The sequence below is a fragment of the Wyeomyia smithii genome, chromosome 1 (genome assembly GCF_029784165.1).
Source record: "Wyeomyia smithii strain HCP4-BCI-WySm-NY-G18 chromosome 1, ASM2978416v1, whole genome shotgun sequence".
Taxonomy (NCBI): Eukaryota; Metazoa; Arthropoda; class Insecta; order Diptera; family Culicidae; genus Wyeomyia; species Wyeomyia smithii.
The window spans coordinates 149,660,933-149,805,111 of record NC_073694.1 but is presented as its reverse complement, the minus strand read 5'-3'; the positions used below and the strand labels follow the sequence as shown (position 1 = coordinate 149,805,111).

Here is a 144,179-nt window from a genome sequence, read left to right as displayed (position 1 = left end):
AGTTTTTCTATACAACCAACGGTTTCTGGGCTACAATGCTTCGAACCTATGCCAGAAGGCATACGCCCTTTTAGAATGTAACTCATGGGTTTAAAAATCTCTCCACCTGTGAAAAATGCTCAGTTTGCTAAGCCAAATACGTGTGCAAAGTTTCATTCAAATCAAAAATGGTCGATTAAATTTTCGCGTATTTCCAGGCGATTTGAAATGATTTTGGTCATATGCAAAATTTCTTGTGAAGAAAAAACATGTTATCCTTCAGAGCGATTTCTAAGTTACCTGTTATAAGTCTGCCTCAAAGAAAAACCTTTCGATAATCCTCAATAGTCTCCTTCAGTGCTTAGGTAGAGTCCAATTGAAAATCGAAATACCTATTTGCTCACAGATGTGTGAAATAAAAAGTGATAGAATTAAAAAGTGAAGCAGAATTTGAAGAGGATTAATATGGAACACCTTTCTTATTGAACCCCATATTCGATTGATCTTAATGGCAAGAAAAAGTTTTGAATAAGCCTTACCAATTTTGGGTGGGATCAAGAATGCATAGAATTGAAAAAAATATCTACAACATTCAAAGCTTTTGAAGAACAGACTAAATTGCAGAAAATAGAAGTACTATGAAGGAACCAGAATTTTCAATGCTGAAGTTTTTACTTTACTTTGGAGTCTTGCGATACCAAGACATCGGTAAGATCAGATTTAATTTGTGGAACATTTTCGGAACAATATAATTTTGATATCTTTGTTGGAGACATGATAAGATTATCATAATAAAAAAACGGGGAAAACCTGTTGCACTCATACAGGTTGATAACAATGCTATTATGCATACCCAAACTACTAGGAGAAATCATCCTGCGTAGAATTGGCGGCTGAACAGAAACAATAAAATAATCATTCGCTCAATAGTCGCATCATCTCAAGTAGTCGAACGTCTCGCCAACAGTTTAGTTACTCGCAGGCGTTCTGGAGAGCAAGACGTTTTCTCTCCTCGTTCATTACCGCCATTCTCGATCGTACAATTTTCGTGTGATCATTCTCTACCGATTATCGCGAACCGTTTCACTATCTACAACTAAACGGTTCGAGTTTAGTCATTGTTTGCCGCGACGCCATTCACGCGAAGTAGACTTAATGCAAACCGTAACTAATCTGTGATATTACGTGCTAATCTAAGCGCCAGATTGTAGCCAGTTTATCGAATACATCAAAAAACAAATACCTAGAAAAGCTATGCTAACGGTGTATGGTCAAGTTTGCATATATGGGCTGTTTCTTATATTGCAGCTGCATGGAAGTGATGCGGCTCTGAAAGGTGATGCTCGATACCAAAGTGCAAAGATGGTTTCTACGAAGGAGTAATACATTGTTGTTGGATCAAAACATATATTTTATTGTTGGCTGTAAAGAAGTAATTAATTTAAAATTTAGTGCTGCTAATCGCTAATCTGCTAACCGGAAAACATAACTTCGCTAATCGATAAATACTATACGCTAAACGTGGTTGGCATATTATACGCTAACCGCTAACTTCGAAATTACTTTTCCCATGTACATGTAATCTCTCTGTACTGAGAATTGCTTAAAAAAATGCTCGATAATCCCCATTTCCAGCGGCGCTGGTAGTTTCATTTAATAAATTCAAGGGGAATTCAAAAACTGTCGTTGATTGGTAAATATTGGAAACTATCATTCTAGAAAAAATGTAGAAGTGTATATGATCGTTTTAAATATGTAAACATATTTCCAGTTTTCGATTTAACTAACGACTAATTCATTTTCGCACAGAGTATGATGCTTGCAAACATAACGGAAAGCCAGGAATATGTCGTGGATATTCGCACTGCAGAAATGAGCTAGTTAACCAGCGGATCACCATCTGCAGCTACAACTCCCAGGAAGCGGTCGTGTGCTGCCCAGGAGATGGCGGCATCCGAGTTGACGATACTGAAGATAACAGTGAACAGCGAATAATGTCCACCCCGAATGCCCGTAAAGCGGTTCAAAGTGAGCTGCTATTTCCAAATCACCAGATAATGTAACAAATGCTTGCCTCTTTTAGAATGCAACGAATACCGGAAGTTATCCTTTAATCGGGTAGCCATTAGTACATTGACTCTAACACCGACGGTGGTGAGCTTCGAAGTGCCAAAGTGTGACAACATAGTCAAGTTGATCGTCGGAGGAAATGTTACGAAACCAGGCGAGTTTCCGCACATGGCAGCCATCGGTTGGCGCCGTGGTAACACCAATTCGTTCGATTGCGGAGGATCGCTGATCAGTGATCGCTACGTACTAACTGCTGCCCATTGCTACATAGAGCTGGACGGCCAATTACCTTCCTTTGTGCGACTCGGTGATCAAAACTTAGTTCGTCAAGATGATGGAGCTCAGCCAAAGGATGTGGATATAGAATCATTCATACGGCATCCCAACTTCAAACGTATGCAAGGTTTATACAATGATATCGCGCTAGTTAAGCTGGTAGATTCCGTGAAATTCACAAACTTCATCCGTCCGGCATGCCTCTACGATCGAGAACAAGTGGTTGCCGAACAGGCGATCGCTACTGGTTTTGGTCTCACAGAAGATCGTAAGTAGTTTTTATATTAGATATTTAACCTATTCAATGGACCGTCACTCTTTAACAGATGGTGACAAATCGGATGAGCTGCTGAAGGTATCACTGAATGTATACGACAACCAGGTATGCAGTCAAGGATATCAGAATAGTCGACAATTGAAGAAAGGTGTCATGCAGAGTCAGATGTGCGTTGGTAATGTAAAAGGCGGTAAGGATACTTGTCAGGGCGACTCCGGAGGGCCATTGCAGATCACTAAGCAGGAAAATCATTGCGTTTTCTACATCATTGGCATAACCTCGTTCGGACAGACATGCGGGTCGACTGTGCCCGCCATATATACCAGGGTGGCTTCCTTTTTGGACTGGATTGAACCCATCGTTTGGGGTTAAACATTTATTGTAGTACTAGAACGATTCATACAAGCGATTGGAATGTTGAAATAAATCAACATCTCACAACTACAGAGCTTTCCAGCCTACCTAATTTCCCCAGTTACCAACCTTTTCTTTCTCATTTACCTACCCTCAATGCAAAATGCTTCAATGAACTTATATAATTTTGTGTTTCTTCAACTTCGTACCCTAATGTAGTTGATTGTCTCTAATGAGGAGCGTAGTAGAGATGGTCGGATACGGGTATTTTTACCCGAAACCCGTACCAGACAGGTTCGGATCAGGTTTCGGGTAACGCCATTAAAGATTTCACGGGTTCGGGTCGGGTACGGGTAATTTAAAACCCAAGGCTTCGGGTTCGGGTCGGGTATGGGTAACTCGATTTTCGTGCATTATGAGAATTTAATTATTAACTTTTCAAGCCTAGGTGTTTTAGCATAGTCTTGGTCTGGGAGGGAGAAACGGATACGGAGCTATGGGAGTGTCAAAATGAACCAGAATAAGCTGTCAATTTAAACCCGGAGAAAAAATCATCTTTTAATAGCAGGTAGTGTAATAACTTGAAAGTATCGCCTTACTTGAAAAAATATTCAACGCAAGCATTTTTTGTATTCACCCAAGTAACAATTTATGTTTTATAATATTCTTGGAGACTCTTACAAAACTTATTTTCTACTTGTAATCCGCTTTAAAATCTGAAATGTTACTTGGGCAGTGTTATGTCACAAAAGATTTTGGTTTATCTTTACGTAAAATAATAAATTGCTTAAACTTTCAGTAATAATCCTGTCAGCGTACTTCGATTATTAATCTTGCGTTTTCTGGATTTACGGTCCAAGCTAGCTTTATTTTGAAATTTGAGGACAATTTTGTAGTTGCACCGGTAACGTCATCAGTGATTTTTGTGGAAGAATGATTCAATTTTTCTTGACCGAGGAACGTGGAAAAATACTCATTGTGATTAAGTCCATACACTGAAATTGTAAAATTATTGCTACTGCTTCTAATCCCGAAAAATCTACCTTTTTCAGAAAGTCTGCTCAAATATATATAAACTTAAAAAGATCTAAAGAAACTGACTCGAAAAATTTGTGTTTTACAAACAAATTTGTTCATTCAGCTTTCATTCAACATTCAGTTAGTTACACGCTATCAAAAAAACGACGTATGTGCGTTAGGGTGGGACAAAAAAAAATAGTAGGAGGGTGGTAACCAAGACACGACCGCATAGTTGACGTAGGACTACAATAATTTTATAATTTTATTTTGAAGCTATGTTTGATTTGAGCTCGTTTTACTTTTGTAGTTTGCTTGATTTATTTTAACCAATTTAAGCTCAACATCTTCCAAAAGGAAGGTGTTTTGGTTCTGGTGGTAATATCAAGTATCTAGGTCGTCAGCCCAAATTCATCAAGCGACACCTCAAACGACTTGGAACTAAAACTAGTTCATTGGTGGCCATTTCTACTGTTAAGGTCGTCTTTGACCATTTAAAAAGTCAAAAAAGTCATGAAAAAACCGTTCATTATTGGCATGGTTCGATTTTGGCAACAGAAAAAATTCTGAGGTGTTGCCAAAATCGAACGGGGTCTGTATTTTGATTATTTCTTTGCAGCACTCTATCTTAGAAGAAAAAATATTCTCTTTAACATTCACAATGGTCTAGAAACCAAATTTAGGTGAAAATTTGGGTCTAGAGCTCTATAGCAATGTTTTAGAAAAAAACTTTATTTTACAAAGTTACTTAAAATTATTGGAGCTATAAAATTGTAAAACAAGGTTTTCGATCTACAAAAATAAAAAAGTTAGATACTTGATTTTCCTAAATTTAGTTTTTGGACCATTGATGAATACCTTTCATTCTAATACAGCGAATTTTCTTTAATGCGCGAAAAGGCAACCTTCTATAAAATATTTAATTGAGTACGATTTAGTAGATATTAAACTTCCTTCTATATCTATTTGTCTTGTTGAAGTTGGCTCACTCACCGATCACAAAGCGGCAAAGATGTCACATAAATTTTTTTCCTGTAATTACAAGCTCGTGGAAAAAATATCGATAACGAATTACAGTTTTAGTAGAAAATGTATATTCACAGAAAATTTGAAATTGACATAGAATTTTATGAACATGTTAACATTCAATTCAGGTCAATTTAAACATTTTATCAGTATACAGAATCAATCAGAAAAAAATTTGATCAGTTCCAAGATACCAAAGAACAACGAAGATACCATATTTGAAAGTTATATGTCCGTTATCTTCGAAAATAAACTGGGCTAGAGTGATGCACAACATTAGCCTCAGCAATTAATGTTTGCATAGCGTTGTTCAATTACAAGTAAGGTTATGGAAAGTAATATTTTCTTGCAAATGCTAATTAAAAAAAATTTCAATTGAAAAATACAAACACTAACGTCGGAACTCTAATATCAAGATAAAATGAATTTGATTTTTCTCTAAACCGCCACCGCGTTATGCAACTAGTATTGTCATATTGGACTAAATTCATTTAGCTAGTAAAATATAATCATCAGTACAGCTCGTTCAACTACCTATTCAAAGATCTTTACGGAGCATTTTGGTTTTCTATTGTCTTTAAAATACCTTATATTTAGTTATTTAAATAAATCTAAAAAAAGGCAGAGTGTAGAGTTCAAAAATAAACAACGCATTTTGTTGTCCCCGGCGGCGCAGCCTATTTTGCGACATCCGAAAAATCATATTGAATTCTGATTATTGCTGCTATACGAAACAAGAAGAAAAAGAAGACAATTCAAACGGCAATTCGATTGTGTTCCACGCCCCACTGTGCGTCAACAGTGGCAATGTGGTTTTCACTTGGCTTGACTGCACAAAAATGAATATCAAGTTTTCCTGCACTAGTAGACGACGAGTAACCAGCGCTCTGTTCATACATTACTTGGTGCAGTACTGTTGCCTGTGCCATCATATTCTCCTTCAAGACATCAGTTTTATTAACATTAACATATTTGTTAACAGCAGAACGTAAAACTGTCTGGTAGTGGAGGTGGTTACGAACTTTCCGAAAAAGCTTTACCTTCAAGACATCAATTTAGTCTAGGCTGATGGAAGCTAACATTAGTTGACCTATTGGGACGGGGAGATTCTGTCAAATTTTTTTTTGCCACTGCTATACAGGATATCACTGCAGGCAGTTGGTGTCTATTCATGAAGTCTGTGCTAGGCGTGCTCGCATATGATTGGTACATTGTTAATGAAAACTCGACCTTGAAACTTTTATTCAATTATCACTGTTGAAGTGATAATGAAAATTGAAGAATCACAAAATTGTCCATCATTTTATCAATCCAACGACATATCGATTATTGTGGTCCATCATGTGGTTACATCAGTATAACCGTTTGAAATCTTTCATTCCGTCGTTACATCTTGGTTTTAGTTTTCGCGGAATGTATCTCGGTATAGTGCGGTTAGACGTAGTCCTACGTCAATAAATGTTAGCTCCCATGCACTTTTCGTGTTCCTTATGGGTCCCATAACACTGTGGAACTTTTCAGATCGATCGGTGAAACGCCCGATTTGCACCAGATTTTTAAAGTTTCCATACGATTTTATATGGGAAAATTCACTTTTTCAAAACTTATTCTTTAGAAATTCTCAGTTGAGTCTTAAAAATATTTCGATACATGATATTTGTAGGAAATTTTCCTGGAAAAAACTCTTCTGAAGACCGTAAGGCGCTACGATGCTTGTAGAAACAGCTATTCACCTCAAACTGATTGAATGTCTGACGGACGGCTCACAATTGAAATTTTCCAGCAACACTGCTACAGCATGCTGCTATTGCAGATTTGCTTAAGTATGAGAAATAATTTCGCGTGGAATTATTTTCAAAGTGTGATTTTTGCTTATAGTATCTTCGAGGAAGCCTCCAAGATAAATTTAAGCGATATCATTTCTCATCACATTGTTGAATTTGCAACAGCAGCATGCTGCAGCAGTATTGCTAGTAAAATTCAATTGTGAGCCGTCCGAAAGACATTCAATCAGTTTGGGGAGAATAGCTGTTTCTACAAGCATCGTAGCGCTTTGCGGTCTTCAGAAGAGTTTTTCCCAGGAAAATTTCCTACAAATATTATGTATTGATATATTTTTAGGACCCAACTGAGAATTTATAGAGAATAAGTTTTGAAAAAGTGAATTTTCCCATATGAAATCGTATGGAAACTTTAAAAATCGGGCGCAAATCGGACGTTTCACTGATCGATCTGAAAAGTTACACAGTTGTTATAGGATCCATAAGGAACACGAAAAATGCATGGGAGCGAAAAAATAACATCATCGCTTTTTTCCCATATAACCGTGTCCCAGTCTAATGTGCGTGCCATCTGCTTCGATCAATTTTAAGTGTAGTATTTGTTGCTCCCTCCTAGGTCTTTGCATTGTGACCAAGGATGCCGCATGTACAGAAATATCTGTGTTACACCGAATTTTAGATTTCAGGCTGCTGCAATGTGTACATAAAATTCGTCGTTTATTTTAAACTCTACCAAACATGCACTTTTCACCATTCTGCGTGTTGTTCTAGTAGGGTAAATTAACATATGGTGGTCCCCTTCCCTATAGTGGATCACCCACCAGTTTAATTCATTTTATGTGCAAACTCGAATGATTTTCAAAAAATTTCTATCTGGAAACATCTTGTCCGGCCAGTCTGCATCACAAACATAGGTTAATAAAATAAATTGGTCACTATAGAGAAATTTACCCTATTCGTCTTGTTGTTTTGATCTGGTTCACTATAAAGTTCTTATGAATCTTTAAAAAAAATCTATTGAATTTTTAATAATCTCTCGACTAATAATTTTCAGCAATTTATATGAATCAAACGTATGCATACAAAATAAATAATTGAAATCCCAGATTAATTTTAGACGAGCGTACGTTCTCAGTGACAGGTGCTACACTGGATTCTAGGATATATATATATATATATATATATATATATATATATATATATATATATATATATATATATATATATATATATATATATATATATATATATATATATATATATATATATATATATATATATATATATATATATATATATATATATATATATATATATATATATATATATATATATATATATATATATATATATATATATATATATATATATATATATATATATATATATATATATATATATATATATATATATATATATATATATATATAAGTTAATTATTTGGAACTCTTCGGGGGATTTTTAAAAAAGCTAAAACTGAACTTCACTTCAACACGGTTCACACTGGAATGATTTTATTGTCGTTAAATTAATTACAGAGAGCTAACGAAAATAACCTAAATCCCTGACTTAGCACATAACGTGCACCTAGCGTTTGGACACTTGCTTGTGGCTTCGCCGTTCGACGTTGGAGTTATTTCCTGTTGTCTGCTGACGCCGCGGATTCCTGGGCCTGTGTCGGTTAAACTTTGAGATTTGGTTTCGTCGTTAACTGCTCCTTGCGCAAGTATTGCTCGTCCCGAGCAATTACCTGTTTTCGCGAACTGCTGGTATTTGATGATTCCAAAAATTGTAACTGCCAATATAAAAACTGTTAAAGTGCTTATTGATACAAATCCGATTATGTTTTTAATGTCGATTGTCTCTAGATGCTTTCGATTTTCTATGTGTATGGCATGTAGTTCCGAAAGGTTAATGTGTCTATGAATTTGCATAGGTTTTATTTTCGTCGGTTCCAGTGGTGTGATTATGGGTTGATAAAATTGGAATTCGAGATTTTCATAGAGCTCGTTGTTTATGTAAATTGAACAATTATGGAATGTTATCAAATGGATGCCTCTCAGAGCTTTGTTATTGATACCACAGGTGCTATTGATATTTACGTCTTGGTGAACGGTTAGTATCAGCAGCGTACCTGGGGCTATTTCTCTTACTTCTGTGGTTGGAGGTTTTTCCACGAGATTACAATGTCCAAAACGTCCTCGCAATAATGCGGCTTCACACGGGTTTTCGATTACCTGTCTCCTTTCGCATAAAGTAACTTTGCGGTTTTGTTGGCATTTTGAAACAATCGCTAAGATTTGATTTGAGTTCATTAAGACTTCATTATGCATCAGTTTGGCTGTATGGTTCAGTATTGGCAAAGGTTCGATGCTCACTTTCCGGTATGTGATTGGAAGAAGTCGTGGTATGTTAACGCTGATGATGAGGGTTGATTCGCTATATAGGGTGCTGGTGGTGAGATAGTTGGTGTCGTCGAGGCTGTGAATTTCTAAACCTTGGCTTGAAATCTCCTGTGCTATTAGATCAATTTCTTTTGGTGTAAGAATTAGTTTACTTATAATGTTTAGTTTAGTAAGCAAGATAGCGTATTCGATTGATTTTAGAGTTTCTATAAATGTGTTTAGTTGAAAGACAATTTGAATTTTCTGAATTTCATTGTACTGCCTAACATATTAATTGCTCTTTTGTTTCTGTTTGGTTTAACTTGTAGCATATTAAAAAGGAATCTGATTTCATTCAATTTCATTTTTATAATGTCCGAAAAGTCACTAGGTGAATTCTGTAACTGACCAATCATGTTTTCGATAAATAACACAGATGCTTCTAGTTTCACAAAATCAATCACATGCAGCAACCTGTCGTAACCGTCTATTATCCTCCCTTCTCCCTCTTGCAGTATCAACGCTCCTGCGTTGTTGGTAATATCATTAATCTGTAGGACTTGGTTTTGGGATGGGGTGTTCATTGATAGGATGAGCAGGAGTGTAAGCATGGGTAGTTGCATTTTTTCCGTTTGCCAGGGTTTGACGAGAATTCTGTGGAAAGAAAAGTGTGAGTGTGAGTGTCTCATATTCTTTTAAGATTATTTTTGTGTAGCTTTCGACCCGAGTCGTCAATGAAGGTTCTAGTATGATCCTCGACGACTTGAACCGGAAGGTACTTTGGATTGGTCTTATTCCGTATTCCCTGGACTTTCTGGAAAACCTCTTCGTTCGGCTGCAAAATCGGTTGGACCTCGCGATGATTGTTATGTTGTTCAATTGTTTTATGTTGCGTTTTTTGTAATTGTAAGACAACTTCATCGTACATTTTGTTCCGACTTTCGATCATTTGATCCACGTCGAGATGTCTGTCGTCACCATCTCTGATGGCAAAGAAGATTTCCCGTGGTTTCAATTTTGTAGCTGAATGAATGGTTTCATTATACAGGGTGCAAGCAATACGAAATACTTCCTTGTTAGATAACTGTTCGTATTTTGATCTGATACACCTAAAAATCTCAGCGAGTGTAGAATGGAATCTTTCGACAGTGCCATTCGTTTCGCTGCAATTTGTAGGTGTAAAATATATTTGAACATTTAAATCGTTGAGAAGTCCCCTGACTTCAATTGACCTCATGGCTGGTTCGTTGTCGCTCACGATGAGTTGAGGTTTTCCGTGTGTGCTGAAGTATTTCAACAGAGCCTTCCGAACGTCCTGTATCTGCCTTGATTTAATTGGAATGATTGCGCCAAACTTAGAAAATTTATCTACAATTGATAAAAACATATCAGGTAACGAAATGAAAATGTCTATGTGAATAATTTCTAGTGGTTTTTTCGGAATAGGAGTTTCGCCAAATTTAATTTTATATGGGTGACGTTCGTATTTTGCTTTGTTGCACACTTCGCATAATTTGATAAATCTTCGGATTTTGAATTTCATTCTGGGAAAGTAATAGGTTCTAGAAATTTTTTCTTTGTTTTCCCATATACCTCGATGTGCTGAATCGTGCACATTCTGAATTAGGTCATTCTGTTTCTCATCCGTTTGAACGTCTTGTAGCATGGTTTGCGTTATTTTAACTTTGAAGGTTTTGCATCGGTTAAAATAATTTTTGTAGACAACTTGTATGGTGGGGATTAATCTCTCGGGGCAGAAAATACAGTTGACTCTTTTGTGATCCATATATTCTTTAAAGATATTTAACATTGCGGGTACTCCGAAACATATTTTTGTTATGGTTCTCCTGAAAACACGTGGAAACACTTCCTCGAACTCATTGCTATCTTGTTCGCCAATTTTTAGCACTAGCTGATTCGAAAACACGTTTAAAGGGCGGAGAGTCATCTGAACAAACTCAGAATCGTCTGTATCCGCTGAGTGAACAGTGGCAGCGTCCGTGTCGCTGTCACTTTCTTCATGTAGGTTTATTTCGTGTGGAAATCGTGATAATGCGTCGGCGACAGTATTTTGCTTTCCAGGTCTGTATCGAATTTCATAATCATATTCTTCGAGTGATAGCCTCCATCTCACGAGCTTACTGTTAGGGTGATTCAAATTCAGCCCGTATGTGAGCGGTTTGTGATCGGTATACAACACAAACTTTCGACCGAAAAGGTAGGGTCTGAAATACTTGCAGGCCCATACGATAGCCAGCAACTCTTTCTCTATAGTCGAGTATTTTTCTTCAGTTTGGGAAAGAGTACGAGATGCGTATGCTATCGGTTTATCTTTGCCTACTGGACCTTGCGACAGAACCGCGCCAATAGCATGGTTTGATGCATCGGTCGTGAGGATTAAAGTTTTGTCAAAATCAGGATACTGTAGAATAGTACTGCTTGTTAGAATTGTTTTTGCATTTTTCAAATGCATTAATAAATTCTCTCGAATAGTCTAATGTCTCTCCTTTTCGTAAGCTGTTAGTAAGCGGTTTCGCTTCGAGCAAAATCGCGAATAAATTTCCGGTAGTAACCTAAAACTCCAAGAAAGCCTCTTAGTTCTTTCTCGTTTTTTGGTAAAGGCCAATTTTTAATAATTTCAATTTTGTCTGGGTTCGGCTTGACTCCTTCTGAGGTGACTAAGTGACCCAAAAATGCGACTTCTTTGTGAAGAAACTCGCTTTTGTCTAATTGTACTTTCATATTGAATCTTTTAAGGCAATTAAAAATTTTTGCTAAGTTTTCCAAGTGTTCCTGAAGGCTTGTCGAAAACACAATAATATCGTCCATGTAGACCAGACATATTTTACCTATGTGTTCTCTTAAAATGTTGTCCATCACACGTTGAAATGTTGATGGCGCATTGCGAAGGCCGAATGGCATTCTTAAAAATTCATAATGACCGTGTTCTACGCTGAAGGCGGTTTTCGAAACGTCATCGTTGTGAACTTCGATTTGATGAAACCCACTTGCAAGATCTAATGTAGAGAAATATGTGCATCTACCCAGTTTATCAAGAATGTCATTTATGTTGGGTATTGGATACTTATCCTCAATTGTCTTGTCGTTTAACTTCCTATAGTCAATTACGATTCTCCATTTTTTTTGACCGGAAGCATCCATTTTTTTAGGTACGACCCAGACTGGTGAGGACCAAGGACTATTCGAATGCTGGATACCTTGCTCTAGCATTTTTGAAATTTGCTTCTGTACCTCTTCTTTATGACAGAAGGGGTACCGATATGATTTAGAATGCACAGGAATGTCGTCTTTCGTTGTTATTTTATGTTTTATTGCGTTGGTGAAGGTGAGCTTTTGTTCCTCTTAGTGGAATATTTCCTCGTATTTTCGAATCAAATCAATTAATTTTTGTCGCTCTTCTTCATTAAGGTGAGCGAGTCGTAGTTGTTTGAAAAGATCTTGTTTATTTTTACATTTCGGGATCATGTCAGGAAAACATGTCTCAAAATTCTGTATCTCAACTTGAAAAGTTTCATCAATTTTGACTTTAATGGGTTTGCTGCTAATGTTGGTAATGGCAACGTACGCTTGTCCTTGCTTAGAGCTGTATAACCCTGAATGCACTATTAATGATTCGGAAATTTCTATGTCATTTTCAATTAAAAAATCACCTTCATTGTTGTTTGTAGGGATACTGATGAATTTTGATTCGTTTGAATTTAAACTAATGTTTGTTGTGTCGGGGTATTTTCTAAACATTGGTATCGTGGTTGATGGTAACTGTAACTCGTTAGAATGCGTGAGGATGTTGGCTTTCAAGTGTTGAAGTGACTCGTAATCTATGAGTCCATCAAAGTATGAATGAAAGTCAAAAATGTAGAAAGTTGATTTGGGAGAGTTTTTGATGTGAGGAAATGGATTGAATTCTGTAAATTGATTAATTTAGTGCGATCCGTTAATATTTCTGACAGTAGCAGGTTTCATGAATCTGCATTTTTCTATGTTAACCAAACGTGGGCTAATATAATTCTTGTTAGCACCTGTGTCAATCAGAAATTTTAAGGATCCTCTCGTCGTTTCTATTTTTATGTACGGTATGAAATTGGCTACGTTGTTGTTTGTGAGCTTGCGGTTATCTGAAAATTTAGGTCATCTGGTTTATCATCATCTTCCTGTTTTTCACTATGAACCTCGTTAGCAGTTTCGGGCAAAATTTGCGTTTCATTCTCGGTTGTCTCGTTGGACTGATAATAATTTTCAAAGTCTGGATAGTAAGATAATGGTTGATAATAATTTTCTGTATAATCTTCATATGGGTAGAAGTTATTATAGCACTGTTCGGTATTTGTTAGTTCTTCAAAATGGAATTTAGGAGGGTTATATGGTCGAGCAAAGTTTTGTTGTGCGAAATTCTGGGGGCCAAAGTTCGTTGGTGGGCGACAATTCTGTGGAAATCGCGGTGCAAAATTGTTTTGCATTTGAGGAGGGGGTATGTTCCGAGGACGGTTCATGTAATTTACTCTAACGGATGGATCTACATCCATTCTTTCAGGTTTTGGTTGAGGTTTCCGCGGGAGGAAAGGCCTAAACATGTGTGGTGGCGGTTGTTGCGGATGTCTATAAGAATTATTCACTGGAAACATTGGTCTTGGTTGAAACTTAAATGGTACTGGTTTATATAATGGCACCTGTTGAGGTGCTCTGCTAGGAATTGGTGGCGGATGATGTGTAGTTTTTGGTTGTATGTAATTGCTTTCATCTAAACAAAGTCTCAGCGCATCTTTTAAGCTTTTCGGGGTTTGGGCTCGAATTGTGGGTCCCAGCGGATGGTGTAACCCAGCAAGAAACACTTTGAGCCCCATTTGTTGATAAAACTGGTTTTTTGCTGATTTGACTTCCGGATTTTCTTCCGTTATGTTGAGTAAATTTACAAGCAAGGAGATAACGTGGGAAACTTTTGAATAAAATTCTTCAATTGTTCCCGTTTGTTTGATACCGACTAGATCCTTTGCGAGCGACACTTCATCTCTGCGGTCGCTGTAATGAGTTATCAGGTTGTTTTTCATTTCTTCCCAGTCTAACCCGGTGCCGTATAATTCTAAAACGTTATCGGCGTCGTTTATAATTTTAGACCTAATGGCCTGGATCCAAATAATATGGATCGGAGTTCCCCTGGCCGAATCAATAAGTGGTATTAAATTGTCTATTGATCTAATAAATGAATGTAATTTAACGGGATCGCCGCTAAAGCACGGCAGGTCTCTGATAATTTGTGGCGTCTGAAGCGCCTTCAGAATGGTTTCTGTCTCCCTTAATGGGTTTTCTGGTTGTCTTACGGCTGCTGCTCTAGCAACGCGAGCGGCTTCAGCAGCGCCTTGTGCTTCAATTCTTAGTTGGTGAATTAACTCATCTCTTTCGTTGATTTCATGTCTTAATAATTCTACCTCTTGTTGCAAATGCTCCATGTTTATAAAAATAATTTCACTTAAACTTGTTTCACTTTCACAAAAAATTAATCACTTCTTATCTACCTTACCTTAATGATTCCAGTCGACCGTACGGTAATCCTCCGTTTAGTTTCCGTGGGTCGATTTTAATTCCGATATCCTCTCGAAATTACTATCACTGTTTTTATTTTCTTATTTTCACTAATCCGTTCCGACTGCGCCAGTTAATTATTTGGAACTCTTCGGGGGATTTTTAAAAAAGCTAAAACTGAACTTCACTGCAACACGGTTCACACTGGAATGATTTTATTGTCGTTAAATTAATTACAGAGAGCTAACGAATAACCTAAATCCCTGACTTAGCACATAACGTGCACCTAGCGTTTGGACACTTGCTTGTGGCTTCGCCGTTCGACGTTGGAGTTATTTCCTGTTGTCTGCTGACGCCGCGGATTCCTGGGCCTGTGTCGGTTAAACTTTGAGATTTGGTTTCGTCGTTAACTTATATATGAATATATATATATATATATATATATATATATATATATATATATATATATATATATATATATATATATATATATATATATATATATATATATATATATATATATATATATATATATTAGGGTGGGGAAGCGTTATATGGAAAAACCGAAACTTGATAGCAGAAAGCCAGAACCAAGTTTTTTTTGTTCTATTCGGGGCCCCAAACAATTCTAAATTTATCGGAAGTCGATTGGTTTTGTCTTCGCTTGACGCATTTCATTTCAAATTTATATGGAGATTTCTATGGAAAAACAAACTTTTTGGCATTTTCCATTCTAAAGAGCTCAAAATGGCCCAAACCATAGGTTTAATGACTTTAGATGGTAGGTTTTTTGATGCCTAACAACTTGGCCGAAGACACTAAAGAGCTAGGGTGTCCCAATAAAATACTAGAGCTGTTGATTATGTCAAAATTTATGTTGCAAATCATGTTTTCTGTCAACACTGCCAGTGTACCGGCGTCAGTCAGATTTCCATCTGAAGTAACCTCTGAAACACGTTGTAGACTCTACCTACGCCTAGAATATTGGCCAAAATTTGTTTGCTTGATCCAGTTGAGTGTATAAACTCGTTACGACAGGTTACTTATGATGGGAATCCTACTGACGCCGGTACATTGGTAATGTTGGCAGAAAACAAGATTTTCTGCATTTAAATCGACATACTCAACTTTGAGCAGCTATAGCTCTTTTTAGGGACATCCTAGCTCTTCAGTGTCTTCTGCAAAGTTGTTCGGCATCTTAAATACAATATTTTAACATAATGTAGTGCATTATTAGAGCATCATTGAGCTTTCTAGAAAGGTAAATGCAAAAAACTGGGTTTTCCCATATAAATTTTCATACGAATTTGAAATGCAATGCGCCAAGCGGAGACAAATCTAATCGACTCGAAACGAAAAAAATCCAGGACGGGTCGGGTACCGGCAATTTCGGCATTTTTTTCCTTCGGGTTTGGGTCGGGTACGGGTATTTTAGACAAACCAGACTTCGGATTCGGGTCGGGTACTGGTTTGAAAATTCTCGATGAGTCGGGTACGGGTCCGATACGGGTAACAAATTTCCCATACCCGACCATCTCTACTGCGTAGCCGTGAGGTTATGGAGTGCACATTGACAAGGGTACGGTCATGGGTTCGAATCTTAGCAGAATCAGGAATAATCGATGTCAAAGGACTTAAGCATGGGTTTATTCATAAGCTTCCACTTACCCTTCCTTCACATTGACAAACCCTTGACAATATTACGAAAGATCAAAACAATGATACAGTAGTCCCAATCTTACAAAAAAAAATCTTGACATGATAAGTCAAGAATTATTCATATCATTGATCTTGTAATAATATTTCTCAACATAAATAGAACGAAGAGAGTCTTGGCCTTGTCGTCAGTTGATTTTGACGTTAAGTATACATCAAACAATGATTAATTGTTTGTATGCCTCAACTGATAAACTGTTTTAAATAATAATTTCCCCATGCGTCCCGTTTTCGAACCAATTTGTCTCGTTTTTGAACCAATTTGTTCCGTTTTTCCCTTGAAAAAATCTGGTCAGCCTATTGAGATGCGACGGTTGTTTAACATTTACGAACGAAAGCCTACTGTGACGCACGCTAAGAAAGCGAGATAAAATGAAAATGGTGGCCGTTCACAAGCCTAATCTGAACTTCATAGAAATTTTAAATTCTGTTATCATACATTTGAATGTTTCAGAAAGATACTTTTCGACAATGGTTTTTTTTGTTGTAAAAGCCGAAATTCCTTACGAATGTTGAATTTAAATCTGTTTATACAGTAAAGATTAGAGTTGGGACGATATCGATAAAGCCGATAAGATCGATTTCATCGTACAAATCTCATCAATACGATATTCGATATGTACTATAGATACTCAGAGAGAGAGAGAGAGAGAGAGAGAAGAGAGAGAGAGAGAGAGAGAGAGAGAGAGAGAGAGAGAGAGAGAGAGAGATGATTGATCATTATTTCGTTGACCGTATAAAAGTTTTATGAACCACCAGTTAAAAATCACTGTGATAAAGCCATTTTGGAGCATTCTCAATTCTTTATTTTGCAATAGAACATCAAAAGCGAATAAACCCTTCATAGGGCCTGATTGCAATACCTTTCAATGTGTTACCTTTCTTGTTCGTTTGGCTCGGATTTTGACACGTTCGTTTGTCTCACAACATTTTCTTCGTTGGCATTTACAAGCACATTTTGGCGGTACTGAGCTTAATTTGGGATCATTTTCTTTTTTGGCTTTTTATAGCCTTTAGAAGCACTTTTCGGCGATTCTGAGCTCAATTTGGAATCATTCGATATTTTAACATTTTCTGGCCTTTAGAATGTAAATTCTCAGATAGAACGGTACTTTAAATCTGGATTTACTTGATATAAACACGTACAGTAGGGTGGGACAAAAAATAAATGTTAGCTCCCATGCACTTTTCGTGTTCCTTTTGGGTCCCATAACAACTGTGTAACTTTTCAGATCGATCGGTGAAACGCCCGATTTGCGCCCGATTTTTAAAGTTTCCATACGATTTTATATGGGAAAATTCACTTTTTCATAACTTATTCTCTATAAATTCCCAATTGGGTCCTAAAAATATATCAATACATGATATTTATAGGAAATTTTCCTGGGAAAAACTCTTCTGAAGACCGTTAGGCGCTACGAAGCTTGTAGAAATAGCTATTCACCCCAAACTGATTGGATGTCCGACGGACGGCTCACAATTGAAATTTTCCAGCAACACTGCTACAGCATGCTGCTATTGCAGACTTGCTTAAGTATGGGAAATGATTTCACGTGGAATTAATTTTCAAAGTGTGATTTTTGCTCATAGCATCTTCGGGGAAGCCTCCAAGATAAATTTAAGCGATATCATTTCTCATCACATGGTTGAATTTGCAACAGCAGCATGCTGCAGCTGTATTGCTAGTAAATTTCAATGGTGAGCCGTCCGTCAGACATTCAATCAGTTTGGGGTAAATAGCTGTTTCTACAAGCATCATAGCGCTTTCCGGTCTTCAGAAGAGTTTTTCCCAGGAAAATTTCCTACAAATATCATGTATCGATATATTGTTAGGACCCAACTGGGAATTTATAGAGAATAAGTTTTGAAAAAGTGAATTTTCCCATATAAAATCGTATGGAAACTTTAAAAATCGGGCGCAAATCGGGCGTTTCACCGATCGATCTGAAAAGTTACACAGTTGTTATAGGATCCATAAGGAACACGAAAAGTGCATGGGAGCGAAAAAATAACACCATCGCTTTTTTCCCATATAACCGTGTCCCAGTCTAACGTACAGTCTTAACTGGTTACCTTGTGTGTTCGTGTTATTTTTACAATCTTTTGATAACAGGGTCCGCTGGTGAGTTACGCATATTAAATTCCAACAGGGCCAGAAAAAACTGTTCGATTGTGGTACAAAAACAGCGCGTTGGATTGGAATCATGCTCTTAGTGATAAAATTTAACATTGTAATGTGTAGCTAGAAAAAATAAAAACACTTAAAAAAGTTCAAAGTGGAAATGTCAAAATACTCAAACCCTCTTAACTTTTTTGTTTTTCATTTTACAAACACCAAATTTTGACAGATAGTAGTACATATTGTCATCTCCAATGTGTAAAAAATAAAAAAGGTACTTTTTGAGATATTTAATATTTTGTGACAATTTGGAAAATTTGGCACTGAAAATAAATTTTTTCACAGTATTTTTTCTAGAATCACGTTTTTATTACCTACAACTTTGCCGAAGACACCATTTCAATCAAACAAGGCGTTTTTCTAATACAGTGGAATTTCGATTTTATCACGGTCAGAAAAACACTTTCCGGTGAATCTAGCGAAACTTTGGATTCGAGAAAATAATAGTTTAGTACATATTTTTTATTGCATAGCAGTGAAATCTAACGAAAAAAATACTAAAATTTATCATTTCATCAAGTACACAGCTTCGTTGGATTCACGGCAGGATGTTTTTTTTTTGACCGTGATAAAATCAAGTTTCCACTGTATTGAAATTTTTATCCATCAGTCACCATTTTGGATAGGCCCTTTTGAGACAGCAGTCCACATGAAGAATTGATATCACAAATTATTCGATTTTCGAAGTGGCATGGAATGACTCCGCTGTAAATGAATTCTTGCAGCGGCCACTTTCCGTGTCGCTGCAACACAATATTGTGCATGCAGAGAAATATCGGAAGCGACGAGTCGCTCGTATGACAAGGATTTTCCAGCGAATTTCGCAGTATTTGAATATAATGTAGTCTTTGATTCAACATGAAACGTCCCGAAATATGCGACTGTAATATTTTCCAATAGTTTTGATTCTTTTCTAGTCGCAAAACTATGTTAATTTAATCAAAGAACATTAAAACTGCATTGTACTGTGCGAGAAATAATCATACAAAATGACATCGCTAGAAATCTTCGCGTCGCTGGACTCACCAGCGAATTGCAGAGTAGTGCTGCAGCGACAATAAGTGATTCCGGATTCTAACTGGACTGAACTTTAGTGTCTATGGGGATTACATGTGATGTTATTTTTTCGCGAAGCGTGGAAATATTTGCAAAAAGTACCTGGCATCCCTGGTTAGATGAGCCAAAGGGTAAATAACAATGACAGCTCCTTTCGAGCTCGAAGCAAAACTGGCAGTGTGTAACGTATTCGAAAATAGCAGAAATCGTACAAATAGAGCTGCACAATGACACTCCAGATAAACCACCCATTGTTTCTGAAATAGCTGAAAATTTTTACGACTTATACCAAGTGATGATCCTTAAAAAAATAAGCAAGCTCAATATGGCTTAATAAGCCTGATCTCGAGTGCAGTAAAATTTTTTGAACTAAACCTGTTACACGAGGTTTCGCTTCTGCTCATTTCCTCGCATCCTCGGAAAAAGACGGAATGCCAGCTTGAAGGAAAACAAAAACAAATCACCTTTTCTTTGCAATGCTACGTTTTGATCAGCTGGACAAATAGTCGGCGTGCGACCCGACCGAACCAAGCGCCATTTTCTTTAACTGATAATCTATGTTCCATTAAAGAATGAAATCATTTAAACAGTTCATAGGCGTGTTATAATAAAAAAATCTCTGTAGCACTTTGTGAAAAGAACGAAATTGCGTTCGACCAGAGTGAACCGTAAACACAGACATGGCATCTAAAGAAAGTGATGGTTTGTGAGTTAAAAGCAAACTTTGCAATTTATTTTAACCAGTAACTGATTTCTCCGCTTCGGACAGCTCGTTAATACGACTGTCATCAGAATGAGATAAATAAAAAGCCAGGTGGTTTTCGTAGAGCCAAAGTTCGTTTCGATGGGCCATCACTTTTTTTTCAAGATCTTGTTGAGCCAGACCGAACCAAGTGCATTTTATTTTCATTTGATATTTTTCAAATAAAATTAAATTTTTTTGTAACAAACGTCAGGACTGGGTTGATATACGGTAAATCAATAAAATTAGACAATATCCGCTGTTGTAAATACGTTTGACCAGACCGAACTGAAAACCATTTTTTAAAATTTTTGTTCGACCAGAGTGAACTGAGTGCATAGGTGTCAAAAATAAAATATTTTAAAAATTTATCAATTATTGCTATTTTTCGTGTATTTATGATAACAGGACATTTATTAAGCCCTGTTCATTACGTGTTAGCATTGAATTAATGATAAGCTCAAACACGATTAATTTATGGGTGGTCAAACTTCAAATGCCAATTACTCAATACAATGTGTTTGGCGCTTGGCTCGGTCTGGTCGCACGCCGACCAAATATCCAGTTGAACACTTATTGAGTGTTTTACATTCGGGCAAATTAGGGTAGTTTGGGGTAATTTGGACCCCTGGGGTGAAATGGACAGGTGCTTTATCTTGGAAAGTATTACATTTTTGGGTTCCATGTACTACTTCAACCTTTTCTTGAACTACTAAACCCTAACTAATATAAAAATTTCATGGTTTGCTGTGACAGGTGCACCGCAGTGCCAATGTGAACAAAGGAAACATCAATAGTTGATTTTGCTGTAAGATTTACGCTTGTGTATTTAAGGTTTTTTGAGATTTTCTTCGTTGTTTTCAGTCCAATGAGCTTTGCAGCCGTGTTTGTCTAGTAAAAGAGTACATTTAAATGAAAGATTGCGATAAGTTTGACCGAAAATAGTGGAAGGAATTGAGTTTTTAGAAAGGCGTCCTGTTTGGGGTAAAATGGACAGTTTTTTTGGGGTGTTATGGTCAGGCGAGTTTGAAGTAAATTCTTTTGTCGGACTGATGCCGCGGGCATATAAAAACGAACGGATAGACGGCGGTGTACAAACTATGAACTGTAAAAAGTGTTGCAGGCAATCTGGGATGATTTATCTCTACAAAAAGTGTTTTCAATGCCCCGCAGAGTGGCGGGTTTCTGAACAAAAGTTGGAAAAACCTAATTTTTTTTTCTAAAATTCTTGAAAATGACGTATAATGCCAATTTTTGGGTGCTGAACTCATTTCTGATGTCCGAAAATGTTGTTCCCCTAAACTGCCGTTAAACCTTTCTTATTATCAGATTTATTTTTTTGTTCAGATCATGTTCAGCATTGGTATACTTGTTCTTTATCGAAAAACTTTATACCCGTATTTTTTTGTTTGGTCCTTAGTTTGATCCATTTTGGATTAAAGTTGCCAAAAATCGGCAATCATTTTTCAAAAAATTGTAACTTTCGAGCCGTTTGACCGATTAAAAGATTTAATGGAAAATTTAAGGAATTTGATAGGCCTTTCAAGGAAAAATAAGTTATATATTTTTCCGTTTCGCGAATTCGGGATTAACGGATTTGGAACGACGATATGCAAACCGGGACCCAAAAATTTGAAAAATACGGTTAATTTCATATAGGCTGTTGATTATCCGATCATTCCGAACTGTTTCACGAGACTGTACGGTACACAAGAGTTCTGGAAAATAACATAAATTTCCCCTCAAAACGAAACTCGTTGATCCAAAATCAGATCAAAATTGAGGGAATTAGGTAATCGAAGTTAAGCTCAAAATTGTGATTTTCGAACATAAAAATCATTGAAATTTCCTGACACAGCAACATTCAAAGTGCTGCCAAAAATTGGTGTATCATCCGATTCTCATGAAACTTACATCACACATACACACACATAGACAGACACTCACAATAGCACACACACACATACACACGCACACACACACTCACACTCACACACACACGCGCGCGCACGCACGCACACACACACACGCGCGCGCACGCACGCACACACACACATGCACACACACACACAAACGCGCGTGTGCGACACACGATCGCATACTCAGTTTCTAGTATGAATAATTGGAGAAGGGAAATTTTTTCGGCCTACTGTGGAACCACTGTGCAATGCCTAAGAATTGCAGTTATCATTTCGTATGCCTGATACCACCTTCTACTGTGTATTAAGCAACTATTGATACTATAAAACTCACATTTTTACCCTGTCCACATCACCCCAAACACTGTCTATATTACCCCAATAGCTGTCCATTTTCACCCCAAACGATTTTTTTATGTCCGAAAATCATAATTTTTTGTTTCGTTATTTTTTTTTTGTTCTTTTGACCTTAATATCAAGATTTTTTCGTGCAGAAGCATAGAAAACAGATCAATATTACTATAGTACATTACGTTTATGGGATAGAAAAAACAGGTTACGAAATAACAGGAGTTTTCCTTAGGGGGTCCAAATTATCCCAAACTACCCTATACTCTTATCGCTTTAAAGTATGAAAGGAAGAGGGTGCAACCAAACACTGCCGCAGCGGGTGCAAAAGCTCCACTCTCTACATCTGCGGCATCTAAAATACCTGAAACAGCTCCTCCGCAGTTAACCCCCCTTCGTCGGTGATTCTGCAGATTGGTCAAAGGTTTTCGGTGCCATCGTTAATTCAAACACCGCGCAAGGAAAACCTTGCAAGATTGTAAAGTTGTTTGAAGGGCACAATATATGAAGCCGTTCGAAGCCGTCTTCTTTTACCCGAATCAATGCCACAGGTGATAAACATGCTGCGGTTACTCCATGGGCTGCCGGTCAGTGGGCTCATCGTACAAATTCTTACCTGTTGACGGAACTGGTGGTCAAACTGGCAACTCATGTGATAATCAATTGGGCGAATTAGCGTTAAGCGTTTTTCTGGCGATATTGTCCGGCGAAAACTTCGCAAGACATGTAGCATCCTTCGGTTCTACATGTTCGCCTGCGTCAGCACAATACGTTAAAAACCGGAATGCAAATGAATTCGTTGAAAGACACCAAATAGCATTGAAGTTATTGTGTAGAATACGTTCGTTGGTTCGTTATCTTGCCAGTTACGAGTCGAAAATAAAAGTCTTAAAGACAGCAGGCGAAGATGCGAGAAATTCTAAATGGAGGTGGGTTTCAGCTGCGAAATAGCAATTTATTAGCGCAGATGGAACCCAGGGGGCTTATCAGTCTTTGATTCAACAATCTTTGCTCTGATTTCTGATAAATACTAAAGCTTCCTAGACGTTTTTCGATTTAGCTCTTTTTCGTCACCAAGATTTTCCCAAAGTTGCCAACACTTAAAGTGTGAGCTCCCAGTTTTCCAGACATAATTAAATTTTGAGCCACCCTAATAATTAGGCTCTTATGGATATGCAAATTACTTAAGATATGATCCTGCATCGATCGAAAAAAAAATCATTCGTTCTATAGTCGCATCAACTCCAGTAGTCGATAGTCTCGCAGATAGTTTAGTTACTCGCAGCCCTTCTAAAGAAAAAGACTTTTTTCTATTCTCGTTCTGTGCCGCCATTGCACGATCGTACAATTTCCGTGTGATCAGCCTCTACTGATTAGGATTATAGTGAACCGTTTCATTATCTTCAACTAGACAGTTCGAGCTCAGTCATTGTTTGTCGCTACGTCATTTACGCAAAGTAGAATTGATTCGAATCGTAACTAATCTGTGATATTACGTGCTAATCAAAGCGGTAGGCTGTAGCCAGTTTATCGGATACGTCAAAAATCGAATACCTAGAAAAGCAATGCTAATAGTGTATGGTCAAATTTGGATCCTTGGACTGCTTCTTATGTTGCAGCTTAATGGAAGCGATGCGGATCGAAACGGTGATGCTCGAAGCTAAATTTCAAAAAAGGGATTCTGTTGTTGGATCGGAATATATATATATTTTTTCTACTGAAAATAAGTAGGTAAAGTTTTTTTTCTCCAGTAAACTGCTAATGGAAAATTCAGCATGTGGAAACTTAGAAGTTCAAGCATCGCTAAACGGGATTGGCGTAATATTCACCAAACTACATTTGAAAGCTTGTGTAAATTGTTTTAGGGTATTGTCGACAGTTTCCACTATATACAGGCTAGAATATTTTATGCCTGTTTCTAATGAGATGAAGGTGCTTATTACGGGAGTCACTTCACGGTGAAATATATTTCACTCTCACGCTCACTTCACTTTTTTAGACCTATTCCCGATTCCACCTCAAGTGAGGTGATAAAAATCACCTCCGTGGAGTGAGATTGACAGTGAAGTGAAATTGAGAATAGGACAAGTGAAATGAGATTGTTTCCCAGCTCAAAAATGTCTTAAGTCCCAGAAAGTCGTTTTTCCCGTTTTTTTAGATAACACCAGATCTTGACGTGTTCTGCATTTCTAAGACATTCGGCATCAAAAAAAATGTTTTTTTCGGTATCGAAAATTTCCTGAACTAGTTTGCATTTTTTTCATCGGGCAAAAAAAAATGAAAAATTGACCGCTTTAAGGCACGGATCAAACTCTGATTCGCTTCGTTACTGAAGAATAAATCCAATATTTACCATTAGATCACAAATCAATCAACTTTAAGACTTATGGCAGCTTCGTGGAATCATTTCACCGTTCGAAATGGTCGTGAAATAATTCCACGCGAAACGTCGCTTTTTCCGTTCTCACTTCACTGATATGACACTCATAATAACCCAGATTCCACTGTAGATGTCACTTCGCGACGTTTTTCTCACTTACGTGAGTCGCGTAATAGGATTTTGTTCACTTCACTCAGATTTCACCGTGAAGTGACTCCCGTAATAAGCACCGAAGTAAAGGAAGTGAATCGATTGCATTTTTGGGACAGCGTCAATAATCCAGTAATCGGTAACTGTTCATTGGATACTATTTCAAAAATGGTCCCAGACGAAGCGAGTTCAAGCGACCATGCAGGAACTCAAAATACCAAAGAAATCTTCGATTGGACGACACTGAGGTGCATTCGTTTGCGTTGCGTATTTATCATTTCATCAAGTCCACAGCTTCGTTGGATTCACGGGAGGATGTTTTTTTTGACCGTGATAAAATCGAAATTCCACTGTATCATGTATTATAACACAGTGCAACAAAAATTTACTTTTTCTTCCGCCATGGCTTCTATATATGTTTTTCCATGCATTTTGACGCAGAAACAAATTCTCCCGACTTTGAACACCTTTCATCTTAAGAAGCAACAGTAGCGCCATTTTGAATGTTTGAGAAATCGGAAATTTTTTCTGTATTTCCGACGCCATTTTTTTTTAATCCAAATATCAAAATTTTAAGAGTTATTCCACATATTAGCATTTTCTTACCCATTTTTTAAAAAAACAGATCTTAAATCGAACAAAAACTGAGCTCAAAATGGTGATTCTACGAAAACGGTTTTGGCATGGTTAATATATAAATAATATCGAGTATCCATGAGCATCAATGGTAATGCGGTAATATTTAAAAATGGTAGTCAAATTGCGTCTTATATGTAGTAAAAAAGTCTCAGAAATCGATTTGTAGGTGTCTGATCCACGTAAAATGTCAGCAGCAAATCAATTTTGCCTCAATTCCCCTACAATACTGAAATAGGTTTATCTCGACGTTATATTACCTTATTTGAAATCTGTTTAATGTAATATCAAGTGTGTAAGCGATACTCAAAAATACAATAACAATTTGTCTTTTCATGATCCTCCCACTTCTGTGCATTTTTGGCCAGGACCGGTTAAAACAAAAATCTCGCTTCGGGTATGAGCCAGAATTATTGCGTCTTCGATAAAGGTAAATGCGACCCCCTCCCCGCAAAAAGGGGAGGACCATGCGAAGACAAATTGTTATTGTATCTTTAAGTATCTCTTAAACTCTTGATATTACATTAAACAGATTTCAAATAAGATATTCTAACGTCGAGATAAACTCATTTTAGTAAAAAAGCAAAGCAAAGCAAAGCCCTGGTGCTACATTCCGTATCGGAATTGTACCTTCTGTTTTACTATATACAGACTTTGCAGCCGACTGTTAAGTGTACAGGACAATTGCGGGACTAGCGCTACGATCCTACTGACACTAACAGCCGGACTCGAACATATGACGACTGGCTTGTTAGGCCAGCATCGTACCTCGAGACCAGTTGGGAGATAAACCTATTTTAGTACAATACTAACCAATTTTGGAATTGTAGGGTAATTGGAGCAAAATTGACGTGTTGTTGACATTTTACGTGGATCAGACACCTACCAATCGATTTCTGAGACTTTTCCACTAAATATAAGACATAATTTGACTACCACTTTTAAATATCAGCGCATTACCATTAACGCTTATACATACACTAAAGTGAAACGCTAGAACATGTGCCACGTAAAACCCGCGTAAATTCCGGAATCCGCGTAAAAAAACCGCGTAAATGCCGGAATCCGCGTAAAAAAACCGCGTAAATTCCGGAATCCGCGTATAAAAAGCCGCGTAAAAAGCGACCTTAGTGTACTCGATATTATTTCGCTTTGTGAAATATACTAAAACCATACCAAAACCGTTTTCGTAGAATCACCGTTTTGAGCTCAGTTTTTGTCCGATTCAAGATCTGTTTTTTTTAAGATGGTTAATAAAATGCTAATATGTGGACAAACTCTTAGAATTTTGATATTTGACTTTAAAACAAAATGGCGTAGACAAAACATCGAAAATTTCCGTATTCTCAAAAATTTAAAATGGCGTCAGAGGAAAAAAGAAATTTTGGTTGCACTGTGTTATCATTGAGGTTTGCAGGAAACCATACACAATAGAAACCGGAAAAAATTTGCTTTCAAAAAGGTTTTCCGTGATTTTTTTGTCAAAATTGTTGTGCGGTTCATAGCGAACTGTACAATGCACTTGTGGAGTACTCCTTGTTTGAAAGCCATTTAGAATTGTTTCGCTCCGATCAAAATCGCTATATTTGTTCTTTACCGAATAATTTTAGACCCGTATGCTTTTGTTTGACTCGAAGCGTGACACTTTCTGGAACAGGGCGTCCTAAAAAACCGGCTTTTTTCACATTTGTTCGTGATATAATTGCTATTACTGATGGAAACACTAAGCATTTCAGTAACATTTTTTCTAAATTTCAGATACTCCCATCAGCATTTAGGTTAGGTACCTCAAATTATAAACTACTCAGCTCTTTAGCTAAGTTATATTCAACAATTGAATTTATAATCTTTTCAAACACTTAATCCTTTTTCCAGTTTATAGCTTAACTGACGACTAATTCTTTTCGCACATTTATTCAATTCATTCTCGCAGAATATGATGCTTGCAAGCACAACGAAAAGCCAGGGATATGTCGTGGCATTTCGCACTGCCGAAATCAGCTAGTAAATCAGCGCATAACTATCTGCGGCTACAACTCCCAAGAAGCGATCGTGTGCTGACCAGGAGTTGACGATACTAACGATCATAGTGAACGGCGTATAATGTCCGCCCCAAATGCCCGTAAAGCGGTTCAAAGTGAGTCACTGATTTCCATTCATCAAATAATATTACGAATGCTTTCCCTTTTTTAGAATGCAACGAATACCGGAGATTATCCTTCAATCGGATAGCCATTAGTACATTGTCTCTAACACCGACGGTGGTAACGTTGGATGTGCCTAAATGTGAAAATATAATCAAGTTGATCGTCGGAGGCAATGTTACGAAACCAGGCGAGTTTCCGCACATGGCGGCCATCGGTTGGCGCTATGGTAACACCAGTGTGTTCGATTGTGGAGGATCACCGATCAGTGATCGCTACGTATTAACGGCTACTCATTGCTACATTAATAAAGGCGGCCAATTCCCTTCCTTTGTGCGTCTTGGTGACCAAAACTTAGTTCGTCAAGATGGCGGAGCTCATCGAAAGGATGTGGACATAGAATCATTCATTCGACATCCCAGCTTCAAGCGTTCACAAGGTTTGTACAACGATATCGCGCTAGTCAAGCTGGTAGAATCCGTGAAGTTCACAAAATTCATCCGTCCGGCATGCTTGTAAGATCGAGAACAAGTGCCAGTCCAGCAAGCCATCGCTACTGGGTTTGGTGTCACAAAATTTTGTAAGTTAATTACAAATTAGATATTTAACTAATTTCAATGACTGTTGCTCTCCAACAGCTGGCTTCACATCAGATGAGCTGCTGAAAGTATCTCTGAATTTATATGACAACCAGAAATGCAATGAGGAATATCAAAATATTCGAGAGCTTAAAAGTGGTATTATGCCGAGTCAGATGTGCGTTGGTAATGTAGAAGGCGGTAAGGACACTTGTCAGGGCGACTCCGGAGGGCCATTGCAGATCACTAAGCAGGAAAATCATTGTGTATTCTACATCATCGGCGTAACTTCGTTCGGACAGTATTGTGGGTCGGCTGTGCCCGCCATATAAACCAGGGTGGCATCCTTCCTGGACTGGATTGAACCAATCGTTTGGGATTAAACATTACGTGTAGTGTTTCTCAAAAAATGACTTTGTCGTACTTACGATTGCGGTTAAACTACTGAACCGATTTTTGCCATCTTTCTTTCTTCAAATGTTCGTTATCAAATTCCCCCGTCGTTGAACAATCGTATTTTGATACACGAAGCTAAACTTTTAATTGACAACAATTCTAGCTGAGATGAATGCTTCCGCAGGTTCAACTGAATTTGGACGAACTGTTTGAAGAGCAACTGAACATAGAAGTATTTACCTACGATTCCTTCGAATTCGTAAAATGTAAATTCTTGTCTGATCGCCATTTCATTATCATCATCATTCATTTACTCTTCTCAGCAGTTTCAAATATTGTTTTTCTAAGAATTTTAGAGTTGTTCACTAATTTAAAACAAAGTTTTGCGATGTAAAGATAATTGAAATAAAAATCTGCTTGTTTTTTGTTAATATGAGTTTCGAAACTATGTTCTTCGTAATCATATCACTGATTCCTTCATTGAAGTTTTCAAAACACTGTTAAATTTATCCAGTGTTGTATCTCGATCGTATACCACAAAATCTGGATCGTGATGAAGCATACAGAGTAAAAAATCTTTATGTCGAATCGAATGTAAAGAATTGCCTCCATCGCTTATAATAAAAAATTCCATAATATTCCACGCAAATTTAAATGTTATTACATATAATTTCCTAAAAAAACGTGGTTTACGTCAGAATCAACTGAAATATAAATGACATGATATTTTACGTGATGTGTAATATTCAGATTTTTTTGCTGTGTAGATACTCATAAATGCAAAAACATAATCATGCAACCTGAGACGCTAAGCAAAAAAAAAATGGTGAATCCTAATTTATGTATATATATTCAGTTATTTTTCAGTTTTATTTTTAAAAAGTACAGAGATATGACTTGCGTTTTTTCGCGGACATGATTGTCATTACTTACCCAAACTATGATTTTCAGAATTCTGTAGTTGAACAAGTAGGTTCGAAGACCACGAGTCACCCCTGGTTTGTATTAGTACGAATGAAATAAAAATACCGGTTTTTTACCGGTTTTACCGGTTTTTATTTAGACGAATGCCGAAATACCGGTTTTTCGAAAAGTCGGTAATACCGACCACCCTACAAAATACTTACCTGGCACACTACTAATCTAATGGAAGTGAGTTTTTCGATTCCAGTTGATCTGCTGGGTCACTATCTTAAACACCGCAAACCTCTGCAAAAAAACAGCGTTTCGGGGAAACGGCCATTACTACACAAATAATTGGTATTTCTTATGAACAAACGTGGTTTTGTGTTGTTGATTAACAGAACTTTCAGAAGGTTACTACTTTTATGCAATAAAAAGGTGCTACACGCTTGAAAAAAAATCCAAACTTTGCTCTTTTTTCTCGAGAAAAAAGATATAAAACCCCGAAACAGATACTTTGCCGAGTGGCACAGAAAATCATATTTTCCAAACCAAATAAACAGCTTTAAATATGGTCATTCAAATTGCATCCTGCGGGTGAGGTATGGAGTAAATCAAAATATTTTTTTTCTTATTTTCAAACATTCAGTAGTTTAAAAGTTGATTTGGGGCCATCCACATACCACGTGGACAGACTTTTAACGATTTTGACCCCCCCTCCCCCTGCGTGGACAACTGTCCATATAAATTCTAAAAAAATTGTATGGACCGTGGACATTACCCAACCCCCCCCCTTCCCCCCGTTTTTTAACGACTCCTTTTTTTATTGTAATTACTTCCGGTTGGAGTCTTTCTACACATGGTTCCAGAAATTCAACTAGTCTCTTTTTAACATTACCTCCGATACAGAACGGTTCACTTCAGGAGGAAACATGATCTAGCCAACGATACCTCTAACGCAATAGTTGAAAAGGTTGCTTATAAGACACGACCGCAGAGTTAATGTAGAATACGATAGCCTGTCCTAAGTCAATGTATTTCTTGCAATAGGTTTGGGAATACACTCAATGGGGTTAATCAATTTAATGGTCTCTCAGCAGAAGTTATGTGCAGCTATGCAGTTTCACTTGCTGCCGTATCTAGAACAATAATGAAATTGAATTGTTTTGAGGCTGTCTTTTGTATCAAGTTGCATTGAGATAGCTTAATTTGGTCAGTGGCTACGAAGAGGTTATAGACGAGGGCCAATGGTGCATTAACCGTGCGGGTAACCAGGTTTAATACGAACAATTTTCTGCAGTTTGCGATAGCGTAGATTATTTAACAAACTAATTGCTGCTAATAGGAGGACTTGAGCGAAAAATAATGTGATTCAGGCTCACTGGCTCAAACATTCTTCAAATAAATGTTGAAATACACTCAGAAAACTTTGAGGCTTAGCGGAAGTCAAAAGAGGTTAATAATGTTTGTCAATGCCATTCATTGACAACTGAATATTGTTTTTTCAACATGGCAAATTTACGATTTAGTTCTGGATGATTTACTGTGATATTTAAAATCAATATGAGGTGATTTATTTGCAACTATATATGACAATATTAATCGCTATACTGCTAGCCACACATGCTAGACATGCACACGCAAGTTCACACGCTATATAGCAAACCACACACGCTATATAGCAAGCTACACACGCTAGACATGCACACGCTATATAGCTAGCCACACACGCTGTAAAGCTAGCCGCACGCGTTATATAGCAAGCCACACACACACTATAGACATGCACAGACACGCTATAGACATGCATATAGCAAGCCATACACGCCATAGACATGCACACGCAAGCCACATACGCTATAGACATGCACGCGCTATATAGCTAGCCACACGCTATAGATATTCACACACGTTATATATGTGCACACACCCTATATATGCATAAACGCTGAATGAGGGTGGCTTCTCAAACCACTTGGCGGTGCGAGTCTCATTCAGTTTCTGGCTGTATTCACCCAACGATATGTGAATAGGATTACCGCTGGTGGGGTCCAACTCAGATCGAAGGGGAGCCGAACTGAAAAAGGTAAGAACTGCAGCTAACCACTACCACCACCGCTGTTGCCCGTTGCTGCTCCACGCCGCCTTCGCCCACTGCCATCGCTGCTACTGTCCGCCGCTGCTGTCCGCTGCTGGTAAACTGAGCTTGCTTGAGGAGAAGCAGTCTCTTATATAGCCCTACGAATGCATTCCCGGCTTACTATGTACTCCATTCTATCGTCCTTTTTAGGGAAAGGCAGCAAGCGACCAATCAAAAGTCGACATTTGCGTTTCGACAAGGTACAACAATTTTCAATCGACTCCGGCAGAAATGACGGGAATCGGTTGGAAACTGACTGAGTATAAATCGTTTGAAATGGGACAGTGACGCTCTCGATGTTTCCGGTTTTCGAAATTGGATCCCTGTATTGAAGTTGGACCCCTTTATATGTTGCCGTAAGACGTATTCTACGTCAAAAGTAATTTTCGTTAATAAACGAATTGGGTTTGATGGGATAGCCAGATATAGAACTGCAAATCGCTCTGCTTTCCAGGACGCGACAGGATTATCTACGATAAGCTACATCCACGCAACTTCGAAGTCGTAGCGTGGCAGGAATTTCGTTGGACAGAACAGAAAGTATGAAAAAGCAGGCACCGGGCGGCTACTATCTACCAGAATTTTGGCACCACCGGCCAGCTGGGAACCGGCTTCATAGTACTGGGCAAAATGCGCCAAGAGAGTTGTCATTGGGGACATGAATGCTAAAGTAGGACGGGTCTACAGACCGGTAATCGAGCCTGATAGCCTGCACGCTGTGTCTAATGATAACGGCCATCGGTGCGTAAACTTTGCGGCTTCCCGTGGTATGGTAGTCCGAAGTACCGATCCGAAGTAACCTGCCTGGAGATCACCCCACCAACAGACATAGAATCAAATCGACCACGTTTTAATCGACGACAGGTTCTTCTCCGACATTATCAACGTCCGCACTTATCGAAGTGCGAATATAGTTTCGGACCACTACCTAGTAGCTGTGTGCATGAGCTCAAAACTAACGACGGTGTATAACACCCGCCGAAGTCGAACGCCGCGACCAAATAATGAGCAACTGCGGGACACCGGGGTTGCACAGGAACATGCGCAGCGTTACCCACGGAAGAGCAGCTTGGCGCAGCTACTCTTGAAGATAGCTGAAAGAGCATCCGATCCGCCCTAGGTAGCACTGCTGTAGCGCTACTAGGGCTCCAAATCATAGAAATGACTGGTTTGACGGTGAATGCACACAGTTAGTCGATTTGGGAGGAAGAACGAATACCGAAGGAGTGGATGGGAGGTATTGTGAGTCTCATCTACAAAAGGGCGTCAAGCTAGAGTGCTGCAGTTACCGAGCAATCACTCTGCTGAACGCCGCCTACAAGGTACTCTCCCAAATACTCTGCCGTCGAGTATCATCATTTGCGAAGCAGTTCGTGGGACTCTACCAGGCAGGCTATGCAGAAATGTCGTGGATTCAAATCGGTATACGACACAATCGATCGTGACCAGCTATGGCAAATTATGTACAAATACGGATTTCCGGACAAACTAACGCTGTTGGTCAAAGCGACGATGGATCGAGTGATGTGTGTATTTCGAGGATTATGGGCACTCTCGAACCCCTTCGAAACCCGAAGAGGTTTAAGGCAAGGTGATGGTCTCTCGTGGCTACTGTTTAACATTGCCCTGGAAGGTGTCATTAGTAAAGCAGGGATTAACACAAGTGGCACGATATTCCAAAAGTCGGTTCAACTCTTTGCCTTCGCCGGCGATATCGACATTGTGGATCGGGTCTTTGTGATGACGGATACGTACATCGAACTAAAGGCCGAAGCCCAACGGATGGGACTGGTTATCAATGCATCGAAAACGAAGTACATGAAAGGAAGGGGTTTACGAGAAGACAGAGCTAACCTCCCACCTCGAATTCAAGTTGGTGGTAATAAAGTCGAGATGGTCAATGAGCTCGTGTACCTAAGCTCACTGGTAACTGCCGACAACGATACCAGCAAAGAAATTCATCGACGCATTATGGCAGCAAATCATGCATACTTTGGTCCCCGGAGGACGCTCCGATCGAGTGGAATTCGTAGCTGCACCAAGATGCAGATCAGACCGGTAGTTCTCTACGGGTATGAAATATGGACTCTGCTTGTGGAGGTCCACGCGCCCTTGCGGTCTTCGAGCGGAAAGTGTTGTGCACCATCTTCGGTGGACTTCAGATGGAGAACGGAACGTGGAAGGGCGAATGAGCCACGAACTGCAGGAGCTGCTTGGAGAGCCATCTATCGTCCACACCGCTAAGATTGGCAGGCTGCGGTGGGCTGAGCATGTCGTAAGGATGTCAGACGACAGCCCGGTAAAGATTCTTGAGAAATCAGAAAAAAGAATTATATGTTTCCATTAAACTCTACTAAATTTGATAAGTGAATATTGAAGATATTACTATTCCGTACAGATACGTATTTCAGTTGCTACATAGAACCATCATCAGTGCTTATGTGGACTGGTCCAGAAGATTGAATAGCCATGAAGGGGTTACCTACGTCCTTGTAGAGATGCGTGGATGATTGTTGTTTATAAATTTCTAAACTTATAGCTACGCCTAACTTTCATAAATTATAAAAGGAGCGGAGCAGGTGAATGTTATCCTTATTTAGTGGATGTTCCTCGTTAAAAATATGTTCAGCCACTTTTGATTTGAAAAGGTGTGGTGAATCATTTTTTGAGACTTCACTTGCTTTTGTGACTTCTGCGAAATGTTCTTTGAAACGTATCCCTAGATTACGTTTAGTTTTCCAATGTAAACCATATCACAGTGACTGCATACAATTTCATGAATTCCGGCTTTGTTCAGGTATCAATTAGGTCTTTGGTAGACCCCAATTTTGTTTTGAGATGGGTATTTCTACTAGTGTAGACAATATCCATCCGAAGTTTTCTAAATTCTGAACGAAGTGGGCGTGTCAAGGTATTTATATTTGTTTTGTCCCTAATCGTACTCATAAGGAGATGTTTAGTTAATAAATCAAATAAGGGGGCCTCTTATAATCAGGTGCTTTCAAATTACTGAATTTTTTAATAATTAAACTAATCTTATTAAAGTTAGTTTTAACTATTTATTTAATCAAGAGAAAATTACTCAAAAGCAACAGCATCTTCTCCATTTGTTTTGGCTGTGGAAACAATCGGTTCAAACAGCTACAGGACAACAAACTACAGTATGTAGTGTTTTCTTCAATTTTCACATATTAGTGCATTAAAATAATAAATATCATAATAACGATTTTCATTATTGTTTTTATATTTTTTCCTCAGAAGTAATAACAAGTCTCAATAGGTAGAACAGCATATTATATGCTTTCTTTTCAACAGCAGCCCACAATTTCATCTACTATGCAACTTTGAACTATTGGGCAAGTGACATGGGGTGATTTTAGACCCCTTTCCCCCTTCCCTCGTTCATATATATACTCTCGAAATTATATATGAACTGTCGACATTCGTTAACACAAACTGTTCAAGTGGAATGTGTATGACCCCTAAATTGCTCTTCATATTTATTACCATTTATTAACATTAATTAGCGTTAGGACGTTTTAGGTTGTTTAAGTTGATCGTAACAACAAAGTTTAACTGCAAATTTATCAAAGCAATTAAGTGATCAAATTCCAGGTAAAAATTGATGAAAAATTTCTATAACAATTTAAAAACGGCAGAAATGTTACTAATATTTAGAGACAGTTAATGAGTTTTGCTCAATACATGTCAGTACTCATTTTAAAAAGTTCTGATTTTCTTATTCAGAAAAAAATGATTAATTTCACCCCAGTTTGCTGTTCGTTTCATTTCACCTACGTGTTGCAATGAAACAGCTCAAAAACCACTTGGGTCCTCTCCTCAGTAGTATGGATTTGTGGTAAGATTAGAGTTAACAATACTCGAGGATTAAACATTTCGCTTCTAGTAAACCACAATATAATGTGGATTAACTGTTTTTTTTTTTGAGATACTTTTTTTTTTGTTGTGAAAAAAAGTATTGTTTATTGTTTCAAGAAAAAAATATTTACATATTATACAAATGCACATCTTATGTAAAACTCAAGCTCGCCAACATCGATCCTACCGTTAACTTCATTAACGTAGGTGATGTATATTATGAACAGTTTCAATATCTGTCTACATTGCTTATTCGGCAGCCGAACAGATAAGTCGAGATTTCTGTTTGCTCTGCAGTTTACCGTATTAAATTCCCGCTTTATTTTAGCGTTCGCGTCGCAGTGCAGTGTTGTGGTGGTGATACGCTGTGGGTGCTAACGAGTGCGCTACGATCAGCGTTTGTGTTAATTTTCCCCCTAGCAGCTGAGGAGTGCTGTAGTGGTGCTGCGCGTGGGCTGGTACGTGTCGTGCCGGTCCGAGTGTGGATATTCCGTCTCGCAGCAGTGAAGGTCAACTCGATTGGTGGTGGATCCCCACAGGGGAAAAAGCAAACGGTTTCGCTGCTTTGCTGTTGGAGCGACAGCGTAACCGGTGCTGGTTCACATCTACATATAAAAGATAAGTGTCAACCATTCTTTTCTCTGTTCCTTTCCTATATATATATACATACATATTTCGGTTTTGGATTCGCTTAGTCATTTTTTTTTTCTTACATATAGTCGCTTTCTTTACATTTAGGAATATAAGTATTCAACTGCATATATCTTATAACTCTTAACGACAGCTAGTTCACAGCCGCTCCATGGCGGCGGCTGGATTGTCTATCCCTCCGGACCTCTCATCCGGTTCAGGGGGTGAAGAGTCCGAAATGGATTTCTCTGACATCCCGAAAAACGATGTAGATGGCTTCTTTGACGTTATAAAAAAACGAAAAAGAGCGCGCAAAACTGTCTCGCCTGTGCCACCCACTAATGATGTAACAGTTCGGGTGAAGAAATATAAGGAAGACCAACTTGGACTTCGTTGGGTAGTTTTCTTCCGGCCCAGAAACAAACCCCTAAAGGTCGTTCAGATTTGTAAACTTCTGCGAAAAAGATATACCAGCTTGGTAGAGGTTTGTAAAGTTAAAGCCGATAAACTGAAGGCCACATTTTCTGATCTTCAACATGCAAATGCAGTTGTTGAAGATCAAAACTTTACGATCGAGTACCGGGTGTATATTCCGGCTCGAGCAACTGAGATCGAGGGCGTCATAACGGAACCCGATCTCACAGAGAAAGAAGTTATGGAAGGAGCGGGTCGTTTCAAAAACCCGAACCTCCCAGAAATTAAAGTCTTAGAGTGCCGGAGAATGTACTCTAAGGACAACATGGGCAGCTACTCTCCGAACGATTCGTTTCGAGTCACCTTCGAAGAGAAAGTGCTCCCAGATTTCTTCGAGCTGTACAAGCTCAGACTACCGGTACGACTTTTTATCCCAAAAGTCATGTCGTGTACAAATTGTCTGCAGCTAGGGCACACGAAAACCTACTGCAGCAATAAAACCAAATGCTGCAAGTGTGGGGAAATCATGGAGAGTAACCATGCTTGTAGTGAACAGGAAGCAAAATGCTCCCTATGTGGCGGTAGCCCACACAAAGTCGAGACGTGCGAAAAATATAAGCTACGGTTTGACGCACTGAAAAAATCGACAAAACAACGTAGTAAGCAGTCTTTCGCACAGATGCTAAAGACTGCCCTACAGCAGGAAGAAAATCGTTACTCCAGTTTGGAGAACGATGATGCGAATGATGACGAGGAGGATTATCAACCACTCCCGTCAACCGGAGCTGTGCGAAAACGGCCAAGTGCATCTTCTCCTAAACTCCCCAGAAAGGAGCAGAAGAAGACGCTAACTGATACTCCACAAGGTTCCGCTCCAAAGCAAAATGCTAAAGCGACTCCTCCTGGTTTCAGAGTTAACTACGATCAGGAGTTTCCTAAACCTCCAGGGAAACAATCTGCTACCACCCCTAAACTGTCAACGGAGTCTGAAATACCGTCTACTGATGGGCGTATTTCATTCAAAATGATCGTTGAATGGATATTCACCACTTTTGGTTTATCCGATGCTCTTAAAAGTATGATTTCGGCTTGGCTTCCAACAATTTGCATGTTGGGTAAGCAACTAAGCACCAAATGGCCCCTCCTCGCGTTCGTATCCTTCGATGTCTAAATCAGACAGCCGAAGTGACGAATCGACAACAAGGATCATACAATGGAACTGTAGAAGCTTGATCCCCAAATTAGATAAATTTAAACTCCTGCTTCACGATAGCAAATGCGATATTTTCGCGCTATCTGAAACATGGTTATCAACTGATACGACACTAGCCGATCAAGACTTCAATATCATCCGTTTAGACCGAGGAAACTCTTATGGCGGAGTGCTCCTTGGTATAAAAAAATGCTACCCATTCTTCCGAATTCCTCTCCCAGCAATTGATGGCATAGAAATTGTTGCTTGCCATATAACAGTTGCTGGTGAGAGCCTTACGGTCGCATCAGTCTACATTCCACCTAGAGCTATTATAAACCGGTTGCAGCTAACACAAATAACGGAACTGCTGCCGACTCCACGCCTTATCCTGGGAGATTTCAATTCTCACGGTATAGCGTGGGGAGCACCTGGAGATGATAACCGGGCTATTCTTATTGAAAGCTTACTAGACGAGTTCGATATGACCCTATTGAACATACCTGGGTTAGCTACAAGAATAGCAAGGCCTCCAGTACGAGAGAGCACTTTAGATTTATCTATGTGTTCCTCCTCAATAGCTTTGGATTGTAAATGGGAGATTATTCAAGATCCCCATGGTAGTGATCATTTGCCAATAAGTATTTCGATTATGAGCAGGCTCCAGTCTGTTACCACAGTCGAAGTAGAGTATGATCTCACCCGGAATATTGATTGGGAAAAATTCTCGAACATGATATCCCAGGAGCTCGAAACAACCGACGAGCTTTCTCCATCAGACGAATACAACTTCCTTGCGACATTAGTTTTAGATAGCGCGTTGCAATCTCAGACGAGGCCCGCCCCTGAGAACAAGTTGAAAATTCGCCCTAACAAACAATGGTGGGACAAAGAATGCACCGAGATGAAAAAAACTCTGAAAAAAGCATACCTAGCATTCAGGAAAGATCATTCCATTCAACTTTTTGATCAGTTTAGAGAGCTGGAACTGGAACAGGCTAAACTGCACAAACTGAAAAAAAAGATCATACTGGCAAAATTTCATAAGCACGTTACCCAGAGATGCTTCTATGAGCTATCTCTGGAATACGGCTCGAAAAATGCGCAATAGGTCCGACAGTAATGAGGCTAATGAATACTCTGAACGTTGGATCTATGATTTCGCGAAAAAGGTATGCCCAGACGCTGTCCCATCACAGCAAAAATTCAGCGATACAACGGCTATTGAAGAACCAGAATTTACCATGTTGGAGTTTTCAATTGCCCTCGCGTCTTGCAAGAATAAGGCTCCAGGACCGGACAGGATCAAATTTAATTTGATGAAAAACCTGCCGGACTCGGCCAAGCTACGATTTCTTAAACTGTTTAATAAGCTAATCAGGAACAATATGATTCCGGAAGCTTGGAGACAGGTTAAGATTATCGCAATCAAAAAGCCAGACAAACCTGCCGCAGATCACCGCTCGTACAGGCCGATTGCGATGCTCTCATGCATACGCAAATTGCTTGAAAAAATTATCCTGCGTAGACTTGACAACTGGGCAGAAACAACTAACCAACTATCAGAGACCCAGTTCGGCTTTCGTAGGGGCAAGGGCCCTAACGATTGCCTGGCATTGCTAGCCACAGAAGCGGAAATGGCTCTTGGCAGCAAACAACAAATGACCTCGGTTTTCCTGGATATCACAGGCGCATTTGACTCAGTTTCAATCGAAATTCTTTCCGAGAAACTGCATCAGAGAGGATTCTCCCCTATATTAACAAACTTTTTGATCAACCTGCTGTCTGAAAAGCATTTACTTTTCAACCACGGTTCTTCAACAATAACACGAACAAGCTACATGGGTCTCCCCCAAGGCTCTTGTCTGAGTCCGCTGTTGTACAACTTCTACATCAATGACATCGACACATGCTTGACGGACGGCTGTACAATGCGCCAGTTAGCTGACGACTGCGTTGTATCAGTCACGGCGACTCTAGCTGTAGACATGAAAAACAGCCTGCAAAATACGCTAGATTATCTGACCGGTTGGGCCAGTTGTCTTGGAATCGAATTCTCGCTTGAAAAAACGGAGATGGTAGTCTTTTCAAAAAAGCGACCACCACCTCGCTTCGAGCTAGTTCTGTCCGGAATACCCATCACTCAGTCACCTAGCTTCAAGTATCTAGGAGTATGGTATGACTCTAAGTGCACATGGGAAAAACATATCAATTACCTGAAGCAAAGATGCCAACCGAGAATTAATTTTCTTCGGATGGTAACAGGAACATCATGGGGAGCGCATCCAGAGGATTTAATACGACTCTACCAAACCACTATTCTGCCCGTAATAGAATACGGCAGCATATGCTTCAGAGGAGTCGCAGCCTCACACATGCTGAAGCTAGAGAGGATACAATACCGTTGTTTGCGTATCGCTCTAGGCTGCATGCAATCGACACATACCATGTCTCTAGAGGTCATTGCGGGAGTACTACCACTCAAAGAGAGGCTATTCGAGTTGGCTCTTCGTTTCCTCATCAGATCGGAGATAGCAAACCCAATGATAATCGAGAACTATGAGAGGTGTTTGGAAGCTGTTCAGAAACCCTGTATGTCAGTATACCAGCGGTTCATGACCATGGAGATAAACCCTTCGGTTGTTGCTCCATCCCGTGAGATTTCAACATCGCTCAACAATTCTTCTGTTGTATTTGATTTGACGATGAAACTAGAAATCCATGGAATTCCCGAACACCTTAAACCAACAGTTGTGCCATTAATATTTTCGGCAAAATTCGGCCACCTTCCAGAACAGAACTCCTTTTTCACGGACGGATCTGTGATGGATGGACAATCCGGATATGGCGTTTTTAACACAGATCATCACATATCCCGCAAACTGGCACAGCCTTGCTCCATATATGTAGCTGAATTAGCTGCCATACACAATTCGCTGCGAATTATCGAGCTCAAGACACCAGGCAATTATTTCATCTTCTCGGACAGCCTCAGTTCAATCGAAGCTCTCCGATCGATTAAACCGGTCAAGCACCCGTCCTATTTCCTTCCGGAAATTAGACGGATATTAGAAGTGCTGGTTGATCGGTCTTTCATTATCCGCTTTGTGTGGGTCCCCTCTCATTGCTCAATCCCAGGCAATGAAGAAGCTGATTTATTAGCGAAAAGGGGTGCCATAGAAGGAGATATATTTGATAGACCGATCATCTATACCGAGTATTTTCACTTGCCTCGACAACTGGCCCTGGCAAACTGGCAGGAAAAATGGGATAAAGACGATCTTGGGCGATGGATGCACTCGATTTCGCCCAAAGTGTCTACAAAAGCTTGGTTCAAAGGGTTAGATTTAACTCGAGATTTCATTCGAGTTATTTCGCGCCTAATGTCCAATCACTATGTTGCAAACGCACACCTCTATCGAATAAACTTAGTCGATAGTAATCTGTGCGAATGTGGAGGGTACGAAGATATTGACCACATAGTCTTCGTATGCCCTAAGTACCACAGAGCAAGGGCCAAGCTTATAGATTCTCTCCGGAAACAGAAAGTGACGTTTACAATGCAAGTACGGGATGTGCTTGCTAGCCGCAACCCCGCGCTTGTAATACCCATTTACGACTTTTTAAGAGATATCAAGTATCGAATTTGATTATCTCTATGCTTTCTCTCCTAATTTCTCCCAACACAACAATCTTAAAAAGTTTCACACTAATTCTGTTTTTTTTTTTCTTTCTTTCGTTCATCTTTTTCATAGAAACATGAATCATCGCTTCTTTTTGAGAGACATGATCCACCGAACTTAGATATAAGTTTTGATTTCAAAGAGATAAGGAACCATCACCCTCAACGAATAGTAGTAAGGATTAGTATTTAGTTATAAAGAGAAAAACTTTGATGTTAATGTTAGTCGTAGGCTTAAATGACATGTATTTTTAAATTGTATTTTTGAAAGAGAAAAGATGAGAGGGTTTTTATGCCTGTTTGAGGAGGAGCAGTCGGGATACAGGCTCTACTCAAGCTGGCTTTTCCCTACTCCAAAAGATATTCGGCCCCGTTATGCTTCGCGGTTGGGCCTTAATAAATATTAGAGTTTAAAAAAAAAATATCTGTCTACGCTTTATTAGGTGTATATTTTCCAAGGCAGGCCGCATTAGATCGTCGAAAGAGAGTCGCCGCCACCCCCCAAGTATAGAGGATATCTGTTGTTGCACCCACGCCCATGCGTGTGCTACACGAGCGCAGCCACTAAATTTATGCTCCAGCGATTCAACCGTCGCATTACAGTGAAAACAGTTCTCACCGTCAGCTCGTTGGATGATTTGCATCAACCGTCTGTGCTCCGTCTTCTCGTTTACGAACAGGTAGAGGTTGCTACGCAGGTTTGACGACATCTGTTCGTTCGCTATGTTGGTCCATATTCGTCTCCAATTTTCACCTGGATATTTACGCTCAACACGGGGCGATTCAGTCCGTTCGAGGAACAGACGGTGTATCTGGTCACTCGAGGGATTTGCTCGAACAAGTGGGGGAAGAAGGGAATTTGCTGTGAAATAAACTTGAGGCATGGGAGGTCTGTGGAGGGAGGGATGTTCTGGTTCAGTAGGGATTGATAGAAGGGAAGGGAGCCACTCGCCTGCCGATGTGCCGATTTAACAGCAGCGCTTTGCACTTTATCGAAGGTAGTTGGAGCTTCAACCCTCCAGATTCTATGTCACGCGCAAGCTGCTCCATTGGGACGCGCGCCGGTAGTCCACGCCACAAGAAGGACCCCATGGATGCAATTATTCTTGACGTGTGAACGCAGTACGGTGGAAGAATTGATGCCACATACCAAATCTTGGACGTCGCAAAAGTATTCAGCAGTGTTACTTTCTGCTGAAGGCTCAGGCTCTTCAGCGAAAGCAGCCACAAATGCTGGGCAAATTTTGACACGAGCACGTCCCAGTTTATTTTAACCATTGCCCGAATTGAATTGGTGAGAAATACGCCGAGTATTTTAATCGTCTCAGCGGTTTGTAGCCATTGAGCATTCAGTGGATTTCCATCAACCAGCCCGACGTCTATTGCGACAGTTATTTGTCTGTTGAGTTTTGCTCCGGCTGCTCGCTCGAAGCGGTCGAAGAGTTCATTGATGGTTTCAATCGCACACATGCTGGTGACTACCACAGATATATCGTCTGCATTGAGCGGGGGCCTAGCGTGGTTGGTAACGTCTCTGCCAACCACGCTCGACGCTTGGGTTCGAATCCCACCGCCGACATAGGTGTCGATGGTTGTGAGGTGGCGTGATCCGCTCACAACCAACCCAACTGGTCTAGATTCAATCCTAGCCGACACCGGGAGATTTTCTGAGGCGAAAAATCTCTGGGATCACGCCTTCCATCGCATGAGGAAGTAAAGCCGTTGGCGCCGGTCCGTTAATAAACGGGTCGTGAGTTAGGGTCCTGGGTGGAGTCGCCTCCCCGGGCGTCGGTGATTGGCACAACAACAGTGGCGGAACTAGACCGACGGAAAATAAGCGAGAATAATAAAAAAAAAAATATCGTCTGCATAGGCTACCACGAGATCGGGGGCGACCTGTTGCTCCAGCTGCTTGAGGAAAGGGTGTAGGTATATGACAAATAGTAGCATCGACATCGGGTCTCCCTGCCGAACCGAACGTTCGATGGGGAAACGTTGCGAAAGATGCCCGTTCACTAGCAGCCGAGAGAAAGATTGTTCGGCAAGACGTTCTAGTAGGCCGACGAAGGTTTCGTAGACCATGAGAGGAACGGCGGAATACTGCACGAGGATATCGTCCAATCAGTCTCCATGCTGCATGGTTTCGTAGAGGAAAGGATGAGACACCCTATCGAAGGCATGATCGAGATCATAGCCAGAGATGCCAGAACTTTTTCGTGAAAATCCGTAGATTCTAAGGATTTTTATGGATTTCTACGGATTTCCCGTGTTTTCTTCTTCTGTTCTACGGATTTCCCATATATTTGTAAATCCGTAGAAGTGAACAAATCCGTAGATCTACGGATAAATCCGTAAGATCTGGCAAGCCTGATCATAGCTTATCAGCTTCCCTTTTCGCTTCGTCGCTTTTAGCTCTGCAATGCGGTCTTTCAGAGAAAGAGTGGCTTCGAAGATTGAGTGCCCGTCGTTTGCACACTTCTGTGCGTCACTCAACACACGGTGAGCTTTTACCACGAGCTCGAGACGTGCTTTCAATATTCTCCCGAGAATTTAAAGGTCCGCGTTCAGGAGACTGATTGGACGATATCCTCGTGCAGTGTTCCGCCGTTCCTCTCTTTCGGACTAGCACGATAACCCCGTCAGCAAAATCGGCTGGTATTTCCGAAGTTAGGGCCTCGTTCAATACTATAATACTTAATACTAACGAGCTATTCATTGAAAATGGCTACACAAGTCATTACATGCTAATATTTGTCGCAAATTACCAAGTCTTCCATAGAACCTTTTTCACTAGGTTGCTGTTTGTGTGGACTATGTGGATTGCTATTAGTTTTGGCTGATTCGCTGCTCTTATACTCTAGTACTTACAGTTCATCCACTATTAAGAAGTTGTGTATATGCATGTGTATGAGTGTATGTTTACTGTTTATATGCATGTTACGGATCTATGTAATAGATAAATATGAAACACCGTGGATCTGAAATCTTAGAGATTGGTTAAGAATGTAGCAATAAAAAACCGGCTAAACCTGCTGCAAATCACCACTCATAGACCACTCATCTATGCTTTTATGGATATGCAAATTATTTGAGAAAATAATATAGCAGAGAATTGACATCTTCACAGAAACAACCCAACAGCCATTCGCTCTATTGTCGCAGACGAGAGTTTAGTTATTCGCTATCGTTTTGGAAAGTTAGACGTTTACACTCCTAGTTTCTATCACCATTGCGCAATTTTCATGTGAACATTCTCTATTAACTATCGCGAAACATTCGACATCTAAACAGTCTGAGTTTAGTCAGTGTTGACCGCGACGCTTTACACGAAGAGTAGAGTTGATGCAAATCATAACAAATTTATACCAACCAACTAAAAAGGCAGATTGTGACCATTTATCGGATACGTCTGTAGGGAAAACGAAAACCTTGGAGAACTATGCTAACGTTGTATGGTCAAATTTGCATCTTTGGACTATTTCTTATGCTGCAGCTACATGGAAGCGATGCCGCTCTAAAAGGTGATGCTCGAAACCAAAGTTCCGCAATGGATTCTGTAGGGTATTAATTCATTGTTGTTGAATCGAAATATCCAATTTTATTCTTGACTGAAAAGAAGTAACTAATATTTCTCTAGCAGTATCTTACAGTGATGGCCACCGCTTAGTGAAAACGGTTTTAACGTAATATTCGTTTACCGTTAATTTTGAAATTACTTTTCTTATGTAAACTCTGCAAAACTTTTGCCTGTTCCTAATGAGGTTCATCCAATTGGCCCTGACGACTCTGTTGATATTGGTTTGGTTTTTACTTGCGAAAGCGAAGGAGGGAAATATTTTTGCTTATGTTTTCACACATAAATTGACAATTGCATATGAGAATTCGCGTAGGTGCGACCAGCCTTAAAAATCTCTTTTACTTGTGTCAGGACCAATGGATTCCACATTCAAAATAGTGCATAACACCTAGGACAGGACGTGACAAGTGAAACCAAAAATCACCCAAAGTTCTGTCAAAGCGACAGCCCTCTCTGATTGGTCGATTTCACTTAGCGCACTGTTAAATTTTATTATTAGTCGGTACGGTTGGCCGTGCTGCGAAAACTATCGGTATTTTTTGTTCACACTGTTTTTGCTTATCAAGTGAATGAACAGCTTTTGGTTCAACAATTTTTTGAAACTTTTTCATACACTATACTGTGTAATGTCTATAAAAATCAACATTCGAAATGTTATTCATGTTTTTGAAACTACGTATGATAAACAATAGCAGATTCATTTCATGAAAAGCAAGAGGAACCCAAAATGAGTTGAAATTATGGCTGGTTCAAATGAATTCAACATATATTTTCTAATCAATTGAGCTAGCATTATCAAATGAATTAATTAAAATTGAAATCCAGAACTTGGAAAATCCTTGATACTTTTATTTTGCTAATAAAACATTTTTGGAAACACTGGCAAGCGTCGTGCCGAAAAATCACAATGTTTCATGAGGGCAATTTTGAACGAAAAGAAGAATAACTAGAAGCCACTTGTCACGTCCTGTCCTAGCATAACACGATCACGACTGTCACTACGGGTTTTATTCTCCGAGAAGAAGATTAGTGTACATGTACACTCTAAATTAAACATATTCAATTTGCTCAGTTCAACTGCAATCCGTCATCGCTTTAAAAAGAGGGGCAAAATCCTCTGGGATTCGTTTTTGTAATGGTGCTGACTCCGATCCTGCACTTCAAAAACGAACAGCCAAACGAAGCTGTACTCAACTCTAATTTTTTTCGTACGGCATTTGACATAATTTGTTTTTGATTTTTGTGCTTGTGGTCTAGCGAAAAGGAAGAACCACCGACAGCACCAAGAGAACTTGACTGTGACCGAATGAAACATTCTAAAAATTCATTCAACGAAACCAATTTTTGATGACGCTGGTGGCTTCACTTAATAATTCAAAAGTAAAAGTAAAATCTTTCGTTAATCGAAATAATACGAATTTGAAAACTTCAGCGTAAGCTTCAGTTTTTGATTCCGTCATTTTCCACTTGTTTATTGTTTATTGTTGTTAATTCATCCGACAATTACCGTTCTTATGAATGTAATTTAAAAACTATCTAAACCTAACAGATGTAAATTAATTAAAATAGTCTAGCTGCGAGCAATTTCCGCTTGTAGAGAATAGATTTAATTCCAAAATAAAAAAATTGACACGTTTTGTTGAAGGTGCGTATAATCCTGGTGACTGGTTCGAAATACCCGAACACAGAACGATGGAACGGTGTTACAAACATTCCGTCGAATGACCTGCGTTGAATTCTTCCAGGAGCATTAAAAGAAAACTTACTCAAAAGAGCCAGGCAGTCAATTTCTACAAGAATCACTTTAACCCTTTAACGGGCCGAGGCTAAAAAAATGTCATTAAATTTTACTGTTTATTTCTGATCACTGATCATAGCTCGTAATTATGAAGCAGAAAAAAACGAAAATTGTTGGTGGCAATACAGTTGCCACTGCCTTATAAAGGGTTAACTGCAACATTGTTGCTGAATTCTTCTTCTTTTTTTAAGAGTAGCGATTCCCCATAGATAGCAAAGGTGTTATACGGTGGAAGATTCAGGCTGTCCGTCCAAGGAAATCTACGGAGTGCGAATCGAACAAAACGCTTCTGTAGCCGTTCAACCCTGTCAATCCAGGTGGTTTGATATGGCGCCCACACTGCAGCAGACGATTCCACAATGGATCTTAGTAATGCAAAGTACAATAATATTGGCTCGATGTGGCCCGAAAGTCAGTTTTTCGTCAAGCAGTACACAAAGGTCATTAATTTCGTTGACACGAGCTAGAGGTGTACGTCCAATTGTATAGGTAGCTTTTATGGGATTGCTACCACGATGAAACGAAATAACAGCACATTTGTTGACACTGAGGATCATTAAATTTTTTTGGCACCAATCCTCAAAAATATTCCATAACTCTTGCAGCTTTTGACAGTCGGATAAATCTTCAATGACCACAAAAATCTTCAAATCATCGGCATAGAACAGCTTACAACCAATTCCAAGACGAGCTGCGACATCATTGAAATATAAAACAAATAGTAGCGACCCAAGGTTACTCCCTTGGGGAACACCGGATGTGTTTGTAAATCGTCGGGATGTGTTGGATCCAAGTTTAACGCTCAGACTTCTGTCACAAAGGTATGATTGAATCCAATGAACCAGGCTTTCGGAGACACCCATTCTTGAGAATTGGCCAAGTAGAATTCGATGGTCAATTTTGTCGAATGCGGTATTCAAATCCGTATATACAGTATCAACCTGTTTTCCATTTTCAATGTGATAGACACAATACAAGACGAAGCAAAGCAAGTTAGTGAGCACTGAACGACCAGGATAGATAGTTAAATATTTGTGCCAGTTGTTTTGCGAGCTGTTTTATGCATCTTTTGTAGACGATAGCAGGTATACCATCAGGCCCAGGAGCATTGGATGTCTTAAGTGATTTTACCGCCTCTAGTAGCGATTCCTCGGTAATCTCGGGAACATCAGCCGAAGTAGTAATCATTGGAACATCGGAAGCGGCGAGTACAGCTTCGTCAGGAGTGGCCATGGTTGTATTATAAACACTAGAGAAGTGATCAGCAAATAGTTCGCATTTTGTTAGCGGCTTCATGGTTGATTTATCGCCTACATAAACTTTTACTGGTATTCCATCATTACTTTTTCGTTTCGTTTTAAACGTCTTCCTCAGTGCCTTGATGGATTTTGGACAGTTATTAGAAAGATTTTTTCAAATTCGTCAGAACGTAAAATTGTAAACTTTGCAGCTATTTTATATTCATTTTAAACACGTTAACCCTTTTCCAGTTTCCGAATGAACTTACCGTGAGGCGCCCTAATTTCGTGCAGTTCCTTACCCCATGCACTTCAGTTCTTCGTATCAAAATGTGAAAAAATATGTATAAATTTCAAGAAGAGTGTTTTGAGGTGTTATTCTGTATACAGAAAATCATCTTCAAACATACTTTTTGAAAAACTACTTATATTCGATATTTTTTCACATTTTGATACTAAGTATACGGTACAACTAATCCATTTTGAACAGAATATGATGCTTGCAAACATCGCGGATAGCCTGGGATATGTCGTGGAATTTCGCACTGCCGAAATCAGCTAGTAAATCAGCGCATCACCTTCTGTGCTTATAACTCCAAGGAAGCAGTCGTATGCTACCCAGAAAAGTTAGTATCCGAGTTGACGATACTGGAGATCACAGTGAACAGCCCACCACAAATGCCCGTAAAGCAGTTCAAAGTAAGTCGCTGATTTCCATTCACCAGATAAAGTAACGATTACTTTCCTTTTTCAGAATGCAACGAATACCGGAAATTATCCTTTAATCGGATAGCCGTTAGTACATTGACTCTAACACCGATGGTGATGAACTTCGAAGTGTCAAAGTGTGACAACATAGTCAAGTTGATCGTCGGAGGAAATGTTACGAAACCAGGCGAGTTTCCGCACATGGCAGCCATCGGTTGGCCCCGTGGTAACACCAGTTCGTTCGATTCGGAAGATCACTGATAAGAAGATGACGGAGCTCAGCCAAAGGATGTGGACATAGATTCATTCATCCGGCATCCCAACTTCAAGCGTACGCAAGGTTCCTACAATGATATCGCGCTTATTAAGCTGGTACAATCCGTGAAGTTCACCAACTTCATCCGTCCGGCATGCTTGTACGATCGAGAGGAAGTGTCTGCCGAGCAGGCGGTCGCTACTGGTTTCGGTCTCACAGAAGATCGTAAGTTGATTTTATATTCGGTATTTAACCAATTTAAACAACTTTCACTCTTTGACAGTTGGTGACAAATCTGATGAGTTGCTGAAGGTATCGCTGAATTTATACGACAATCAGTTATGCAGTCAAGAATATCAAAATGTTCATAAACTCAAAAAGGGTATCATACCGACTCAGATGTGCGTTGGTGATGTAAGAGGCGGCAAGGACACTTGTCAAGGCGACTCCGGAGGGCCTTTACAGATATCTAAACAGAGGAATCACTGCGTTTACTACATTAACGGTGTAACGTCGCTCGGACAGGTATGTGGGTCGACTGTGCCCGCCATATTTACCAGAGTGGCTTCCTTCTTGGACTGGATTGAACCCATCGTTTGGGACTAAACACCTAGTGTACGACTTGAGCGGTTCATACAAGCGATAAAAATGTTGAAATAAATTAATTTCTCACAACTACAGAGCTTCGCAGCTCGCAGAACCATTTTGCTAATTCACTTCGAATAGAAAATGTTCCAATGTATAGTGAGAAACGGCTTAATCAGTGGCGCCTATTTTAATCAGTCGAGGCAAACGGGCCTCAAACTCTTGCATTTTGATCAATAACGACATTTTCAGTGACGGAAACGAAAACTCAGATTATCTAGCTGTCTTGTGATTATATTGTTCGCTTATTTTTCGCTCCCCCAGCTGCACACACTGTTTGCCAACAATAAGTTACAAGCCTCAAAGAAAAAAAATAATCGAGAACCAATAAAAGTAAAATGACATCGTTTAGGCGAAAAAAGCCCTATCAAATTTACAAAATTTTTGTGTCTCCAATGCAGAACTTTTGGTGTAAGTAAGTACACTTACGCTGCTTTAAAACTACAACGATAGTTATTACTTTCTGCCTAAAATAATGTAACAACTATTTTCGACAATAGAATAAAGCATGCTCCATTTAGAATCCGGGTATATTGTTAGTTGTACAGCAGCAACGACCCTAGTGGTCGGATTTGAAATGTTCGACAGTTATTTGTTCGAAAACTAGTCGCCTATCAATACTGAAAGTTTTATTTCAATACGTGAAATTTGAAAAAAAGTTGTGCTAAATGGAAGAATTTAATGAAATAATTCTGCACACTGTTGTCGAAAATCCGGTCTGCTCTGAAAATCTCAAAAACACCAAAGTTTGCCAAATCTACTACAAACACAGCGAGAGCCCTGTGTCGCGATATCACCAAAAAAATATATGGTGCTAACAATAGTGTACTGTCCCGAGCATGCATCAACGAAGAGGCTGGTGGAGGTGCCCAAGTAAAACCTAATGGCTGATACAGGCACTACAAAATTGTATAAGAAGGTTCTGACAAAGTACAAAGGATGCTTGCTTACTGTACGCCGAAACATTAGTGAACATGAATGTTGGACAGCTTTCCAGAACGAATTTTTTTCTTGTCACAGCACGGAGTGATGTGCCCGCCAAGTTCATCTTTGTTTTCGCTGACGAATATTCACCATTGCTCTAGGAAGGGATTTGCAGCTGTGGACGGAGAACCAAAGTTTTTATCACGGAAAAGACGATGAACTCAACGGTAAACAAACAAAGCGCTTCAAAAAGTGTTCTAAGAGTTCTACCGCTTATTGAGGTACAAGAGGTTCTGTTAAGTTTTTACCGGATTTGGCAAGCTGCCGCTAAAGCAGGAAGGTAGTTCAGTGGTACCGTGACATCAAGGTGGATTTCGCGCAATATAGTTTCCATATGCGAACCATTAGCCTTCCAGCTACCGAACCCCTACCTCCTCGTTGGTGCCAACCGGGTTACGAGTAACTAGTAAGAAGATCGGGTAACCAACTCCGGTGGGACTAATGCCGCGTACAAAGTGATATCCCGGTCATATGCTGACAGGGGATGGAAGTTTCCTGGACATGTAACGCCACCACAAGCGCTCTAAATGACCCACCCACAAGCGTTATGTCCAAGTCCTGGTTGTGTTCGGGACTCAAAACAGTAGCGCTACATCGGTCCTTCTGCGAGAAGGTGGGGTTGGTATTGGGCCTTGCAAGCCGGCGCCGCGGAAAACAAAAGCAACGAACGCTATAACAGAAAATTCGAACCAGAATAATCGGCAAATACCCAGGCGACGAAAACAGACTAACGATTGGATACTCGGAACATGGAACTGCCGTTCTCTCAATTTCCTAGAAAGTACCTGTATCCTTTCCGAAGAATTGAAAAACTGCAAGTTCAACATCGTAGCACTGCAGGAGTTATGCTGGGCATAGCTTTTATAGTGATGGGTGAGATGCAGAAGCGGGTAATCGGGTGGTGGCTTGTTAACCCCAGAATGTGCAGGTCAAGAATCAAAGGCCGATTCTTTAACACTAGCATTATTAACGTGTACAACCCTCACCTCGGAAGTACTGATGATGATAAAGACGAATTTTACGCGCAGTTAGAACGTGAATACGATCGCTGCCCAAAATATTATGTGAAGATTGTCATCGAGGATAACAACGCTCAGGTCGGTCAGGAGAAGGAATTTAGACCGGTAATTGGACGATTCAGCGCAAACCGGCTGACAAATGAAAATGGCCTAAGACTAAATGACTTCGCCGCCTCCAAGCGCTTGGCCTCCAACATCGGTACGTCAAAACACTTCGGGGCACTAACATCCACTCGGACCACTACCTAGTGATGGTAAAGATACGCCAAAAATTATCCCTTGTAAACAATAAACGGTACCGTTGCCCGCCTAGGTATAATTCCGCGCGGCTGAAGCAACCCGAAGTCGGCGAAAACTACGCGCTTTCTCTCGAAGCTGCACTGTCAGAAGAGGACAAGCTGTGAGAAGCTCCTGTGGAGGTCTGCTGGAATACCGTCAAGTCAACCATCAGCAGTGTAACGGAGAACGTCCTAGGTCGCGAAGTACCGAGTCGACGTAACGAATCGTTTGACTAGGAATGTCGGCAGATATTGAATGAAAAGAACGCAGCGCGGACCGTAATGCTGCGAAGAGCCACCCGTCAGAACGTGGAGCGGTACAAACCGAAGCGAAAACAGCAAACTCAACTCTTCCAGGATAAACAGCGCCGCCAGGAGGAGGAAGAGTGCGACAGCTGTACCGCTTTCATCTAGCGCTCTCAAGACTCATAACACCAAAACCAAAGTCCTTGAAACAGCACTATCACGTGGAATAAAGTTGGTTGCAGACCTTGTCAGCCTACAAAAAGAAAAACAACCTATAAACGCGTTTACTACACTCTATTTTACACGATAAATCAAAGTATAAGTGATTGAGGAAAAAATTTATGCGTAAGAAGCGTGAAAAGGGTTTACAATATCATTCACTTCCGTAACGCGATTTACCGTCTTCTTGATTTAGCCGATTGTGCATTGAATGACCTGTTGACGCCTTCACGGAATCTTCCTAAAAAACATTAGTGAAATAAAATGTTATCTGCCTGCTTTATTCGCCGATACGACAAAACAACGTAAACTCTAACTGCTAACCCTAAAGTTAACGAAAGATAGGGTACTTAAGTATAAATCTTTTGACATGTGGCGTATATATGTAAAAAGAACTATCATGTTTTTGAGAACTCCAAAGATTTTTTCTTGCTCAAATTTTGATCCCCTAACAAAACTTGAAGCCCAAGCACAATTGTTACGTTGCGGCTGTGCTTGCGACAGTTTGACAGTTAGCCCTTACATTTTCTGTCAAATTAACGTCAACGTAAAGCAAACGTAACCAGTGTGCTTGGTTCCTTACGGTTTATAAAAAAAACCTGGCAGTTAAGACGCCTATTAGCAGATCGGAAAATTGATCTTGTTTGGAAAATAACAGAACAGGAAAAACACATCACAAAATCCAGATAATTATTTCCGGTATTTTCCGGCGTACTGCGAACTTTTGGGTATATTGCACCATCATGTTGGAAGGTTAATTGTAATATCTATTACTCTGCTAAACACTACTATCAATTGCAACGAGAGAACGTAATGTTTGTTTGGTAAAATTTAATTCACTATCAATTTCTTGGTTTTGCAGCGGGTTTTCCTTTTCTTGAGCGATTGGGAAAAAGAATTGACATCTTTTCAAATCCCCTCGTTTTAATCGCAGCCCTGCTTAGATTTATGTTTTCATCTGGCAACCCGATTCCCTATCATCAGCTGCCAAGATTGGCATTTTTCATCATTTCTGTCAGTCGGCCATCATCTGTCCGCTTGTGCAGTCTTGCGAAATACTTTCGCTGTGTCTCCAGTGTCTTAGCGAGCACCTAGGCAACCGTGCTACTAATTGAAGAAAAAATCGCTCTGTTTTATTGTTGTCTGAGGTATAGAACGGCAAAAAAGCCGGTCCGATACCAAAAGTGTCATCACACGGAAAAAGAAAAGTTAAAACAGGTAACCTGAAGTGAAAAGAGTTTCAAAGTGTTTTTTTTTTTTGTAGAATGTTGAACATTTTTCTCATTATGTGACTGTGTTTATAACGATATCGTTTGGAAAAGTATTCTCTCAAAAATTAGGATTTCTTTAGACGGCTCGCCATTTTTCCATATATTTTTCAAACTTCATCTATGACTCATCTTTCATGAACTTCAAAAAAATAGTAAATCAGTAAGTTTGGTTATCACTTAGTTTGCAGCATACTTTGGAAAAAAAGTGTTCACCGAATTTAGAAAAACAAATTTCATTAAATAATAAATTTTATCACTAAAAAAACTAAGTTTCGGTAAATAGAAATTAAAAGCAACTAAGAACAAATCAAAACACCGGCATCTCGTGCTTAAATATGCACGCACAAAAACAAACACCTGAACTCACTCTAGTTCATGCATCATTCTTGATTAATCATGTTTGGCATTGCATATAGTGGCAGCGTCGCTACCTTCACCATCTGTCCTTGAAATTAATGTCCACAGCAACTCCATACGAGCAACAGATTCAAGCAGAGGTGTTGCATGATGTGTTGTTACATCGATCTGCGCTTTATTTTGATACAAACGAAACTCGTCGTGTAACGCACGCAATACTACTACATCTAAGTGTCAATGTTTCTTGATATTTTCTTTATTTTAGCGACGCAAGGACGCTGTAATTTGGTACTGCCAGCAGAAGACGCTCCTCGAAAACAAACCCAATCTAAAAATGGTTGACGCTCAAGAGTTGAACGGCGAGTACAATGAAGAAATTGAGTAAGATTCTGTTTTATATAAAAAATCAGTTCTGAAATTACTTTCTTGTTCTATCTAAGCAGAGTACACAGTGACGAGGAAATGTTCCCATTGACTGGGAATTCAGTAAGTTGCCTTTAAATTTCCACGTAGTTATCGTTTCTAACACGATTTATTTCTTAAAGCAGCAATACGAGTTAAAAGATTTAGATAGTCAGACCATGCAACTATTCAACAGCCAAACGTACGCGGACGATGCAAAACGGGTTCTAAACAACAACGATTTTGCCACACACTCCGAGGGTTTTGAGCTGCCAGTTTCGTCGAAAAACATTGACAATTTGGGTCCGGGGCAAACAATCGAGTTAGAAGTATACACAGCCCGTGTGAATAACAAATCACTTTCGCCAACTCTGGACCATATGAAGCTGTTTCCGTCATTGGACCCAATGCTCTTGCCATGGATCAACTTCCAGGTGAGTCTACCAAGCGATACAAGTGATAAAACCAGTTGGATGTATTCCAAAAAATTGGGCAAACTTTTCGTGAAAAAGGGAAACACATGCACATTCAATGTTTCTCTAGCTGCGGCCCCAGATACACCGACGATTGTTCGTGCCATGGTGGTATGCTCGGCACCAGAGGATTTGCACCATCCAGTTAGCCGTTGTGACGATCATCGTTGCAGTGACAATCAAGAAATAGCGGACGACATAAAAATGCACGTGGCGCGTTGTAAAAACGAGCAGGTCACCTACGTCGGTGTAAAAGATGGGAAAGTTTTCGAGGAACGTCTTGCAATTTTGGTGCCAATGGGACTCTCGAGCAAAGCTGGAATCACACTTGAGTTTGTATGTCAAAACTCCTGTCGCACCATTAATCGTCGTGCTACCGCTTTAGTTTTCACACTAGAAAGTGAATCTGGTCACATTCTCGGCCGTCAAACGTTTCAAATTAAGATCTGTACCAACATCAAACGTGACAAACAGAACGAGGAGAATGCAACATTGGAGGAAAGTATACGAAAGCGCAAAGCAGCGCAACCTTTGAGCAATAAGCGCACCAAGAAACGGGCACGTTACGGCCAATATCAACATAACGGTGGTAACGTTCACATTAAAGAAGAACCGGGTACAAGATTAAACGATATCGATCCAGTCACGGTTCAAATCACACTACCAAACCGTCGAATGGCCAAACGCTTAGTCGAAAACGCAATCGGCCTTGTCTCAGCGGCGATCGTTCGGTCATCCAGCGAAACCGTACGAAGCCAGTTAATGCAGTATGTACATGACATCAGACGTAGTAAATGTAAGCATCAGGAAGACACAGACGATTGGTTAGAGTAAAAATTTGACTAAAATTTCTTTTGGATTTCAGCTAACTACGGAATGGCCAACAGTCAAACCAGTGTGGACAGTGATTGATGAGGGAGAATTTTATTGGAATGATACTAATTTATGCTATTTTTAGAAAGTATGATTATTAAGTTTAGCATTTTAAGTTTTACATTTAAAAAATAACAGAACTACCTGATAACTACTTATATTTTAATAAAGGACAAAAAGTGATGATTATTAAATAAGCTGTACGTGCAGGACGGTTCCTTCGAATAATGGATGACAGGACAATTCAAAAACCCTAGAATTCGTACGGATGTACAATGGTGCTTATTACGGGAGTCACTTCACGGTGAAATATATTTCACTCTCACGCTCACTTCACTTTTTTAGACCTATTCCCGATTCCACTTCAAGTGAGGTGACAAAAATCACCTCCGTGGAGTGAGATTGACAGTGAAGTGAAATTGAGAATAGGACAAGTGAAATGAGATTGGTTCCCAGCCCAAAAATGTCTAAATCCCAGAAAATCGTTTTTCCCGTTTTTTTAGATAACACCAGATCTTGACATGTTCCGCATTTCTAAGACATTCGGCATCAAAAAAAATGTTTTTTCGGTATCGAAAAATTTCCTGAACTAGTTTGCATTTTTTTCATCAGGCAAAAAAAATGAAAAATTGACCGCTTTAAGGTACGGATCAAACTCTGATTCGATTTCGTTACTGAAGAATAAATCCAATCTTTACCATTAGATCACAAATCAATCAACTTTAAGACTTATGGCAGCTTCGTGGAATCATTTCACCGTTCAAAATTGTCGTGAAATAATTCCACGCGACACGTCGCTTTTTCCGTTCTCACTTCACTGATATGACACTCATAATAACCCAGATTCCACGGCAGATGTCACTTCGCGACGTGTTTCTCACTTACGTGAGTCCCGTAATAGGATTTTGTTCACTTCACTCTGATTTCACCGTGAAGTGACTCCCGTAATAAGCACCAATATATGGGTAAATCCGTAGAATCTACGAAATTACACGAAATGACTCTGGCATCTTTGAGGAGTCACCATTCGGTCGATGAAGCGATTCTCCTTTCTCAAGAGCGTCTGTCTTGACATGTGACAAAACTTAAATGGACAATTCTTTTGAACAATGTAACGATTCGAACCTAGCGGCAAAATATGGCTTTGGTTTTATTCATTTTCATGCTTTTCACTCAATAACTGTAATGTTGGACTTACCGATCAATCATAGAGAAGACTGATGAAATGTGCCCAATACTATTGTGCTTTAACACCATACTTGACACCAATGCACTAAATTTGCGTGAATAAAATGCCAATTAGGTGGCATTGCCAGCCAATGACTTGGAATCGTGCCGTCTACCTATTTGATGTCTGTGTTAGGGAAATCAACGTGCCTTATGAAAAATGCATAAAGATTAGTTGAATTTCAAATTTTTGCTAGTTTACTATTAGAAAAACAAGCCAATAATTAAATCACAAGTTTTGAGCACATTTTAACCCTATCAATCAATTCATTAAGGTTGAAAATCCGTTTAGCAGTAGATGCATTCGAAATTCTACACATGCAATTGAACACGATGACATCTGTTCTCAGTTACAGAAGCAACCTGGAGTTTAGTTAAACTTTACTCAACTTGGTTGAATTTCAACTCAACTTTTCGGTAGTTTACTATTGAAAAAGTAATATTTCAACAAAAACTTTACTTTAATACGATGATAATTGCATGGCTCTGCTAGCCACAAAGACGTAGATCACCCTCTTCAGTAACCTTATAATCTTGGTGGGGAAAACCAAGGGATTATTTTTACATACACGATACGTTAAGCGCATTTCTCTCAAATCATGAAGCCAACAGTAGTAACTAAAGTAACGAAAATGCATGTTAGTTTAAATTGTCTATTTATTGGTCGTATCTACCGTAAGTATGTGCATGGAAGTAAAAATTTGTCTGTGTATGTGACAAAACTAATCCTATAGAAAATGTCTATAAATAATGTTACTATTTCAAACCTAGCATCACGATAACCTACCAAAGATAGGAAAACTGGTTCCCGCAAGCTCATGTTGCAGTTTTTATTGTTCTGATGCTCTCGCACGTTGTTATTTTCTACCTACATTCTTCCTAAACTTATTCGCGTGACAAAAATAATGGTAATCAATGTACAGCTGTGTTTGTCTTATCGTCTTTGGTTCTTTGTGAATTGCGAGGGAGGTAGAAAATCCTCCAGAAAAATTTGGATCGAAATTCGCCTTATTCTAATTAACTGTCGTCAATAAATCGATTGGATATGAATACAGTGGCTTTGCCTGCTGCTAGAAGTTGCGTAACGTAAATTAAATGAATGGCTTTGCAATGTTTTTTTTTGCTCAATAATTGCAATGGTCGACCTAGCATGGAGCAGATTTCCCACGATTTAACAATAAGAAAGTCTTTGTTTCACACGACAATACTTAAAATTACTCTAACTACACGTCAGTATAAAATGCTTTATCTACGTGCATCCTAGACTCCGGAACTATCGATCGTATTCTCACTACCGCACCCCGTAATTTTCAAATGGGGTCTATTTTTGTACTGACCAATTTTGATTATCAGTTTTCTTGGGTGCCATTTTGTTTTCATGTCTTGGAATTTCTCGCTGGTTTCGGCGGAGGAGTCGGAGGTCTTTTCCGCTCATCATAAGCTCCGATTACGATCACATTGTTGTTCCGTGTTTCAACCATATCGTAGCATGAATTGATAATTACGGTGGTAGTTTCGCCGGCATTCGGAACAGCTGGTAGTGGTTTACAGCTAACGTAATGACTACCGACACCTGTTAGCCGTCTGTGGAGAGCGCTGTCATTTAACGGAATGTTACTGTAATCACTGTCACGGGTTTTCATTGGCAGTGGTGGTGGCACAAGATCTTCCTCTGAAGTAGTTGATCCATTGGTTATTATCGAATTGCGATTGCTGCTACTGTCGGCAGAACCAAGCGAAGTAGTATCCACACTACCACCGGTAATCGTTTTGATGCTGAGTGTAGGCGTTACAACACTCGGCGGTCGCGAAAGACGCTTCTCTTTCTCTACTTCCGAACGAAGTGGACGTTTAGAGTGAAGCTATAACGAATTCGAAGAGCAATAATTAGATAAGATTTATAATCTACAGTGATGGTAAATGGAGCCAGTATATTTCTCGTTTCGCAAAGCTATCTAATACCGAAAAAAATCTTACAAATGTAAACCTACCTCCTCAGTTAACTCCACCACTGGTAAGGAACTAGCGCCACTTATACTCCCAGTTGGCGTTGAGCAGATCGGTGTACTAACACTGGCCGGTCCACTGTGCAAAATGGCACTATCTCGATCACTACAACTACTTCCCACCTCACTCGTTGACGTGATGGGTGACGTGTAGAACAAACTGTTCGAAACAGGCAGAGTCAACGAGTCGCGATCCACCTACAAACAATCAATGTGGGTTTCTATTGTTACTCAAACAAAAATAGTCTTCGAACTCACCTTTCGGCTTGATCTTCGCTTCGTCAACGTCTTATCCTTCTTGCTCTTCGAACCGGGAGAACTTCCAAGAGATGTTCTAAGCAAAACATAGTTAAAAAAATAATAAAATAAACAATCAAAATCAACACAACAAAAAACGCTTGGTTAACGATAACACAAACTAACACATCCCGAAAATAAACAGAAAAACCTTGTCCAAATCACCTCTGAAAGGCGAGAGAAATCCAGAATAACGAAATCAGATATAAAGTAACTCACTCATACGGTTATACAAGAAACAATTCTAGTTAATGTTGTAGAAACGAAAATATATTTTGGGACATGATTTTCCCGTTCGAATGAAGGAACGAATGAGACGAAAGATCAAGTCTACTTCAGTCGTTGTGGTCAGTATCATTGCGATGTGTACAAATGGCCAGGATGAAAGAAAAAGAGCAGAAACAAGCAGTTTGAATAGGTTTGTAGCAATTTGCGATAAAACACTTGACGTCATCAAAGCAAGTAATCACGTAACAGTTTGTCATTAAAACTATAATAGTCACGTGAAACGTGTATGTGCTTGGAAGATAAAAATCATGAGTGAAACACTATGAGTTTCAAATGCAGAGGCCAGGTTTCAGAACTAAGGAAACGTTAGGCTTGAACCCACACACGCACGTGGGTCACGGCAAACACTCGACCAATCAATCACTGTTTAGGAAAAAAGTAGATTACTCAAATTTCGCTTCAAAGGTGTAGTGATAATGTATCTAAATATCTACTAAGCGGTCAATTCTGATCAGACTTCTTTCGAAGAATTTTACAGGGCTTGCAGCGATCTAGTAGGCAGCGAGTTTTCCGAAGGCATCGATGCGAAGGCAGAAATCACATGGAAGCGATTAAGCATAAAAATACAAAAAAAAACGTGATTTTAGCTTTTCCCTTTATGGAAAACACAAATTGCGCTACAATCTTCTTGCGAAGATATAATAATACACACTGTCGAAGTTTGCTGCCAAGCTTGGTCGAGATGTTGGATATCAGCTTGCTGGAGTTGGTTCCTAGCTTGACGCTGGATAGGCTCAACCGATCGAACTCGAAAAAGTCGCTAGAGGGTGGTGATGAAATGGCGATGTACAAAATTAATGTTAGATATGAAAAAGAGACGCAAGCAAAGCGATACAATTAGCTCGATAGAAAGAGGGATAACTGATTTCAAAATGGACAAGTTCTTCGATTACATCAATGATGCAAAGTAGTAGGTTTAGCATTATATCTAGAAAAACCGAACTTGCTACTATGCAAAACAAAGCAAGCCTATTGCTTTAAATTCTTCGGGTTCTACTTATAATGCTTAGCAAGTCTATTACTTTAAACTCCTCGGTTTCCTACTTATAATGCTTCCTTCGGGCTAACATCATTCATCAATAACTTTTTTATATATCAAATGACTCTATACGATTGTGACATTTTTAAATAGTATTCCAATATTCAAATTCGCTGACATTCCTTACCTCCCTAGGTTGACAGTATTGAAGTTCGTAGCAAAATTAGTCAACGTCGATTTGAATCCGCCTGAACTGGTAGTAGTTGGACGGCTGTTTTGGCTTTTGGAAATTCCACTACTGCAAATCGAGAAAATGTAAATAAACAACTAATCGTAACTCTACTACCGTTAATCGGTAACTTACTCCGACGATCCAATACTAGTTTCCGACAGCCGACTAGAATCGATGCTAACCTGTGGCAGAGCCGATATCTGCCTCCTCAGCGTCACTTCGCTATCACGATCAATCTTAATATCCGTTTGTCGCTTACCATACTTCTCCTCCACGCTGGTCTGAATACTGGCGAAACACTTTTCCAAACGATCGTGGAATGGTAGTAAGCTAGCTGGAGTTTTCATTTTGTGCACCAGAATAGCCACCTCGAGCAAAGGAATCTGCGAGGCGATCAAATCTTTCAATCGTGCTACCAGATGATCATCATCCGGATATCTTATCAGATATTCCGGTGTAAGGAATGCCTCTTCGTATATCGGAATACCCCCGTTAACTGCTGCATCCACGACACCGTTGATGATCGCACTGAGTGAGTGGATGGGAATGTTCGGATCAGCTTGATGCTCAATCACCAGCTCTCGAATACATCGATTTTTCGCTTCCACTGTCTCGATGGCCATCTCGATAGGAGAAATCTTCAACTAAAATAAATTTATTACTGATTTGGAACAAAACGTTTCATTCATAACACTCACCATCACTGTTTCAGAAGATTTCACCGGAAACCACCTTAAAATCCCTGGCAGAGCATCCGTCGTTCTCAGTATTGTTCGCTCGTACGAAGTGTTAGCAATATCATCGCCAATCCCACACGAATCCCGGATTGGACGGGAGAACTGAAATTCGCACACATTGTTCGACTGATAGAACCTTACAATATTGGACGCAATATTTTTCTTATCTCTTCCTAGTCGAATATCACGGCTGACAGGATCCACCTTAACAATCTGAATGAACTGACCTTCGCTCTGACGAATCTCCTGGCCAGGGTTCAAGGTCGGAACCAGTTCCGCTCGCGGATGCTGACTGAGAATGCGCGTATTAAACGACCCAGCGTCTTCATATTCGTTGCCACGATACACGAACTCCTGATTGCGTAAAAACTGCGGAAACCCAAATCCGTAGAAAGCCACCCGGTAGTAGTTGGATTCATAACGCTTCTCGCGTAGAATCTTTTCGTAAAACTGCGACATCTTCTTGTATAGTTCAGCAAGACTCAAATAATCGTATATTTCATTCTCGTACTGCTGAGACAGCTCTTTGCACATATCAATAGCTGACTCCCACATTTTTCCACGATCAAATAAATCGATAATATCCCGATAGAGTTTCTCCTTCAGTGTCCAATGCGTACTACAGGATAAATGTCGGCTAGATTTTAGTAGGGCAGACAGTGGAGAATCGTCCCAGTATAACTCGTTACTGTGCAGCTTAAGTGTATAAGCAGCTTCTGTAAAGTTATCGAACTCCATGTGAAGGTCACACAGTTTGTTAACGTATCGAATGTACATTTCCTTACGATTAACCTCCGAATAAAACTGGAGCAAACTAACCGTGCACGCCATCCGGTTTTCCTTACTTTCGTCGTGAATAAGACAGCGATATTCCAGTAGCTTTTCCATTAAACGAGTTAGCACGTTGACACATTGTATTCCAGGCAATTTGAGAGTGTTGTGATTGCTGCATGACTCGTACATGATTTCATAAAACAGATTCTTAAACTCTTCATCTCCGTAACCACCCTCAATGTAATGATCAAGCTTTTCAATAATTTCCTTTTCAAAGTCGTTGAAATTTCCTTTTATATGACTTGTGTTGCGTTTCGTATCCCCATAGCTCTCTATCACGTACTTTGAACTATAGTACTCACACTGCATCATGTCAAAAAATATTGGAATAGAAGCTTTTCGCAACTCTAGCTCCGGAATCATGCTCATCTCCAGGATCGGACCAACCAACTGGGGTACAAAAATAATCTTGTGCTCTCCCAAATTGAACCACATTTTTCTTATTTCGAACGCTGTCTCCCTACGAATATCTCGATAGTTACTCAAAATCATCGATTGTTTTGTTCTGCTGAATAAATTAAGCTGCAACGCAGGCTGAGTAAGAAAGGTAATCGAGCACTGGAAATAGTTCGACCAGACTTGCTTCTCGAATGGTGAGAAGAACCATTCCATTATAATTCCGGCAAAGTGCCTCAGACTCTCCAATATCACAGTATTCTGGTGCATGATCATATCTAGCCAATCCACTGGAAATACCGGCTTTGAAACCAATTCCTTGAAAACCAACAAAATCTCCATCAGGAAGTCTAACAGATCGTAGCTCGTAAGGAAGCTTCTTACGTACGCCTGATAGTGGCTCTCCGACATACTACGGAAGATACCGAGCATAATCGCGACCAGATTACCGACCAGCGGATTATCACGGTCCATTGCAATCGAGCTCTGTATTACCGTGCGTAGCAAAATCTGCATAATCTCGCGGATATCATTTTCGGTTGAACCAATATCCTCTTCGCTGTGAAACAACAACTCCAGCATATTGTTCATGATGTTAACACATTCAGCAACCTGAGGATAGCGAAAAATAAGAGGTTAGTTTGGGTACCAACATGCCCATAGGATCAACAATGACTACCATTTTAGGGCTTTTTAGAATCATACAAAAGTAATTTAGGATATGGAACTTTTCGAAATAATTGTGTAGTCATTGTAGATGTCGCTATTCGAAACAGTTGTATTGCTGCACACAAAACTGCAAATAAAACGCTTGTAAAATCAAATGCACACCGAAAAGCAGCACTCTCAGTTTTGTTTTGCTCTGCGAGAATTCTTTTACAGCAGCGATCACACGCACACAAGCACACGACACTCGCATCTATGCATGCGTTCGCAGCGGCAATATTATAGCTTGACACGCCTACTAAAATATCCCCTTTTCTCAATCCCCTCCCCCTTACATGTCGCATTGTGCCCAGATAAATACCTTCGTCTTGGCAGTGGTTTCACGCGTGTGCAGCTGTGATTTGCTCTCCCCAAGCACCTTGGCCGCCTTGATCAGATTTTTCTCCTGCTGCCGGATGTCGAACATAAAGTCACCCTGTGTGTTCGATTCGTATTGGGTTGGTCGTTGTAGGTTTTGTTGGCAAGTTTAGTAAGTAGTAACACACGACGGATTCCGTGATATTTTTTTACACGCGATCATCGAAACAGGGAGTTCAAAAATTATGTAGAAATCACAGGCAAACCGGAACGCGGGTATCAGATCGGGATCGACAAAATTAGGAAGAGGAAGTATGGTAGCCGATATTCACACGGTAATGCATATTTCGATTTTGTTTATGCCGATATCGATTTTGGTTATCATGAGGTGGGTGATAAGAAATCCAACCACCCAGAATAGTATCAATGTTATTAGGAGAGGCAGACGGGGTGTGGGATAACGATTGGATTTTTTCAAATGGGAATAAAAAGGATGAAAAAGAGTTGAAACTGTTAAAATATATTTGCTCCGAGGTTTATATTAAAACAAAAACATCATATCAAGAAGACTGGCATCTCTGGATCGATCCCACACAGATGACATGCCTCTAATTAAACAGCGCACTCCATCTATTGAAGGTGGTAGCTTGTTATAGAAATGTTGGTAATTACATCGCTACGAAGTCATCGTGTGCGTATGTGATTTTCTGCCTGTGCAACGCCAGCACGGATGTCGCTCGATTTCAGCAGAGTTCCCAGTCTTCTTGATATGATGTTTTTGGTTCAAAGCTAGCGCTGTTAGGAAGGTGAACTCAAACACCAGGATTAGTACAGAACAACAAGCATATGAGCTTAATCAAATTAAGAGTAAGAACATATCACATGACATCGAAAGCAGAAGAGCAAAAACAAGATCTTCTTTTTTTTGTTTAACAAAATGGGTAAACCATTTAAGAAACCCTCGATATAACTGTGGATTTATAAACACAGTAGACTACAGGTCGCTTTTTACGCGGCTTATTTTTACACGGATTTCGGAATTTACGCGTTTTTTTCACGCGGATTCCGGAATGTTTTTACGCGGATTCTGGAATTTACGCGGTTTTTTACGCGCGCTTGGGATTTACGCGGATTACGGAATTTACGCGTTTTTTTTTATGCGGCACTATCCCCCGCGTAAAATGCGACTGTATATAGTGTATAGTCTTGTAATTTAAAAACAAAACTGATGATCTGATGACAGTTTATGGTATACATTCGAAATCAAGATCACCTATGAACTGTGATTAACGAGGCCAGTATTCTACACTAAACCGGAGAATCTTGATCTGATGAAGCTCAATTGAATATAGTTGAATGTTCAAAACGGTTGTCCGACTTTTCCTAGAAAACCATTCCCCAGAAAATAAAGTGTCGAAGGATTTTCCCCAGAATGAACCAGTCTCCAGAATACCAAATCCCAGAATATACTAGTTACCAGAATTCTAAACCCCTGAAAGCACTAGTTACCAGAAAACCGTTTCCCAGAATGCACTAATGCCCAGAAAACTATTCTCCAGCATCACCGTAACCAGATAAAAACATTAGTATTCAGTTATTATATTGTTAACATTCTAAATTATTTGACATTTTTAATTAACACTTGCGTACCTGACCCCTCCAGAGCCGAAAATATGAAATTCTTTTACCTGCCGAACCGAATTTGATCGAACCTTTTTCAAAGGATCACAAATTTATCATAGTTTTTGGGACGGAAGGGGATATTTGTTCCGGATTTATCGAGGGGAACGGTGGGGTAAGTACCCTTCTAGAGACACAGGCTAGATTAAAAATGGTAGCGAAACCTTGCTTCAACGTATCAAGCTTTAGGTTTTTACAAAACAACACTATTAACGATCGGTATTTCGCCACTTTGTTTCATTTCGATAGTCGGATTCCCTCAGCCGTGCCAGTTCTGAGTTGACTGTTTATCGATGACTGCAGCCCAAGCCGGGAAGCGTATGAACCCGGGCGCGGCGGGCGAGCGAGCGCACCGCACACCCACGCGGGGCGGACGAACGGGTGGCCCACACCACCACACGGCCGGACGCCCCGGAGTGCGTTGAGGCAGAAGCGCTGGCAGGCCCACGACGCGACACCCGCGCGAAGCGGGAGAACGACCGCAGACCCGTGACCCGGCAGCCCCGTAGCCCGAGTCATCCCAGTCTCCAGAGCCAATCCTTATCCCGAAGTTACGGATCTAATTTGCCGACTTCCCTTAACTACATTGATCTATCTACTAGAGACTCTAAACCTTGGAGACCTGCTGCGGATTCGGTACAAGCTGTTGAGAGTTTGCGTGCCCCAGTCTTCGATTTTCAAGGTTTAAGAAGATAATATCGACACAGCAATTTAATACCATGCTCTACCAGCCTGTCCAACCATATCTCTCTATGAAAGACTTCCATGGCTAGTATGACTGTTAAACAGAAAAGAAAACTCTTCCGATAACTCTTGTTGGCTTCTCGAAGAAAAGGATTCATGTTGCCATGATTACAAAGGCGCTACCGTTTCCGGTGAGCACGCCAATGCAAACGTATACTCAACAGGCTTCGGAATTGTAACCGGGTTCCCTTTTGCTCGTTTAATATATACTTGTGGATGTTGCATCAACAGAGGTAATTTCTGCAGGGGGCTGCCCCCCATGTGAACTAGATTAACCGAATTAAAATAAGAAGGGGTATTTTAGATTTTTGGTCAAGGAGCCTCAGAAATCAATTCGCTACTGTGTTTTTGTGGTCGACTTGTGATGTTCATTCAGCCAAAAACGATTACTGAAAGTTTTCTTATTTTATGACTATGGCCTGGTGTCAAGCGCTGACTTATTTACTCCATGAGAGAACAAATGTATTGACAATAAGTTGATTCAAATGATAGAATCGTTATACATTTCAGATATACAACAACTCAGTTTTAACAGATTTTTCATGTTGAAAAATAAAAATGCATATTTCTTCGTTTTTGGATAACAGTTTTCTGGAAAACGGTATTTTCTGGAAATAGTTTTCTGGGCATTGGTTCATTCCGGATAATAACTTTCTGGGGATTAGTACTTTCTGGGTAGCAGTTTTCTGGTGATTGGTACATTCTGGGATTTTGTTTTCTGGGGAAAAGGCTTCGGCGTTTTATTTTCTGGGGAATGGTTTTCGAGGAATTGTTATACAATCGTTCAAAACTCCTCTAATGAATTTGAAATTTTTATGGCCTACAGACTCAATCGAAGACTGGAAAAATGGCTTGAAATCTGCCATTCACCAGCTCTCATACAATCGTATGGAATCCGACCTGAATAGACTTTAATATTTTGATAACACATTTTCACATGTCACATGATGTGATAGGTTTATTACTTCTGGTAATAAGTCGCGATATCAAACACACCGCAGTTGGAAGCTAACCGATTGGAAATATGAGAGTTATTTACCTATACTTTCCCGACGTAAAAACTGAATTTAGGGTGTTAGTAAATGCATTTAAGACTGAGATTTTGCTGTTCTTTGGATTTTGATGCAACTGGTCTTTAAATAACCAGAGTTGTAGTAATATTTCGAATGAAAGAACACAAAGAAGTGTTATATAATTTTACAAAAATGTTAGTTTTGCTCTTCTCATAACTAATAGATATGTAAAGAGGAAATACGTCATAGCCAGGGAGAGAAATTTATATACACATAGGTTTATTTTATTCAGAAACTTAACATGGGATGTAACGATTGGAAACAAATAAATGGGAAACTACAGACCAAAACCTAGTGATTAAATGAATGAGGATGAGTTTCGATGATATAGAAGGAAATGATTTGGTTTTGTGTATAAACACCTTGTGGATTCCAGGATTCCGATGATATGCGTGCGCTCAAATGTTGAATTGGTTGAATTATTGACCAAGTGCTAATGTTATATCTTCCCATGGCGATAAACTTGATGTCGATGAAATGATGGTATGGATGACGTAACGCATGTAGGCAAATGTAAGTAAACACACGATTTAGCACAAGGATAGGCGACATTCACTAGCAGCGGATGGAATAGATCACGGGGACGCAAAACACAGGCGCACATAACATCAGTACGCGTCAAAACAGTAATACAAACACATAGCAGGAGAAACGAGTAAAAATTCAACGAAAGATATACAATAAAATATAAGAGCTTGAAAAGGTGCTGGCTGTTGCTTCGAGCAATAAGTGCATCGCAGAAAATGAAAAAAACATTCACAACATTTATTCTCATGCAGCAATCATTATTGACTTGCGGAAACTATGGAAAAGCTTACCTCTTCTTTGCTCTCCAGTTTATCCTTGATCTGCCGGCAAAACATTGGCAGCAGAATGGCCCTACACTGGGGCAATTTAAACAGTTTGGAATCTACCACATCTTTGATACATGTCATCTTGGATTGGTTCAATCGGCCAGTGGGGACATTAGAGATAATGTCCACTATCCGTTTGCTCAGTTTTATAGGATCGTAAACTTGCATCAGGTCAGAAGCGATTATGTGCAGATATTTTAGCAATGCTCCTTGCGATTTCAAGAGATCGTTCTGATACTTGATCAACTCGGTGAATGATTCCAGTAAATCTTCCAGCATCGTTTCAAACAGCTCACGATCCTTGCCCTGATTTAAGTCGGAAAACAAAATTCGCGATCGAATTATGAATTTCATAATATACTGCAGATATTTTGTGGTTCGGAACAGTGTTTCGTCGTTCTCGTTTACAGTGTAAATACTGACAGAGCTGGACCGGTCACTACTGACGTTGTTGATCGCATTTTTTATATGCGTTTGTACCACGTTGATAAGTTTTCTACAAACCATGAAAATATATTGAATCAAAATAAAAACTCAGAAAACACAGTTCTCCACTTACTCATATGCCAATGTAGCCGAGAAACTCTCATTTATGTACAGATCCAGCACCGACTGAAAGTGTTGATATTTGAGGTCATACACAATTTCTATCAATCGTAAAAGACACCGAAACACCAGATTGTCGTATTTTGGCGGATCATCGTTCAGTACCAGAATGTTGAACAGTGCATCTAGAATGTCCTGTAAAAATTTTACCACCTCCTCACCCTTCACATTCATTAGGGCGTTTAATGATTCTTCCATTTTTTCTTTGCGCGAAGACCAATTCAACAGGCCCAGAATGTCTACATTTTGTGTCAGCTTAGTGCTACAAAGATTAGTTTCGATTGTGAAGCAATCTTTAGATGCAAGACTAAAGCCGCTAACCGATGGTTTCCCGCCACTGATATTTGCTAACTCATCCGCCAATGTTGGTAGCTGCAAATAATTATACTGAGTGTCATGATCGAACCTCTTATGATCAATCTTGTACACCAGCAAATGGTGCCTTTTATGCTGCAATGTCGTTCCATCATCATTCATCAGTTTCACATAGGACAAACCAAACGGTTTCTCGGTGCGGTCCTTGACCTCATTGGAACTTCGGTGCTTAAATGTAAATCTCAGATGGCACTGCTTAAACTCTTCGATTGGCACATCAATTTTGAACGTTTCATTCCACTTGGGTTTGTCATCATGGTAATAGATCACCGATTTGTATTCGTTCAGAACGCTACTGCCTCCTCCGTAGCAGATCACCCCGGGAATAGCTATCCCTTCTCTGTTACAAACAACAGCCGTAACTTCAATGTTTTTATCACTACTTTTCGAACCTTTAGAGAATTCACCACCGACTAGCGTAAGATAAAGGTCATTACGTACATCTCCTGGAAAGATCACTTCCGGAAAACCCATCTTGCGGGCAAATGCCACATTACCTAAAACCAAATGCGGATACTCCTCCTTCACCTGTTTTATATCACCGTGAAGAATATCTACACTGATCCAGATTGCAGAGTCACTTTTATCGCCCAAATCCTTGTTAGTGATCAGTTTCCGCAATGTGCTCTCTAGCGATTCCTTCTCGCACGCGATGAACGGCATCTTCAACTGAGTATCACTTTTGAAATCTTCCGATCGTTTGATTATCGGTTTCAAATCCAATGTAGCCACACCAAACGGCCTTCTCATCTGCTGCTCATGTGCTGCGCTGCCAGTCACCGCCACAGATCCGCCCATCCCAGGACTACCGGGGACACTTATCTGGTTCACCAATTGCCCCTTAGCCTTGCCACCACTGGAATTACCAACCGAATTGGCCATACTGCTTCGCCTCGAATCAGTGTCCTTTCCATCCATTGCGCCAACGCGTACAACATAGGCAACCAGGAAGATACGGTTTCGACTCAGATCATTTCCGCTCAAATCGGTGAACAACACTTTGATGTTATTGAACTGATCCAAATCGGCCGCCACGCCCTGGCGACTCCACTTGACCACATAATTCTCTGTGATTGCCTTCATGTCGTCACCATCGTACAAAGTAAAAAGGATCTCTGTATCCTCACATAAACGACACACAAAATTGTGCACGGAGAGCAACAAGTTGTGCGAGTGTCGATTCATCGATTCTACTATACGATTTTTGTTAGTTGAAGTCTGTAAAAATTATTGAATTTTTAACATATCATGAACAAGGAATGCCAGTGTTTCTACTTACACTCGCCCGCTTGATCCGATCGACCGCATTCAGATGATGTTCGTACAACTGAGTCGTCGACGTTCGCTCAATGTTCAGTATATTGCCACTATCGTCCCGGACTACCATGTCCAGCCGTAAAATCTTATTCCCCGTGTCGATCTCCGAAGTAGCCTTCAGCTTAATGTCCTTCATCTCGTCGACCGGCAAATTACCGGACAATAACTGAGACCTTAGCCGTATCAGTTCCAGCATTTTCAGCCGAATCGCTTTGAAATCAGGATGACTTTGCAGGTAAAAGCGCCGATACAGGTGCTGCCACTCTTTCAGAACGGTTGTGATCTCTTCCACAATCTCACTTCGTATAATCACCAGCTGCTCGTTGCTACTGGATCCACCTTTAACAGAACGGGCATCAACGGTATGGACGTAACACTTGGGGAAAATACCACGGATGTGTGGAAAGCTGCCGCAAAGGAATCAGACATTAACATCAGTATTTAAAATGTAGCACAACTAGAACAAACTCAACACCTGGTAACACAAGGACTAACCTTTTATTATATCCGTAGTACCAACTGGCAGCTTCCTGTAGAATGACCACCGTGTCACCCACGTCCAGCTCCAATCTGTGAACTTTATCGGACTCATAGTAGTTCGCCTTAGCTAAAAGCAAAAAAAAAACACAGGAGAGGGAGAATCGGATTAGATTGGACGTAATTCCATTTGTCCCCTTTTCATATTGCGCTGTAAAAAACTGCCAGCAGTGGTCAACGATGGTCTTTCCTACTGTACAACGTAGTCGACCCCCTAGAATGTGATTTTTCTGCGAATCAACAATCTGCAATCACGGTGGTTTTAATCGCAACACATAGCGTACACCAGAACTGACAGGAACCTATTCATCAGTCACATACGACTGTTTCCACCCTCCCTGAAACTGACCTATCATCTAGGGCGGAAAACGAAACGAGGAACTGTGATTGGAGCTATCCTCTAACTTTTCCTCTTCGTTGACCGTCCTTTACACTGCGCTTTATTTTGCATGCGGGGGGATTAAATGTCACCAGTCGTGACACGATTTACTCCATTAACTTTTCTGGATATGAACAAAAATTGCATTCCATCACTGTTGTGTGTAGTTCACTTGTCATAGGTCAGAAATTCAGTCATACGCGAGATAGATACAGGTTTCGCTCAGTAGTACTTAATTTAATGAATTCAATTAAATTTTATTTAGTTTTCCAAAGAATTGCCATACTTGAAAACGTAATGAGAAACAAATGATAATAGAATTAAACGAAAAGAAGACTCCTTCTCTCTATTAACAGATTTTATTAGAACACTTATAGACAATAAATTTAATTTACGTATTGACAAGCATTCAAAACGGCATATTGTATTTGAGTCAACGGTAGTCAGATTACCTTAAGCTAACTTAACTTTCGACATTAAAAAGCAAAAGAAGTATTCTGGCTAATGAATTCTCTTTAATCGTTGATAAACAACTGAAGCAGATAGCACTTCAATGGTTTAAACAGTCAAGGTCAATTGGATACCCAATGAATAGACAGACAAGCGTTGGAACGATTTGCATGATACAAGTTTCTGGGTGCGGATTTTCCCACCCGTGTGTTCAATTGGCATTAGTGCATCTTTCCCTCTTGCACTGCTACCATCGTGGCCATCATCGGCACAACCGCAAGTACAATAAAATCCCATTGGGGTCGAAACAGTTGACGAAGGGAACGTCCGCCAAATGCAGAATTGGCGAATAGCTCAGCCTGCCGCTTTGTGTTTGATGGAAGGTGAAAACCCTCTCGCGAAATAGCTACTCGGATAATCTAAACAATGGCTTCTCTAATAGCTGCATCAAATGGAGTGTTCGAAAAACCTAAGCAAACACTAGCAAGAGAGATCTATCTACTAAGTGAAGCGATGCGCTTGTTGATGAACCGTAGCTGCGGGGGAATGCAGCTGAACGAAGTGAAGAAACCCATAACTCACGGACTGTAGCCTATCGTGTGAGAATGTGGTGGGAGCTTGACATTCTGACGCAATACAAACAAATTCGGAACGTCGGCGTATGCTTATTCCAAGCGCTCGCACGAAAGTTGGATCTAATTAGTTTTATGGCGATGCAACAAACGTGAAACACAGTGATTTCGGGCTCGCGATTTGTAATTGGATATCTTTGTAACGCAAGATGACTCAATAACTTGGTGTGCCCATCAATAACAGGATGCGGACCACTAGGTCAGGTACGGGGATATCAAATTGTAACGGGATCGTTAGTGGAAAATTAATTTGACTGATAATTGATACCGGATCGAAGCAACTTCAATTATGACTCCACAACTGTATCAATTTTCTTGGTCATAAAGCAGGGTGCCAAGGTAAACCGTCTTTTCAAATTTCGTTGAGCGGTAGGGCTTAAAGGTTCGGCTTCTCGAAAAAAGTGCCCATACAAAATTTTTCTGCTGCCTCCTCATTTCAAAAATTTTTCCCACATGTGAATTTTTATCATTTTGAAATTGTATGAAACAATTTAAACTCAAAAAATATCAGAGAATTAGAAAATGAAATATAAAGATAGCCTGATAATGAAGTTGAAGGGATAGTTAGAAGATCTATCAAAAAAACGAAAATAACAAACAGTAATAACAAGGCGAAAACATTCAGAAATTGAAAGAAAATTAAAATATAAAATAATAATTGGATTGAGTCACAGACAGAAATTTTGAACAAAAATACTAAAACGCCATTAAAACTATCTTTTATTTTATTTTTTTTTTGTTTTGATAGCTCGGTCTGTTCAGAAGCTATCTTTTCTGCGTCTTCTAAAAAGTTGTCTGTTTCAATGATAAACAAATTTATTATGCCAAAAACTATTGCCTCTCAAACGCTAGTTTTTTAGATATTTAAAAAATCTAATTTTAAGGACAAGTCTTATATAAAACGTTATATCTCCAAAACAAGAAAACTAAGAAGAAAAGTGGGGAGCTGCGTAGCCGCAAGGTTACAGAGTCCGCTTTGCCAAGCGGATGGTCGTGGGTTCGAATCTTAGTAGAACCAGGCCATCCGATGTCAAAAAAGGACTTAAGCATGGGTTTATTCTCAGGCTCCCCACCAGTTACCCTTCCTTTACGCTGAAATCTACAATACCTTTGCGTGACTTCCTCTTAACAAAATAAGTCCCTCTTATCGATAAAACTGGCCAGAAGGACGCACGACGAAACTTCTCCAGGGAATTATAATTGGTGATATTTGGCAAGAGGAACGAGTATCGGTATAGTAGAATAGTAAGCGTGTAAGGAAGAGTATCATATTACACACAAGCACTGATGAACAATAATAATAAGCATGCCACTTCTCAATAGCGGCATTGCTATTAACAGAAGTGCGGGATACAGCAGACACCCGGGCATATCTCACAATAGATCTACGATTCTGGTCGCAGTGAGGAAGTCCATACAGGAAAAAAAAAGAAGAAAAGTGTCTTTGGAATAGTTTTTTGTGACAACATTATCTACAACATTGCTAAAGACACCGTTTCTCAAAAGTGCAAGACTGAAAAGTTAGATTCAATGAGCTCTTTGAAAATAAGTTTTTTGTCGTAAGTTAGTCCCAAGTAGTTAACCTTGTCAGACCAACTTAAAATAACCAATCTTGACAATGTGATTATTGTTTGGTTTGAGGAAAGAAGCCCTAGTCTTACGAGGAAATATTATCAATTAAGTTTTTGATGCAGTGGGAGAGATTTCCCATATTTGCAAGTAGGAGGAAAAAATATATTAATACCTAAACTTTTTGGCAATCTACTGCATATGATACGAAGACTTTTACAGGAATGTTTGTGTCATCGCAGAACAATGACTTTGTGCATCTTTGTGTACAAATAAATATGTTGTACAGGACTGGACCCAAGACTGAACCTTGAGGCACTGACGGGAAATCTATCAGATTTTGAATTTTGGTAGAAAACCTGCAGAGTTCGATCAGTGAGATAATTTTTTAAAATTTTGATTAGAAAAATTAGAAAATTGAAAGTTAGCAATTTCGCAATCATACCTTTATGCCAAACACTGTCGAATGCTTTTTCTATGTCTAAAAGAGCAGCTCCAGTGGAATAACCTGCAGATTTGTTAGCTCGTATCATATTAGTAACTCTGAGCAATTGATGAGTAGTGGAATGCCCATGGCGAAAACCAAACTGTTCATCTGCAAAAATTGAATTTTCTTTGATGTGTGACATCATCCTGTTGAGAATAATTCTTTCAACCAGTTTACTTATCGAAGAAAGCAAACTGATTGGTCGATAACTTGAAACCTCAGCTGGATTCTTATCCGGCTTGAAAATTGACCAGGTACATTGATCTTTTGTGATATAGCCCGAGTGTTTTCTGTTTTCCGCACTTCTATTATGAGCAATATCACTATTGAGTGAGAGTAAGTGACATGATTATTATAATTCGTGCTTGTGTGTATGCCCTTCGTTTTTACGCTGACTATTCCGAGTCTTGCTGCTTCTAACAAATATTATCGCCAATTACAATTCCCTGGAGAGGATTATTTTTCTTTTTTTTTACTTTTTTCCAACTGAATCTGACCTGTTTTATACCGTGAGAAAGATTTATTTTTGTCAAGAGGTATTTTTCGAGTTTGTTTTGTAAAATTCAATGTGAAGTAACTAATAGGGAGCCAGCGAATAAAGGCATGTTTAAGCCCGTTGACATCGAATGGTCCTGATTCTACTAAGATTCGGGTCCACGATCACCCGTGTGGTAATGCGGACTCTTGTACCTCGCAGCTAAGAAGCTTCCTTAGATTTGCTCTAAGTACAAGTTTTTTACAGTCTTAATCTAATTGGCAAAGCGTTGATCGGATTTCGCACAAGAACTGTACGTAAAGCATAATACAATGATTACACTGATCGACCAAATGAAAAAAGTGCATTCCAAAAGCTCAAACCAGAAGAAAATGAATAATTATAGCTATTCAACCATTCCTATGAATTTTGGTGCCCCTAGCTATTACCAAAACGCGTCAATGTTGGGTATTGTTTACGGTCCATCAAATTTGTTTAGAATTTATATGAGCAGTTGTCGACGGAGGGGGAGAGGGGGGTTGTTAAAATCGTTAAAAATCTGTCCACGTGGAATGCGGATGGCCTTTTAAATGGTGAACTTAAAACTATGTATAATTAAAAAAATTTATAACTGAATTTGAGACGGGAGTTATGATAATGTAAAAGAAAAAAGTAGAGAAACTATAAATTAGAAAACAAATAACCGTTCAAAGCCTCAAAACATAGAAAACTATTCATTCTTAGTGTGTCTATCAAAAAGATCCAAAATATTCAGAGTCAGGGATGTTGTTTGGTACGTTAGTTGTTTACCAGTTAAGTAAATTGCCTCAGTCCTCTCCAGCACTGAATAAATTGATAATTGTTACACACAACACAAAATATGATTTTTTTTCCTAATCAACCGATACAGTTATACATAGAAACCAATTGTACGCAAAATGTAATGCAAATCTGTTTGTTTCATTCACCGAAATATCCTCTAGAGAGCTTTTTTAGTTTCTACGAACATTTGAATTATAAATCAACACAAATCATCGCAAAGTAACATGCTCGCTAGCTATGGAATGCAACGACAGATAATGCAATACCTGCAGAACGAAATCGATGACTAAATTACGGTTCAATATACAACCTACGAAAACTCCAACTAACCCGTAATTCGTCCAACGACCTTCAGCTGGCCTTGCAGAATAGGCATCGTAGACAACAACGGATAGACAGACAAGCTGTCGGTTGTCGTAGTAATTAGCAGCTAACAAATAAGCAATCACTACTGCGAAGCCTTGCTATGTGTAGCATAGCAAAATCACTTCCGATTCATTATGCATGGTTGCACGTACACGAAGGAATTCGATTTCGCTTTTTTCTGTAGTTAACAGGTATCCATTAATTTCTTCCGTTTTACTTTAGCATTCATTTGTCAAGCAGGTAATCAAAACATGACGCTTACGCAATAGCGATGATATGAACTTGAAATTTACAACGCACTGGCCATAACTTTCGTCGTATAGTTAATGGAATTCTTGCTTGTCTTTTTTCTACGGCAACAGTTTATAATCGAATCGCACTTCCACTATGAAATATCGATTGTTCCGAGTATTGTATTCATTTCTATAAGATCTATTATATAAAGCTATATCTTCGCTACTTTAAGAGAACAACCGCACTGAAGTTCATCCAAGTGTAAAGAAATAATTCATTTCATCCATATTTCGCTTCAGTGCCCCTAGCTAGGTTTAATTTTATATTTATTATCAAGATAGTCAGTCCAGTGCACTGGGAGTGCATGCATCGCAAAAAAGACACACCAGTTATCAGGTGTTCGAAGCAACAGATAACAATTATACATTACCGTTGCTGATTCAACCTCCAACGCTATAGAGAGCAAACCAAGATACGCAACCCTCAAATTTTTTTATGTATTTACGCCTTTTGCATCAACGCAACGAAATTTCAATTTCACACATTTATCTTTGCGTGTTACTATTAGGAAAACACACCCCTTATTTTTCCACTTACTGTTCGAGAATCAACAATATCAAATTGACATTATATCCATTTATTGGGAACCATAAGCGATTATACACAAATACAACATTTCAAAAATCTCTTCATTTGGTCGTATGTAAACTACATAGTTTTAAGAATATTTACCAAAAATTGTATCAATATCACAATGTATAGCGCGCTACCCGGTGAAAAGAACATTACGAAAGGCGAAATTTCAAGCTTGATTACCTCACAGAAGCTATTTTCAAAAGAATGCTATTGCAATTTATTTATACATTACTGTATCGTAAAACCCCACAATCACGACCTAGTAATGATAAAAACAATACATGAATATTTTAGAATAATCGATTGAATGGTTCCTAAATTTTAATATATACCCCTGACGATATAAAGATATGAGAAGGGTTGAGGGTCCTTAGGAATGTTGGGTATTGTGTCCTTTCCTTTGATTCGGAAAAAAATCGATTTTAGTATGAAATGTGCAAACATACAGTAAGGGAATCGATCACATGACGATAATTTTGGCAAATATTTTATTCGCAGCAGATTGCGTTAGAAATATTTCGACGCTTAAAAATGTGCTAAACATTACTCTGTCACAAAAGTTGTATACTGTATGGAAATACATATGACAAATTTTAACCGTTTGCCATCACTTCCGCCAAATTTCTTATAATTTTCCCACTTTATTATTTACCAAGCTGTAATTGGCAAAGGGCTGGATACGTGGCACGTCCCACGCTAATGAGCACTTTTAATGAATAACATAGGTTTTGTAAGCATTTGAAATTAAATTTTGACGCCGTGATCAATTTATGATTGGTAGGCAAAATGTTGACGTTTATAGTCCCCTGTCTTGACACCCTATTATGGTCATGTGGACTGTGGAGCAACTTCATCCCCAACCTCCACGAGGTGCCAACCGGGAACGAGTTACCTTAGCGGAGATCGAGTAACCAATTCCTGGTGGAAACTTTGGTCGTATTCTGACTGGGTGGCTGTATCCTTATGTTAGGGGCAGTGTACAAGAGCGTCTGATGCAGAGGGAGCGGCTAAAGCCCCGTCGCGAGACAAGGTATCGCAGCCCTAGTAGCATACCGAGCATTCATTACTACGGACGATCCAGATCGCAGCTATTCCGGGGGTACAGTGGCTTAAAACGGGAGAACGTGAATACCGGGCAGTAGATCCTATTGCGGACACTTCATTGAAGTACCACATGTACTGCAGTGGCGGCGTAAAAGCAGAAAGAGGAGCCGGTTTTGCGCTAATTGGAAAACAGATGAAGCGTGTAGATTAGGCTGATCAGGGACCGTACATGCGTGTTGACAATTAGGGGCAAACTCTCTCATTTATAGCCTAATCAATGTGTACGTACCGATCAATGATAAACCTTTTCTAGACGTTACAGATAAACCACTTTTCAAACGTTACAGACGTAAAGTCGTTCAGAGGACCAAGCGTTGACTCGGATCATTATCTCGTGGTATGCAAGATCCGCGCCCGGTAGTTTAACGTATTGCAATCGAGGACAACGAGGAAGATACGGTTAAACATTCAGCGGTTATTGACTGGAGGAGATGTTGCAGAGTACCCGCGAAAAGTTGATGAGCTGATCGATGCGCGAGTTGGAGGGGACCTAAGCAAACAGTGAAAACATATCCACAGTATGATCAGCGCGAGACGTGTTGGGTACAATTGAGACAGTCACGTCAAATCAGTTGTTTGACGCTGAGGCCAGCGAATGATGGATGGGTGATGTGTCACTGCAGAACGGAGTAAGTTATCGAGCAGCTAGAGCCGCTGAAAAGAGACCCCGTCATCGAAAAAACCTGGACATTGGGAGCGTGTTTTGGCGAAGGCGGAGGGTTCCTTCTCAAGGCACGGCGCGGGATGCTTTTACAAGAAAATCAACGGAATCATGTGTAACAACAGGGAGAAGAACCTAATTTTCGATAAATCAAAGATGGCCAGGCGTTGAAAACAATATTTGTTGAACGGCGGGGAAGACACAGGCGTCGAAATAAGCAGGATGGATATTGAGGATGATGGACAATCTGTGAACCCACCATTCATGGACGAGGTGAAGAAAGCAGTTGAAGAACTGAGGAACTACAAAGCAACTGGGAAGGACGGCATTCTCGCCGAACATATAAAAAGTGTGATCTTAAGAAAAATGGCCCTCAGACTAGTTGGAATATCTCAAATGCTAGGTCTACAAAAAAAGGACACCGCCTAGATTGTAGTGATTACCGGGGCTCTCCATGCAGAGTACAAAATTTTCTCCCGCATCCTGATTAAAGCCGTTTTTTTCCTTATGGACTGCCTCACTGTGAGAAAGATCGTGCGTTTTTCTGGCCAGTTTTATTAATAAGAGGGACTTATGTTTTTGTTAGAAGGAAGTCACGCAAAGGTGTTATAGATTTCAGCGTAAAGGACGGGTAAGTAGTAGTGGGGAGCCTGAGAATAAACCTATACTTAAAGTCCAGTGTTTGGACCTCTCAAGAGGGAAACTGAGAGAATAGGACTTGTCATAAATTCTGCCAAAACGAAGGTGGTTGCTCGTCGGGTGTTGGTACTGAGGTAATTATAGATGGGGAATCATTTGAAGTAGTTGCTAGAATGCCGGGGGAGCGACTAGCAAAGGTTATATTCAGCAGGAATCTCGATAGAGGCCAACGACTTCGGGGTAGACTCCGCACTCGTTGGATGTGTGCTGTAATAGGTTTTAGCGGAGACTGAAGGATAGCAGCCCAAGACCAAGCGACATTACAGCGTATTCTGGATGCGACACTGGATTGATAATAAGGTTGTCGCCGCAAAAGTAAAGTAAGTATTCCCACTGTACCCGTACATTATACATTCTACATAACGTTATTGTGATAAAAATAAACTACATATTAGTATTCTAGTTTTCAATTTTTGCCTCGTGATATTTGTTTCATAAGAAATTCTTAGGCTTTGGATTTTTTCCATATAATTTTGATCGGAGACATTAGAACAACCTTGAACGGACTGGTGTTTTGACGTGGGACACGTCTTTGTTTACTATACTCAGATGCATTCTGTAAAATTGGAAATGAAACGGGCAAATGTTGCGTCAGATTTGAAACGTTAATAACAGCATAACCACATGATGGATAACAATAACCAATATATTGTTGGATAGATAAAATGTATAACAATTTTGTAATATGTTAATTATCACTCTAATTTCATTGCTAAGCGGTAAAATTGATAAAAAATTTCAATAACAAATTTACATGCGAGCATTCCTAGCACAGACGACGTGAATTGACACCATCCGTTTCCTGTGATATTCCCTGTATCAATTTTGAAATAAAAATTGACAGAGTCTCCCCGTCCCAATAGGTCAATTTATTTTTGTTTCCATGAGCTTAGATTAATATAATGTCTCGAAGGTAAAAGTTTTCCGAAAAGTTTGAAACAATACCCATCTTTGAACAATTTCTAAACCTGCGTGTTAGGTACTGAAGAACCTAATAAAAACTGATGTCTTGAAAGAAAACATGCCGGTAAAAGTAACAGTACCAGTGGAGTATAGAACCGCAGGTCTCTTGTCGTCTATGATTGCAGTGATACTCTTCTATTCGTACATTTCAGCGGTACACTTCTATTCGTACTGCAGCGGTACTATTCGTATTGCAGTGGTACACTTTTGTTCGTACAATGCTGCTGTTGGTGGTGATTGAAAGTTTATCTCATAAATATGATTACCATAAACTACTCAACAAGAATTGTAGATTTTTGCAACGGATATTTGTTTACTTTTATCTTCGATATTCGAAATTCCTAAATATATACATTTATAGAAGAGCAAGAGCCTGCGAATGCTTGTGATTTTTTTTTTGTTTATTTAGTAAGATTCGTACAGAATCTCTTTTACATTTCAAAATTGTTAGATGATATATTATTATTCTAAGCTTTACCATAATAAACGTATATTTCCTGTCTTCGTAATACAGCGAATGTATTTGTAGGCAAATGAAAAAATTGTCAAGCAAAAATAAAAATGTAATTGTGGATTGCTACGATTTTTCGCTGGAACTTGTTAATAATTTTGTTTAAAATATTTTCTTATGTTTGCCAATTGATGAACCTTCGTAAGGGCTTCCATATTATTTTGAAAGTAAGATCCACACTATAGATTAGATTTAGTTAGAGTTAAATAAGACGAAACCATTCATTATGATAACGTTAGTATTATTGGATTTGGTTTTTGAGGATATAGAGATAATTCTGACTTTGACGCATTGAAATTCATGAGAAATTCTTGGTGCTTCTTCAACAAGCACGATATGCTTGTGCCTTGTCAAATACATACAAAAAAATACTACAGGCATAATATCGCCAAATATAAAGGATATTCTTTCGAGTGTTGTTGAATATATTCCAAAAATTGATTTCCAGGGGAGGATGTAAATAAAAATACGTACAGTCGCTAAGCAAACACATTGATTTTGTCTGCAGACTCTGTATATTTTGTAACAAAAAATCCCCTAATTACAGTGTTTAGTCCCACGTCACCATTTCATACAACACTAGGGCTGTATACCTTGTAGTATTTGGTGTAAAAGTGTATGCATCTTTCTAAAAAAAGACGTAAATCAGGAAAAAACGCAATGTGTAATGAAAATGCAGTTGAATAAAACAATATAAGAAAAACCAACAGAAGGTACAATTATTTAAGCATTTTAATTATTTTCCAATCCAGCATTCATAATAAAAAATATAGTACCCAAAATCGACATATTTAACAATTTATCCAATCAAACTGGCATTAAGTGCGAAATAAAGTAGCCAGAAAGAACCACTCAACCAAAAAGAACCACTTAAATCACCGACTAAATTATATCATCGTTGAAAGCCGTCACCAAATGTGCATACATACTTTCACCAAAGAAAGTGTAACACCAGTTCAATTACATCACGACTGCAAAGCGTGGGGCGTTCATGCGTTCTTCCATCAGCTGGTAGTAAATGGCTGAAACCAGAAGGATCTCATATCTGTGATGACTTTTTGATCTTTTTCCTCAGTTTAAATCGAGCGCAAAGTTCACCATCGCAGATGGCGGATGTTTCTATGCTTGTGACACATGTATGGCCACATTCTCGCAGTTGCTGCTGCTGGCGGGAACCTAAAATTATGACAATATATGTATTAAGACAATAAATACACATATTGCCTATTTAGACATCAAATATTTTAACAAGCTGCTGCCGATGCAGTTACAGATGCAGGGAGTTATGCTGATTGCACCAGTAAGACGAAGAAAACGCCAAGTCAAACAGTGCAGTGCACTGCTCTCGTGTTAATCGCGTTTGACAACAAGAGAGATGAACCAAAAAGTGGCTGCCTGCCGTAGACGATCGCGTGCGACATTATGCCACTTGCATTGCTAGTTAAATAAGCTTGTTGGAATGGAGAGAATTATCGTAGGGGAGAATGCAATTACGTGATGCGATGATTTTTTTACGGGATAATCTAGGAACGAGAAACTGTTACTTCAAATATTGCCCCTTGCATGACTATTTGGACTTCTGTGATAATCATTCATTGCCCAATTTCTTATTTCGCTTTATCAAATTGACACCTCAGTAGCGCAGTGGCAGTTTTTTTTGGGTTCATTGTTTGTTTTGTTTTTCATTTGCAACAATTAGTATATATTTTTGAGCAGCTTAAGTTGAAAATTAGGTTGAATATCAAAACAAAACTAAGTGTTACATGATTGATTGGGTGATACTGAGGAGTATCGATACCCTCTCAATTGTCATTGTATCGATACCAAACCACACGGTTTCAAGTATACTTTAATAATATATATAGGTATCAAGCACTGACCATTGCTGGAGTGATTTCTTATTAACCTACCAAGGTAGCAGTCATGATAGAGATTTTGTTTTGTCTATATAATAAAATATTTCTGTCAAGCGTTTCGATAACGCTAGTATCGATACCCATCGCCTAAACTGCGAAATCGTGTGCAAGATTCGACTGTGATAATCGTGTATTTCGGGGTAGTCCAATTTGGCGTAAATGTCGCAATAACTAAAGAATAATAATTTCTGCTATTCCCAATTGTGATACTATAAACTGTAACACATTGATGCCCGTTTATGTTTTTAAGTCGAAAATGGTCAAATTTTACTAAACCTGCATAGTGAATACGATAAGTCTTTCTGAAAGACTTGTTTGAGATTCAAATTACAATTACTCGATTTTACGCACATTCTCGTTTTTGAAATGTGCGTAAAATCGAATTGTGCGTAAAATCGAAGCAAGATTTTCAAAACTTACCCAAACCCAAAAATAATTTCCGTAATCGAAAAATTGCAAATAAACATGTAATGGAACATCCAATTATTACGTAACATCCAAAGAGGGGGTTGGAAAGTTTGACAATGCATATAACAAAATTTTAAGGTCCGAAAAATAGTTACATAGCGGGAAGGGGAGTCGAAGAAGATAATCATTTGCGTTACGTAATTGATAGACGTTCTCTACTGGGCCGTTTATAGCAAGGAACTCACTCAGAATATCTGAAAGGAATCAAATGAAACAATGAATATGGGTGCGTGTGTATATGTGTATGTGTGGGTATGTAGGCCACACATTTTTACCCATACTAACGCCGACTTTCATTGAAAAAAATCCATTTATCTTGCTTGAAATTTGATTCATGAATTGACTAGGCCGAGACTAATAATGATAAAAATATTTTCGAAGCCAACACGGTTTGTTTTATCGATAAAGCATCTTCAGCAAAGTTGCAGATATTAATTTCGTCCTTGAAAAAAAAAATACATAAATAAATAAACACTAAAAAAATTTAAAAAAATTTAAATTAATATCTCCAAGGTTAGTTAACTATGATTGTTTCACTAGCAAAATGGAGTTCTCGTAGAAAAAATCAGTTGTTAAAGAGTATATTTTCAAAGATATTTAATTTATGTTGTTATTATATGCTCGTGTTGTTTTTTATTTTTTCTGTCTATATTTTTTTGGTGTGATCTTATTAAGAAAAAAAATTCCTGTTGTGAATTTTGCCATATACCAGTCAAAGAAACCGTTTTGGCTTCAAAATTGTTTACTCTTTATGGAAAATCTAAATTTTCTGTTTCTTACTTGTTTTTTATTTCTCCATGATCAGATAACCATAAATGTTCAGCTGGGCTTTGGTAGTTGTTATAAAAAATATATATAATTGAGCTTTTTGATGTGATTAATTTTGTTAATTTTTTGTTCACGGTGTGTATCTTTTCCGGAAATATAAAATCATTATCTATAACTTTGCCGAAGACACTTTATCGACCGAATGAACCGTTCTGGTTTTAAAAATATTTGTAATCATCAAATGAATTAACCATTTTCACTAATTAGTATGTGAAAATGGTTAATTTATTCGATGATTACAAATATTTTTAAAGTGATTCGAAAAACTAGTAGCACAAAACGATACTTCAACCAATTAGAACATCTTTGCAAAATATCAACCAGATTAAAAATGACAGTAGACAAAAAGTATCAAAATTGGGATGTTTTTTATTGAAATACTCTCAGTTATTGAACGACTCCAAATCAAACAAGATTTCATTAGAGAATATCCATAAAAAGTAAGTTTTTTTACGCGGGTTGCATTTCTTCATAACTCAGAGACAGCACAAGATATCAACCTCATTCCAATCACGTTTTTCGTTTTAGGACACCAGTAATCATCAGCTTTTTTAAAAAATTCACAATTTTTGGTGTAAATACTGAAAATTTATAACAATGTATTTTGGCCTTCAGAATGACCACTATCATATATAGTCAAAGATCAAACGTTTTGGGACGGTTTTCTACGTTATTTTTTCAACTCAATTTAGTCTTTTTTACGCGATCCCATACACATTTGAAACGTATTCCCCGCGTAACAAAACTGACATACTTGTGAACATAGTTTGGGTGATTTCCGACCTCCGTGGATGAACTTTCTGAATATGAATTCTCGAAAAATTATATGGACCGTGGACTTCTTCTTACCTCTCCCCTAAGTTTTCACGTGATACATGGACAGCCCCTTATTTGTGAACGATACCCAATTTATATATTCCTGCAATATGAACAATTCAAACAAAAACATTTGAATTAAAAATGTGTTTGAAAAAAGTGTGCATAAAATCGAGGTAAAATGTACCGAAGTACGTAAAATCGAGGGTGCGTATAATCGAGGGTGTGTATAATCGAGGTATTCCTGTACCAGAATAATAATCAGACTATTATAATGTAGCAATCTGTATTACCGAGTTTGCCACCACTAAACCGAATCGAAGTAGAACGCGAATGACCGCATGAATTAACATTTTGATGCCACACAAGTTTGGATTGGCACCAACACTCTTCTGCACACAGCACAATAAGAAAGAAGTAACAACATTGCATCGTACTGTCAAGGTGCACGGTAATTTATACAATAGCCTATGATCGCTGAAGCGCGCGTCAGCCGCTAACAAAATTAATAATCGACCAAACAGGTCAAGGCCAATCGATTGTGGCCTCGAAGCTGGTCAAGATTGTGGATCTTGGGTGCATGGAGTGATATTATGAACATGAAATTTGTTGTCTATTTTACTGAAGTCATAACGTCTGGTTAAAGGGGGATAAAACCTAGAACTATCATTTTGCTGTCATTGTCAATTCACCATTATGTCAAATGTAACCTGAATAACTCGTATTCTATATTCTTATATTAAATGGTTACTAGGGCGCCAATCATCGTATGGGAAAAAAGTGACCAGAACATTTCAAAAAAAAACCCTATACTAAATGTTTACCTGCTCGAAAAAACACCCTGTGCAAAATTTGAGCTCAATCGGACTTAAAATGGGGTGGCGCAAAGCGATTGAAGTTTGACTTTTTTGAAAACCGAAAAATCACCCCAGGGGGGGACCCCCCGTAGGTGAAATTTCGGTTTTCGAAAATTTTTTTTTTTGATGCCAAATGACCTCAAAACGCATGAAACGTCGAGAATTGGTGTCATCTGAAAAAAAAATTTTTTGCAAAAATTTACTCTGGGACTTGTGGAAGGCGGAGTTCGAAATGTTGAATTTATCTTTTGAAATTGATCACTAGTCTCTCGAAATAGCTTGTATAATGATATACAATATAACTAGCATCGAATACATTATGTTTCATTAGGGTGGTTCATTTATTCGACATAGGGTGGTTCATAATATTGTGTAAAAATGAATATAAAATGAAAAAAATCACTTTTCACTGAATATCAATAGAAAAATTCCTGAAAATATAATATTTGTTATATCATTGTCGATAGGGTGGCAATGTTGAATTTGAAAAATTATAAGTAAAATGGCAAAATATTACAAAACAAATTTACAAAATGTGTTAAATTACTCTGTGCAAAAAAAGTTATCTCAACCAAAATTAAGATTGTGTCTCGTGGAAAATGTTGAATGCTTTCATGTCATTTGCAAAATCACACACGGGAGGTACATGGAGTTTTAATATCTGAAAAATGTTTTCGATTCCAAGTGTCTTAAACTTTTAAATGAAACGGTGGAAACTTATGGAATATGTTATATTACTTTGTTTGGAAAATCTACTCTCTAAGACACTTGCACTCGTCTTTCGAATGTTGTACCAGACAATTTATTCGTTTTATTTACCACAATAATGTCTTTTGCCAACACTTGATTGAACACACTGTGCTCGGCTTATAAAATCGGACAAAAAACTGTATCGATGTTATCCAGAGATAATGAGAGTATAGGGATGTTAATCAGATACGCAAAACAATTGACTCGTTGTTTCTGGGTCTGCGTCGTTTTGACAGTTCGACCATACATTTTCTGTCAAGTTTACATCATCAGAACGTGAACGTGCCCATTGGCTGAAACTTTGCATAGACGTTTTTATAGGCAAAAGATGCCATTTTGTGCTATTGGTTTAATTATTTGAAACACAACTCATTTTTGAAAAGCTATTGGAAAATGCTATTTCGGATAGGTATTGATGATTACAAAAATTTTTAGAGCCAACACGTTTGTTCGTTTGACCGGTGTGACATCTTCGGCAAAGTTGTAGATAATAGTTTTGTTTTTTTTTTTTAAATATACACTCTGAAAACAAATTACTAATTTAAAAAAAATAAAAGAAAGTTATAAATAATTTATCGAAAACAGCCCATTAAAAAACCGATTCTTTTTATAAAAACTACGAAAGTTTTCCTGAACAACGAAACCGGCCATGGAGAAATCAGAAAAAAAAGTTATATTTTTTAAATTTATTTTCTTTTTCTCAGGCTAAATTTTTTTTGGAGGAACGAAGTTATTATTTACAACTTAGCCAGATACACTATGTCAATCAAATAAACCTTCGACAAAGTTGTAGATAATAGTTTGTCCTTTCAAAAAAAATATGCCTTTCAAAAAAAATAATTGAAAATAATTTTTTTTTCAAAAAGTGATAAATTATTTTTCTTGATTTCTATATGATCGGACTGGTTTCATTGTTTTGGTAATCTTTCGTAGGTTTTATTTAAAAAATCAAGTTTTCAAAAAATGAGACCTTTTTTTTCTTCATCTATAGTTTATTTGACACGGCACAAATACAATTCAATGTTTAACGGCGCCAATTATATCTGCTAGCTTACTTTCTAAAGTATCTTAATAACTAAAAGCAAATTTTTTATCCTCGCTGCCGACTACGAGCTGAAACTAAATCTAACTTAAAGCTAGAATATTTTGCATTAAAAGCACAGGTTTGCTGTTTGATGATTTTCATTGCCATAGGTAAGCAGCATATTAAATTTGTTCCGCTGCTGGGCCAAGATATTACGGACTGGCATATTGGGTTGTTTCTATCGGGCCTTGAGAGTATCGCATGAGACCTTTTGAATAATTAATTTTTAATCTCTCTTATAACTTTTGAACGAATAATTTTTTGAGAGTAATTTTTCTGGAAAGGCCGAATTATTATCTACAACTTTGTCGAAGACGTCACACCAATCAAACGAACCGAAGTGTTTTTTTTTTTATTTTATACTCATTTTTCACAATATTATGAACCACCCTATGCCGAATAAATGAACCACCCTAATGAAACATAATGTATTCGATGCTAGTTATAGTGTATATCATTATACAAGCTATTTCGAGAGACTAGTGATCAATTTCAAAAGATAAATTCTAAACATTTCGAACTCCGCCTTCCACAATTGAAAAAACGACTAAGTCAGATGACACCAATTCTCGACGTTTCATGCGTTTTGAGGTCATTTGGCATCAAAAACAAAAATTTCGGAAACCGAAATTTCACGTAACCCCCCCCCCCCCTCTTTGGTGATTTTTCGGTTTTCAGAATAGCCAAACTTCAATCACTTTGCGCCACCCCATTTTAAGTCCGATTCAGCTGAAATTCTGCACAGGGTGTTTTTTCGAGCAGGTGAACATTTTGTATAGGGTTTTTTTTTTTGAAATTCGAGGTGACCAATTTGGCTGGCACCCTAATGGTTACTGCACTCACAATCGGTCATTCGTTTCCGTGCGCCTTTTGTTTTAATAGATTTTCTGATTCCAAGCTGGCTAAATATAGCTGTAATTTTCATTCTCATATGATCGTTATTATTTACTACCTTGTACCGTATAACAGATAAATGAACCGGTACCGCACCAGACAACAGCCATCATGCATCAGTGGGGCGATTATTAGGTGAAAGACAATGGGTGCCCAGAAATTTTATTCTCGAAAGCGTTTGATCGCGACACAGGGAACAGATCGCCATCAATCTTTGCGTGGTAATAATAATATCAATAACTTTCTTTTTCATTTTTATTATGTACCGCCGTATGCAAATTTTAAAATTTACATTGGAAATCCAATTTTCGCTTTCACTTGTGACATCAGGTTTAAACCTACAGTCTTGAACACTTTATCTACGAGATACAAAGTAAGTTACATGGATTTTAATTTACATCAAATTTATCACTATCACATCACGTTGATTAAAATAGCATGCATCGTTTTGCTTCTGCATAACGCTCGTTTATATGGTTAGCAGACACAAATGTCGGTAAATATGGCGAACGCCTTTAGGGAAAAAACATTTCGTTGCAGACATGGTGCAGAAGTGACTCATTTCAGTATCCCTAGTTCTGTCAATTTATGCCTATTGAACTTAGTTACTTTATTCGTTATCATTTAAATGTAAGTCAGTCAAAATTCATCCGAAAAGCAGTGCAATATTATTTTTGGAGCATGATAGTCGGCGATGTGACATACCAGCAACTTAATTGTAAAAACTTTTCGTGACCACATGTTACGCTGTTCGTGCAGAAGAATATATCAACAAGACAGACACATCAATCTTTGCTGGAAAGTTAGAAGCCATTCATCGTACCAGAATTAATTATCTCATAACTGACTTGTCAGAATCAAATAACAACATGAGTAAATATTACCAATTGCATGAATACTGAATTTCCGAAGTAATCTTCCTACAGCTAGTTTGAAGGTAGTGGACCACTTTGAAATGATACAATATAGTTGAATAAAACAGGTCAGAAAATTGTTATCTACACACCTATATATTTTCTTATGATGATAGAACTTTTTTTTCTAACTTCAATGTAAAACTTTTCTGATACTTGTTCCTCTTACACTCACGTCCGCTCATGATGTATTCGAACAATTTTTTTTTTTATTCTCGCTTATTTTCCGTCGGTCTAGTTCCGCCACTGTTGTGGCCACATACCGACGCCCAGGGAGGCGACTCCACACCCAGGACCCTAACTCACGACCCGTTTATTAACGGACCGGCGCCAACGGCTTTACTTCCTCATGCGATGGAAGGCGTGATTCCAGAGATTTTTCGCTTCAGAAAATCTCCCGGTGTCGGCTAGGATTGAATCTAGACCAGTTGGGTTGGTTGTGAGTGGATCACGCCACCTCACAACCATCGACACCTATGTCAGCGGTGGGATTCGAACCCAGGCGTCGAGCGTGGTTGGCGGAGACGTTACCAACCACACTAGGCCCCCGCTTCGAACAATTTTAGTTAACTAGACTGATCAAAAACTCAATAAGTACTAGAAAACTGCTTAACCAACTTATTGAAGTCTATTGAAGTGCCGCTCTTGCTGCATTATCATTTTTACCGACTCCATCAACCAATGTTGAGTCGCGGAATTGGTGAATGTTGGCAACTACGAGCTTTCATCTTTCCTTACAGCATTTATTACCAAGACAACAAATTGTTTAATTTCCCGCTGTTCACGGAAGCTTAAAAACAAACATTAACTCACTTTCGTCTGCATTAAATGGGGGACTAATTTTCTTGTTTTATTGCGAACTCGCATACAACAGAGCGTGAAAGGGAAATTGAATCGACGAAGCCGGTGAAGCTGAAAGTTACTATAAACCGATGATTCAAGGTCGAACCAGAGCTCTGGCGATGCTTAAGTGTTTATTTTGGTTTATAGAAATTCAAATCGCTCGACTTACAATCATAAGCTTTGGGGACTATTTACATGGTACCAAAGAACACCGCAACGCCTCGCGTAACTATAGATCAGCGACAGCGAATCCAATTAAGTAACGTTATTACGTAATTGAAAAAAACACCTTCAATCGCAATGATGCTTTCAACGACTTCCATTAAATATCCACTCACAAATGTTCTACAAACCATGCATGGTACCCATCTCGCGAATACTGCACGAACCCGTTAACATTTCTCTCTGCAATGCAGTGCGTGTTCCCGATTACAATCAAGTTCCGGTTTACATGCTTCTTTGCACTTGCACTTTCTTCACAATGTAATAAAACGAAGTAGTCAAGGGGCAATGCTGTTACAGGGAGCCACTAGGCATTTGACTTTTATAAAAAGCAAAAACATGCAGCGCGCAACATGTTGGATTCTCTCTTTCTTTCTACAGTATAACACTCTACTATGGACTATAAAATACATCGCACAGCTCTGCATCCGCATCACTGTTTTGAGACTTCGCAATGGTCGACCGTAGAATCCATTTACCCCTGGCAAAAATGTTTCCCGTTTCAGCAGCGAGTGAGCGAATGTTCATTACCATCCATCACTCTGGCAGTAGTGAGTGCACTTACAATGCGCAGTGTCGACTAATCGGAACGTCACACATCTTCAAGCAGTCGGTACTAATGGCTGCACGATCTTTTGTTTGGAAAAATGACGCTTCCACAACTAAAAATATGCCACGGTTGGGTTGCCCGGCTAAGCTCGAAAGAATAGGTAAAATTAAGCCTTAAATGCGCACGACGTTAAAAAATTATCTAAAAGCATAAAATCTTTGTTTATCAGTTTACTGCTTTAAAACTAACCAATATGCATAAAAAATTTGAAAGATTCACTTTGTAATGTGCAAATATGAACATGTTGTTTCAAAACAACACTGCGACTTTATGGCAGAATAATGTCTAAACAATTACTTTTATTAACAGTAACTTTGAAATTGACCTTTTTTTAGTATAATTTCTGTTAATTCAGACATTTTCACTAACCACTAACCTTATTTTTAAATTACTTAACTAATATTAAAAATACCAATCGGAAATGATGCCATTGTTTTTTTTTCGTTTCCGATATTTTGACAGCAAAAATAAAAACAAAACATTTAAGTACAGTACCTCCAGCTGTTAAGTTTTCTTCGTTAGAGCCTGGACAGCTGTTCTAATGAATTATATTTCTAAAAAACTGAAATACATATGTTTAGAAACGTTGTTAGTAATATTGTTTTAAAACAACATTGCGCATTTAAGGGACCTGCTCAGACACAACACAACCACTTGTAAACTGCTTCGCATATCGTCCCAGCCCATCTGCGACTCGCTTGAACGGTGTTTTTTGTCGCAAACCCGTCAATCGTTACGAGGGAAGCAGGTACAGCTCTGAAGTCAAACTCACGGTCAATGTAGCGATTTCAACGTGAGTAACTGAGTGATATAATTGTTTGTATGCGGTGCTGCATGTGTACACACTGACGGAAGACTGACTGGAGCACGAGCAAATATGACAAGGCATCTTCATACTTTGGCTAGGTTTTTAAGTGCGCACTGCCATATGGCAAACATGAATTCAATAAAGATACGCTTCCGCAATCCCAAAAAGTTCCATTTCAGTAGCATCCAACCTATGCTTGAACTAACTTGCTTACCGTTAAATCGTTTGAAGTTTGCAGCAAGCGTGGTACAGCTCGCCAATTTAAATTTTCCATTCGAGCAAAACCCATGCAAAAATACAGCAACCGCAGTTTCATTATTTCTGTTCGCTGCTTCACAAAAAATGCAGCATTAAAATGCTTTTAAATAAAATTAGAGCAAGTCATACGAGTCGTTTGACCAAATTCAACTTGTAGAAACGGCAAGGGGTTCTCGTAGTTCACTACGTTCTGGTATCCGACGCTAGCTGACATATTTTACTAGCTCACATTTTAACCGAAGCTTCTCTACCATTCGTAGTGACACATACTGAAGTCCCCCACTTATCCAGATTCTACTTTTACACTAGTGCCACACTCAGCCCAAGCAACTGTTGCCATTCATCATCTATTCATGACTGAAAGCCTTTTCCGACCGGAAAGTTGCCATGATGGCACGGCATAAGTATGTCGTCTTGAAAAAAAAGGAAAACAGAAATTCAATATTCAGGTTATTCGAGAACACTGTCGTTGCTCCGTTCCAGCGCTCATTACCAAAGCCCGACCAGAGTGACCCACATTTTTGTTCATTACCGGCGCAATGTCGTTTTGTTCCGACTAATGTTTCCTTGATCCGTTTGATTTTACCTCTGTCGAACTCGCTTTGTTTGAACGCTCAATTGTTTTCGTTTTTTTGTGCTTCCGACAGTTTCATATTCCTTGATTGATTGATGAAATATTGCATTCGTCCGAGCGTTTTATGGCACACGGTTTCGTTACAACTTTGCTGCGTTGGATGATTAAGAATCTGCTTCCACTATCGTGTTTATGAATAAGCACACTGTTTCATTACTTTTTTGCGCAAAATCTGAATTCCATCTCACTTTTGCTCTTGGGGCAGTTAAAGAATACAACATTCATTATTTTTATCGAACTGAATGAACCTACTGTTGTCTACGCAAGTTCACACGTACAAAAACGCACCAGACGTGGGATTTGGTTCAGTTAACCACGGAGTTAAAACGAAAAAACAAATACAACATGCAAACATTTTGGATTATTGCTCATTTTGTGAATACTCTCCACTGACTCACAAGACTTCATTCAAAATTATTAACATTTGATTTGTGTAAATACATGTTTTTAAAATAACTTATCGTAACAAAAGTCTTTCCTTGAAACCTCGAATAAGCAAGATTTTTATTTGCGTCACGCGGTGGCCCAGCGCCAAGAGACTTCGGGTGCATTATTTTTACGTTGCTGGCCACAGAAACTCACAACTCCTTGTAGTTGATGTGTCATCGTACGAGGCTGGAAGCTGAATAGGTACTTGAATACATACCCTTGATTTGTTTTGTTGAAAACTGCTCCAGCTAGCTCAGAAAAATCGACTAATAAGATGTGATTTCGGCTGACAATGCCTCCATCGAAGTTTGTTTAAACTTCTCTGCAATATAGTAGCCCATGATGTAACACTTCGAATTTATTTCAAAACATCGATTCATATACAAAAAATACATAAAATATACAAGTATCGAAACGTTTCATTCCAGCAAAAACTCTCATTGTAACTTATTTTATTAATACAATATTATTTTTTTCACCCGGTTTGCACTATAAATGTTTGTTATTTGACCCCAAAGTTGCACCAAATTACCACTAAAGGCAGAGCGCATTGTTTTGCCGTAGTTTAATACACCGGGGACGAAAATATAACACTGACACTGTCTCCGGTGTTTCAATCGTCGCTCTTGGTGCCGTCCAGAGCCAAATAATGTTAAAAATATTTTTATAGTCGAAACGGTTTTTTGATCGGTAAAGTGTCTTTGGTGAAAATATAAAAAAATAGTTGTAATTCAAAAAATCACAGGAGGGTTGTGTGCGAAGCCACGACCGCAAGGTTGAAGTAGAATACTTTTACACATCTCTACTTACGGCTGTACATTAACCTACGGTCGGGCGAATCGGTTCACGCCGCTTTTCGCGTTTAGCCTGGCAGAGGCCTAATGCGCACGGCCAACACAATAGAAAGGTGTTTTCACATTGAAAATTAGACACGGTTTTACTGGAGTAAGTGTTGGCAAATGCATCTACCGCTAATACCGCCGCTCTCGTACGAAAGCGCGTCGTTTCATGTGGGGAATAAAATCAACAACGAAAAATGACGCGCGTCTAAGCACACCCGAACTGTTTCGCCGTGCCGCTTCCATTTACTTCCTTATAACATCCGCCTCATGGAAGTACCGGCTGCACCTGCCGCTGAGGCTGTACCATACTGCTACTGGTACCCAAAACTATTAACTCTTCAAATTAAGTGTTTTATTTGTCCTCAAAAGAACAATTGTTCAATTCCATATCGGATATAATGCAATCGCATCTCTGTAATATTACCGACAGTAATATTCTCCTGAACAAAATGATCCAACTTTTACATTAGAGGAAGCGCTGACTGATGTACGGCAAAAATCTCGCCCGATCGCTCGCGTTGGCGTTCGTTCTCAGGCAGAGGCCTGAGACGTGGTGACCAACCACAGGGCAAGTGATTTGTTTAATTTGAAGGTAGCCACAGCACAGTGGGGAATCGCTGGTCATCAGCCAAAAAAATTTTTTTTCGTTAGCTGTTTCATAATATTTTTCCTTTTTTGCTATAACATTCAAGTGTTTAAATCCAAAATTTGGGCGCAATACCATGAAATCTGAATTTTTTATGACTTGTCAAAGCTTGGCGAACTGACGTTTTTGCCTTTCTCCTAGAAAGGTATAGCAATCACTGGAAAAACCAAAGGTATAAAAGTGGTCCCAATGGCCGAATGTCATATACCACTCGACCCCTTTCGACGAACTGAGCATTTTCTGTATGTATGTATGTATGTTTGTGTGTGTGTGTGTATGTATGTGCAACTTTTTTTTCTCACTCTCTTTTCTCAGAGATAGCTGGACCGATTTTCATAAAATTAATTGCAAATGAAAGGTCTAGTTGCGCCATAGGTTGCTATTGAATTTCATTGTAATCGGATTTTTAGTTTAGAGGTTATGTATCAAAATGTAAAAACCACGAAACATCAATATCTCAGAAACCACACAACCGATTTTAAGAAAATTGGTTTCAAATGATCGGGCTGTCTCCAGAACCCTATAACTTTTGAATTTCGTAATGATTGAACATATGGTTCTATTGTACTTGAGAGTGGTGGCTGTAGATCGGATTTACTACTAAATGGAAATACGTCTTAACTTGACGATGGACAAACTAAGAATGAACGTTTATTAAAATTTATTCTATGACATTAAAATGATTATTCGTCGCTTGCTAGGTTTACACCTCCAACACTCCTCCTCGACGGGGGAATTCTGGCTCCATCACGAAATAGTGTTTGCTTGTTACGTTGTAGCGGCTTCGTCATCATGTCAGCTAGCATTTCATTCGTGGGAAGGTACTGTGGACGAATGACTCCTTGCTGCTTCAGTTGACGTGCATAGTGATATTTGGTATCAACATGCTTCGAGCGGCGTTCACTAGAGTTGCACTCAAGTTGCTTTATGGCACTCTGGTTATCATTTACAATAACTGGTAATTGAGTGTGGATTCCCAAATCGTCGAATAGGCGTAATATCCAGCATAATTCTTTGCAGCTTTCCGTAATAGCGACATATTCAGCTTCGGAACTACTCAATGTTACGCAATCTTGCTTCCTGGAGCACCATCCAATCATTCCTCCTGCGTACCGGATCAAATAGCCCGTGGTTGATTTCCGGTCCTTGGTATCGCCGGCCCGGTCAGCATCGACGAAAACTTCCAAGTGCGTGGAATCTATTCCCAGGACTAACTCGTGGTTGATGGTACCTATAAGATACCGCAGAATACGTTTCGCCTCCACCCAGTCAGCTTGCGATGGGCAGCTGGTTTTCCTGCCCAGGATAGATACAGCTGCGGCGATATCTGGCCGGGTACACATGGCCACGTACAGCAATCCACCAACCAAGCTTGAATATTGTTGATTATTCGGCAGCGGAATCTCCTCCTTGGGATGCAAGTGGCCAGGATCCAATGGGATTGTCGACGGCTTTGCTTCTTCGAGACCGAATCTTGTCAGAAGCTTCTGGATGTACGTTCTCTGATTAAGTGCAACGTACTCATTATAACGGGTAACTTGGATTCTGAGGAATAATTTGATGTCCCCGAGAGACGTTATCTTGAAGTTTTGGTTCAGCTGTTCGATGATGCCCTCGTATTCCTGTTCTGACTCACATATTATGACAAAATCATCAACGTACACAGCAATATAAACGGTTTTTCCATCGCTCCTCCTGACGTAGAGACAACAGTCGTTCTTCGACGGCTTGAAACCCATTTGCACGAGCGTCTTGTTCAGTTTGTGGTTCAAGATGCGAGCAGCTTGCTTCAACCCGTACAATCCTTTACGTAGACGACAAACCATATTATCTCCATCCACCGTGATCCCAGGAGGTAACCGCATGAACACTGGATCTTCTAAGTCCCCATTCAAATATGCTGTTCTTACATCTGCATGCTTGATGAGAAGTTTCCTTTGGTTGGCAACGGAGATTAGTGTGCGGAACGTTATTTGCTTCACAACAGGAGCAAAAACTTCATCATAATCTACTCCATATTTTTGTGTGAAACCTTGTGCAACTAACCGCGCTTTGTGTCGGATGACTTTGCCATTCTCGTCCGTTTTCTTCTTGAAAATCCAGCGGCATCCGATGGTTTTCTTGCCCGCCGGTAATGTGGTTAGCTCCCACACGTTGTTATCTTTCATCGACTGCAATTCTTCCAGCATGGCTTTCCTCCATGATGCCTTCTCTGCACTCTCTACTGCTTCTTTATAGGTACGAGGCTCATCATTCTCGTGACGTGCTAGTCTACCATCTGGACAGTAGTATTGAGGTGGGATACCTTTCGTAATCCTGGTCGATTGCCGACGTACATCTAGAGTTTGTTCTAGCTCCTTTTCAGCTTCTATATTTGATTCTTCTCCATTGGCATCCTCGTACAGACTATCGTCCAAAATATCACGGATTTCTGCATCTTGGTTTACTTTACCATCGGAATTCACGACATCTAGTTCCACTTTCTCAACTGCTGGTTCAATCTGCCCCAGTTCTTCCACTACCTCCGCATCACAATCGGTTTGTTTGAACAGCGCAAAATGATAAAATGACATACTGTCATCTTCGCCAGAAGCTTCCACTTTGTCTCTCATGATAGGTATGAAACGAGCATCCTGACTTATCGTCACCTTGTTGGTCTTCGTTTCGATGAACCGCCATGCCTTATGCTGTATCGAATAACCGACAAAAGTCAATTTTTCGGCTTTGGATTCCAGCTTCGATCGCTTGATCTCAGGAACAAACACGTATGCTGATGATCCGAAAACTTGCAGGTTCGAGACATCTGGCTTGACTCCATTCCATATTTCGTACGGTGTTTGATCAATCGGTTTCGTTGGTAGCATATTTTGAAGATAATTCGCCGTGTTGACTGCTTCACCCCAGTAACGGTTATGCATACCTGCTTCTAAAAGTAGACATCTGGCCATCTCCACCAGAGAACGGTTCTTTCTTTCGGCCACACCGTTCTGCTGCGGTGTATATGCTGCTGTGAACTGTTGCTGAATGCCTTCACGTTTTAGGAACGCCATGAGTTTGAAACTACGATATTCTCCTCCTTGATCGGATCGTAGAACTTTCGGCGGCCTGCCGAACTGCGTTTTCATTAACACCACAAATTCTTGGATTCGCTCGAATGTTTCTGACTTTTCTCGCAAAAGGTACAACATTGTATACCGGCTGTGGTCATCAATCAGCGTCAAAAAATACCGACGACCACCCGGAGTTACTGTCCTCATTGGTCCACACAGGTCACTGTGTACCAGATCCATAACAGCCGTTGTTTTCTTTTGGGATCGCTTTGGAAATGGCAACCTTGCCATCTTTCCCTTTATACAAGTCTCGCAAGGTAACATCATACCACACTCCTTGATCTTGATGCCAGTTGCTAATTGTCGCTTTTCCAGTTCCTGAACCGCCTTGACTTCACGATGACCTAGCTTCCGGTGCCAGTCATGTAAACAATTCTTCTTGTTGCAATGCTCGTTCACGGCGCCCACGCGTTCCACCATGTGTAAGTGATAGAGTCCGTTGCTACGCCTCGCCACAGCTGCAATTTGTGCCCCTTTGGCAATTGTACAGCCGTTCTCGTTGAACTCAACCTTTGCGCCTCTCTGAACTAATTTTCCCACAGATACCAGATTCATGTCTAGATCGGGAACGTACAGCACACCAGTTAGTCGAATCTGCTTCGCTTCACCATTCTGCCCATAACAGTGAACTTGGCAATCACCAACTCCTTTTACAATGGCTGTCTTCCCATCAGCAACCGTAACGAATCTTGGAACATCATCTCGTGGGTCCTTGACAGACACGAAAAACTCCAGATTAGCGCACATGTGTGAACTGGCACCAGAATCCACAATCCACTTGGTCACTGGTGCTTCACTTACAGTGAAAACGAAATCTTCATCAGCAGATTCCGCTTTTCTCGCTTTCGCCGGTTGTTTAGCAACTTGTTTAGTCTCCTTGAGAACGGATTTTTCGTTGTGAGAAAACTCACCCTGGTTTTGTTTTTTCCACAATCTGCAGTCTCGCTTCTTGTGACCGGCCTTCTGACAGTGGTGGCAAACGATGGCTCTCATCTTTCCATCCACTTTTAATACCGCCGAATCAGCCGAAACCATTCCGCTTCGTTTCTGAACCTCATTAATGATTTTATCCTTCACAAGGGCCAGCGTAGGTTCGTCTTCCGACCGGTTTTCCAGGGTAGTCGTCAGAGCATCAAAAGAACTCGGTAGACTTCGGAATACTAGAATTACCTGCAAATCGTCATCCAGTTTAGTACCGGCGTTAGCCAGTTTGTCGAACAGGCTTTCGAATACTTGCAGATGATTTTCGATGTCATCTCCGTCATGGAAATGCAGGTCACAAATTCGCTTCAGAAGATGAACTTTTGCCGTCAGCGACTTTTTCTCATGCTAAAAATAGATTTACATGAATGCTTAAATCCAATAAATGTTTATCCACTCTCTGGGCTCTAAAATATGGATGTTGTAATTAAAGTATAAATATGAAATTTGACGTAATGTTAGTACTTAAGAAATAGCGAAATAAAAGCAATGACTCTTAATTTCGAACAATTAAATCACAAGCGATGCCGGGAACGTTCAGATAGTACGGTACCACATTTAAATCATGTTGAGGCCATATATATTGATCGAAGCAGGTAAAGTGTTGAATAGTCTTTGAATTTCTTTTCTTTCTAAAACTTTTAAACAGCATATCAAATTGTTATGAAGTTTGTTATTTGTAAGTTTGAGAGATGACTCATTTGTATGACACTAGTTATGTTCAAATAAGTCGTGTAATACTTGAGATAATAGACTTTCGTTGTTTCACAAATTAAAACATAACGCTTGCTTAAGTTTGATTACAATTAAATGAAAAGGTAACTTTGAAACCACGTGTTAAATCATAATTCATCAGTTAACCCTTAACTAGCCCGTTCAACTGATATCAATAGTGTTCAAATCGGTTGTGTAGTTTCTAAGATAATGAAGTTTCGTGATTTTCACATTTCGATACATTACAGACGAAGTTACAGTCCGATTACTGCAAAATTCAAAAGGGTGTTATGAGGTAGGTAGACCTTTTATTTGATACTAATTCTGTGGAAATCGGGTCAACCATCTCTGAGAAATATGAGTGAGTCCAAGTAAGTTGTCTTGGAATATGTTTCTTTTCATAGCTGGATTTCACATTTTTAAACATAACAGGCAAAGTAATAACCCGTTTGTAAAAAAAATCATTAGGGTCTTATGGGGCAACAAGACCTTTCATATGACACTAATTTTATAAAAATCGGGCCAGCCATCTCTGAGAAACATGAGTGAGATTAAATAGTCTCCAGAACACGTTTCTTTCCATAACTTCTGAACCACATGTTCAATCTTCATAAAATTCAAAAGTTAAGGGTTTTTAAGGTAGCCCGTTCATTTGAAACTAATTTTAATCAAATCAGATGTGTGGTTTCTGAGATATTGATGTTTCGTGATTTTTACACTTTGATACATAACCTCTAAACTAGAAATCAGATTACAATAAAATTCAATAGGGTCTTATAGGGCAACTAGACCTTTCATTTGCAAGTTATTTCATTGAAATCTGTTCGGTCAGACCATCTCTGAGAATAGTGAGTGCGAAAAAAGGTGCACATACACACGTACACACCCACACACAAACATATACACCTATACATGCTTATATGCAGAAAATGCTCGATTCGTCTAACTGTGTCGAGTATAATATGACATTCGGCCATTTGGATCACTTTTCTACGTTTTAATTAGCCAGTGATCGTTAGGAGGAAGTCAATATGTTTACTTTCATTATGTGATTTCACATTTTCATGAACAACGGACAAAGTTACAATCCGATTGCAATGAAATTCAATAGCAACCTATGGGGCAACTAGACCTTCCATTTTACACTAATTTTGTGAAAATCGGTTCAGCCATCTCTGAGAAAAATGAGTGAGTTTAAACAACCTCAGGATAACTTTTCTTTACATAACTTTTGAACCATATGTTCAATCATTACGAAATTGAAAATTTAAGGGTTCTGGAGACAGCCCGATCATTTGAAACCAATTTGATTAAAATCGGTTGTGTGGTTTCTGAGATATTGATGGTTCGTGATTTTTACATTTTGATACATAACCTCTAAACTAAAAATCCGATTACAATGAAATTCAATAGCAACCTATGGCGCAACTAGACCTTTAATTTGCAATTAACTTCATGAAAAAAGGTCCAGCCATCCCTGAGAAAAGCGAGTGAGAAAAAAAAGTTGCACATACATACACACACACACATACACACATACATACATACATACAGAAAATGTTCAGTTCGTCGAAAGGGGTCGAGTGGTATATGACATTCGGCCATTGGGACCACTTTTATACCTTTGGTTTTTCCAGTGATTGCTATACCTTTCTAGGAGAAAGGCAAAAATTGGTATTTTCCACTCATTCAACCAATCGCCTTCTAAGGTAGTAAAATAAAACAGGATATTTTATATATTTTTTGCCTTTCTCCTAGTAAAATAAAACAGGATATTTTATATATTTTTTGCCTTTCTCCTAGAAAGGTATAGCAATCACTTGCAAAACCGAAAGTAAAAAAGAGCTCCAAAGGGCCGAATGGCATATATCACTCGACTCAGCTCGACGAGCTGAGCATTTTCTGTATGTGTGTGTGTGTGTGTAAGTGTGTGTGTGTGTGTATGTGCAGATTTTTATTCTCACTCACTTTTCTCAGAGATGGCTGGACCGATTTTCATGAAATTAATTGCAAATGAAAGGTCTCGTTGTCCCATAAGACCTTATTGAATTTCATTGTAATCGGATTTTTGGTTCAGAGGTTAGGTATCAAAATGTAAAAATCATGAAACATCATTATCTCAAGAACTACACAACCGATTTGAACAAAATAGGTTTCAAGTGAACGGGCTACCTAAAATACCCTTAACTTTTGAATTTCATGAAGATTGAACTTGTAGTTCAAAAGTTATGACAAGAAACGTAACTACTTAATCTCACTCATGTTTCTCAGAGATGGCTGAACTGATTCTCATAAAATCAATGTCAAATGGAAGCTCTAGTTGCCCCATAAGACCCTATTGATTTGTTTTGCAATCAGACTATTACTTTGCCTATTATGTTTAAAAATGTGAAATCCAGCTATGAAAAGGAACATGTTCCGAAGACTGCTTGAACTCACTCACTTTTCTCAGAGATGGCTGACCCGATTTCCACAGAATTAGTGTCAAATGAAAGGTCTAGCTGCCTCATGACACCCTATTGAATTTTGCTGTAATCGAACTGTAACTTCTTCTGTAATGTACCGGAATGTGAAAATCACGAAACTTCATTATCTCAGAAACTACACAACGGATTTGATCAATATTATTATCAGATAAGTGGGCTAGTTTAAGGTTAACTGATGAATTATGGTTGAACACGTGGTTTCAAAGTTAGGCTGCCCGATTTTCATTTGATTATAATCGAACTTAAGCAACCGTTATGTATTAAATTGTTAATAAAACAACGAAAGTCTATTATCTCAAAGATTACATGACTTATTTGAGCATAACTACGAACGAGTCGAACGAGTCATCTCTCGAATTACAGATAACAAGCTTCATTACAATTTGATGTGGCTCAAAAGTTATGGAAAGAAAAGAAATTAAAATATTTAAAACTACACCTGCTTTGATCGATATATGTGGCCTCAACATATTTTAAATGTGGTATAGTACTATTTGAACGTTCCAAATTCATTGATTCCTTGCGATGTGTTTAAAATCTGAAAATGCACGACGAATCGGTCATATGATATGATCAAAGTCGAATAACAAATCGTTTGAAATGATTGGTTTTATCGAAATGACAACATCCTAGACTTTTGGCTTCTGTACATCGCCTTAATTCTATATATATACTAGAATCACGTGTTCCTGGGAAACAGCCGAAAATGATCGAATAACACCCAATACCGGAAGTCGCCATCTTAGAATTCAAAATGGTATCTGTGGTCGATTTCAGCTCCTGTGTATCATGCTAGATCCGGATGTTATATTGGGTGGAAATCGACCATTTTTGGCTGATTTCCAGAAACCGGAAGTTGCCATCCTACAATCTAAAATGTTGCCTATGGTCGATTATGGAACATATTTGTTACCTCTTAAAACATCCACATGCTAAATTTGGTTCCATTTACTCGGTTAGTTCTCGAGATGTGCAGAAATTTGTGTTTCATTTGTATGGAACCCCTCCCTTCTAGAAAAGGGAGTGGCGTCCAACTATTATGGACATATTTGTAACCCCTTAAAACATCCACATGCCAATTTCGGTTTAATTTGCTTGGTTTGTTCTAAAGTTGTGCAGAAATTTATGTTTCATTTGTATGGGACTTCTCCCTTCCAGAAAAGGGAGGGGTCTCAAACTATCATAGGAATTTTTATTGGCACCAAAATCCCTAAACAAATTTTCACGTCGATCGACTCGGTAATTTTCGAGCCTATTTGGATCAGACAGACAGGCAGACAGACCGGACTGCATTTTTATATGTATAGGTTACAACATCAATATTTTAGAACCTTTTATATGTATAGATTACAACATCAATATTCAAGAACCTAAAGATTGAATATATATTCTATTTTTACAAATAAAAGTTTGAATGAGAAAGGCTGGGTCTGACCGCTAGGTGGATTAATTTAGGTTTTTGTCTTTTTTTTTTAATAAAAAGTACATTACTTTGAAACGCTTTGTAGCTTCAATGATAGCTTGGATTTTTTTGACGTCAAAGGAAAAATTGTTGTAAATATTGTGCAAAACAAACCCTTTTTATTAGATAATGTAAAATTTGGTTATAGCAGGCCTGACACTGAAAAAATTAAAAAAAACGTGATTTTTTGTAGAAAAGTAGCTTAAAAGTTCAGTTGACGCAGTTTGCCACGGTTGTGACTACATTCAAAATTTAGGTGAAAACGTAAGCTTTCAAATGCATACTGTCCGCTGTAGCGCAAAACTGCGCAAATTGGCACTTAAGTGAAAGAAGCGATAGCAGATTTTTTTAGTTTTTATTTTCGAAGTTGAAATTTCATCCAGGATTAATTTTAATCATAACCATGATACCCCATTATTGAAAATTTATGATATCGTACTCAATCCATAAGGATAAAAAATAAATTTGGGCAAAAATCACAAAATTTGTAAATTAAAGTTATAAAATAAGTGTTAAATAAGAAAACAGTAAACAAATCTTTATGAAATTTTAATTATGTCAAACTTTATCACTTTCTGCAAATTTAAAACAATATTAAAAACATTTAGCCCTTTTCAATTTATGATCATGAAATTCGCTAAACTGATTGAAGTGTCAAATACTAGCAGCAAATTCATACCATCAAACTCCGGCTTACAATAGCCCGTTTGAAGATTGCTTTTGCTTCGCACTCGTTTGCATACAACAGTAAAGCACACATTTTGCTTTATGAGAAAAAAACAGTCGTCGTTCTCCGCATCTTTTCGTATTCCTTTTGAACGTTGTGACATTCTAGTGTCTTGGTTTTCAAATTCACAAATTCGTTGAATTTCTTATGGAGATTTCAACTTCAGCGGCACCACCTAATTCAATGTCTTGTAAGTTGTCAATTCATGGTGTTATACATGTATTTGCGGGATATGAGTCGGGTTAAAAAAAATTATCTTTAAAATTAGTGTCTCTTCATGTGGCGTGTAGAATGTGTGAGCACTAACTTGCTATTTACATAGTTCGAGTTTGTGTAATGCTATCGCAAAGTCGACTAAGAGAGCGGCCGTACTACTCAACACGAGCGTTTACGAGGTGCCCCTAAAGAACGTCCTCATCGGGAAAACAAGAGCTCTTACAAAAGTAAAGGAAAGAGAGATAGAGTGGTGTGTGTGTGTGTGAGAGAGAGAGAGAGAGAGAGAGAAAGAGAGAGAGCAGCGTTAAAGAAAAGACAGTAGTGTGGAGAGTGTATATCTTCTGGTGGGAGCAAGAGAAAAGCAAGAGGAAACGGAATGAGCTAACAGAGGATATACTCACCAGGTAGAATGATCTTCTCCTCATTCTGTGTTCGAAATTTGAAGCGATTAGTCGGACTGCGCGAATTTGGAAAGCGCAACAAGATGGCTTCTAAGCGTCACGACAGTATTTAAATGTCCTGTTTTAACCATAGAAACCGGATAAAGAAGATAACTTATATATGAAACAATGAAACATCGAAAATCACTAGAAGAAATGAAAATTGCAGCGAAAGACATTTTTCCTGCCGATAAGTATGAACTTCAAATTTTATGGAAACAATTCTACACAAGATTTAAGCGATCACAGCGGAAGATGATGATGATGATGATGACTTTTTCAATTTGTAATTAGTTTGTATTACTTATGTTGTTTTAGTTTATTCAAAAAAATATATATTTAGGAAAAATACGTTTAGTTCGAGGGGTCGTCCATAAATTACGTATTTTTTTCTTCAATGGGGAGGACGCCCGGTGGCACTACTTGTGGTCAAAGACCATATAATTGTATAAAAAAAGAAAAAAGTGCCAAAAAATATTAAAAATTGGGTTTCGTGCTTTATGGACGGCCCCAAACAAAAAATGAATGCCAAATTCGTATTCAGCGCCCCAAAATTATGTAAATACCAAGTTTTTGTCGCATTTACCTACACTTTTTTTGCTTGGCCAGCCTTTGTATGGAGTCGCCCCACTGTGCACAGGCGCAACCCGGACGGTCCATCCAGCTCACCTTCCGACTAATGAATGTAGCTATTTTCCCCAGAAACACTCTTTTATAGCCGAAGAGTGCTACGAAATAGGCCACGCGTTTCAGTTCAGTTGTTCCATTCCCTAACGTTCTTCAGAAAAATTCCACAATTCGCATATGATTTTTGTATCCAGCGAATAAACACCGATGGTGCTCTTACACACGCAACGGTTTTAACCCGTATCTTATTGCGGTTTGTAACATCAAGCGATTTCGTTTGCTCGCTGATGCGTGTTGCATCATGTTGCAACTTGGCAGCTGGGAGACGACGAAATTCTGTTAATGCTGATTGATTGAATCGACCTTATGTTAGCTCTGCATAGTCGAACTAACTGCTTTTGTGAATGCGTTCTAACAGGGCAGTTTATTATTCAATGTCGGTTATAGGATTGGGCGATCTTCAGGGAAAGATCGATCTTTAGGATCGATTCAACCCAGAGGTCCTATGATCGATCCATCTGAAAAATCGGAGCCACAGAATCGATCTCTATTGAATCGATTTTTGAAGCACTTTTTGTGTCGCTGTGAAATTTACCGAACCAAGCACCATTTTTTTTAAATTAACTTTGGTATTAACACCAGTGCACGTGAGAAAGAATAATCTATTATTCATGAAGAGTCCAAGTCACTTAAATAGTCGCCTCTCGTTACTGACGAAATGAGCAAAATGTTATATTAGAGAATATGAGTGGAACTTGGCTTGTGACAGCTGAGTCAAACAGTCCAAAATCCAGCCGACTCACCATCTGCAATATAAAAATTGGTCAGGCGACTCGTCACTCGCCTCGTTTTCTGTAATAAGCCCCTATAACAAAAAATCCCTAAACGCGATTACTCGAAATAATGTTTTTGGAGCTTGGTTCGACTGTTGTATTATGGGCAGGAATGGAATGGACTATATGGAGGCATGATGATGTTATAACCGCACGCAATCATTCAAAAGCCGATAAGATAACATTAGCCGGAAACGATACACGATACCTGACCTGACCAGAAACGGTACACGGTAGCTTGAGCTTGAGCTTGAACGAACCAGGACTATGCTATCGCTGTCAAATCTCATATATTTGCTGCGTACCCAACATCTCAACGGTCTGCGATTCGCCTGACAGATACGAGAAAAGTCCAGCGAAAATTCCATTTAACTTGAAATGGTTGCCGGAAGAACTCTTCACTCTCACATTAGAAATGGATAGCATGATGCCATCCCCTTGGAACAACCGCACATGACCAGAAACGGTACACGATACCTGACAATTACTCAAATTCGCATCTAGAAAAAGTTCTGCACGCTGAAAAATAAATAAAATTTTCATAAGATCGAAAAAATCGGATCGAAAAAAAGCGATCTTTTCGATGTATTCAGGCTGAAAAATCGATCAAAAAAATCGAGAATCGGGGTTGAAATGATCGATCTTCTGTAGATCGATTCGAGATCGACCAATCCTAGTCGGTTATGCTGATCGCAGCCTTTGCGCTGCCCCTACCGTGGGGGTTTACTAAATAAAGTAAAAATTAGACAACTACAACAGAATTTGATTGCATCCCGCACAGAATGTCCGCTTGTGTTGATGCCAGAAAATTATTAACCTTGAATTATTTGTTTATTTGCCTTGAAAAAAGCATTTGGCGGTTCAAAATCGGTTGCTGATCGAAACCTTTGAGCTGCCTCAACAGTGGGGGAATTAAAATACACGGACAACATGCACGGTGGAAGCTATTTCACATTCAGTAAATTAGACGGGTGCGACAGATTTAAATTGCTAGGATCCAACACAGAATGCTTGCTTGCGTTGTCAAAAATTATTAACTTTCAATGACTTGTTTATTTGCCTTTAAAAGGCATTCTGATGTTCAAAATTGGATTTCCTGATGACAATCTTCATGCTGCCCCAACAGTGGGGAAATAATGGCTGTCTGGCGACACACGCTGAGAAGAACCGCGCTGCTCCTGAGACGTGGTGACCAACCACAGGGCTAGTGCTGCTGCTAAGGTAGGACGACTGCTGTTGTCGCTGTCTAGAACTGTTATGAGCGGCTCCGGCTGAAACAGGCTCTTATATAGGCCAAATAGCATGTTTTCAATTGCAAGGTATATGATCCCGTCGACCGTGCTTGGGAAGCAAGCATATAACGACCAATCAGAGGTCGAATTTTTCGTTTTGACAAGGCTTGACTATTTTCAATAGTACAATAGTGCGGATAATAAAATTACAATTATCTTCTTTTGGGAAAAATCTAAGAAGATTTTCCAATCTATTGCTACAAGAACGAAGGAAATCCATCGAATACTAACTGATTTATTAGCATTTGAAATTGGACATATTTTTCTCTTTTTTCGGTTTTAGATTTTCATTTCACATCCCTATGTAGCCGAACTTCCTGAGAGAAGTATTCTACTTGAAAAAAAACCAGCTCCTTTAAAAACATGTAAAAGCATTGACATCAAGAACATCCATCTTACGCAAATATCTCATAAAAATCAGTCTCCTATGTATATTTGCCTTAGGAAAGAATTGAATCTATCATCATTTTCCTAGCTCTAGAGATCAAATCCAGATGTCGCACGGTCGTTTTTAGTTTTGCGTTTAATCGCCAATAATAATCGCTATGCGCTTATCCATACCGTATAATGGTATTACATGGTCTTTTACCACATTGGAAGAAAAATTTTAAAAACAAACGAGTCGTCGGATAGATAACATGCACACAAATTCCCATACGATTCCAATACAGTCATACCTCGATATGAGGCAACCTCGATATAACGTAACTCGATATAGCGTAACTTTTACCTCGATGCAACGTAACTTTTTAAAATGTATTGAAATTGAAAATAAATGATGCAGCAACTGTTTTTGGGCTATAAATTGCTTTAAAAAAGTGTTGGTAGTAAGTTTTGAACCAATGTGAAAATTGTCCAAAATAAGAAAGGTTTAAAAATACTGGTAGGTTATGGAAAATAGGTTCTCGCGCATTTTTGAGTAACCATTTACATTCTTGCATAAATTAGATAAAAAAAATTTTTGCTTCGATATAGCGTAACGTAAATAAAAATAAAGTTGCCTTAAATCGAGTTATGACTGTACTTGTTTGGTCATTTTCCTAAAACGGACATCAAAAAGGTATACGAGACGAGTAAAAAGTATAAGAGAGAGATTCATGGCAAAAAACTAACATCTCTATCTTTTTGTTGATATCTGCAACGTTACGGCAGGAAAAAATATAGAAAAATATATACAACGCATACGGCAGGAAAAAATATATAGTTTTTACTGGATACAATATTTTCCAACATTTAACTGTAATATTTTCGCAAATAGAAGTTCTCAACAAATTTCTTATCATAAAAATTGTTTTACTTCTCTCGTGGTGATTGCCTACTGCGTTCGTATGTGCGCTCCGCGTGGAAGTTCGAGCTGGTGTGAATGAACTTTTGCTGTTCATACAGCCTGTGTTTTGCTCGCTTTGCGCTTGTAATTTCAACATTTTCCATTGCTTTTGAAACAAGTCCACTTCATTCCGAGTGCTTGGAGCTGTCAGTGGTGGCCGACTGCCCCAGTCTGAAAAGTGAATTATGAAATCATCGCCGCCAAAACTCGGCCGAAATTGATGGTACTTGTAGCTATTGAAACCCAGGCTTCGGTAATAGAGAAAGTTTGGTCATGGGATAAAATTTCCCGCTGGATACTGATCGGAAATGAGCTAAAGCTAGGCTCCAAATAGGACCCGACATCAACTCAAAACAGAGGAGAAGTGTTCGTCACCGCAGTGAGCAATTTTCTCTGGAACTAATCGGCCGCAGCCGCCGTCTTGTCTTTTAATGATTATTCAATTGACCGGAGATTCGTTAACTCATTGAATGATTAACCCCAAGTCGACTCATGCGACTTATTATGGTCCTCGAAGCTTATAACAACCAATCGATCAATTAACCGAAAGTCAACGACAATCCGAGATGGGCCGAATTGTTCAAGCATAAAATAAAAGGAAAAAGAGTGTTTTATAGAGCATCTACTAATTGTTGGAGGATGGCCCCAGTTCTTACCGGTTTGTGGTATGACTATACCTACCAACCGACTTCTGATTGGTAACGATTAATTTTCGGAAGATGTTTGCTTATCGTTAAAGTGACGTTTTGTTGGTATTGCTTAGCAAATACACAAACACATATCGCACAAGTAGTGGGGTGAGCTGTTCGATATGTTATCTTATCTAGAAACCAACAACACACAACTGATTTCAGGAGAACTTACATGAACCACACAGCGAATTGATTGGTTTGTGTTTGATTAAACACAGCAAAAATAAATTGATTTTTTTTTTCATTTTGGAACCATTCCATGCCAAATGACCTATCATTCAATATTGACCATTCCTAATTTCAATGAAATTTTACACGCATATTCGATTTAGCATGTTTTATAGGCTCTCTAGAAGAGTGTATGTATCTAAGAATAAATTGCTCATGCACTCTTTTCGCTGATATATTGATGAAGAGTTCCAAATGAATAAATAATTTCAAAACTCACTCAATGTTGAAATATCTCGAAAAAGAGTACATTTTGAAAGTTAGTCACCGATTCCCTAATGATGATTAAAAAAAATTTTTTGGAACCTCATTTATAGAAAAAAAATCTCATAATTGTCCTATATATCTAAAAGCTTCTGAATAACAATGCCTTAAACAAAGTTTACCAAATACGTGTGCAATGTTTCATTCAATCAAAAAATGAATATGAATACCTTCTATAGAAACGAGCGATTCATTTGCATACTTTTGACAAATATGATAGGATTTAAACATTTAAGGCTCTTGAATTGCATCGCAGTTCATTAAACCGTCGAATTACCATCACTCACGTTTTCATTTCGGACGCAAAGAAAAGAAAAAAAAATCGAAACACCTTTCTACCGAACAAGCCCAGTTGACATTTGCAATAGTATGAAAGTATGTTCCAAGCTTTCACGTGAGAAATTACCCTACCTGTTGTTGTGCGAACCTGGTATAATCACTAGTGTTGTGCAATCATCAGCGAAAGATGATGCGCTGATTTATAGGTACATAAATAAAGCAGCCCGACTTATCAAAATCAGTCATTTGAATATTAAAGGACTTGTTATGAAACTGATTTGACTCGCCGAAACATCTTTTTTTTTCACATAGATTGTGTCTCAGTATGCCCCACCCTAGTCACACATAATCACACAAGCAGTTCGTATAATCGCCTGCGAAACGCAACCAACCGAGCAAACCGATGACTTAAGCCGTCGGAAAGAGACAGCGATCTCTGCTAAATGAAAACACACAGATGACAGAGTGTTTCTACTTTCGCCTGCGTGACAGTGACTACGTCACTTCACACGACAGAAAGCAAAACTTGTCCATATTTGCATTGTACATTAACATTTTGTTTATGATACACGGTTAGACAAAAAAAGATTCGAATTTCCTTTTTGTTTCGTTGTGATGATCGGCGGTATAGCTTCTATTTCATGCTTCTATGCAAAACACGAACTTTGTTGATATATATAAAAAACACGAGCTATGTTTATTTTCGGATGATATCTGAATATGGTAACACAATAATCAGCAAGATTTCATAATGGTTGGGACAATGTTTATAATGTTAATGATGCAACAAATTGTACTGTTATCTAAGCACTGAAAATGTATCAAAATACTCGAATTTAATGTAAATATTTGGAAACACGGCATTAGTAAATAACCTTATTTTATCACATTTTCGCATATTTCAAAAAGACACAACTCCATTCAATTATCACTATCTTAGCAACCCAACAACTAAAATAGAAAAATGGTTAGTTACACAATATTCTTGATGATAAATTTCTATAGCCTATTGAACGTATGACGAATATGCGTTCCAACGATGCTGAATACATTTCGTAATACTTCAAATCTCGTTATCAACCGGAATTGGTTGTAAAACTTTTCTATTAAGTCGGTATGAGCGGAGAAAAATTTCGTACCGAGCTTTACAAATGGCTTTGAGGGAGCTGTCTATTCGTCAAAATTTCATTCAGAGTGTCTTATACTAGAACAGCGGTTCTCAAGCTTTTTTTTGTCCGCGTACCCCTTGGCGATATTTTCCAAATCAATTGTACCCCCTGGCTTGGAATGTTCTCATAGAGTGGGAGAGAGTAGTGGTAGATCATGTTGTGGTAGTCTAGTACAGGTTTCAAATTAAACTGTAATTTGTTTGATTGCTACAGCCATGTTTTAAGAGCAAGTTTGAACAACAAATGAAGTATTTAAAAAAAAATGCTTTGTCTGCCATTACTGATTTTTCTTTCGCGTACCCCCTGAAGGCTCTCGCGTACCCCTAGAAGTACGAAGTACGAAGTACCCCAGGTTGAGAACCACTGTACTAGAAGGTGCTTTTATATATGAAAATACCGTGACAGGTCATTAATTTGGCTAATTTGGTACTTAAGACGGAAAAAGAAAACAATACATACGATTAAACATGTGAGAATAAGAATATTTTTAATTTTGCGAATCTCACAATAATAAATCAATATAATTTTCGAAAATTACCTTTTTTCGCCGTGCTTAGAATTTTCGCCAGCAATTTCACAATTAAATAAAAATGTCAAAAAACGTCTAGCAAATTGTATTTTGTTTCTTATATTAAAATCTATATTCTAAGTATTTCGGCAGCTTGTTTTGTTTGATAATAAAATATTCTTATCATACTTGCACATAAATTACAAATGAGAGTCAAATAATACATATAAAAAATAAATCGTTTTCTTTTCTATGTTGAATTTTCTCTATGCAAAAACTACAGGTTCTGTCTCTAAATTCAATGTTATTCGGCTCATCATGCACATTCATTTTTAAAATTCAAAATCCGAAATAAATTGCCACATCATGCAAATATATTGCAAATTCGAGCTCTACCTCAATTCCGGAAACAAAATCCGATGGCAAAAATAGAATAGGTGCAAAACTAGCCAGAATATGCGCAACCAAGATGTACCCTCTTCGTCTAGACATTAATGGATAAAGCGCCCTGTTTTACACTGATTGAAATGATAGTGTAGGCTGAGGAATGAGTTCTTCATTTCTTTATTTCTAGAACGGAAGTTGCAAATTCAGGAAACGGTAAACAAGAAGCAACAGTCGATGAATCAGCATATTTGTAACTATCAAGCTTATCAGACTGTTATTTCCAGAATAATCGTTATCTTACATACAGAGCACGCAAATCACTTCCTTACTCATATAACGAAACAGTACACAGTATTAAACATTGAGCATAACAAAAAATCGACTTGTGTTTCAGTAATGCCAATCCTTGAGAAAATTCCTTCCTCTCAGTTCACAGGACCAGAATTATACATACAAAAAAAATACAAAAAAAATAAAAAACAGCTGCTGAAATATCGAGTGCTAAACTGCGTAGGCGATAGGAAAACGGATAATTAGTTCCAACCCCCCGCTCTTCCCTCAGCCTTCCTGCTTAAACGCTGCGCTTGTATTTGATTCCTGAAAAGGACCCAGATCCTGTTCATTACAATACATCCATAGAAACTTAAGTTCATTCTTTCCAGTCCTACACCAGGCAGAACAGGAATGGAAAAGAACGATCCCACAAGAGGCTACACGGTGGGAACCGGCAGTACAGGCTTCACGACACCCGCCGAACATCTCATTTCAGAGGAAAATCTAACGAAAGAGGTAACGCTTCTATTTATAGACGTTTATTTGGCTTCATCAGAACAGTAGGTACATTAGAGTGGCCATTTTTGTAACATCATGCGATTTCGATGAGCGCCGGGCGGAAAAAGTTTCCTTTTTACTCCAAAAATAAGCCATGAAAATTTGAAGTTGGTCCGAGTTCATTTAATGGACCCACAAAACGCTTATATTCAAAAAAAAAATAGATTCTCATAAGAATTGCTGTTTTTTATCTCTTTATGAAGTTTTTTGCCTTAGTTTCCTAAAATAGTTGTATATTTTGCGTCGAAATACTTTTTAATCATAAAATCATATCATTAGGGATATTCACATGTTAAATTTTTAAATGTTTTAAATTTTAGCAATTTTGAATACCTTTCAACCCTGAATAACGCAATTTTGCATGGGGGCCTCGCACAACGGAACTCTTTATTGAATATCCCCTTCTTCTGAGTACGTTACGTAATAAATGAATGACCTCCTGTATTCGTTAGAGGATTTGAAGCTGCCATTCAGTGATTATATCCCTAGTGAACCGTCACAATCGGATTGGTGAAGCAAAATTATTGACGTTATCAGGAGCTTTTTGTATGGATTTATTGTTAGTTTTAGTATTATTATAATTTTTTTCTATGAAAAAGTTCAGCACTAGATATCTGAATTCACTAGGACAGTGATTTTTTTCAAATATAGTCGGTAGATCTCATGTTGATCGAATTGCAATTCTTATGAGTTACGATGGAACAGCAAAGTTCTTAGGCGCGCTTAAAATTGATTTAAGCTCCGGCCAAAAATATCGCCTAAGAAGTTCATAATACGCTAGTGGATAGGAATATTTCGGAAAAGTTTCAAAAACTAATCAATATTACTTGTACTCTTCATATCTTCGAACTTTTATGCAAAATATATTGCATGGCAAAAGCATCGGACCTTAAACACCTTTCTTCAACCATTTGTAAGAGCATCAAACGAAATCATTCACAGCTTCAATGATCCAAAAGTTCGCTCGAAATGGTCCGATGAAGATTGCAATCAAATCAAGCAATTTTATGCAATCAAGTTCGCGGCTACTCTGAAGTGCTCTTGGAGTTAGCATTCACATTTCTTGGTTGTAAAGCGACCCTTTTTCACTTATCACACGCAAGATTTATGGTAAGAAAAAAACATTTATTGCCTGCGAAAATATTTGCTCTGATCATTGATAAATTGCATTCGAGACATGTCCCTTTTTATAGTCAAACTCTACATTCAGGTGTTTTTCGGGTGTACGAATGCTATCCAATGTATGATTCAAGTTATGAATTTTCTACATGATTCTTCCGCAGATATCGAAATCGATAGTCGTTTCAGACGCTGTAACTGAAAAGATGAAGAATCGCTTGTGGTATTTAAGCGCAGAATAGGCTGGATTGGCTTGATATCCCGCTTTAAATTAAACGAAAATTGATCAGGCTCAGGATCAGGATTAAAAGCGAATGGTCCTTAAGGTGAAACGGTATTGAAGCCACAAACAGCCAGTTTCGAGCTCCCCTTCGAATTTTTGAGAAGCACAAGACTCGTAAATAGATAATGCATTCCCTGTAAAAACGCTATTTTATGTTTGCTTCACCGCAGCAAACATAAAACAGCGTTCTCACAGATGACGCATTACGTGTTACCGAGTCTTGTGCCTTTGAAAATTCAAAGTGGTGGCTCGAAGTCGGCCATTTTTGGTTTCAATACCGTTTGGCCTTAAATAGCTGATGTCGAATGTCGCAAGCAATAAAATCCTGAACAGTTACCAGTATATAATTTATCCCGTCTCGTTTTATATAAAACCAGTGCTTTCTTTTCGAGTTTTGAACTTAATATTGATTTTATCGACCGTGACCCAGCCGAATAGAAAATAATGAGGAAAAGCAAACTTTTTTCAAAAATTATTCGTTATTAACGACGCCACAGAACATGGTGTTTAATTCATGAAAAATTCTAACCGTGTTCCAACACATAATGAAGACGAACTTCAGTTTATATTGCATGTTGTTGATTCATACCGTAAAAATACCCTACTCATACAAAATTCGAACTTTTTAACAAATACCAAAAATTTTAGATTATTTCAAACTTAAATTAGGATAATAATATAACGGTTTTATAAAAATACAAGTTTATTTGAATACGTTTATCGAGAGATATATATTAAAAAAAGAAAAAACTCCGTACAATTTTCATGTAAATCGATTTCTTAAATATAAGCGCTTTGTGGGTCCATTAAATAAACTCCGATCAATTTCAAATTTTCGTGGCTTATTGTAGAGGTCAAAAGGAAACTTTTTCAGCCCGGCGCTCATTAAGATCGATAGTTTCAAAAACGACCATATAGAATATGGCCACTCTAAGGTACATGCTGTAAATGAGGCAAAACCATCTGGATTTCACCCGGCCGGCCAGCGGCTTATCGCAATTCGTTGCCGATTCAGTGAAATTGAGCGTCGGTTATCAACCACCGTCGATTGTGTCGGAAATCCGGAACCGATTAACAACAAGCGTTACGCGCTTTAATTGGAAGAGCGTTCAGAAGCGTCAGTTAAAATAGGCATATTAATTACTCGTCTTCGGTGGGCTTGTATTGGTGCGAAATCCCTGCATGCAAAATCGCTCATGTACATACTAAACAACTTGTGGTGTACCGTTAGATTCTTTTATTTAAGTAATGCCGTAATTGTATATATTTGGTACGTTCAATTTTCTAATTGAAATTAACGCTTTAGGCTCTTTTTATCAGATTTTTGGGTTTAGTTACTACTAAATTTAGGGTATCGCTATGTGAGCGTGTACCTTGTATGGAAGTTTCGTAACACTAATTATTTATTGTCGAAAAAGTATTATGAGAGGTCTTCACGTCGAGCTCGTATATATATACTCAGCCGTATCCATTGATGAATAATGGAAGATACACAGTTTACGCTTGGGTATTTGTTTACGAGCTCAACGTGAAGACCCCTGTTGTGTTAGGTTTTGCGTGCAGGTACAGGTATGCGTGTTCCGAGCCGTATGTCCTGCGTGATCCCCACAATGTCTATTACGAGCTTCATTGCGTTTACAACCTTGCTGCAAGGAATTGGACGTGGAATTGGATATGGAAGTTAGGTGTGAATACTATGAATAAACACTCTCGAACAAGCAGCCTATAAGCAGGAAGCATCTCTACGAACATTCAGGGGTAAAATACGAGCCGGAACAATGGGCAGCGACCCAGGCGATGAAATAAAGACGATGACTGGATGCTCGGTACATGAAACTGTAGATCACTGAACGTCCCGGTGGCAACTGGATCCTAGTGGATCAGCTGGAGCTCCGTCACTTCGACATCGTTGTACTCCAGCGACATTGCCGTAGAAGAAATACGGAGAATTTGCAGCCACAGGACACCGTACTACCAAAGCTGCGGCACCACCAACGAGCTGCGTACCGGTTTCATAGTGCTGGGCAGGATGCAGAATCGAGTGATCCAATGGCAGGTGACAAGTACACCATCCTCAACGTGCACTGTCCCCACGAAGAAAGACTCGATTTCGAGAAAGACACGCAAGCCAACCTGTGCTACGACGCGGATACCAGCGAGATGGTCGACAAGTGGAAGCAGCACTTTGATGAACTCCCAAAATGGCGATACATCCTAGGAGCACCAGCAGCAGGTGACCGAGTGCCAGCACACGATGTTCATGGATTCTTTAAGAACAACGAAGCCATCGGCCAAGACGGATTGCCGAGCGAGCTCTCCGAGTATGGTACAAAGGCGCTAGCTAGTGCGCTGCACTGAGCAATTTCCGGAATTTGGTAAGGTGGCAAAGCTCCCAAGTAATAATGGAATGGAATGGATGAACCGTATAGACTAGAACTAACTGCGACCAGAATCGTTGATCTATTTGTGAGGTATGCCCAGGTGTCTGCTGTATCCCGTACTTCTATTATTAGAAATACCGCTTTTGAGAAGTGGCGTGCTTATTATCATTTTATCCGTGCTTGTGTGTAAAGGGCCGTCGACAACTTATGAGGGGTAGGAATAATAGATCTCCGTTGCCCCAATCGGTGCATTAATCGCACGCCTTTTGAGATGCCCATTTTCGGATCCATTTTGATGAATCTTCATGAAGCGCAAAGGTTCTCTACAATCGATTTGACCAGCAACATGTGCAACTAAACCAAAATTCACGACATCTTACTATTTTTTTTGCGGGAGATGAAATGCACCGTTATCGACGTCTTCCATTTGGCCTGTCAAATGCTTCAGATGTATTCCAAGCGTAATTGTAAACCGTTGTACTGGCAGGATGTGAAGGAACTGTCAATCATTTGAATGACATATTAATCTCAGGAAAAACTCAATCGAAATTTATCGAAGGTAATGGCGTGCTTGGCAAACCAAAACGTCAAAATAAATGTAGATAAATGCGTTCCGAAAAAAAAATTATATGCTTTTGTTCATTAAGCAGACAGTATGTGAAGTAGAGAGAACGAAAAGTAAGCGAACTGGAAATATGATACAGATTTGGAAAAATATACCGCATCGAATGTGATACGATACAGATTGTTGAACAGTACCACCGTCCCCCGTAGTTTAATTGGTCAAAACACCATGCCGACGACAGGGAGATTGCGGGTTCAAGTCCCGTCGGGATCTGTATCATATTTCCAGTTCGCTTACTTTTCGTTCTCTCTACTTCACATACTGTCTGCTTAATGAACTTGCGTGTTAACGGGGAAAAGCCGTTGTTAAAAATAGAAATTCAGTTCGAAAAATATATGCTTTTGTGCAACATTTTCAAGTGAGAATGGAAATAGAGAATCGTTGTACTTTCGTTGTATACTTTCGCAGTTTCCTGTGAATAGGATAATTGGTGAAACTAGAAACAAAAGAGAGACTAGAAAGACGCGAAACAGTGTTTCAGTGTTTTTTTTTTGACGTAGGACTACGTCTAACCGCACTATATCGAGATACATTATGAGGAAACTAAAAACCAAGATGTAACGTCAGAATGAAAGATTTCAAACGGTAATACTGATGTTACCACATGATGGATCACAATAATCAATATGTCGTTGGATTGATAAAATGATGGACAATTTTGTGATTCTTCATATATCATTGTTACTTAATTGTTAAACAGTGAAAATTGATGAAAAGTTTCAAGGTCGTATTTTTACGAACAATGTACCAATCACATGCGAGCACTCATGGCACAGACTTCATGAGTGGACACCAACTGCCTGCTATGACAACCTCTATTCAGTGGCAAAAAAATCACAAGAAGGTTGTATGCAAAGCCACGACCGCAAGGTTGAAGTAGAATACTTTTACAAGAAAGATAACCTGGCTGCTTGCGTGTCAGTCATTTTTTCTAGTAAATAAACGTTGACCGTTCATTGGCAGTATTGTAATTTCTTTTTGTCTGATATTTTGAATGCAGTTCATTGGATATTTTTAAGTTTTGTGCAAATGAGAAGTTGAAGTGCTGCCGAATTGTAATATGCACATTTAATACGACATCATTAAACGGGAACGGAACAAAAGCTACGGTTATGCAGAACGCGAATGCCGGCGCGATGCGATTCGCCTTACCGTGGTGAAATGTACAGCTCTTTTTAAAGCAAAGTAGAGCTATACATTTCAACAGATTTCGTCTTGCCGAATCGCATCGCGCCGTTATTTGCGTTTTGCATGACCGTAGCCAAACACTAAGCGACGCAAACACGTAATAATAATCAGAGTATGCATGTAGATGAAGATAATTAACTTTGGATTATAGCGCAAAACGAGAAAATATTAACTCTTCAAATAATCATTTGTGTTCTTCAAATTTCAGTTGTTCAATTTAATATCCGATGAAATGTTTGTTTATTATCTGATGGAGCTCTTATATAGGCCAAATGATGCATTCCCAATTTACTAGGTCCATAACTCTGCCGACCGTGCTTGGGAAAGCGCGGTATAACGACCAATCAGAGGTCGAATTTTGTGTTTTGACAAGGCTTAAGAGTTTTCAATAGTACAATAGTTCGAATGATAAAATTGCAATTGCAAAATTGCAATTTCATGCATTTGGTAGGAATCTGAGAAGATTTTCTAATCGATTACTGCAAAAACGAAGGAAATCCATCGAAAACTAACCGATTTATAAGCATTTGGAATTTTTCTCACTTTTTTCAGTTTTAGATTCTCATTTCACATCCCTATGTAGCCGAACTTCCTGAGAGAAGTATTCTAATTCAAAATTAAATCTTCATTAATTCATTTGCTGTCCTTATAAGGACAATTGTTCAATTTATCATAGGATGTAGTGTTTATCTTACATCTCTGTGTTACCTTGATAGTGAGGACTAAGGCGCACGGTCAACACGATGAGAAAGGTGTTTTCACATTGAAAACTAGACACGGCTTTACTGGAGGAAGTGTTGGCAAATGCATCTACCGCCAATACCACCGATATCATACGAAAGCGCGTCGTTTCATGTGGGGAATAAATATCAACAACGAAATATGACGCGCGTCTAAGCATAGCCCGAACTGTTTCGCCGTGCTGCTCCCATTTACCTTTACATCGGCCTCAGGGAAGTACCGGCTGCATCTGCATCTACCGCTGAGGCTGTCACTATACTGCTATTGGTACCAAAAGCTATTAACTCTTCAAATAAGTGTTTTATTTGTTCTCAGAAGAACAATTGTTCAATTCAAAATCGGATTTACGCAATCGCATCTCTGTAATATTACCGACAATAATATTCTTCTGAACAAAATGATACAACTTTCCCATTAGGCATCTGCCATAATAGACGCGAAAAGCGACGCGAACCGATTCTCTCGGCTGTAGGTTAATGTACAGCCATCAGTGGAGCTGTACATTAACCTACGGCCGAGCGAATCGGTTCGCGCCGCTTTTCGCGTCTACTATGGCAGAGGCCTTAGAGAAAGTTGCTGGCTGATGTATTCACTTCATGCAAGCCTGCTGCTGATGCTTCCCGCTACCACACTGAAACAGCATTTTAGTGAAGGGAGTGTCGTTGCATCAGCTGACCCTGCTACTATCGATGCTGATATACCCGCTGCAACAACTACGCTATGCATAGCCATGCCACAGTTGTGGCCGCTATACGCTGGCCCAACTGCTGAGCAACTGCAACGCTATCCGTAGCCATGCCACAGTTGTGGCCGCCATTGGTATCCGCTGTACCTGCATCTGCTGGCCCTGCTGCTATCGATGGTGAGATCCGCTGAAACTGCTTAGCTTATCCGCAGCCATGCCACAGTTGTGGCCGCTATCCGCTATCGATGGTACCCACTGCTCACTCCCGCTGCTGCTAAGGGAGGACTGCTGTCGTCGCTGTTCAGAACTATTATGAGCGGCTTCGACTAAAACAGGCTCTTATATAGGGATGAAAATAGGAATGAACTATTTTTCGTACATGGTGGAATGATATAACTTGAAAAATATGTGTCAGAGCGATCATTTGATAAGCTCCACCTCTTTTTTCAGTTTCTAAAGTTTTTCCTCAGTTTCGTAGCACGGATGCACAAAAATGATTTCTTGTCGAGCCGGACCGATAGCACTCTCATTGAAGCAACAAAATGTTGCTGCTGTGTTGTGCAGCTTGGTAGAAGAAAATGTTCCCGTCCCCGTGTCGCATGTAAGCAGATTATTGCGTTCAGTAGACAGTATAGAGATAGTGTATCCAGCGAATAAACACCGATGGTGCTCTCACACACGCAACGGTTTTAACCCGTATCTTATTGCGGTTTGTAACATCAAGCGATTTCGTTTGTTCGCTGTTGCGTGTTGCATCATGTTGCAACTTGGCAGCTGGGAGACGACGAAATTCTGTTTATGCTGATGAATTGAATCGACTTCATATTAGCTCTGCATAGTCGAACTAACTGCTTTTGTGAATGCGTACTAACAGGGCAGTTAATTATTCAATGTCGGTTATGCTGATCGCAGCCTTTGCGCTGCCCCTACAGTGGGGGGTTTACTAAATAAAGTGAAAATTAGACAACTACAACAGAATTTGATTGCATCCCGCACAGAATGTCTGCTTGTGTTGATGCCAGAAAATTATTAACCTTCAATTATTTTTTTATTTGCCTTGAAAAAAGCATGTTGCGGTTCAAAATCGGTTGCTAATTACAACCTTTGAGCTGCCCTAACATTGGGGGAGTTAAAATACACGGACAACATGCCCTGTGGAAGCTATTTCACATTCAGTTAATTAGACGGGTGCGACAAATTTGAATTGCTAGGATGCAACACAGAATGCTTGCTTGCGTTGACAAAAATTATTAACTTTCAATGACTTGTTTATTTGCCTTAAAAAAGGCATTTTGATTTCCGAAATTGGATTTCCTGATGGCAATCATCATGCTGCCCCAACACGGGGGGAATAAAGGCTGTCTGGCGACACACGCTGAGAAAATCCGCGCTGCTCCTGAGACGTGGTGACCAACCACAGGGCTAGTGCTGCTGCTAAGGAAGGACGACTGCTGAGTGCTGTTGTCGCTGTCTAGAACTATTATGAGCGGCTCCGGCTCATGAGACGTGGTGACCAACCACAGGGCTAGTGCTGCTGCTAAGGAAGGACGACTGCTGAGTGCTGTTGTCGCTGTCTAGAACTATTATGAGCGGCTCCGGCTGAAACAGGCTCTTATATAGGCCAAATAGCATGTTTTCAATTGCAAGGTATATGATCCTGTCGACCGTGCTTGGGAAGCAAGCATATAACGACCAATCAGAGGTCGAATTTTTCGTTTAGACAAGGCTTGGCTATTTTCAATAGTACAATAGTGTGAATAATAAAATTACAATTATCTTATTTTGGGAAGAATCTTAGAAGATTTTCCAATTTATTGCTGCAAAAACGAAGGAAATCCATCGAATACTAACCGATTTATTAGCATTTGAAATTGGACATATTTTTCACTTTTTTCGGTTTTAGATTTTCATTTTACATCCCTATGTAGCCGAACTTCCTGAGAGAAGTATTCTACTTCAAAAAAATTTGACAGAATCTCCCCGTCCCAATAGGTCAACTAATATTTGCTTCTATGAACGTAGACTTTTTTGATGTCTTGAAAGTAAAGCTTTTTCGGAAAGTTCGTAACAACCTCCTTTATCAGACAATTAAACGATCTGTTGTGAGAATGTTATTAAAACTGATGTCTTGAAGGAAAACATGCTGACACAGGCAACAGTACTGCACCGAGCCATGTATGAGAAGACGGTCGCTCGTCGTAAGTGCAGTAGCACTCGATTGCCATTTGTGTGCAGTCAAGCCAAGTGGAAACAATGTAGCTGCTGTCGACGTACAGTGGTGCGTGTTCGCAAACTACGCTGTGCGACCGGGGATAAAATAATTCTGTACGCAACAGTATATCACGATGTTGGATGTTGCATCCAATATGTGATTACAACTGAACGGATTTTGACCACCAATGCTTTGATCGAACGACGACGGTTGCCAAAGCATGAGATACAATAATTGGCATATCATTGTACATTGTACGATGAACAGTAAATTAGTAAAAAGTTTAGTTGAAATCCATTTTTTCTAGTTCAGTTTCGCAGCTTTCAACCAATCACGAGCTCGCTTTATATAGCTGCAACAGATGTTTTCTCATCGTTTTAAAGTGCTTATTGTATTACTACCCCTGAACAGATTTTAAACACCGATGTCTTAATCGACAGGTAGAATATTGCGAAAGATTGTTATATAATAATTAAAATATCTCTTCAACAAAAGTTGTGTTAACATTCTACTAATCAGAAGCTTGCTACCCCGTTGCTCGTTTCCGTTTGGTTGTCGTGACGAGTAGATGGCATTTGAACTGCAACCGTAGTGATTTTCATATCCATGTTTATTGATAAAAACTTCTTTTAAATTCCTAAAATTAGAAGTTGCATTGGGTTGCTGTCTTTTTGAATTCTACACTCTGTTTTTCTCAGATTTATTTAAATGACCAACTAAAGGCTATTTAAAAGACAATAAAAAACCAATATGCTTCGTAAAGATTTTTAAACAGATAGTTCAGATAGCTCGTTTAAGCTGTACTGATGGTTATATTTTTCCAGTAAAATAAATTTAATTCAATATGACAATCCTAGTTGCATTACGCGGTTGTGGTATAGAGAAAACCCAAATTATATGCATCTTGACGTTAGGTTTTAAACATTCATATTCGTATTTTTCAATTACAAAAATATTACATCAGCATCTGCAAGAAAATATTACTAAACATATAAACACAACCTGTCGCACAACACAACATATAAACCAAATATCTTAAAATAACAATATAGTTCACTCTCTAATTTTCCATATATTTCCGTAAAGACAGACAGGGAACACCCCCTCTTGTGGTGAGAAAGGTAACTAAACTCATTGCACAGTGGTACAGTAAGGCAATTTATGCGGACATAAGATTTTCGTTGCGATTTTGGTTTGCGATTTAAAGCCATAGTTTTTGTAAAAAGTTGTTTCTTATACATAGTCCTCTATTTATGTGCGAATGAAAATTAGGGTGGTCCTAAAATCAACGAAATGAAAACAAACTAACTTGGTTTTATTTGCATAAATAATTGTAAACCAACTAATTTTAAGCCATTTCGCTCTATTTTTCAATTCAAATTTAAAGACAAAGTTTTCTTCGGTAACTTTAATCAAAAATACGCCAATTTTGACGAAAAAACATTGTCGATATATTGTACAGATGGACTCTTCACTATTTCTATTTTAAAAATAGGCCCTTTTGATATATTGATGTTTCCGTTTAGGGCAAAGATAAATATTTTTTTTTTGTATCAAATTAAGAACAAATATTGTATAAATATTGTGAAGAAATACCGAAATTTGCTTAAAATTAGTTGATCTACAACTGTGCCGATGAATGTATACATTTATTTCTGCAAATAAAAAAGTTAGTATTTTTATTTAGTCGATTTCAGGACCACTCTAATTTTCATTTGCACATAAAAAATAGACTTAATATAAGAAACAAGTTCTTAGAAAAAAATTTACTCTAAAACCACAAAATCGCATCGAAAAACTCATGTCCGCCTACATTGCCTTACTGTACCACTGTGCATTGTTGTTGAATTTCTGTGAGCGTAACGCCATTCCGGGAGTTAAATATTGATAATATAATGTGATGTAGCTTATCGAGGCACTAAGAAGAAATATTCAAATAATCAGGCCATGACGTGTTAATGGTAAACTAATCCCAAGTTGCTATATACGTGGTTCCCTGTGTAACTTCACTAGCTCAGATCCATCACGGGAAGCAACTACGAAATGTGCGGCCGTCAAGCTCAAGCTCAATGATCAGGCCACGAAGTGTACAATTAAATGAAGGTTTCAATTACTCGTGGAGAAGATAAAAGGAGAAACCGCACAATGGTTGTCAATAGTCGTATATGGTTGTTGTGCAACTTTTAGCTTAGATAACACTTGAATGTTCTATCAATCTAACAATTTAAGTATGGATACATATAATGTTGTAATTGGTTTAAAAGCTTTATTATATTATATAAAAAAGATGTTCAACAAAACAAACATAATTAGTGATAACAACTGTTATGCAAAAACTATTATTTAATGTTTAGTTTTCTTCGCTTTGAAAGTTTATTTTGTTTTTTTTATCCATCCAAATTTTTTGCTTTCGAGTTCTAATCTTCGTATTAATCACTTGCAGCTTTGCTTTAACCAGTATATTTATGTATTTACTAGCTGACCCGGCAAACTTCTTCCCGCCTATTTTTGTGTTTAATTTAATAATTTTCAACATTCCAAATTCATTGATTTCTTGCGATTTGTTTATATCGTTTGAAATTATTGGTCGTAGTATTCGGCTGTTTTCCAGAAGTTGCCATCTTACAATTCAAAATGGTGTCTGAGGTCAATTTTTAGCTCCATGCATCATTCTGGTTAAAGAAACACTCATATTGGGTGGTATTTGGTCACTTTAGGCTATTTTCCAGAAACCGGAAGTCACCACCCTGGATTTTAAAATGGCATTTGGAGACAATTTCCGGCTCCTGAGCGTCATTCTGGTTTAAGAAACACCAATAATAGGTGTTATTTAGTCATTTTCGGCTGTTTTCCAGAAACCGGGAGTCACCATCTTAGAATTCAAAATGGTGTCTGTGGTCGATTCTAGCTGCTGCGTATCATTCTGGTATCGAAGCATCTCACATTGGATGGAAATCGGCCGGTTGAAGAAAAACCCATATTGGGTGGTATTTGGTCATTTTCGGCAGTTTCCTATTCACCGGAGGTCGTCATCTTACAATTCATAATGTTTTCTGAGGTCGATTTGTAGCTTCAGTGCATCATAACAATTCCGGAAATACCCATAATGAGTGTTTTTTGGTCTTCTGCCACTGTTGTTTAGGAACCGGAAGTCGCCATATTGGATTTCAAAATGGCATTTGGAGACAATTTCTGGCCTCTGAGCATCATTCTGGTCAAAGAAACACCCATATTTGGTTGTTTTTGGGTCATTTTCGGCAGTTTTCCAGTCACCAAAAGTCGCCATTTTACAATTCAAAATGTTGTCTGAAGTCGATTTGTGGTTTCAGTGCATCATCACGATTTCAGAAATACCCATATTGGGTGGTATTTGGTCATATCTCACTGTTTCTTAGAAACCGGAAGTCGCTATCTTGGATTTCAAAATGGTATTCAGAGACAATTTCTGGCCTCTAAGCGTCATTCTGGTTAAAGAAACATCCATATTAGGTGGTATTTGGTCATTTTCGTCTCTTTTCCAGTCACTGGAAGTCGCTATCTCACAATTCAAAATGTTGTCTGAGGTCGATTTGTGGCTTCAGTGCATCATAACAATCGCGGAAATACCCATATTTGGTCATTTGCCGCTGTTTTTCAGAAACCTAAAGTCGCCATCTTGGATTTCCAACTGGCATTTGGAGACAATTTCTGGCCTCTGAGCGTCATTCTAGTTAAAAAACACTCATATTAGGTGGTATTTGGTCATTTTCGGCAGTTTTCCAGACACCGGAAGTCGCCACTTTACAACTCAAAATATTGTCGGAGGTCGACAAACGTACAAACCGTGGAACACCACCCATGGATTGCCTCATACATAGGCGAACTTCATTATTATAAAATATTCGGCCGAGTCCACTTCAGAATAAAATGTGCATTTTTTTCAGTGTACCCATAAGGGTAATATTATTGTTGAAAGTTACTCTTTTTCGCATGTCGTGTAGAACAAAATCAGAAGTGGCGCACCTAGCGGTCGAAAAGGTGACTAACGCTTCTGTCATTTTCAAGTTGCCTGCATAATTTCACGTAAGTGAACTATATTGGTATTTAAGATATTTGTATAAACACAACCGTGTAAAGATACTAAACATATGAACACAACCTGTCATTGCCAGACTTGTAATTGAACAACATTATGCAAACATCAGTTGGAGAGGTTAATGTTGTTTATCAAACCGAGCAAGGTTTATTTTTGAAGGAAACAGACGGATGACTTTTAAATATGGCATTTTGTTGTTTGGTTTTTCATTGGTATCTTAAAACTGATTAATTTTTTTCTGGTTCTGCTTAATGAATAAATGTTTCAGTTGGCCTAAAATGAAAAAAAAATGACTGTTACATGTTACATCCTCATAAACTCCAATGTCAATTTCAAAATTTTTGAGAATATAGATTTTCCACTAAAAACTGCAACTATTTATCGTCACTTTTCCAACGAACTTGTAAATACAGGACTTTTTTATGTGACTTCTTTGCTAAGCAGTTGTAAGAAACTTACAATGATACTGCTTTGAAATCGGTGAGTGAGCTATCTTTCACAATCGCAATTGAAGATGAAAGGAAGTTTGCTTTCTACTAAATCGTTCTTAATTAAGACCTATATAAAAAATTGCCTTTTCACGTGTTGAAGAAATTGACTGCATTAGGATGAAAGGTATTCATCAATGTTAAAAACAGTATTTTTTTCTTCTTGAATAGATGTCTGCAAATAAATAATCTAAATTTTTTAAGTTGTCAAAATCGAACCATGTTAAAAATAAACGCTTTTCTTTTTATGACTTTCTGGTGGCATATGACCTTAACAATATGTGGCCACCAATGAACTAGTTTTAGGATTGTAAGTTGTTAGAGGTGTCGTTTGATGGATTTAGGCTCAATAATCTGAAAGTATCCGGAACGCAACGTCCGCATGAAGCCTGCAACGACCTAGACACTTGATATGACCCTTCCGAGTAATTAGAGGTATAGCACGGTATTAAGTACTGCTTTGATCATGTCTATTTTGGTTTCGGTTTCGGCAGCATAATGGACAAAATGCCTTTCTCTTGGTGGTTGTTGAGTTTGAATTGTTTAAAAGCAAAACAAGAAAACTATAAATTTTGTGGCAGCAACTTGTATTTGGCTAAAAGTGATACAAACTTCATGGACCAGAGTTGATCTGCGATAACGCACACATATATGAATTTTGACAGCAGTAAACCTCCCCTGGTTAAATCATAATCGATGTTTGGTGGCTGTTGGAGGTTTACATATGGTATAAATACGAGCTACCTGCATTCGCGCGCTCATTCTTGTTACTAATTTCGAGTGAGACGCAACTTCCTTTAGCAGAAGCAGAGCAATTCGGATGGATCCAGTAGAACAGCAGCAGCGAGAAAAGAAGACCGGCAAATGTGTCAGCTCGTTAGCCCCGAATCACGACAAATCATAATCCTAACTATGTTGTATTTTCTTTTGTTTCCTCTGTGTGGACACATCACTGCGACCAGAGATATTTGTTGTTTATTGTTGGTCTTGAATCATCTGACATAATGGTGGTCTTAATGATAAAATGAATACTTATTACTACTTAATGTTTACAGACAATAAAATCCACTTCGAAAACATTTAAGCCTGTCGTCTACGGAGAATATGCTCGAACGTTAGTACCGAGATGTTGAAGTCGGCTAGATTTGCTACAACATTGAAGCTAGCTGACATAGAACGGATGGGATCGTGTTGCCCATATGACGCAGAACGATGCGGTAGCGCAAGGAAGTTTCTTCGCCGTAATGGCCTCTCCGGGGCATACAGATGTAACTGCTCCAAAATTTCCGGGCATCGGTTCCACCAGTCAAAATTTTGAACACAAATAAAGCCTGTGAATCTAAACGTATTTGTTGCAGTGTTTCCATGCCTAAAAGCTGGCAGCGATCAAAATATACCGGTAGCTGCTGCGGATCTCGCTACGAAAGAAAACGAAGGGCGTGCCGTATGAATTTCCGTTGCACTGATTCGATTCTGGCAATCCAGTTTGCGTTATATGGACACCACACTACGGAATTGGTTTCCAGAACAGATCGCACCAAGGAATAATATAATGATCGAAGGCACAGTGGATCATGAAATTCCGCGGCTATCTTGAAAATAAAACCAAGCTGTCAATTCGCCTTTGTTATAATCTCATTGTAGTGTGGCCTGGAAGACAGCGCTGCATCCAACGTTACTCCCAAATCTCGAACCTGGTTAACTCTTGTCAGAGTTTGGCCAACCAACGAACGTTTCCGGATTGTTTTTCCTATGGAACGAAATCACACGTTTCTGAATACTAACTGTCAATTGATTTTTGGAGCACCACTTGATAAAAAAGTCAACCTTTTTCGCTGGAGTTCGCTGAAGTCGCTGGAGTTCAAGACAGTCTACAGTATTTCGTATTATCTTGTACAATTTAACATCATCTGCAAAAAACATATAGCAATTGTCTGGCAATATCAGAGATGCGTCATTTATATACAGTGCAAAGAGCAGTGGTCCTAAATTACTGCCCTGCGGAACGCCTGATACATTCGAAAAATGAGAAGAATGCTGTGATCCAACCTTTACGTAAAGTGTACGATTGACCAAATACGACCTCAGCCATTGTACAAGAGTAGGGGCCAATCCAAGTTTCTCCATCTTAGCGAGCAGGATACCATGGTCGACGAAGTCAAATGCAGCTTTCAAATCAGTATAAACCGCATCGATTTGGGCACCTTCGGTCATATTTTGTAAGCATATTGCAGTGAATTGCACGAGGTTGGTAGCAGTAGAGCGCTTTGGATAAAAACTGTGCTGATCGATCTTGATATATTGCTTGCAGCTAGCGAAAAGTGCATCATAAATTATTATCTCAAATACTTTTGAGCAAGCGCAGAGAGGAGTTATGCCTTTGTAGTTCTGCACATTTCGTATGTCACCTTTTTTGTGCACAGGGAACATAATCGATAATTTCCAGCTGGTAGGGAAAACACATCGTCGAAGCGACAAGTTGAGTAGCAAGCTTAGTGGACGTACGAACACAGCTTTACATCTTTTTCAGGATGCAAGAAGGAATGCCATCGGGCCCAGGAGCGAAAGAAAGATTCATTTTGTCGATTGCATTTGGTCTATTGTGATATTGCCCAGGTGTTTGCTGCATTCCGTACTTATTATTGCAGTTCCACTGTTGAAAAGGTGACATGCCCACCATTTACATCCGTGTTTGCGTGTGAGATTTGACCCTTCCTTTTCATGTTTAATACTTTACTTTACCGAGGCGCTTTCCATACTACCCATACAGCCTAAGGGGCCATCCACATTCCACGTAGACAGCTTTGGGGATGTGTAATTTCTACGGTCCATACAAAATTTTTGAAATTTATATGGGCAGTTGTCGACGGAGGGGGAAGGGGGTGGGTCGAAATCGTTAAAAATCTGACCACGTGGAATGTCGATGGCCCCTAAGTTTAATTCCCTTGAGAGATATCGCCAAACGTCGCTCTCTGGCCAGGGTAACTCTGAGAGGAATTTATTATCTCAATAGGAAGGAGTCTTTATCCCGCCAAAACCGCGTCACAATCATAATGCTCTGACTGCTGCTAAACGTCTAGTCAGTTTTATTTTAAGCAAGGCTTATATTTCGTCAAGAGAAAGGATGAAAGAGCACTGTAAAAACCGAGCTTTAGTTGCAGAAATAGTTTATGTTTTTTTCCTATCAATTGTTTTTATTAGACCAACCGCTCAAGGATCTGTAGTCATTTTTGCTATAATTTAAGGCAGTAACCTAAAGGTTTCGGAAACTTAAGTTGTTACATTTATTTTTAAATTTCTTCTTTCGTAAGCGCACAATTTTATTAAATAATTCAGCATATAATCACTCTATTAACATACAGAGAAAAAAATATGCTCCCATGAATTACATAATCACTTAATTGAAGGAAAATCTCCATCCTTCAAATTTATAAATTCATAGTATCAATATCAAAAAACTGCTTCCAATAAATACATCACGATAGTTGCTCTCCCTCGAATAAATATATTGTGAGCGTACTTGAAGCCTACATAAAAGACGTAGCTTCATCAGAGATTACATGCTTGCATGTAGAAGTTCACAGTAGCTGTCCTCGAGCGCTGCTATAGCTGTAGTAGCTACTGCTTGACTTGATCACGAACGAGTCGATGGCAACAGGCAATGAATCACTTGCAACAATCAAATACTTTGATCCTAGGCTGCAGACTAAAAGCATCCCAAAGCTGTGCGAAAGTGGAAACCGGAGAAACCGGACCGGGCTATATACCAAGTCGTAGGCTATTCGAACTATCTTGTAGATTAGAAGAAAGAACTTTTTGTCAGCATTAAAAATAATCACAAGTTAATTGAATCGAGAAGAAAATCTCAGTGACGAAATAAAACCATTTATGTACATTCAAACCTGCGAGCTCCAATATTCTGTTTCTTCTGCGTAGATGATGAATGAACACATCAAAGCGAACCATCTCTATAAGCATAATTTACAATTACGCTTTTCAGCCTCTTTTTTATAAATTTTTTTTTTCACATCATTCAGCACATTTCTTGAAAAAAAAAACAATTAAACTGTTTTCTTGGTATCCTAAAAGTTCATGCCAACGGTTCTAGCTATTGAAAACAAGTTACTAATCGAGAATTGATCAAGATATTCTGCTAGAATGTCTAGAATGTTTAAGGCGTAGGATCTACGCGAGAAAAAGTATACCATTTTTTCTAAGATCAAGTATGATATGTTTTTCCAGATTACTTTTATGCAAAACTTTTATTCGCCAGTAAAAGGTAATGATTTTTGAGTTAAAAATCTAGCGATCATGAATTATCTTTAACTTGCAAAAGAAATGGCATTTGAAATTAAACCGACAGTCAACAGCATGTTTCTTCCTGGAATGTCACCCCTACTGTGAACTGCAGCAGCGAATGCAGCTTCAAAAATAAGCACAAAAAGTCACACACGTCGCTCTTCGTTTGTCTTCTTCGGTGAACAATTTCGTCACCAATACACGACAACGGATTAGCTATTCTTTCTCCTTTTTCACCACCTCTTCTTCAACTTGGCTAAGCACTCTAAACATTACGTTTGCTTATCTTTTCTTCCATCATATTCCACAACTGACACTTTTTTTTGCGATGAGAATAGAATAAGAAGTAAAAGATAAACAACTCCCATTCTTACCGATAGCAAGCAATTTCGAATCGCCAACACTTTTCCACACCGTCATCTTAAATGATTTTTTCGCCAATTTTTCTCTCGCGATTTTTATGGAGCACGGGTTAGGTCGCCAATCCACCTTATCAACCCATCAATGCGACGGGACCATTGAAAGAACGATATCGAAATTTATTGAGTTTTTTACCACCCCTTGAGCGTATTTCTTTTTCTTATTTTGACTCAAACTTTACTGTTTCATTCTTTACACACATTTTGGTTGCACAAACTTACGCACACTTCGAACATACACACACCCTCATATATCACGCCGCACGAGTGGGGTGCTGTAGAAGTGAGATCAGCGCAACTACGGCCGGCCGCCTCCCTTTCTGCTTAGCCCATTCAACAATTACTGGGCGAGGGAGGAAAACTACGCACACTATCACAAAAGCACAGCACTAAGCGCATCCGACAGCGAGCGACGACGAGAATCTGCAACCGAACGGTACCAAAGCAGCACATCGAATGTTTACACTTTCGCTATTGACGCTGCTACGGAGCTCGCTCAGTTTCTTCCCAGACCAAGCTTCGGCTTTTCGATAAAAGCTTACGGATATTCATTGTACTCATGGGTGAAAACTTTGACTATCAGAGGCGCTGACATCGGATGTTTAGAAAATTGGGTTGTTAATAGCAAGGGACTGGTACGGTAGGTTTCTGGCGTAACGAACATGTATTTTTGTACCATTAGTCAGAAAACCACTTTATCTGGCACCAAAATTTGCTTCATTTTTTTTTTATTCTCGCTTATTTTCCGTCGGTCTAGTTCCGCCACTGTTGTTGTGCCAATCACCGACGGCCAGGGAGGCGACTCCACCCAGGACCCTAACTTACGACCCGTTATTTAACGGACCGGCGCCAACGGCTTTACTTCCTCATGCGATGGAAGGCGTGATCCCAGAGATTTTTCGCCTCAGAAAATCTCCCGGTGTCGGCTAGGATTGAAAATAGACCAGTTGGGTTGGTTGTGAGTGGATCACGCCACCTCACAACCATCGACACCTATTTCGGCGGTGGGATTCGAACCCAGGCGTCGAGCGTGGTTGGCGGAGACGTTACCAACCACGCTAGGCCCCCGCCCAAAATTTGCTTCACTTCATCTTCGAACAAACTATAGCTTTAAATAATATGCATAACATTGCGAAAATTGCTTTATATTATCCGATATGCAAACAATAATAACAGTCACCTGAAAAAAAATTTACGATGTATTTTGCGGTGAGAACAGTAAACGGACAATGTTTTTTATTGTAATCATAAAAAACATGTTATTTTTACTGTAAGCTTGCAAACGATATTTGTCATTACCATGTTTCAACAAAGTTTTTCGTTAAAATTGATGTATTTACAATGAAAAACGTAGTTAAATTATGGTATAACCACAGACTAACAGACATAACACGTCGAACAAATTTTCAATAAAATCACCGTTTGGATGATTCCAGTACTTTACGTTAGTAACACTATCACCATCTGCTGTCGTGTTCGCGCTGCGTCATATGTTCGACATCAGCGCCGGCGTTACTACATGTGTCAAATGGGGAACTACAGAATATGTATGAGATTGCATGACAGCGCCCCAGACGACGTTTTCGCGCGATGACTATTATTCGATTGAAAATTTAAAATGAACCTTCTTTTCTGGCGATGTTACGTCTGTTAGTCTGTGGTATAACTATGTACAATTACAGCAACTTTTAGAGTTTTTTTGATTTTATTTTTTCGGGCAATGTTTGGCTGTTTTGCCCGTTTTGTCCGAACCAGCACAAGAAAAGGCAGAACTGTCCATTTTTCGGATGCCAGTGCCAGTGATGTTGGTAACGCGTCAAATGTATGGTAGCTGACAGCGATGCCATTCTCGTGGTTTATAGTAAATTTCTTTATTCCCAGTGCCCATCTAGTTTTGGCCTAGAGCCAACCTTACTGTAGTCAAAACATTTATTTATTCACTTGTTTTTGACGGTTTTGCCCAGTTACCTGAATGCACCATAGAAGCACGTCGCAAATTTTGTCAGTTTTTACACACTTAGATTTTATTGCCGTGAACTCAACAGCTGATAAATTCAGCGAAATGTTCTACAATTTTTCGGCAGAATTTTCGAGACTTCGACTGGTTTACGGCAGAGTCTATGTGTATAAAGTCGCGCAAAGATGAAACCAAAGGAACCAAATCAGTGTCAAACGAGGGTACCAATCGAGCAATGTAAATAAACGAAGTGATAATGTTAGGAGTGGATGAAAAGTGTTGTTATTGAGCGTGATAAAGAATATGTGTTTTTCCGAAGTTTTAACTACACATTTTAATCCAACATTAAACCTGTACACTGGTTCAGTTAAATTTAACAAAGCATCACCGGTGTAATCTTTCGAGTCGTGTACCTTGTGAAGAATATCAAAAAAATGATACAGTCATACCTCGATATAAGGCAACCTCGATATAACGTAACTCGATATAACGTAACTTTCACCTCGATATAACGTAACTTTGAAAATGTATTGAAATTGAAAATAAATGATACAGCAACTGTATTCGGGGTATAAATTGCTTCAAAAAAATGTTTGTAGTAAGTTTTAAAATTAATGAAACTAATGCGAAAATTGTCCTAAATGGGCATAAGAAAGGTTTAAAAATACTCATCGATGATGGAAAATAGGTTTTCCCGCATCCTTCAGTAACAATTCATGGTCTTGCATCAATTTGGAAAAAATTTTTTTTTGCTTGTTGAAATTAGGAACCATTCAAATATTACATAACGCGGAATCTGGCAATTTTCAATACCCACCCACCCCCATGTAACGCAATTTTACATGTTTGCCACATGCAATATAACGCTCCGCTGAATACCCCCCCACCCCCTAGAGCGTTATGTATTATTTGAATGATCCCTTACTGATATGTGATGAGAAAAAGGTTTTCACGCATCTTTGAGTAACCTGTGCATCAATTGAAAAAAAAATTTTTTCTGCCTTTGAAAATATTTCTAAATGGGCATAAGAAAGGTTTAAAAATACTGATAGGTGATGGAAAATAGGTTTTCGCACATATTTGAGTAACCATCAACATTCTTGCATAAATTAAAAAAATTTTTTTTTGCTTCGATATAACGTAACTCGATATAACGTAACGAAAAAAAAAATAAAGTTGCTTTATATCGAGGTATGACTGTATTCGCTTATGCATGATGAAAAACAGAGCTGTATTCAGCTTTTTACGCGCCATAATGGCGAACGCTATAATGAAAAAATCGTAATATGTTACCTACCCTCTGACAACTCTGCTTACGTCAGTGTGACTCTTCATGTATTTCGCACGAAAAACAATAAATCTGGCAACATTTATGTTGCCAAAACTGCAGGAATCACGAATCTAACGTAAACAGAAAGGTTCACAAATAACGAACGCGCATTATAGCACCCGCCATTATGGTGCGTAAAAAGCTGGATAGTTCTTGGCAACAAACGGCACAAAAACTGCGTTGCCGAAACGATAGATTTTCTCTTTGCGCGACTCTATATACACATGGACTCTGGTTTACGATATATCTACTGAGTGTTCGTCAGAATATATTGCTGACATTTGTTAAAAATTTCGCCGAGCTCGTTTAGCTGTTAGGAAAATAAATTACCGTTTAACAATAATAACCGGTTGTCTGATACCTAGTCTTTACATAAAGCGGAATTTGGCAATACCTCTTACCCTCACGTAACGCAGTTTTGCAACGCTTCGCTGAAAATCCCCTTACCTCATTCCAAGAGCGTGCTACGTAACATACGAATGTTCCTTTTAGCATCAACAATCGGACATATTTTGCAAACAACTCCTGAAGTGCCGCTGACAACATTTTCAGCAACCCGCAAAGCTTACGCTGCAAACAAATTTCATTTGCACCGTTGACCAGGGATACCAGATGTGCAGGTTTGTCTGCAAAACACAGATTTTCAGAGTCCGTGAGCAGATTCTGATTCATTCGCAAATATTTGCAGATTTTCTATAGATTCTCCAGATTTTTGGCAGAGTCTCCTTATATTTGCGCAACACGTGGGGTGATTTTTGCAGACTATTGACTGCGTGTGCGAATTTTTTTCGAATCACGGATAGATATTTTTCAGATTCCAAGCAGATTTTTCTGGTTGCACACATTTTTTTTTCAAAAAACATCTGGCATCTCTGCCGTTGACGTTTACTTTTTCTGATCCAACAACAACGTAAAGTGCTGCAAATTGTGAAGAGGCCGTAAAAAATCAGAAAAAGAAACTGTTTTTTCTGCAAAAGTGTTTATCAAGCAATTTCAAGTTTTAGTATTCGGTGGCGTGTACGTTACGTACGTGAGTTTCAATTTATTAAAGCACATATTAAAACCGGGTAGCAATTATTATTTTGCTTCTGTAGATTTTCATCGGGTGTAGTTTTTTTTACCTCTCGTGAATCAAGGTTATGTTGGCGCGTTTTTGTTTTTGTGTTAAAACTGACAGCTACTGAATATATCTACGAAACGAGACATTTCTTCAATTTAACTCCAGATTAGTTAGTATTTTGGTGAAAAATGTTTGGTGCCAAACCGGGTGGATTCGGACAAACCAGTGCGGCAAGTGGTTTCGGGACATTTGGAACAAATACGGCAACGGCTAGCCCTTTCGGTCAAACCAACACCTTCGGAAAACCTGCAACCGCCGGCGCCTTCGGTGCAACACCAGCTTTTGGACAACAAGCAAATACTTCTTTATTTGGACAAACCCAACCTGCGACTGGACTATTCGGAGCCAGTACTAGTGCTGCGCCTGCTTTCGGAGCTCCAGCGACAACACAATCTGGATTTGGAAGTGAGTAATTAGTGTGACGTCATCAGTACTATACGACGCAATTGCAGTTTTGTGCATGAAAATTCATGTTGTTTCTTACGTTTATTTTTAGCATTTGGCCAACAGCAGCAACAAACAACATCGTTATTTGGAACACAAAATAACACGGCACCTAATACAACGTTATTTGGCGCTAACAATAATAACTCGGCTTTCGGTGCAGCAAAACCTGCCGGATTCGGTGGATTCGGCCAAACTGCTCCACAAACTTCTTTGTTCGGACAAGCCAGTACTAGCCAGACCGCAACAGGCGGTTTCTTTGGTCAGAACACTCAGAGTGGAGGTTTATTTGGTGCACCAAAAAATGCGTTTGGCGCAACAGCCCCAGTTGGTGCGGGTAATGGAACTGCTGTTGTTAAATATCAGCAAACTCCTTCCACAGACACACTTGTCAAAAATGGACAAACAAACACTGTTCAAACTAAGCAGCATTGTATAACCTTTATGAAGGAATATGAAAATAAATCAGTTGAAGAGCTTCGCTACGAGGATTATGCGGCTAACCGGAAGGGGCCGCAAGCCGGATCAACTCCTGGAGGATTTTTTGGGACGACAGCGGTCGCAACACCGTTTGGAGCAACTGCAACGCAGCCGCAGTCGCTGTTTGGGCAGGCTACAACATCTCAGCCTAGTACAGGACTGTTTGGTACTACCACAAATACTTTTGGGCAAACAACTGCACCTGCCTTTGGAGCTACGCAGAATGCAGGATTCGGAAAGCCATTCGGAAGTGCAACGACAAGCAGTGGATTTGGATTTGGGCAAACCAATACTAATACAATGGGTGGATTGGGAACAAATAAACCAGCGTTTGGTACAACCACGGGCCTGTTTGGTCAACCAGCGGCACCAGCTGCGAACACCTTCGGACAACCATCGGCTTTTGGCGGGTTTGGAACGCAGAACCAGCCGCAGCAAGCTGGAAGTTTATTTTCAGGAACTGCTACCAGCACAGCACCTGGAGCCAGCGCATTCGGAGGTTTGGGCACCCAAACAACTCAGACTGGTTTTGGATTCGGCTCTAATACAGCAACCATGACCGCAGGAGGAGGCTTGTTCGGTGCAAAACCAGCCGCAAATACGTTTGGAACATTGGGCAGTAGTTTTGGCCAGAATCAAACATCAACAGCGCCTGCGTTTGGTGGTTTTGGAACAAACACAACTACAGCAGGGTCGCTTTTTGCCAATTCATTCAATAAACCGGCAGCTCCGGCATTCGGCTTAAACACGACCACATCAACGGGTACCTTTGGGGGTGGATTGAATTTCGGTGCTGGATCCGGTTCCCTTTTCGGAAATACTGCTAACAAACCTGGAACACTTGGAACTGGTAGTGGATTATTCGGAAATACGTCTGCCCTCGGTGGTGGAACTGGTGCCTTTGGTGCTCTTGGAACTAACAGTTTTGGTACTGGTCTAGGCACGAACACAGGGTTGGGAAATCTTGGTCAACCTGCTCAGCCTGCGGTGCCAATTCATCAACAAATTTTAGCCATGGTTACATCTCCCTACGGGGACAATCCAATTTTCAAAGACATTAAGCCACTTGCATGGGCAACAGAAGACTCGCTGAAACCAACAAATCCTTCTGCACAAAAAGCAATTCTTGAAGGTGCCAATCAACAGTTTAAAGTATCGCCAAAAGTAACTGGAAGTGGCGTTAAAGTGAAGCCAGTCGGATCGGCAACATTATCGAAAAAGTCTCTATTCGAAGGTTTAGAGGAATATGACAGCACACTGGAGGAATCGTTTACACTTAAACCGAATGCAAAACGTCTGATCATAAAACCCAAATCCACGACTCCAACAATCACTATTCAAAATCGATCATCGATAGTTCAAACAAACATTCAATCAAAGGAAGATGCAGCAGGAAAAGAATCTTTCCAAAATCAAATTCCGGTAGAGGCTCAACAGGGTACATCTAGCCAGGACACGAGCCGTCGAGTATCTTGGTTGCAATCAAACGCGCTGGAGAAAGTTCGCCAAATCAATCGCATGTCAGATTCAGTACTGGACAGCACGATCAAAGAGTTTGCCCTCGCTGGTGGGCTGCAACCATCTTCTACTACAATGACAGTTAAGGAAGCTTCGGTTGCTGATTCGTCCGGAAATTCACCACCTGTTGCGGCTGGTACATCCAGTGGTAACGACAGTGGCCATTGCGCTACAGTCCCCAACACCAGCTCGCCAGTCAACATGAACGATTCGTCGCTTATGTCATCATCCAATCGTTCCTTTCTCAATGATACCGCTAGTGCGAGCGGTGTAGGCGATGTGTCGGCGGTTTCTGGAGCTGAAACCATTGAGGATGCCGAACCACATCCGACTGGAATAGTTTTGCGTCGACCAGGGTATGTTTTCTTATAATAGTATACACTTATTTTGGCACGTTGACCTGCTTTTATAAACAATTCTACAATTATTTGTAACATACATTTTCCGATTCCCTCCCGCAGATACTATACGATTCCCACGTTAGACGACATTCTGCAATTGATGGACGAAGAGGGTCGTTGCGTTGTACCCAACTTCACAATTGGTCGTAGGGGGTATGGCAACGTGTACTTTAACGAGCCGATTGACGTAGCAAACTTAAACCTAGACGAGATTGTACACTTTCGCCATAAGGAAGTTATCATCTATCCAGATGACGAAAACAAACCACTGGTCGGTGAAGGTCTGAATCGCAAGGCACAGATAACGCTGGACCAGGTTTGGCCACATGACAAGGCACTTCATGAACCAATCAAAGATCCGCATCGGTTGGCTCTGATGGAGTATGAAGGGAAACTGCGCAGGGTATGTGACAAGCATGACACTCGCTTTCTAGAGTATCGTCCGGATACTGGAAGTTGGGTATTCAAAGTAGATCACTTTTCTAAATACGGATTGAGCGATAGCGATGAGGATGAAACACCTGCCGATCCGAAAAAATCGAAAATGATGGTTTCCAACGAGATGAAGCTACCATCGAAGGAAACTGGTGCCATTCAAAAAAAACCACAAGCATCTACTTTGTTCAACCGAGAGAAAGCTTCAATGCAACACGAAGATTTCAATTTTTCGCTCATGAACGACAGCTTAGCTCCAACGAGCCCTACCGCAGCATTAGCGTTGGGGATGGGAACCGACTCGCATAAACTGCAGCTCATGAAGGCTTCCTTCTTCGTAGAGGATGACTTCGACCGGCGATCTGTACTGTCGGAAATGACCGATGGAGGTAGGGATAGCCCCGATCAAACTGTTCCTAACAAACCCTTCTTAGGACTCGGTAGAACTCTAACCAGCAGTCTTTATTTGCGAAAAGCAGAGTCACCAACAATATTGGAAACAGATTCCATGCAGTTAGAAGACTTTGATCAGTCAGCAGCTGCGATTTTCGCAACTTCGACAAGCAAAAACTTACAGGAACAGATGTTCCAAGCAAGGCGAAAGGATACACCAATTGATATCCCAAGGCCAATCGGTCCCCGGTCATTACCGTTGATTTTGAAGCCACGCGTGGAATTAGTACACTCGAACGATATAGTAATTCCCTTTCAACAATCAATTTTGAACCGTTTTGTAAATAACAAAACTGATTTAGCGTTTTTTCAAGGTCGCAAGTTCAAAGTAGGCTGGAGCTTCCCGGCATCATTGGTATTACTGAGTTCTAGTGAAAATTGTTCTCAGCTAAAAAAGAGTGAGCTGCTTCCTATTTGTGAATTACAAAACTTTTTCCGAGGCCGCTCTGTCCAAGATTATTCTCCGGCAGTACTACAAATGTTACAAATTGGCTCATCAGTAGAAACGGTCGATTTTCAAAAAACAGTTGAGGACCATCTAAAGATAGAGTTGAAGTACGACGAAGTTCGGAAAATGAGCAACAGCGATTGCCCGTACTACGTGCCCGGTGGCAAGTATGCCGGTTTAGCCGACCATTATGAAACGACCAAAATGCTAGCAGATAGTTTTGATGCACCACACGAAGCGCTCTGTGTTGAAGTTTGGTCCTTATGTGCTGCCCTTTGGGGTGCCCGTGAAGAGCTAGAGGATGTGGATGATAGCGCTCATCTGAGTACAATGTTTCGAAGAGATTTATTCTCCGAATGGATTGAGGCAGTTGTAACCGAAAAATCGTCCAAGGAATTAGCTGCTGCACTGCAGGGAAAAAAGCAAGACTATTTAGATCAACTACTGGAGCTTGTCTGCACACACAAAATACTGGATGCATGCGAGCTTGCTTTTGAAAATGACGATGTTAATCTTTCAATGTTACTAGCACAAATTTCTGGAGGACCAACGATTCGTCAATTGATCCAGCATCAGCTTAGTTCGTGGCAAGATGTAGAGGCAGATAGTTTTATTGACGTTCGCCGACTGAAACTGTTCATGTTGATTGCTGGAATACCACTGTTATCGTCCACGCATGGCACAATCAACATTTTCGAACAATTGGACTGGTTGAAATCTTTGGCCCTCCATCTCTGGTATTTATGCTCTCCGACTGCTTCCATTACCGACGCTTTACTCAACTATGAATCATCATTTCAATCCAACGAATTTTTCGCTCTACCACCCACACCAAACTACACGACGCGAGTATTGTTCACCGGATCCAAACCAATTCATGATATTCGATTCCACCTGCTGAAGCTTTACTCTAAGCGTTCACATCCAATGGAAGCTTTGCTGAACCCAGCCACGCATACACCCGATCCTCTTGATTTTCGTCTATCGTGGTTTCTCATGCAAACATTGGAAACTCTTGGATATCGTCACTGCTCCGAATTATCTCGTAGTCAGCTCCACTTGTCTTTTGCAAACCAGCTAGAAAATCACGGAATGTGGCATTGGGCTATATACGTGTTGCTGCATTTGAATGACCAATCTAGGCGGGAACTAAGCATCCAGGATCTTCTGTATCGACACATTGAGTTGTCGACCGACGAGGATTACTTAGAGCGAGAACAGTTTGTCGTCGGTGATCTTGGCATTCCAGAGAAGTGGATTTTCTGGGCCAAAGCTGTGCGGGCTGGAGCACAGTTTGACTACCACCAGCAAGCATGCTTCCTACTTAAGGCCAAACAATGGTCAAAAGCACATGAAGTTATCATGGAACACATTGCAGCGGATTGTGTGATCAATGGTGAGTCCAGTGAGAGCAAAAATTGTACGTGTTCGTCTTAGAACTAATCTTTTTTTAACATACAGATGATATTCCGTACCTAAAGACTCTATTAAATGAATTCGAGGATGTAAAGCAAATTTCCAATTGGTCCATCAAAGGGCAGATTCTACGGGATTTCATTGAATTGAATGAAAAGGTAAATCTGAATTTTGTAAACAGTATTTGTTTATCGTTTAATTCTCCAATCTTATTCCTCAGTTTGATCTCATCCGAGATGCTATCGATGATGACGTGGCCGAAACGCGACTGGAGGAACTGAAACCCAAACTGTCGGACCTGTGCTCGGTGATTAAAATGTTTCCCTGTCCGACACCAAAGCATCGTCTGTGTCAAAGCGAGATAGCCCAACGGTTAGCCTATTTGATACGGTCGTTCTTCAGCCAGGACCCGCAGATAAATAGTTGTGCTCTGATGCGCAGTGCCCTCGAGAAGCTTCCGCTACCGCAGGAGTACGCTTTGGAGGAGCTGCGACATATGCTTAACGCGTTCCTAACAGAGGACCTTCGGAAGCCGGTTTAGTTAGTAGGCATACTGATGTGCGTCACCAGAAGTAAAACTTTGTATTAGTATGTTATTTTCTAAATACGATAGCGTAGATACTATATGATTCACGGCAAACATGCAACACTACTTGGTAAACACAGTACCGAAACATATATGTTATTAGTTGATTTTTTACGTATTTTGCTGAAAGACAACCTAAACTATTATACAGATATCGCACTAGCTTATGCAAATTCTACTTTATGTGTATTTTTTCCAATTAAGTCCAATGTTGGTATCAATGGTCTTAAAACAAAGTTTGCTTTGACGAACTACCATTTATTTTTATTGAAGTATGGGATATGATGACCGTTTACCTGTTCATTGGGCTGCTAAAGGAAATCGACTTTTCTAATTTAGTTCAGCGGTAGGGTTCAAAATTTTCGTCTTCTCGAAAAAAAATCCACGTGCAAAATTTCAGCTTAATCGGAAAGTTAGAAATTGTTTTGCATAAAACGTCAATATCTGGTGCTATTTGAAATATCATGTTCAATATCATAAACTGCTTTTTTTTTTCGTCGATCAAAATTATAAATCAAAATTGTAATTGCGGGCAAAGTGGCTCTAAGGCACAGTTCACGAATCCCGACTGATCTGTTAAGTACTTTTTTCGAGAAGACGAAACTTTTGCTGTGTGGACTCATCACTGCGACCAGACATTTGATTTATTGTCATCTTGCCCAACTGTTTTTTGTACTCCGCACTTCAATTATGGCAGTATCGCTATCAATAGGTAACAAACATAATCAATAACCATTAAACGTGCCTAACAACTAGTTCGGGATATAGTCACGACTGTATGGGATATCGTTCAACCATATGGAATAACATCCGTTTATGGTTATTCATTATGCGAGAAGTGATACGCTCATCATTTATATCCGTGCTTGTATGTGAGATTGCGCCCTTCCGCTTCAAGCTTACTACTGCTGTATTACACCGACCGAGCCTCTTTCCATTCTAAATGGTCGGCGTGCTGCGTGCAGTCGGCGTTTTAGGTTCAACCTCACAGTATGTTCTAACATCATATAAACTATTTAAACGATTTCGTTTTCTCATGAGAGATAGCTTTTTTAAAAAATGGCACTTGGTTCGATCTGGTCGCTTCGCAAACCTTCGCAGACTAGCAATTACTATTTCACGTGACTTTTCCTACGAAAACTAGCTTAAATAGTAATTGGCTGAGGTAATACTTATGTAATGCGTTAAAATTCATTTCATGGATCGGATCATGTTTAGGCTGAAAATCTCGTCGGATGTGGTCTTACCGCACAGAAGAAATTCGTACAAATAAAAAAAAACGCATATAAAAAGTTGCACATAATAAAATTCGCACAAAAACAGGTTTGACTGTGATTGTTCACGAACTAAGCACGTGCGGT

At 39.1% G+C, this 144,179-nt stretch overlaps 4 protein-coding genes and 2 pseudogenes across 15 annotated transcripts; 5 read left to right on the top strand and 1 right to left on the bottom strand.

Moving 5' to 3' along the window:
• Nucleotides 1-942: 942 nt before the first annotated feature.
• LOC129718258 (serine protease snake-like) lies at nucleotides 943-3,050 on the top strand. Of its 3 annotated transcripts, none has more exons than XM_055668850.1 (4): nucleotides 943-1,315; nucleotides 1,789-2,007; nucleotides 2,063-2,593; nucleotides 2,652-3,050. In XM_055668850.1, exons 1-4 carry the CDS (start codon nucleotides 1,234-1,236, stop codon nucleotides 2,972-2,974), a joined length of 1,155 nt encoding a protein of 384 aa, XP_055524825.1. In that variant the 5' UTR covers nucleotides 943-1,233; the 3' UTR covers nucleotides 2,975-3,050. The 3 variants fall into 3 exon arrangements, with proteins under 3 accessions (XP_055524825.1, XP_055524827.1, XP_055524826.1); XM_055668852.1 differs by having other exon boundaries at nucleotides 1,272-1,411; XM_055668851.1 differs by lacking the exon at nucleotides 943-1,315 and adding an exon at nucleotides 1,445-1,672.
• A 24,004-nt stretch (nucleotides 3,051-27,054) lies between these two features.
• LOC129717621 (serine protease snake-like) lies at nucleotides 27,055-29,327 on the top strand (annotated as a pseudogene).
• A 15,661-nt stretch (nucleotides 29,328-44,988) lies between these two features.
• LOC129717620 (serine protease snake-like) lies at nucleotides 44,989-49,997 on the top strand (annotated as a pseudogene).
• A 3,786-nt stretch (nucleotides 49,998-53,783) lies between these two features.
• On the top strand, nucleotides 53,784-56,327 carry LOC129721900 (cellular tumor antigen p53-like). Of its 4 annotated transcripts, none has more exons than XM_055675282.1 (5): nucleotides 53,784-53,972; nucleotides 54,648-54,763; nucleotides 54,826-54,868; nucleotides 54,931-56,053; nucleotides 56,123-56,327. In XM_055675282.1, the coding sequence occupies exons 2-5, from the start codon at nucleotides 54,717-54,719 to the stop codon at nucleotides 56,167-56,169; spliced, it is 1,260 nt and encodes a 419-aa protein (XP_055531257.1). In that variant the 5' UTR covers nucleotides 53,784-53,972; nucleotides 54,648-54,716; the 3' UTR covers nucleotides 56,170-56,327. The 4 variants fall into 4 exon arrangements, with proteins under 4 accessions (XP_055531257.1, XP_055531089.1, XP_055531172.1 ...); XM_055675114.1 differs by having other exon boundaries at nucleotides 54,928-56,053; XM_055675197.1 differs by having other exon boundaries at nucleotides 54,823-54,868.
• A 1,669-nt stretch (nucleotides 56,328-57,996) lies between these two features.
• LOC129721650 (dedicator of cytokinesis protein 1) lies at nucleotides 57,997-132,685 on the bottom strand. 6 transcript variants are annotated; one of them, XM_055674915.1, is made up of 13 exons: nucleotides 132,186-132,685; nucleotides 71,294-71,405; nucleotides 70,761-71,205; nucleotides 69,060-70,699; nucleotides 68,465-68,996; nucleotides 64,154-64,267; nucleotides 61,858-63,738; nucleotides 61,292-61,803; nucleotides 61,115-61,225; nucleotides 60,601-60,708; nucleotides 59,622-59,697; nucleotides 59,349-59,561; nucleotides 57,997-59,219 (listed from the first exon to the last, which is right to left on the bottom strand). In XM_055674915.1, exons 1-13 carry the CDS (start codon nucleotides 132,229-132,231, stop codon nucleotides 58,734-58,736), a joined length of 6,276 nt encoding a protein of 2,091 aa, XP_055530890.1. In that variant the 5' UTR covers nucleotides 132,232-132,685; the 3' UTR covers nucleotides 57,997-58,733. The 6 variants fall into 6 exon arrangements, with proteins under 6 accessions (XP_055530890.1, XP_055530471.1, XP_055530559.1 ...); XM_055674496.1 differs by lacking the exon at nucleotides 60,601-60,708; XM_055674584.1 differs by lacking the exons at nucleotides 60,601-60,708; nucleotides 64,154-64,267.
• Nucleotides 132,686-136,390: 3,705 nt separating this feature from the next.
• LOC129732818 (nuclear pore complex protein Nup98-Nup96) lies at nucleotides 136,391-143,069 on the top strand. Of its 2 annotated transcripts, none has more exons than XM_055694099.1 (6): nucleotides 136,391-136,547; nucleotides 136,612-137,042; nucleotides 137,134-139,435; nucleotides 139,541-142,212; nucleotides 142,278-142,390; nucleotides 142,453-143,069. In XM_055694099.1, exons 2-6 carry the CDS (start codon nucleotides 136,766-136,768, stop codon nucleotides 142,771-142,773), a joined length of 5,685 nt encoding a protein of 1,894 aa, XP_055550074.1. In that variant the 5' UTR covers nucleotides 136,391-136,547; nucleotides 136,612-136,765; the 3' UTR covers nucleotides 142,774-143,069. The 2 variants fall into 2 exon arrangements, with proteins under 2 accessions (XP_055550074.1, XP_055550082.1); XM_055694107.1 differs by having other exon boundaries at nucleotides 136,403-136,543.
• The last annotated feature ends 1,110 nt before the right edge of the window (nucleotides 143,070-144,179 follow it).

What these genes read in the sequence shown, in the direction of transcription:
- LOC129718258 (XM_055668850.1), top strand. Translation starts at nt 1,234, where the DNA reads ATGCTAACGGTGTATGGTCAAGTTTGCATATATGGGCTGTTTCTTATA. An exon ending in AAGTGATGCGGCTCTGAAAG is followed by an intron (nt 1,316 to 1,788) that starts GTGATGCTCGAT and finishes ATTTTCGCACAG; the next exon opens with AGTATGATGCTTGCAAACAT. An exon ending in TTTTGGTCTCACAGAAGATC is followed by an intron (nt 2,594 to 2,651) that starts GTAAGTAGTTTT and finishes ACTCTTTAACAG; the next exon opens with ATGGTGACAAATCGGATGAG.
- LOC129721900 (XM_055675040.1), top strand. Translation starts at nt 54,717, where the DNA reads ATGGTTGACGCTCAAGAGTTGAACGGCGAGTACAATGAAGAAATTGA. An exon ending in TCCCATTGACTGGGAATTCA is followed by an intron (nt 54,869 to 54,927) that starts GTAAGTTGCCTT and finishes TATTTCTTAAAG; the next exon opens with CAGCAATACGAGTTAAAAGA. An exon ending in TGACATCAGACGTAGTAAAT is followed by an intron (nt 56,054 to 56,122) that starts GTAAGCATCAGG and finishes TTTGGATTTCAG; the next exon opens with CTAACTACGGAATGGCCAAC.
- LOC129721650 (XM_055674915.1), bottom strand. Translation starts at nt 132,231, where the DNA reads ATGACGGTGTGGAAAAGTGTTGGCGATTCGAAATTGCTTGCTATCG. An exon ending in TTCGAAATTGCTTGCTATCG is followed by an intron (nt 71,406 to 132,185) that starts GTAAGAATGGGA and finishes TTTTGCTTTTAG; the next exon opens with CTAAGGCGAACTACTATGAG. An exon ending in AATACTGTCAACCTAGGGAG is followed by an intron (nt 60,709 to 61,114) that starts GTAAGGAATGTC and finishes ACCACCCTCTAG; the next exon opens with CGACTTTTTCGAGTTCGATC.
- LOC129732818 (XM_055694099.1), top strand. Translation starts at nt 136,766, where the DNA reads ATGTTTGGTGCCAAACCGGGTGGATTCGGACAAACCAGTGCGGCAAGT. An exon ending in AACACAATCTGGATTTGGAA is followed by an intron (nt 137,043 to 137,133) that starts GTGAGTAATTAG and finishes GTTTATTTTTAG; the next exon opens with CATTTGGCCAACAGCAGCAA. An exon ending in ATAGTTTTGCGTCGACCAGG is followed by an intron (nt 139,436 to 139,540) that starts GTATGTTTTCTT and finishes TCCCTCCCGCAG; the next exon opens with ATACTATACGATTCCCACGT.